The sequence below is a fragment of the Erpetoichthys calabaricus genome, chromosome 1, assembly GCF_900747795.2.
Source record: "Erpetoichthys calabaricus chromosome 1, fErpCal1.3, whole genome shotgun sequence".
Classification (NCBI taxonomy): domain Eukaryota; kingdom Metazoa; phylum Chordata; class Cladistia; order Polypteriformes; family Polypteridae; genus Erpetoichthys; species Erpetoichthys calabaricus.
Genome location: NC_041394.2, coordinates 338,253,006 through 338,397,184, shown reverse-complemented (window position 1 = coordinate 338,397,184; position 144,179 = coordinate 338,253,006). Strand labels below are relative to the sequence as shown.

Genomic DNA, 144,179 nt, shown 5'->3' with positions numbered 1-144,179 from the left:
TGTAAAAACTGGTAATGTGAGGCTGCCCTCGAATATGAGTTTTATCTCTTGGAAGAACCTGTTGTGGCTCTGAAAAGAGCCTTTAATGTTTTCTTTCAGAAGACCAACGACTTAGGCGCGTTCCCCACGAATTCGGCGAGCTAGTTTAATGTCTTTGGGCATGATGGTTACTCGCGTGGATGGCACACAGGTTGGTGTCTTCGAAAAGACCAACTAAGTACGCCTCACTGGCTTCCTGCAGAGCCATGACAGCAGAGCTCTGGAAACGGAGATCGGTCTTGAAATCCTGAGCGATCTCTCTCACCAGTCTCTGGAAAGGCAACTTGCGGATAAGCAGTTCAGTGGACTTTTGGTAGCGACGAATCTCTCGCAGAGCTACCTGGCCGGTACCGGTGAGGTTTCTTCACCCCACCGGTGGTGGGAGCGCTCTTACGGGCAGCTTTAGTGGCGAGCTGCTTTCGGGGAGCTTTGCCGCCGGTGGATTTACGAGCCGTTTGTTTTGTTCTTGCCATTTCACCAGCTTACAATAAACCGCGCTATGCACAATCAAACAAAATATCAAGAAACACGCACGAGGCGCATTATATTGAAATCTTACTCTTTTTCTGATTGGGCAAAAGGAAAGAAACACAATGACGCTTTTAGCCTCGACTTAGAAATCTCCTTTCGATTGCTCCCCCTAAATGCTCGGCGCGCAATTTGAATGCTGGCTTTGTTTCAGTGCCCTTGCCGTCTAACGGCTTATAACGTCAGCTGTTCACTGAAAGGCACGACCGTGTTCAACACCATTTACTCTCATATATAGCGTTTTCTTAATATGTATTTAAGAAATACCTATGGTAAAGAAATACTGAAATATCTGAGAAATGCACAAGATGCACAGCCTGATTTTTCTTGTAATGTCAAGGAAAGAACAACATCATGAAATGCAAAACGATTGAGATTTCTTAAATTACAATGAACTGTTTTCATTGTGTTTTTACTTTCCTTCCTGCATGCATAATAATGAGTACTAGAAACTATTTCGAACATAAATTTAGATGAAGGAAAGGACATCCATTAATTTTCCTAATATTTATCAAACATAAGGCAGAAACCATGCCTTGGTCAGGAAGCCAGTCCTTCAGAGGGAAAACATCACACGCGAGAGTCGCTTTAGCAATAGGGAAATCTGGTCTCAGCGTAATAAAATAAGACGTTTGTATTGTGAATTAAATTGCACATTGAAATATGTATTGAAGTCTTTTTAAAAGGTGTGCGGACTGTACATTAATATATAGGAAGGGACTTTCGGGCACTTTTGTCATGTTTTCATCAGAAAGAAAGGGGGCAAAAACAACCATTAGGCCTATGCGCAATTCAAACCCACCCAAACGGCAGAAAAGATGCGAGTTACCATGCACGTGGGCATTAAGGAGCAGAGGAAGAAGTAAGGTAAAAGTCAAGACAGTTTGAGTGTATCATTCATTTAGCAGTCTGCATCAACTAGCGGACTAGCTATTTTGTTTGTGGTCTCATGGAATTTGAGCTGAGAGAATCTGGAAAGCGAATTCCAAGTACGATTTCATAACAACCCACGCAGTCAGTTCCTGTCCTGTTTTCGATTAGGTCGTCGATGTACTCCTATCAAGCAAAGGGAGCCTCACTTTAGTTCACAGTCATTCGAGAGCAATCATGTCAGGACGTGGCAAAGGAGGAAAGGGGCTGGGTAAAGGTGGGGCAAAGCGTCACCGCAAAGTACTTCGAGATAATATCCAAGGTATAACAAAGCCTGCTATCCGCCGTTTAGCTCGTCGAGGTGGTGTGAAGCGAATTTCTGGGTTGATTTATGAAGAAACTCGTGGTGTGCTCAAGGTGTTTCTAGAGAATGTTATTCGGGATGCTGTGACTTACACTGAGCACGCTAAGAGGAAGACCGTGACTGCTATGGACGTTGTATACGCTTTGAAGAGACAAGGCCGTACGCTGTATGGCTTTGGTGGTTAAGCAACAATCTAGACCTTGTAAAGTAAACCATCTAAAGGCTCTTTTCAGAGCCGCCCACGTTTTCTAGTTGGAGAGCTTCCCTTGTGCAAAGTACTATTTTGTGCGTAAAATGCCTGCTAAACCGATCTGTATCGCTAGTTGGTGCTACAGTCTTTACCATGTCAACTAGCGGTGTTACCCATCTGAGAGGAGTTAAAATCAATAAGTGCTATATAAAAACGAAATTATCTTTAAGTTTGGGATTTGGCTAGGTCTGTTAATGATTGTAGGTATGGGCAATACTATTTTTGAAATCGATGCTGATAAAGGGATATATTTTTTGTAAATAAAGTATCTTTTAGGAGCAAATTTAATTTGTCTTCAAATCATGGTAGTGTTGTAGATTGGCTATTAAATGATATAGCAGCAACGGTCTGTCTCTTGACATTATCTCCTACATACTCTTGAGACTTTGCGGCTGCATGTATGGATGTGCCATTCTGGAGGAGCTCCACTACCTGTGCAACCTGAATTTGGCTACAGGTACTGCTTACCATTGGTGACAAGCACTGGAAAGCTCAAAACTAGATAAGAATTAGTCAAGAAGAATAGGTGAAAGTAATTGTGGTCATCACCTGTAAAATTCCTTTTTGGGTGTTGTCTTGCTGTTGCCTCTCCAGTGCACCTGTTGTAACTTTCATTTGCACCAAAGCAGGTGAAGTTGATTAACAGTAGCTTATGCTTCCTAACTGGATTGATTGATATCCCTGAAGCTTAATTGACTTGGTGTTAGACTGTGATGATTTAAATGTTCCATTTTTTGTTTGAGCAGTATATACAGAATTAGTACACACATACTGATTTAATAATACATAAAGCAAAGTTAAAACTGTTTAACCTAAATGGAAACCAACATAATGTGAATTGATTAACTGACAATGGAGGAAATTAAAATTGTTAGAAAGTTAGACAGAGTCACAATCCTGAAGATCTTGGCTGACTGGCCTCCTGCCCACTTCCTGGTCATCCCTTGGTGGAGTGCTACGCCATTAAATCTGATGAGACCTTTCAACATAATGATTCTAATACTTGTTTTTTTAAGATGACTTTTCCATAGTCATGAGAGCAGCTTGGTGGCACCAAGTGCCACAACAACATAATAGAGGAGGCTTAGTGGTAGTTTATAAATATTGTGTTGCTTATATTTTTGTATAAATGAATACCAAGCAGAAATGCAGTTTGCACAGCTGTTTAGCAGCTGTAGTGAGGGTATGCTAGACTGAAGTTGTAAATCTTCAGCCTGAGTTTAAAAAATAATAATTAAAGGGCATCTCGTTTATTAACCAGCAGACTGGGTACTTGTGTACTAAACAGATGGCACGGATTGCAGTTCCTACCCATTCTAGTGTTGGGCTCTGTGGGGGAGGTGCCCCAGTTGCTTAATTTTTGGAGTTCAAATTATTAGACTGACCTACCCCAACCACAAATACTAACCTTAAACTTAGTGAGGGTGGAACATGGTTGCCTATAGGTCCCTAATATTAATGTCTCCTTTGGTTGCATAACGTTAAAAACGAAAATCTGATTTGCGTCACGATAATCAAAAAGGGTACTAGCCGTCCGTTTAGTATACAAGTACTGCAGATTGTTCCACAGCTTTAGGGCCCTGTAACTAAAAGTTCAACCTCAAACTGTTATTTTAGTATTCCTTTGAATCTTAAGTCGGCTGGCATCTTGATATCTTACTGTGTGCTCTAGTTTTTAAGTAATTATAAATTCAAATAAGTAAGGGGGGGGGGGGGGGGTCTTGTCCATTTAATGCTTATGTCAACTAGCTGTGCTACCCATCTGAAATGAGCTAAAATCTAAGTTATCAATGTAGACCTCAGCATTGACATTTGCAGTGCACCATCTATTGAAATGTATTTTTTAATGTTTGAAGTAATAAAATACGCTGCATTTGTCATTTCAACATATGGAGCATCACAAACATTTACAGCAGGGTTCACTAACACTGGTCCTGGAGGGCCCCATTGGCTGCAGGTTTTCATTCTAACCCTTTTCTTAATTAGTGACCTGTTTTTGCTCCTAATTAACTTTTTTTTAGTTCATTTTATTTGACTTGCTCTTGAAGACTCATATCCTTTAATTGTTTCATTTTCCATAATTAGCAGCCAAACAATAATGAGATACAAAATTAACCAAAACATGACCAACATTGTTGATCATACAATATTTGAAAATAAAGAAAGATGAAGGTCTCATGAATGTTGATCTGCTCATGTCCCCAAAACATTTTAACAGTGCTTTTAGAAAAGATAAAATCAATAATTTTGGAAACATATGCTATTGCACAATGAGAGCAGCAGCAAGCCATGGAATTAAAGAACGGGTTTAATTAACAACAAGAATCAGACCCTAATTAAGCAGTTGGTTAGAGTTTGAGGCCCTGACTTAGTTGGTCTTTTGTTGGTTCACTCACTTCACATTTCATTTCTGTTTGTGTGCTATTTAAGGAAAGAAATGAAGCAATTCAGAAGAATGATAAAGAAATTTAGGGGAACAAATCTTAAAAAACAAGACAATCAAAATGAATTCAAAAGATGTTAATTAGCATCAAAAATAGTGCACTAATGACGAAAAGGGCTAGAATGAAACCCTGCAGCCACTGCGGCCACCAGTGTTGGAGACCCCTGATTTAGATTAACACAACCCATTATTATCAATGTTTGTGATATACCATTTCTTACAATGACATATGCAATGTATTTTATTACTATATATGTTTATGTGCCATCTTTTGGAATGACAGAGACATATCAACCAGTCAGACACAGACACCTATTATTTTATTAAGGTGAAAAGGAGGATTTTGAAATCAGTACCAAGCTTAACTGCGAGCCAATGCAAGGACTAGAGAAGTGGAATAATGTGTTTGTATTTTCTGGTTTATGTAAATAGTACTAGGGTGTTTTACCGTATTATGTAATAATGTTTGCAGCAGCATTTTGAATTAACTGAAAGCTGAATAAAAATTATTACAACAGCCATTGAATAACAAAGTACATTAAATCAAAAATAGCACAGTACAGTAGTCAATCCTACTAGAAATAAATACATGAGTTAGATTCATTGTATCCTGCATAGTTAGAAAACATTTTAATTGTTCAAACATTAACACTGAAAAAAACAACTTTTGGACAGTTTTTAATGTGTTTTTAAATAGCATGCTGCTATTGCCAAAGATAACAACTCAATTGTCTCCTGATTCAGTAACTCTAATGGTAAATCCAAATGAGTATAAAATTGACAGAATATTATTGTGGCCAACATCATTCTCCCCAAATAAATATCTTTTTTTTTTTTCTGTATTTAGAGACAAGTAGTTCTCATTCATCCACTACTTTTAACTCAGAGACACAATTAATTACAGACAGCATTCAAGAAACATAATTTGATCTAAAACAGTGGTTCTCAACCTGTGGGGCGCGAAGATGTGAAAAAAGAAAACAAGAATTGAAAATATGAAAAATACATCTATTGAAACCAAAACAAATTAACTTAACATTCTGATACTAGAAAAATAAATATAGAGTTAGATAAATGTCGATAAAAGTTAAGTAGGTTTAAATAAAATGTACATCTATGATATATCATTAATTAAAAAAGAACAAATTGGAATTAGTAGGCTCCTTTCAAATAAACCTTAGGGGGGCGCGATTAAAACTGTTATGAAAACTCGGGTCTCAAATACTTAAAGGTTGAGAAATGCTGGTCTAAAAGAAAGGTATAATTAGATGTCTTCTGGATACGAGTAAAAATGTTAATTGTCCCAGTACTGAGCCTTGCAGGTCACCATATTTAACTTCTGAGTACAATAATGGAGGTTTGTCAGCATATTTCTATATATACTTGAATCAGTTTGATAAATAAGAACTAAACCAGGAAAGGACAGTGTCTTTAAGTCCAATGTAATTACCCAGCCTTTGTAGTCAAACAGAATAATCAATGGTATCAAATGCTATCCTTAAATCTAACAACATAGTTATTGTGGAATTTCTTCATTACAGGATATTATAACACCCATTTACAACATGGGTTAGAGCAATTTTCTGTATTATGATGAGTGTATAGGACAGACAGGCATTTCTTAAATAAATTGTGATGAGTAAAGCTTTACTGAAGCTTCTAGTTGGATGTCAGTTTTTACTCCAACCGCAACTTTTCTTTACTGATGGATAAAATTAGTTTTTCACTCTAGATAATTTTTCAATTATTGTTCTCTTGTGCTGTTAAACACTCTGTTCGTGTGTGAGACAAAGCTGTGTTTGGCTTCTGCTATTTCAGCAGCGCTCTATCAATCAGGTTATTTTGACAACCTGATTGAAGTTTGCCAAATGGCATTTAAAGGACTTTAAGAGCATGAAGAATAGAGATTCTTTAGTCTGCTGAGACCAAAACTGAACTCTATGGGCAAAATTCTGAGCACTATGTCTGGTTGAGACCAGGCAAATCTCATCACCTGCCCGATACAGTTCCTATGATGAAGCATGGTGGTGGCAGCTTCATGCAATGGAGGTGTTTCTTAGTGTCACAGACAATGAGACTGGTCCAAATTCCCTCCAATCTAAAGGAGCTTGTAAGAATCTGCCAGGAAAAATGGGTAAAACTGCCAGTGTCCATGTGTGCAAAGCTCCTTGGGACTTGCTCAGGAAGACTTAATTCAGTATTTCCTGGAAGCCCAGTTGGCAGCAATTACAGGTTTAAGAGCGGAATAATTATATGAATGAAAGATTTCATTCTTGAATTTAAAATACATTTGCAAACCATCCTGAAGACATATTTTCCGTTTGTCATTATGGGTTATTGAGTGTAGGTTTATTTGTTAAAATGCACATCTTGTTCTTTTAATATAGCAAAATAAAGAGTGTAGAAAGCAGAGGGATTTGGATAATTTTACTGCTTATATATTACTATTCCAGGACAAAAAAGATTCCCTTCAGCCTTACCTAAAACATAGCATAATTTGGATTGTGTTGTAAGGTGTGCACTTTAAGTTTCTGACTTTCCTGGTAACTTTCCACAGTCTATAGGATGATTCATTACTTGTTAACTGCCACTCTTATCTATGTTTCAGACACTCTACAGTATGTCTTGTCAGAGTGGCTAAAGTGGAAAAGTGAGTTCACTTGCTGCTTTCTAATAGATCTGCTGAATATACACACACATATACACTGTATATACACTAAACCTTTCACAGAGTGACTTTGAACATTTGTTTAAAATAATTCTATGGTAAATCCATCCAATGTGCTCTTAACAGGCCATCTAAGAAAGACATCAATCATCTGTAATTAGTTCAGAATGGAGCATCAGGAATCTAAACCTGAAAAGGAAAATCTGAACACATATCAGAAAATTTAGCATCGTTATATTGGTTACCCATATCCTTTAGAATTGATTTTAAAATACTATTAATCATATATAAAGTTTTGAATTATCTGTCTCCTTCCTATTGTAGGGCAGACTAGCATTATCCATTTTGCCAAGCTAGATCATAAGCCCTGGCCTAGAAAGCCACTGTCAGAGTCTGTTAACATCAGCATCTTTTTTCACTGGGCATCATTTTGGAATGCAGCCTCTGCAGTGTATCTGATAAAATAAACAATCACCAAGTAACATTTCTGAGACATCTCCTTTAGCACCGGTTACAAATACAGCGTCCAGGGGTGGGGGTTAATTTGTTTCTAACCTTTTTTTTTTTAACTTGAGTTATGTGTATGGAATGTTATTTGATTTTAATAAAATTAATTAAAAAATTAAATAAAATACATAGTGTCACTCAAGCAAAGAGCTATAACTCGAAGACTAAAAACCTTGAGGTACAGAGCTTTCCACCAATGTCAACCTTAAAGGATAATAATTATAATAATAATTCATTACATTTATATAGCGCTTTTCTCAATACTCAAAGCGCTATCCACAAAGGGAAAAACCAGGAAGCGAACCCACAGTCTTCCACAGTCTCCTTACTGCAAAGCAGCAGCACTACCACTGTGCCACCTGTGAGGACAAGTTTATGTGTACCCAAGAAACCAATGTTAAATGTACACATCTGCCTTTAAAACATGTTATAACTCTTAAACAAAGCTGCTTCCTTTCTAACTTAAAATTTTCTAGTGACATGTTGCATTCAAAAATTTTACTTCATCCAATTAAAGTTGTGAGTTGTGGTGACATCATGTTGGCTCAAATAAAAATAAAAAGCCATGTCAGTTAAATGTTTGGTACTCACCAAATCAGCTTGTTGTTCTATTAACACAGTTTGTATTGTATTAGCTACTGTTGTTTTGTTTAGTTAAATATAAAGCCAGTAGCAAAAAGTGAACACAGCTGTAAATTGTACACTCTACAAATTATAACTAACAGAACTTTTAATAAATAAAGCATTACAAAAATGAAATTCTTTAAATGTTTTATTAACACATCACATTAAAGTATTATCATCATTTATAACTTTGTAGATGCAATATACAGTGCATTTAAGTTGCACAGAATGAATTCTCTATACAAGAGTAGTAGAATAGTGACAGTACAACTGAAGAACACTTTAGCTTATAAATTACGTCAAAAACAGCTGCACAGAATTTGCCATACATAACAGTGTATATAGCAGCAATAAAAATATTGGCAGTCATCTTGTCTAACTCAAGGTCATTACCAAATAAGCAAAAATGGGAATTCAACGCCTCAGAATCAAGATTTAGAGACTTTATTTAGGGAACTAGGGAATCAATCCTATTCAACTTAAAATTTGAAATCAGTGATCAAAGATTTACTTTTTTCAAAAATAGGTGCCAAAAACTAACAAAATTGCCTGGAAGTGTAACACAGAACTTCATATTACATTTGCAATACAGTAGTTTGTTTTTTAGAGATTGCACTCTAGCATTGCAGTGATTTCTAAGGTGCAGTAACACTTTCTAGACCACCTCAAATGTGTATATAAGGTCCTTGCTGTAGTCCATGTTAAGAGCATAAAGTAGGCCAAACATTTACTACTTTGAATAGCAATCTTGAAGCATTCTTGACCACTGTAATGTTCCTTGCGTGAGTCTGTAATGGCTTAGTATTCAACAAAAAATCTGAAATAAAATTAGACACATAAAAATGACTCCTTATCATGAATATCTCATAAACTGTAACAAAATATCAAGTTCTGTGTATATCGTGCAAGTAACACCACTATAAAAAGGCCAAACTGATACACCATAAAATGAGGAAAGCAAATTACCAGGATGGTTTTGAAATTGAAGCCCGCTCTCCTAGATAGAAGGGAAGACCATGAAGAAAAGTATTTCTCCTGTCTGCTGTTATGCCTGAGGTCTGTGAAAGAAAAGCAAAACAAAAAACATACACAAGATAAGGTCAATGTATGGAGGATAAAGTGATTGCTTAACTTATTAAACACAGATCATACCAAAATGAAACCAAAAAGAAAAGTCTATATTACTCTGTAGTTGATACATTTACAAAATTTCTTTAGCTGTATTATCTATCTGTATGTCCAGTTTCTCTAGTAGGCCATCCATTTCTTGTTTGCCTGATTATCATACTTTAGTTCTCTACATCTTAAGCAAGCCCCATAGTATACTGTAACTGTCCATTATGTTAGGAGAGTTAACTTCAGATGAACACAGGTTATGCATAGAACTTCTGCATAAATGTATGTGTAAGCAAGACACTGAGAGAGGACTGAGTTAATGAACTGTAGAAACAGTGGAAGTGAGTTTAAGACATTAAAGTGGCATGTAAATAAAAAAAAAATTGTTTACCTGTTCTTCAACAGAAAGCCCTGGCCATCTTTCTTCAATTGTGGATAACGTTGGCTGATCCTGTACAATTTCCTTTCTTCTCAAGGAAGGCCATCTTGGAGTTTAAGACACTCAGGTTAATGTCTCTCTTTTTCACGTCTCCCTCCATTGATGCTCTTTCTTTCTCGAGGGTTTTTTCATCTAAGCCAAAAGGACGGTCTAGGAGGAAGTTTAGTTTAGATCTCTCGGGTCTCTGTAGGGGATCTTGAGACAGATATTTCCTTGAAGGACTATTTACTGTCATTTTGGTGCATCCAGCATAGTGGAGTATCTAATGATAATTTGCCATTTTAAACTTTAAACTAATTTTCCATCCTTCCCATCCAGTATCAGATGATGGAGCTTTAAGATAGGGATGTTTTTCTACCAAAGCAGAAGCTACCTTCTCCACTTCAGAGTCCTTGGGTATGCTTTATATGAATATATTGTTTCTTCCAACTTATCTAAAACATGCATTTTAATGTATCTTGAGATATTCAGGGTTGTGCCATGTCTTTTAAAAAATGCATTGCCTTTCTGAAGTTTTAGCTCTACATCGTAGGAGAATGAAGGTATTGTAAACTTGCTTGGCCTCTGATCCAAGCTAGATGGAGATGAAGACGATTGCTCTGAACTTGACAAAGCTGTTGAGGAAGACAATTGGGTTGATGATATGATTACTGTTTCCAGAGTAAAACTGGAAAAGTCAGCATTCCCTGATACTGTGTTTAAAACAATTCCTGAATTAATTTTCAAATTAGTTTTGTCTGGTGGCAGCTCTATGATGTAATCCAAATTAAAAAGTTGATTGTTGAAGTCAGGGTCTTCACTGAATGACAAAGCCCTTCTCTATTTGCTGTTTCTCACAGAGAATGATGTAAAGTTCATCCATAGTGAATAGGGTAGGAACAGACGGTCTTCTGATGTTGTCAAGAGGGAGAGTGACACAAAACAACAAAGTGACCTGTGGGTGTGCAGAAAAAAAGGGTTTAATATACCAAAATGATCAAATGTTAGCAATGTAAAAGTCTCTTAGCTGACACATGAGCTTTTCACCAACTATTTATTCTGGAAGAGGATACAAATCATTGAGATCCTCTGGATTCACAATGGCTACATCACTGTATAAACTTTCAATAATCTCATATACCTGGATGTGTTCAAAGTACCATGAGAAAAGTTTTTCCACTATGAATGAGACATCTGTACCCACAATCACAATATTATGAATTCAACCAAACTCAGGAAATCCACTACAGCCACCAACAGACAAAATCATTCCTCTGATGTATAAGGTCCTGTACAATGTTACATTTGTAGCTAGAGAAAAGTTGCTTTGGTTTGCATATTTGTTCTCAACTGCTGTCCTCAGCCATGTATCAAGAGAAGATGTTTTAACCACTTTCACTTTTTCAACATATGGGGGTACTTTAAAGAAAATCTGTGAGTGCAAAGCAGATGCTATGACGAGGTGATGTTTATATGCTAAAGTTTTGAGTGGATTTTCCAAATTGTGTATCACACGCAGACTTTATGAAGAAGCTGTGCTTTGCCTCAAAACAGTGAATCATGTGTGGATAATGCTCAAGGTAGTGATATTTTGGTTGCAACTTCTTATTGCAAAAGACTTCAGTGAATAACAAACGATGATCTGGTATCTTGCTCTACAGGTAACAAAGAGATTTGTCTGATAATTGTGAGCTACTAAGTCCAAAATGTCTTTTAAGTCCATTAATAGTTCCCATGCCTTTTTACCCTCATGCACCAAATCACCTACTGTTAAAGGTATCAATCTTAATAATGTCCAATTTTCATTACCATTTCCTCCAGTTGTTTTCTTTGATGAAAATATCTTAGGAAGGTTTTAAGGATGATTAACTCTATTTGAAAAGATATAGAAATGTCTGGATGATACTTGTTTAGTCTTTCAGACTCTATGTCCCCGATCACCCCCAGGATGCAGGAAAAGCTCTTTTGGAGGTTTGAGCTGAAATTCTACTGAACCAGAGTCTCTCTCAGATGTTCCTAGTCGACCCTTGCTACTCACTTGGGCTTTCCAGGCCTTTTCAGGTGCCTCCCCCACCATTTGACCCAACTCACCACCAGGTGGTGATCAGTTGATAGCTCTGCCCCTCTCTTCACCTGAGCGTTCAGAACATACGGCCACAAATCTGATGATATGATTTTAAAATTGATCACAGATCTTTTGCCAAAGATTCTCTGGTACCATGTGCACTTATGAGCCACCTTATTTTTGAACATGGTGTTCACTATAGACAAACCATGCCTTGCACAGAAGTCCAATAACAAAATATCAGTCTGGTTTAGATCAGGGATGCTGTTTCTCCCAATCATGACTCTCCAGGTTTCTCCATTGTTAACCACAAGAGGCATTCAAGTCGTCCAGCAGAACTACGGAGTCCCCAGCTGGCACTCTTTCCAGGATCACCCCCAGAAGGCCTGGTATACCAAATGATCATTTGGTGTATAAGCACATTTGGCAGACAGGATCCTCCCCTCCGTGACCCTCAGCCGCACAGAGGCAGCTCTCTTGTTCTCCAGGACAAACTCCAAACTGGTATCAACCAGGCAGGGGCTCAATAAGAAGCCCACTTCTGCCCGAACACTTTCCCCCAGGGAACTCTAGAGTAAAGGAGAGTCCAGTCTCTTCAGAGGGTTTTTGTTCCAGAACCAAGCAAGTGGGTAGACGTGAGCCCCGTTATTTCTAATTGGTCGCCCTCTGTCTCACCCATCATCTGTGGCTCCTTCCTGTCAAGAGAGGGGTAACATTCCATGTCCCAAGAGTCAGTTTGTGTGTCTGGGTTACAGCCCATCAAGGCCTCTGTCTTAGATCTCCATCCAGGTCAGATCGCACCCGGCCCTAATCCTCCTTCAGGTGGTGAGCCCACAGAAGGGCATTCCCACATTACATTTTCAGAGTGTGCCCAATTGGGCCCCATGGCATGTCTTGCTGCCAGGCAGTCTTCCCAGGCCTGGCTCCATGAGGAGACCCCCGGTAACCCCATACCAGACAGGCAACTTTCTAAATTTGTGACTTTACTTCACTAGGGGCTTTGAATTGCTCTTTGTCTGACTCGTAACCTTGGACCTATTTGCCCTGGGAAGCCCTACCAGGATCTTCTGCTCCAGGGAACATGATGAGGTGCATGGCAATTCCTGGAAAGTACATTTTGGACATCTATTTATCTAATGGAAAGGCTTAAAACAGAAGATCGGTGGAAATTATGAAATGTGTTTCATTGCTAAAGTTGCAAAAATTAATCCACTATTCAATGGTTATGTTATATTAAAATAGTGAAGCACCTTCTAGTTGCAAATGTCTTATTGGATAAGTTCGTTTTCTGAAGCGGTTTTAAGCACCGGCTATTTGAAGAGTTATTTCAAGTTATTTCTTTACAAAATGTCTTTCAAGGGTAGTGAACAGACAGTAAAACTCAACATCTAAGTGTGTTAAACGGATCTTTTTCTGAGGATTTATGGAAAAAAGACATCAACACTTTTCGGCATTGATTATGTGCCTCTATTAAGAATCCTTCATAGTCCCAGAGCGAAACAAGGTGTTGTGACCTTGTATACCTAAAGAGATTCGCGCCCTTCTTTGTAACGAGTGACAGCCTGTCCTGTAACGCAATAATTTCTTTTCACTGGGCGCTGGCGGCACCTTTTTCTGGAAGCGAGAGCAAATGTCCTATTAACACCATGTGTCCATCGATCAGTCTTGAGTTTGCAGCGTTTTCTTTTTCACTTCAGAAAAATAATTTTTTAAAGGAAAAAGCATATGCGTCATGTCTCTTTAGTCCATACAGCGGGCTCTGGAGTGTGCAGGCTACTGAAAGAAAAAGAGGGAACTGGATATATTATTTTTTGAAATGGCAGAAACCGCTCTCTCTGCCCCTCCGGCAAAAGCGTCGAAGAAGAGAGCGATCTCGAAGCCGAAACAGTCCCACTGTGTCCGATTTAATCGGGGAAAGGTGCAACGGTTTCAAAGGAGCCCAATGGGCTCTCTTTGGTCAGATTCAATGAGAATCTAGCCGCGGTGTGAAGAACAACGCCAGCGTGAACTTATCCGTAAAGGGTCTTGTGAGAAAAGGCTCTCTTATACAGACAAAAGGGAGCGGCGCCTCTAGATCCATTAAGATCAATAAGAACCAGGCAGAGGCAACCACCACCAAGATTAAAGCGGCCCCGTGGGGAAAAAAAAAGTCAGATCACGAAGTGTGTGACATTGTACAACGTGAGCATTTTCAGATTGGTCTTAAGTGTTGTCACCCGTTTAAACCAACCTTTGAGTAGTGAGAAAAGCGCTATATAAATACAGTGGAACCTCTAGATACGAGTTTAATTCGTTCCAGCACTGAGCTTGTATAGCGAATTTCTCGTATCTAGAACAAACTTCCCCATTGAAAATAATGGAAATCCAGTTAATCCGTTCCGCACCCCAAATATATTAACATAAAAATCAATTTTCCTAACAAATAACACTGATAAATTATATATACTGTAGTCTACCTTTAATAAATAACACTGGTAAATAATAACTGATTATTAAAAGAATCCAAACAGGTGTCCAAAATGCAATAGAGCATTCAATAAATCTTTAAATAAATAATCCTTAAAACAGTTGTGAAGTGGAGGTTTAAAATACACAAGAATAACAATCCTTTAACACGAGATTAAAACGTCAAAAGGATGCCGTCTTTAAAAAACAGATGACAATCCCCGGTGCTTCTTCTCTGTTAGCGTCTCACCTGCGGGCTCTGCAACAGGCGAGACACTCTTAATGCAGCTGACCTTCTCTACACCGTCCTGCTTCAGCTGTTTGGCTCGCCTGTTCAGCTACACGCGAGCCTGCAGTCGCTCGCTCGCTCTCCCGCACCGACCGACTTCCTGCTTGCTTGCTTGCTTGCTTTTTCTCCCCCCTCTCTCTCTCTCTCTCTCTTTTACTTTTTCTCCCCCTTAATCGGCTCGCGCTTCTCTATATATGCGGGGAGGACATGGCAGCTGCAGCCCATCAGCCACAGGAACAATCATGGATGTGGGCAGTTTCCCACCTGTGCACTTAAGTGAGAAACGCAGACACCGCAGATCGCGGCTCGCAACTGCTACCACGCCCCCTCGCTAAGCCGCGAGCTATACCCACAGCCTGGCTCGTTACGCGAGCCAATGCTTGCATTTAGATCTGAATTTTTCGCTCATACTTTCCTCGTCTTTTGAATTTCTCGTATACAGAGGTGATCGTATCTCGAGGTTCCACTGTATAAAGAATTAAATTAACCTCGGCATTCAGATCAATTACTTACAGCGCAAACTACCGGCCTATCAGCCATTCGGGTACGGTGTGCAATGTTCTGTAGGGCAGTATTAGAACCTCCTTCCAGAGGGTGAATAGGGCTTTACGCAGACAACTGGTCAATTTTACTGGGGACACAAACGGCCGCAGTCTCACACACATTAACACGTTGGTATTCTGTGGCCAGTTCAAGGTCGCTCCACAAATATAGATTGTATCTCTTCAAAGAGAGCTTGTGGTGGCTCTGAAAAGAGCCTTTTTAGCCAAGATAGTTTTCAAGTCCATGTCCTTAGGCGCGTTCCCCACGAATTCGGCGAGCCAGCTGAATGTCCTTGGGCATTATGGTCACTCTCTTGGCGTGGATGGCACACAGGTTGGTGTCTTCGAACAGACCGACCAAGTACGCCTCACTGGCTTCCTGCAGAGCCATGACGGCAGAGCTCTGGAAGCGGAGATCAGTCTTGAAATCCTGGGCGATCTCTCGTACCAGTCTCTGGAAAGGCAACTTACGGATAAGTAGCTCGGTAGATTTCTGGTAGCGACGAATCTCTCGCAAAGCTACCGTGCCAGGTCTGTAACGATGAGGCTTCTTCACCCCACCAGTGGCGGGGGCGCTCTTACGTGCTGCTTTAGTAGCAAGTTGTTTTCGGGGTGCTTTGCCGCCGGTGGACTTACGAGCAGTTTGCTTCGTTCTTGCCATTTCAGCTACTACAGAATAAAGTATGAAAGAGCTAACGCAAAACCAGCTCAAACATAAACAGCAGAGCTGGACTGGAATCTTTCTTCTCTCATGGAGGACCGAGGCAATGCCTCTCACACTCCTTCATCTCTGTGTTTTTTAAATCTGTGAGATTCTTAACTTGTCTCATAACAATCAGTTTTGGCTGTTTTGGTTAGGGGTTGTGCGAGTTCCTGTTGCTAAATTTTAGGATGGTTTAGGTGTTTAGTTGTCCAGTATTGCCTTTGGTCTTTTGTGTTTCTTGTAATGACATTTATCATATTGGAGAATCCCTTGAAGAGTTTTGTTTGGGTGAGTTTCTAGTTGAGTAAATAGTTTGATAGAACTCTTCTGAATGGACTGTTGAATTGACAGGGATTTGGTGTCTTGATGAATCAAGTCGTTGGTTACATACCATGGTGCATTGAGTGCCATTCTTAGAGCTTTGTTTTGGAGGCACTGAATCTGACGGATGAGTACATTGGAAGCATATCCCCATACTGGTGCTGCGTACAGTAACTGAGCTCTGATGATGCTTCTGTATAGAAGTATTTTGTTTGTAGTGTTCAGGTTACTTTTTCTATTCATCAGTGGGTACAGTTGGCCGAGTGATCTTCTTGCTTTGGATATACTTTCAGTGATGTGGTTTCTCCATGTTAGGCGGTTGTCCAGTATAACTCCCAGGTATTTTGCTGTGTTTTGCCATGAAATGGGACGACCAAACATTGTTATGGTACCAGGCGGTGGTTTGTGCCTTCTGCTAAAAAGGATTGCAGTGCTTTTTTCCAGGTTGATGCTGATTCTCCATGTTTGAAACCACTGCTCCAGGGTTGTGACTGCTTCTTGTAGTCTTTTTGTGACAACCCAGGTTTGGGTGGATTTGTAGAGTACTGCGGTATCATCTGCATATTGAGCCAGTGTTGTGCTACTTGTCTTTGGCATATCACTTACAAAGATGTTGAAGAGGATTGGTGAAAGTAGTGAACCTTGAGGGACACCGGCAGTTATTTTCTTGAGTGATGACCTGATGCCATTTAACTTTATCTGGAATTTTCTTCCTTTAAGAAAAGAGGCTGTGAGGTGAATTAGGTAATTTGGAATACCCGCCTTAATCATTTTGTAGAGAAGGCCTTTGTGCCACACTTTATCAAATGCTTTGGATACATCAAGGAAGATTGCCCCGGTGGCTCTATTAGTGTTGAAGCCTTCAGTGATGTATTCCACTACTCTCAGGAGTTGATGTGTGGTGCTGTGACCAGTTCTGAAGCCATGTTGTTCTTCATTGATTATTTGTAGATGTTCTGTATATTTTTGAAGTCTTTTCAGTATTACTTTCTCAATGGTTTTTGCAAGAGTACTGAGTAAGCTGATTGGTCTGTAGTTTTGTGGAAAAGATCTGTTTGTTCCTGGCTTAGGCAGAACTATGACATCAGCAGTTTTCCAGCATTCAGGGAAATGTCCTAGTCTCATTACTGCGTTGGCAATGTTGGTTATTGCAACGATTGCTTTGTGAGGTAGTGCCCTGAGAGCAGCATTTGGGATGCCATCTGACCCTGGTGCCTTCTTTGTGTTAAGATGATCAGTGACGTTTCTGATTTCTGCTGGAGTAGCAAAATCAATGACTTCTGGTGTGTTTATTAATAAAAACTGGTTAGTTTCTTTATTTACTGTTTCAATGTGTTGGATATCTGCATTTTCAAAGTTTGGTGAGCACTGGAGTTCCAAGCTGTTGGCAATAACTTCTGCTTTGTCTTGGATGGTATATACAAGTCCATTTGGACCGTGGAGGTAGGGTATAGGAGATTGTTTGTTGCGGAGTGCACGGGCGATTTTCCATTTGGTACCTGCTTGATGTTCCATTTCAGATAAGGTTTGCGACCATTTTTGATTCCTGATATCATTTAGTGCTTTTCTGATTTCATTTGAGAGTGTATTCATTTTTTGGCGGTCTTCTGGGTTACATCGTTTTTGCCATTTTCTTCGAACTCTGTTCTTTTCTTTGATTTTCTCTAGTAGCCAGTTGGGAATGGAGGACAGATTATTTTTGTTTGTATTATGAGCTTTGTATGAAGAATTTACCATTGCTTGCTTGATACATAGAGTAAGGGCTTTTGCTGCATGGTCTACCTGTTGGGGTGTTTTGATTGTTGGTAGAGGGCCCAGGGATGATTCAAGTTTTCTTGTGAAAGTAGGCCAGGATATTCTTTCTTTAATTATATCATTGTGGTTTTTGGTGATATTGTTTGATCCATGTAACTCCAGAAGTACAGGGTTGTGGTCAGAGCTCAGTTCTGCAATGGAGCTGATGAGTGGAGAGTGCGTTATATTTTGGAGAATCGCAATATCTATTACATCAGGTCTGTAACCATTTGGGTGGAATAGCGTTGGTTCTTCTGGTCCTATCACTATTAGGTGGTTTCTGTCTGCAAAATTGATGAGAGACCTCCCTCGTTTATTAGTAGTTTTGCTGTTCCAGGCTGGATGTTTTGCATTTAGGTCTCCTGCTAAGATTGTTGGAGAATTTGATTGGAAAAGTAAATCCAGTTCTTGGATAGGTAGATCGTTCTTGGGACTATTGTATGCTGCAATTATTCTCAAAGGGCCATCTTTAGTATTTAGCATCACCGAGTTGGCTTCCAATGTGTTTAATTGTGGTGTGGGTGATTCAGAATGATCTATTCCTTTTTTGACAAGAATGGCTGTGCCTCCTCCTTTTCCTTTAGTTCTGTCGCATCTGTATACAAAGTGACTTCTTGTTCTGAATTCTGAACTTGGACGTAAATGGGTTTCACTTATTAGCATTACATCAATTAAATGCCGATCCAAATATTCTTGAAGTTCTTCTTTTTTGTTTTGTACTCCATTGGCGTTCCAGATGGTTAATCTTAAATTATTTGGTGTGTGTAGTGGTTTAGGGGCCATCCGAGAAAATTTCTACAACGGAAGGGATTGAGGACAGGATTATAGTTAGAATATCTGTTCCCGTTCTTGCTGCACATAATTTATCAATGAGGGACTTTGCTAAATTTAGTAATCTTCTGGCTTTGGGGCTGGAAAAAAGGTTTGTTAGGCTTAAGAGAGCAGAAACGTCATCTTTCTCAGAGGGACCAGCAGGGGGAGCCCCAGGCCTGTTTATCTGGGAAGCGAAGTTTCTTTCTAATAGCGTAGTGGATACTATTCGCTCGGCCTTCTGCCCGTCTGTTTTGTTTACTTTATTGTGACGCGATCCGTTTGAAATAGAAGATGATGGATTTGCGGGCTCTACGAGGCGGGTGTCCTTTCTAACAGCGTCAGCGTAGCTGATTCCTGCATAGATTGTTCTGGATGGTAGTGATGATGGTTGTTGCTGTTTCTTTAGAGGATTGTACACACATCCCCTGTAGTTTGCTGGATGATCCTGACGGCAGTTTGCGCAGGTTGCCTTTTCTTCTCTTGGCTTGTTGCAGTCTCGTGTCCAGTGGCTGTCGGCACAGCGCACACATCTGGGTCTATTATAACACATGTTAGCAGCATGACCAAATCTTTGGCAGCGGTGGCATTGACCTATTTTGGGTTTATTAATTAAATTTTCCACTTTAACACGTAAGAAAATTAAATCCGTAATTTGAAATATGCGTTTACCTTCTTCGTTTCTTGTTAAGTGTACGAGCATCAGCGGGCAGGGGAGACGCTGAGGGCCTGCCTTCATTCTGCACACTTTAATAACAGGGAAGCCTCTTTCTTTAAGAGTCGTTTCTATGTCATCTTCACTTACGGATGTGGGTATACCACGTATGACTACTTTCAGTGGTTTTTCCGATTCTAACATCCAGGAGTGGAATTCAATGTTACCGTCTTTTAGGAAGTGAGAGAGCGCTCTGTAGTCATCAGCGGATTGTGGTTGAAGACGAATGCCGTCTTTAGTAGTGACTGCTTTAGAGACTGTGATGTTTCGTCTTTTTAGTTCATTGTTGAATTGCAACCAGTTTTCCGAGGAACGGAGAATAATCGGTGGGATTTTGTTCAGGGGGCGCGCAGTGCGGTCTTGTTCTGATCTTTGCGAATTGTTGGCAGGTGAGAGTGAGTTTGAATCTTCATACGGAGCTTCCATTTCCGGTGTTAAATCGGTCAGCGCGCTGAAACGATTTCTAAGCGGAATATCTTGTTGGGTGGAATTTAGTAGTGTCGGTTTTAGCTTCTTCCTATCGAGAGAGAGTTTGGAAGGAGAGATCTTGTGTTTTCCTTTCAAGGATGTTACAGGCAAGAAGGGACTTTCGGTTTCACTGCTGTTACCGTCTAAGTAAGAATTGTCATCCATTTCTGATTCGCCTTCGGAGCTGAGATCAGACAGGGTTTCGGGTCGTCCGGAGTACACCTTCGGAAGGTGAGTCCTAGAGGTCATTATTTGGTACGTGTTGAGACGCTGGGACGTATTGTCTTCTCCGGGTGAAGAGTCAACGGCGTATGTGTCGTGTATCTTGGCGACGCATTCACCGATTTCTTCCTTGAAGTCTCCCATTTACCTGGGAGCTGTGGGTTTTTTTTTTTTTTTTTTTTTTTTTTTGAATTTTCTCTTTCGCTATCAGCAAAATGTAGTAGTCTAAATCAGTCTGTCAAAATCAACCGTCTAAAGAAAAATCAATACAATCGTCTAAAATGATCCAAGTAGTTTGCGTTGCGCTTTTTCAAAATAAACAGCAGAGCGTCGCGAGGTGAGTTATATCTATGCCCTGTTTGTTTCTGATTGGGCGAATTGCAAAGAAGACAGTGACGCTTTTAGGCTCGGCCTACATGCCGCCTTTCCATTGCTCATCTCAATATCCGGCGCGGAATTTGAATGCCACATTTGTTTCCGTGCACTCAACCTTAACAACCGCAGTCGCCTGTTTTTAAAAGAAAGCCAGCCTCTTTATTCCGGCATACTCCCCTTTAATATTTAATTTCCATCAATTTGGATACATATATTTTAGGAGGAACACAGGCACTAAATAGGTAGAGGAAGCGGAAAAGGGAACTGATCTACGAATCTCTATATAGATGTTAAATTATGAAATTTCTTAAAATGAAAAAAAAAAACACTGAGGAAGGCATTGTGGAAATGCTTATAGCCTGTGACCATTACTGGTGTCCAATCTTTTCTTTTCCAATACCATGATAATGTATTGCTTCCATCTTACTGATCCATGTTTATTTTCACAGAAAAATAATTTATCTTCTACTGCCCTCTTGTGGACAGTCAAAATTAGATTTCTTGAAAATCTCATTTTTTCCTTTGCACTTTAACACAGTGTACTGATACAGTCGATCTATGTTCCTACCCTCACCTATGGTCATGAGCTATGGGTAGTGACCGAAAGAACGAGATCGCGAATACAAGCGGCTGAAATGAGTTTTCTCCGCAGGGTGTCTGGGCTCTCCCTTAAAGATAGGGTGAGAAGCTCAGTCATCCGGGAGGGGCTCAGAGTAGAGCCGCTGCTCCTCCACATCGAGAGGAGTCAGATGAGGTGGCTCTGGCATCTGATCAGGATGCCTCCTGGACGCCTTCCTGGTGAGGTGTTCCAGGCACGTCCAACCGGGAGGAGGCCCCGGGGAAGACCCAGGACACGCTGGAGGGACTATGTCTCTCGACTGGCCTGGGAACGCCTTGGGATTCTCCCGGAAGAGCTAGAAGAAGTGGCCGGGCAGAGGGAAGTCTGGGCATCTCTGCTCAAGCTGCTGCCCCCGCGACCCGACCTCGGATAAGCGGAAGAGGATGGATGGATGGATGGACTGATGGGTGGGCTAACAGACCTTGATCCATTCGGACTCTTTTATTGTTTTTGCCCCCATTGCGCGCAAAGTAGAGCTAATATTTCGGTCTTATTTCTCTTTTTGTTGAAGAGATCCTACAGAGGAAACTACACCCTCCTTTGGATTGATTGATTTGTTCATCAAATGATGTGAACATATTCACAAATGTAAGGCTATTAATAATAATAATACATTTTATTTATATAGCGCCTTTCCCATGCTCAAGGCACTTTACTTAAGGCAATTTACTTAAGTAAATTAATCGATTTACTTTTCCAATTTCGGTATTTGAGAATAAAATGAAGAAATTAGATTACGTGAAAACTAAGTACTCATAATACTAATACATGTGAGTACATATATGTATTACAGTTTGTCTCAGTTGTTTTAAAACCAATCATCTAACTGACGCTAAGCTGTAAAAACGTGAATTTCTTCATAACATGTAGTTACTTGTGCACACCAGATAGCATTTCTAATTTTTTTAAACAAATCGCAAATGCTTTAGTACGTATGAATAAATGACAAGTACAGTTGTCCAGAATTTGAACAACTGTCTATTTTATTTCTCTTTGCAATTAAAACAGATTATATTGCTTCTTAGTAAAATAATGTTACACTTCAAAACATGTCAGAATTGTTTTATTATGTAAGTCACCACATGTACAAAACTCCATCCAATTGACAAAACCTGCCATTTCTATGTCTCATGAAATGCAGTAAACTAGAGTTATTGTAATGTCTCCTAAAAGTGGTCCTCAGGTGTAGCCTGAACTTAAAGTAGCACACAGGTGGAATTAATGAGTATAAGTATTGTTAAACATCTATAAACAATGAGTGCAACTAAATTCATACAGTTTGTGAACATGGGGAAACCTGCTCAGGCAAATATTCAGCTTGGACATCCCGCCTTTTTGTGGAGGAGGAAGAAGAGTAAGAATATGTGGCAATATCATGAGAGAAAGGCAGCAAAAAAAAAAATAATGAATGGGCAGAGTAGTGTAAAAGCAGCGCTGTCCCAAATGAAATAAAGGCTACACTTGTGGACCATGACTCATTAAACATGGCTTTGGAAGGACAGAGGCTGGTTGCCTGGTAAGTAAAGTAAGCCAGTGTACAGTGTCTTTCATCATCCAAACATTCCACAGAGAAAATAGTATTCAGTCTGACACTTAATAACTAGAACAATAACTGTTTGGTGCAGTAGACAGCAAGTGTGAGTGGAAAATGTACAAGATTGTTAGGAATTAGAAGATAAGAAACACATTTCCAGGGTCCACTGACCTGCTGACAAAACTTGTAAACATTTTGACCGCTTCGGTTCTACACACTGTGAACATAAATTATCTTTTTGACGATGGTGACTTATTCATTAATACAATAATTGAATTTGAAAGCAATAAATGAGAGTTTTGGGTAAAATAAATTGCTTTTGCAGGGGGCTTTGGTGATATGCCATACCATATACTCTCTTTTGATAAATGTACCTGGAGCTATAAGAATGATAACAGTGTTTCAAGAAATGAGCCTAAGTACAGTAATTCAGAAAAACTATAATCTGGTTTAGTGAATATAATATATACTGTATTGTATCCACCTTAATAAAGGGATAAGTGTACCCTGTATGTGTGTCAACTTGTATGTCCATCTGGTTGCTATGAATTTGTCATTTCAACAGAAGGCGCATGACAAGAATTTTTTGTGATAAGATGCATTGCATTTGTCATTCCAATAGATAGCACATTACAAGCATTGCAAAATACATTCTCATAGATGGTATATTGCATATATTACTGCTGATTTTTAGGTTGAATACTTTGACTTCAATCCACCTTAGACAGGTAGCACAAGTAGTGTATATTTAAAACAATACTAAAAATATACATGCAAAAAACTAAATAAATTCCTTCACAATGACAGCACAGTAGGACAGTGGTAGTGCTGCTGCCTTACAATAGGGACACCAGGGATGTAATCCCTGCATGGAGTTTACAATTTTCCCCATGTCAGAATTGGTTTCCTCTGGGTCATCCATTTCCCATTGCCAGACATGTAAGTTAGAGGGATTGGTGTCGCTGAATTGTATATGAAGTGTTCACCATGTGACGGGCTGCCACATTATCTAGGTGTTGTTTCTGCCTTGTGCCCAATGAAGGCTGGGCTAGGCTCCAGTTGCCCCTGCTACCTTGTTCCAGATACAGTAAGCAGGTTCTGAGAATGGGTGAATGGATACATGAATAACTACAATCCATTTTTATTTTTTATTTGTTTTGACCTGGAGTTTCAGGTTTCCTCTGTCATTATGAGAAAAACAGTGTGGTGTAGTTGCTAAATCTCTTGCAGAAAGGATGCCAATTCAATCCTAACCTTACATGCACTGTGTGACCCTAAGATATTTGCTTATAACTTGCTTGTCCTCCATGTATGAAGCAAATACATGTATACATTGAATCAAAAAATAGAAATTATACTTTAGGCATGTTTTTAAAAAAATCCCAAATAAAACATGGGATTATCAGGTGAATAAACACTTAAATTTGCTCTGTGGTTAAGGAAACAAGCACCACATTGTCTTGTGAAGGGTGAGGTGAAGGATGTCTGGCAGGCGGACAATGCCACTCTTTCAAGCCATTGGATAAAGAATTGGGTTCCTGCCTGGCACTGAAGTGAGTATGGTGTATTTTTAAAGAAGATGGTTTGGAGGCCACATTAGTCACCCAACACAAAAATGATTGAACAAGGGTCAAGTGGCAGTGAGTTTTAGCCCTGGATTTAGTGTAATATAGGTTTCTCTCCCCAACCCCAAATATGATTCCTTGTCCTGATCTAGAAGTTACCCTAGCAGGGGTTTGAAAGTTTAACCTGTACAGGGACTGAAAGGAGGGCTGAGACAGAGCCATAGTGGCAGGAGGAAGACAGGCCAAGATTAAAAAAAACAAGCAGTAAGAGTAAGAGAAATACTGAAGGTACATGAGAAAAGAGAGAGAGAATGGGAGCTTTAAAGAAAAATTCAGAAATGGGTAAGATGAAAAGCTATTTGACTGCTCAGACAAAATTCAGATAGGTATAAACTGGCATTGTGTAATTATCTGTCATATCAGTATTCTGGTGATTTTACACAGCATTTTTAGGCATATTTACACAAATAGGGTAAATGAAGTGTATGATGTTATGCACATTTGCAGACCTTATCTCCTGCGTGATTCATGAGCATGCTTGTGGCCCATTCACCTACATCGTTATTATGTTGTGAGGGCTAAAAAGAGAGACCCACCATAACAGACGCATTATGTGACGTTGTAACTGATTTCAAGAATATATTCTATTGTAAAAATGGTCAAAAATGCTACTTTTCTAACAAATAATGATCAATTAAAGGGAAGATGTATATCTTATAATTATGGAAGAAAGGGAAGTGTGGAAAAAGAAAAATTATACAGTGTCTATATTTTAAAGAAGTACTCCATTTTCAGCATTATAAACAAGATTTGATTGTATTGCAGAGGACCTTGCACGTGGAAATACTGTTTTATAAGCAGATTAGAAAGAAGAATGGATGGAAGAGTAAATGCAAATTATTTTATATGGACAGTAATTAGTACACTTTCTGATCTTGTTACACAAGTATTTTTTTTTTTTGGCCTGCACTTTTTTGTCCAAACTTCTGTTAAGTGCGAGTTACCATTCAGGTGTGCAATGAACAATGAAAGATAGTTCGAAAACAACCCGCGTAAAATGTACGTAGAGCCTTTCAGGACACTCGTTGACGTTAAGGCTGCACGTGGTGTATTGGCCGCTTTGTTCATTGGACTCGCACTCGGAAGCCGAAGAGCGAACTGAAGACGCGATTTTCTAAAGCCCGCGCAGACGTTTCCTGTGCTGTGCTCTAGCAGGTCGTCGTTGTATTTATATTAGGCAAGTGCATTGTCATCTAGTTTATTAGTCTTGTAAAAATAGTATTGGATAGCCATGTCTGGACGTGGTAAAGGAGGAAAAGGGCTTGGTAAGGGTGGCGCAAAGCGTCATCGTAAAGTGCTAAGAGATAATATTCAGGGTATTACAAAGCCTGCAATTCGTCGACTTGCTCGTCGAGGTGGTGTGAAGCGAATTTCTGGTTTGATCTACGAAGAGACTCGTGGCGTGCTCAAAGTTTTCTTGGAAAATGTCATTAGGGATGCTGTCACTTACACCGAACATGCTAAGAGAAAGACCGTGACCGCTATGGATGTTGTGTACGCTTTGAAGAGACAGGGTCGTACGCTGTATGGTTTCGGAGGTTAAGTGACATTTGTTGAGCTGCGCCCTACATTAAAAAAGGACCGGTTTTTGGACCAAAGGCTCTTTTCAGAGCCACCCATCTTTTCTGCTTAGAGAGTCTTCCTTGATTCCACATGTAACTTTTTTCTTTAGTCCGAACTTTTTTTATTAGTAATCGGTGTTAATTGGGGGAAGCTGCAATGGCACAAAACGAAGGTTCAGAGGGGTATGTGAATTGCGTAGTGCCAAACTGCTCCGCTCTCTTGAACTAAAACGCACAGAAAAGTTGATCGAGGTGTTTACCGCGTAGGAATGGTATTGCTGGTTTGAACTTAAAACGACGATGTGGGCTCAAATTCGGCTACTGCAAACCGGCTGGAACACTCATACATATTTAGGTGACGCTTTTTTTCAGGTTTGACTTTCAGTAGCATCTAAGTGTACAATTTGTAATCATAAACCATTGACCACAAGTTACATTAAATCCAATTCACAACGGTGTATCAGTTGAATAAAGGCTCTTTTCCAGTAAGGTAGGAGGCTCTGAAAAGAACCGTTGGGTTCTGGCAGGACGGCTACCGTTTTAGAGCTGGTGTACTTCGTGGCTGCCTTGGTGCCCTCAGACATCGGGTGAGCTTGCTAAGCACGCGGTATCAGCAGCCGCACAGCAGTCTGGATCTCCCTTGAAGAAATAGTCGAGCGCTTGTTGTAGTGCGCTAGGCGAGAAGCCACATCTGCGATGCGCTCAAAGATATTGTTCACAAAGGTGTTCATGATGCCCATTAGTGATGGGAACTCCGGCTCTTTAAAGAGTCGGCTCTTACGGCTCCCGAATGGCTCTTTGTTTAGTATCACTTGGATGCTTATTTTAGCCTAATTAAGCAATTATGAATGGTTTGTGTATAAGCAATTTCTTCATTGTTTTCAGACATTACGTATTTTTATGCATTTTTTCATTACAAAAAATAGTTACTATTATTTAACATTAATAAAAGCTTTAAATGAACAACTTAACACAAAACCACAGCAAACAAATTAAAGGCCAAACTCAACAACAACAACACAACACTATGACTCTTTGAATAAAAGTGTTTAGGCCAGGTTGGCATTCAGAAATGCCAGATGCCTCAGCTTAGATGGGCTGATGCGATTTCTCCTCTCCGTGATTATTTGTCCTGTTTTTGAGAAGACTCTTTCTGAGGGGACCGATGTAGCGACAATGTAAAGTCTTCCTACCATTACCTTAACCAGGTGTGGGTAGACTGCAGCCTTGGCCTCCCACCAGCTCAGTGGGTCTTCAGCTCTTTGGATGAGGGGCTCCTCAAGATAGGACCTCAACTCCAGCATAGCATCAGCTGTGGGATTTCTCCTTGCAGTGTCTCCTGTTGCTCTTTCGTCAAAGAGCCTCCACACAGCAGAAGCTTGTGGTTCCTGTGAACGCGCCCCTGCTCCAATTTCTTCCTCTTGGCCCTCTGATGGAGGAGCAGACAGGCTGCTGGGGTTGCATCTTGCTGCTGCTGTACTTATTCTTTGAAGTGCCTCATCCACAGCTCTGTTGTCATTAAATGCTGCCTTTTTTCCAGAGCAGTGGTTTCTGAAAGCACAGTGTTGTACTCCATCCTCAGATATATAGTTATGGAATAATTGTTTGGCACAAAGTTTTTCTGCTAGGGAGAACATACATGGGGTTTAAGGCCTGTACAAAAGTTGTAAATCCTCTGTCCTCCACAATGGAAAATGGTTAAAAGTCGCTAGCTATCATTTTAGCCAGCTCCTCATCGACACTTGTTTGTTTGGCGTCATTTGTTTTGGAATAAATGTGCTTATTTTGGTTTGAACTGAAGACCGTGTTATACCTGCAGTTTTAGGTAAGACAGTGGATGCTGCAGCAGAAGTACTTGGCTCTTTTCCAGGGTCAGTGGATGGCAGGAGAGAGGGCACGCTCTCCTCCAGTTGCACGGATGAGTGGGTGGTTCTTATATGTCTGTGCAGGTTTGTTGTTGACCCTGCTCTAACGGATATTTTCATATTACAAATTCTGCACTTAGCTTTGCAGTCTCCAATATCACTGAAATGCAGCCAGATGCTGCTTCATTTTCGGCTTTCACTCATTTCTTCACTCTTCTTTTTTTCTTCACGATGCGCTTACATTTAAATCTGGCTCCTCGTCTGTAGCAGCGACAGTGTCGCTCTGTGTACCTGGCCTGTACCAACACTCGCTGTCTTCGGAGCGTCTGACCCCCTTCCTTCTTTCACATAATGGTACGATCCTAGTCCATTGTGTTGTTCGTGAACGAGCCGGCATTATGAGCCAATGTTCTGTGCGCCCATATAAGTAAAGTCCCGCCCCTGCCGAATGGATTTTCAGCAGAGCTGAGCAGGAGTGGCAGAAGCTTCGGCTCTGCTCGACAGGCATCGGTTCTTCTCGTTCGCTTCAAAGCATCGGCTCTTAGAGCCGGCTCGTTCGCGAACGACACATCACTAATGCCCATCGCTTTAGAAGAAATACCAATATCGGAGTGTACTTGCTTCAGCACCTTGTATACGTATATGGAGTAACTTTCCTTCCTGGACTTTCTGCGTTTTTTCCACCCTTTGCCTGACTCTTTGAAACGGCTTTCTTAGGGGCAGGTGCAGCTTTAGGTTCTGGCGTTGCTAAAGATTTCACCAAATAAAATCAAACAATGAGACTTCGCTGTTTTCAGCTTTATAGCCTCTCATGCAAAACAGAACCGCTTCAGCATTAGACACAGGCACCAACGACGAGTGAATAGCTGCCACCACTTCCCACGTTGCGTTAATGAGAGCGGAAAAAGCGGGCGCGTTTATTCATTGGTCCTATTTTTTTCAAAAGCAGGCTTGGGGTTATTTTTGTTTCTCCGTTTTTCACACCATTCGTTTTGTCCTACTGGCCGTAGAACGATGATCACATGTGGCGTAAACATGTTATTAGTTAGGATATCCGCTCATTAAAAGAGACTAAACAGATAATATCCACATAATGGCAAGAGATTAAATTCGCAAGGATGACAGGGATAAAAGGGCAATATCTCTGTCATCCGTATAATAGGAATCTAGTCATTTATAAGTTTTATTTTCAAGAATGTAAAAAAACAAACTCTTTTACTAACATGCGCACTACTTTGTCAATGTTACAGTGCTTTTAAAAAGAGGCTATAGCTTACTGTATGTAACCCGATTAATTTCGCGTTCTACCATGAGAGATCACGAAGATAGTTGTCGATTGAGAATAAAAAAGTAAATGCATGTTCATTTTGCTATTCGGGACCTTCATCTTCAAATAATCTTTTAGTCTGTATAATGCTTTAAACAAAGACTTTTTAAAGAGCAAACACGTTTGCCAAATAAGTGTTCAAACGTGCAACTACTCAGCACAAAGAAATCCACGAAGACGCCTGAAAGAATAATAAGATGTGTATATTTAAAATAGGCACCTAACTCTTTTTCTCACTTTCCTTCTAAAATATAAATGTGTTACGTGTGCAAATAAAGCCATCCACAGGCACGTTATTCCATTGTCCTCAACGGTATTTCGTACTTCATACATTGAGCGGTCGAAGGCCATACCGTGGACTCGTTGCAGGATGAGTGACGTAATCACACAAATGCCAATCATCAGTCAGTTAGTTCAGAGAAGCGGCTCTGAAGAAAGGCTTTATAAAAGCGCAACTCTCATGTACGGGAGCATTCTCTACAGACCAATCAGTTTACTTAGTACTCTTGCAAAAACCATTGAGAAAGTAATACTGAAAATACTTCAAAAATATACAGAACAGCTATAAATAATCGATGAAGAACAACATGGCTTCAGAACTGGACACAGCACCACTCATCAACTCCTGAGAGTAGTGGAATACATCACTGAAGGCTTCAACACTTGGCTTATGGCGAGCGCCCTCTTCTATGCAGTGGTGTGCTGGGGAGGCAGCATTAAGAGGAAAGACGCCTCACGTCTGGACAAACTGGTGAGGAAGGCAAGCTCTATTGTTGGCATGGAGCTGGACAGTTTGACATCTGTGGCAGAGCGAAGGGCGCTCAGCAGGCTCCTATCAATTATGGAGAATCCACTGCATCCACTTAATAGTATCATCTCCAGACAGAAGAGCAGCTTCAGCGACAGACTGCTGTCACTGTCCTGCTCCACTGACAGATTGAGGAGATCGTTTCTCCCCCAAACTATGCGACTCTTTAATTCCATCCGGGGGGGTAAACGTTAACATTTAACATTATACATAGTTATTGTCTATTTTTCACCTGCATTATTATCATTCTTTAATATTATTTATTGTATCAGTATGCTGCTGCTGAAGAATGTGAATTCACATTGGGATTAATAAAGTATCTCTATCTATCTATCTATCTATCTATCTATCTATCTATCTATCTATCTATCTATCTATCTATCTAACACTAATAGATCCACCGGGGCAATCTTCCTTGATGTATCCAAAGCATTTGATAAAGTGTGGCACAAAGGCCTTCTCTACAAAATGATTAAAGCAGGTATTCCAAATTATCTAGTTCACCTCACAGCCTCTTTTCTTAAAAGAAGAAAATTCCAGATAAAGTTAAATGGCATCAGGTCATCACTCAAGAAAATAACTGCTGGTGTCCCTCAAGGCTCACTACTTTCACCAATCCTCTTCAACATCTTTGTAAGTGATATGCCAAAGACAAGTAGCACAACACTGGCTCAATATGCAGTTGATACTGCAGTACTCTACAAATCCACCCAAACTTGGGTTGTCACAAAAAGACCACAAGAGGCAGTCACAATCCTGGAGCAATGGTTTCAAACATGGAGAATCAGCATCAACCCAGAAAAAAGCACTGCAATCCTTTTTAGCAGAAGGCACAAACCACCGCCTGGTACCATAACAATGTTTGGTTGTCCCATTTCATGGCAAAACACAGTAAAATACCTGTGAGTTATATTAGACAACCACCTAACATGGAGAAACCACATCACTGAATGTATATCCAAAGCAAGAAGATCACTCGGCCAACTGTACCCACTGATGAATAGAAAAAGTAACCTGAACACTACAAACAAAATACTTCTATACAGAAGCATCATCAGTATGGGGATACGCTTCCAATGTACTCATCCGTCAGATTCAGTGCCTTCAAAACAAAGCTCTAAGAATGGCACTCAATGCACCATGGTATGTAACCAACGACTTGATTCATCAAGACACCAAATCCCTGTCAATTCAACAGTCCATTCAGAAGAGTTCTATCAAACTATTTACCCAAATAGAAACTCACCCAAACAAAACTCTTCAAGGGATTCTCCAATATGATAAATGTCAATACAAGAAACACAAAAGGCCAAAGGCAATACTGGACGATTAAACACCTAAACCATCCTAAAATTCAGCAACAGGAACTTGCACAACCCCTAACCAAAACAGCCAAAACTGATTGTTATGAGACAAATTAACAAGAATCTCACAGATTAAAAACACAGATGAAGGAGTGTGAGAGGCATTGTCTCGGTCCTCCATGAGAGAAGAAAGATTCCACGGGAGCATTCTACTACAGAAAACTGTTGTGTTTGTTTTAAGATGTCTGGTAGAGGAAAGACTGGTGGGATTGCACGCGCTAAAGCCAAAACTCACTCTTCTCGAGCTGGTTTGCAGTTTCCCATCGGTCATGTTCACAGGCTGTTGAGGAAAGGCAACTATGCTGAGCGAGTGGGTGCTAGTGCTCCTGTTTATTTAGCTGCTGTGCTTGAGTACCTGACGGCTCAAATTCTCGAGTTGGCCAGTAATGTCGCCCACGACAATAAGAAAACCAGAATTATTCCTCACCATCCACAGTTGGCAGTGCGTAACGACGAAGAGCTAAATAAGTTGTTGGGTGGAGTGACCATTGCTCAGGGTGGTATGTTGCCTAACATTCAGGCTGTGCTTCTTCCCAAAAAATGGAAACACCCATTAAGAGCAAATAAGTTCCTGGGGAGACCCATTTCTAAACATCAACGGCTCTTTTCAGAGCCATCCATTTATTCAGACTGGAGCAGTTTCCATCACGATGTTACAGCTTGATGAGTAGCGCTCTTTAGCAAACTATCTACTTTTCTACATTTTGCTTTTTTTGTCTCGATCGCATGTTGACCGGTACCTTATGATTGCAGTGGAGTATTCTTCATTTGCTCTGGAAGCTTCTGTAAACGATTCAGTGCAAGGCAGATGGTTAACTCAAAGCTTTTGAGTTTTTGAGTTTTCAATGAAACAGAACCTTATATAAGATGCCCATTTCAATTGCTCTCCATTGCTAACCCCGGTCCTTATTTGCTGTCCCTACTGTTCGTATATTTACCTTGGTTATGAGGTTCGTAACTTTTATTTTAAACCTTAATTCACAAGGAGTCTGTGAATAAAGATTGTTTATAATCATATTTTTGTTTTTGTCTGTGCGCATTGCCTTTACCATTCGTTTTTTTCAATCTGGATTATGGAGTCGGGCTATACCTGCTAATGTTCTGTTAGGTTATTTTGGTATTTAAAATATTTATGTTCTTTAAATGTCATGTTTTGTGGGAATGCTCCCAGGCTGATGGGATGTGTAGTCCTTTGTCTAACTGGAAATATTTTGGAGATGAGTTTTGTTAGCAGTGATGTTTCATTATTCTTTGCTTGTTTTGAATTTTTACTCTGGATTACAATTTGTGACTTGTTTGCTTTTGAATTGCCTTATTGGCATCTGTTTTTGCATCTTTCTTCCCCTTTTGAGTATTTTCTTTAATTTGTAAATCTCTTTTATGAGGATTCTTTTGAATTTAATTATATTTTGAGACTTTAAAGCTACTTTGTTTCACAGGACATATTGGCTTAGCCATTTAAAAGCTCAAAAATGTACATAGTTAAAACAGGTGGACCTGCAGTTTAGGTGTAGTCACTGTGGTGTGTCGGTTAGAACACAGGAACTAATTCAACCACTGCAAGAACTTTGCTTTAATGTTAATAATCATAATTCTTTGCATTTATATAGTGCTTTTCTCACTGCTCAAAGCACTGAGAAATTGCAGGTTAAGGGCCTTGCTCAAGGGCCCAACAGAGCAGAATCCCTATTGGCATTTACGGGATTCGAACTGGCAACCTTCCGATTGCCAGTGCAGAGCCCTAGCCTCAGAGCTACCACTCTGCTTGTTGAAATGCAGAAATACACATGAGGTAAAACAACTGTATAGGTAGGTTTATATGCGGTGGGAATAGAAGAGAATCACCCCCTTTGAAAATATTCACATTTTTGTTGATTTACAGCCTAAACACACACAAAAATATTTTTTTGGCTTTATTTACTCAATGCAACCTATAACATCCAAATAAGTAACAGTTTGGGGGAAAAAAGTAATAAAGTCTGAATTGATAAAGGATCATACCCCCAATGTGTCTGTGTCTGTACATCTAAAATCTGCAAAATTTGCCCACTTGTCATTACACAAAAAAAAAGCATCATTACAGAACTGTTCAGCTGTCAGCTGCTCCTCTTAGGGGTCACCACAGCGGATCATCTGTTTCCATATTTTCCTGTCCTCTGTATCTTGCTCTGTCACACCCACCACCTGCCTGTCCTCTCTCACCACATCCAACATCTTTATCCCAATATACCCAGCATCTCTCATTTCAATGGGAAGTCTGAAATTAGAGAGTACACCTTATGAGAAAGATTTAGGAGTCATAGTGGACTCTAAGCTATCGACTTCTCGACAGTGTTCAGAAACCATTAAGAAGTCTAACAGAATGTCAGGTTATATAGCGCCTTGATGTGTGGAGTACAAGTCACAGGAGGTTCTGCTCAAGCTTTATAACACACTGGTAAGACCTCATCTGGACTACTGGGTGCAGTTTTGGTCTTCAGGCTACAAAAAGGACATAACAGAGCTAGAAAATGTCCAGAGAAGAGCGACTAGGCTGATCCCAGGGCTACAGGGGATACATTATGAGGAAAGATTAAAAGAGTTGAGCCTTTACTGTTTAAGCAAAAGAAGATTAAGAGGTGAAATGACTGAATTATTTAAAATTATGAAGGGAATTAGTCCAGTGGATTGAGACTGTTATTTTAAAATGAGTTCATCAAGAACACAGGAACACAGTTGGAAACTTGTTAAGGGTAAATTTCGCACAATCTCATATCTTTTCTTTCCCTCCAAATTATCCAATCTGAGCCAATTCTGTAAAGTACTCACTTCTAATCCTGTTCTAACCTCATCACACCCAGTGCAAATCTTAACATCTTTAACTCTGCCACCTTCAGCCCCCTCTCCTGTTTTTTGGTCAGTGCCACCATCTCCCACCCATATAATATAGCTGATCTCACTACCATACTGTAGACCTTCCCTTTCACTCATGCTGGTACCCGTCTGTCACAGATTACTCCTGACACACTTCTTCACCCATTGCACCCTTCCTGAACTCTCTTTTTTACCTCTTTTCCAAACTCTGTACTGTTGATCCCAAGTATTTAAACTTATCCACCTTCACCAACTCTACTCCCTGTATCCTCACCATTCCTCTGACCTCCCTCTCATTCACACACATGTATTCTGCCTTGTTCCTACTGACCTCTTCTCTCTACAGCATATCTCCACCTCTCCAGGGTCTCCTCAACCTGCTCCCTACTATTGCTACAGATCACAATGTCATCAGCATACATCATAGTCCACGGGGACTCCTGTCTAATCTCATCTGTCAACCTGTCCATCACCATTGCAAATAAGAAAGGGCTCAGGGCCGATCCCTGATGTAACAGTGGAGAAGTCTGCAGTAGGAGTGATGGATGCATTCAAGGGGGAGGTGGGATTACATTTCCTTTGTACATATCCTTTAACAACACCCTTATATACTTCTCTGCTACTCCCAATTTCCCCATTTGATACCACGTACAACCTTCTTTCCATCTTCAACTTTCTGGCAGAGGGCAACAGGTTTTCTTCAAGTATTTTATGGTATTTTGCCCCATCCATTTTCCTTCTACCCTGACAAGTGGTCCAGTTCCTGCTACAGATAAACACCCCTACAAGTGGATGCTACAACCTCCATAATTAACCAGAGGTATGGTGGTCATTTGGATGGTGTGCTGTATTGGCTTTCCACCAGTTGTACCATTTGGTTTCATCTGACCCAAACAACTTTTTCCTCTCTATCTCAGAATCTTCAAGATGTGTTTTGGCGAAACTCAAATGATACTTGATGTGGCCTATTTTGAAAGTGGCTTTTTTCTTGCAGCACTCCAGTACAAGCCACATTTGTGGGGTGCTTGTGATATTGTTGTCATGTGCACACAATGACCAGTCTTTGGTATAAAGTCCTTTAATTCCTTTAAAGATGCCATTGGCAACATTGCTCTTGGTAGTCCCTTTGACCAGTTTCCTCTTCGTTCTGCCATCCAGTTTGGAGGGATGGCCTGATCCAAGGTGGGCCCTAGTAGTATCAACCACTTTTCACTTACTAATTATTGACTTTACTTTGCTCCTACACATTGATAAAGCTTTTATTTATCTTTTTTATCCATCTTTTAACTTGTGCCTAGCCACAGCTTTATTCCTGAGATCTTCTGAAAGTGCCTTGCCACTCACAATGAATTGTTTGCTTCCAGTTGAACTAACAAGCACTGGGATGCTCAAGGAATTACTGTTTTTATGCTAAACCAATCACAATGCTTACAATTAATCATGGGTGGAAGCAAATGAGCATGGTGTGCAAGGAAGAAGGTACATCAAGTTAATAAAGCTGAAAAACATTTCCTTGTCTGTTTTTATTTTAGGCTGTAAAACAACAAAATGTGAATATTTTAAAAGGGGGTGATTCTTTTCAATACACGCTGTAGGTGTGATTCTGACAAGGCAAACACAAAAATAGAAAATTGAATACAGTATATGTAAATGTTATTCTGCAATACTGGTGCTTGGTGTGACATCTGGAAAGAGGAAGGAGGAAAAGGAAACCTGGTGGTGGAATGAGGAAATACAGGAGAGTATACAGAGGAAGAGGATGGCAAAGAAGAAGTGGGATAGTCAGAGAGATGAAGAAATACAAGGAGATAAGGCGCAAGGTGAAGAGAGGTGGCGAAGGCTAAAGAAAAGGTGTATGATGAGTTGTATGAGAGGTTGGACACTAAGAAGGGAGAAAAGGACCTGTACTGATTGGCTAGACAGAGGGACCAAGCTGGGAAAAATGTGCAGCAGGTTAGGGTGATAAAGGATAAAGATGGTAACGTACTCAGAAGCGAGGACAGTGTGTTGAGCAGATGGAAAGAGTACTTTGAGAGGCTGATGAATGAAGAGAACGAGAGAGAGAAGAGGTTGGATGATGTGGAGATAGTGAATCAGGAAGTGCAACGGATTACAAAGGAGGAAGTAAGGACAGCTATGAAGAGGATGAAAAATGGAAAGGCCGTTGGTCCAGATGACATACCTGTGGAAGCATGGAGGTGTTTAGGAGAGATGGCAGTGGAGTTTTTAACCAGATTGTTTAATGGAATCTTGGAAAGTGAAAGGATGCCTGAGGAGTGGAGAAGAAGTGTACAGTTGCTGAAATTTAAGAATAAGGGGGATGTGCAGGACTGCAGTAAGTACAGGGGAATAAAATTGATGAGCCGCAGTATTAAGTTATGGGAAAGAGTAGTGGAAGCTAGGTTAAGAAGTGAGGTGATGATTAGTGAGCAGCCGTATGGTTTCATGCCAAGAAAGAGCACCACAGATGCAATGTTTGCTCTGAGGATGTTGATGGAGAAGTATAGAGAAGGCCAGAAGGAGTTGCATTGTGTCTTTGTGGACCTGGAGAAAGCATATGACAGGGTGCCTCGAGAGAAGTTGTAGTATTGCATGAGGAAGTCGGGAGTGGCAGAGAAGTATGTAAGAGTGGTATGGGATATGTACAAGGGAAGTGTGACACTGGTGAGGTCTGCGGTAGGAGTGACGGATGCATTCAAGGTGGAGGTGGGATTGCATCAAGGATCGACTCTGAGCCCTTTCTTATTTGCAATGGTGATGGACAGGTTGACAGACAAGATTAGACAGGAGTCTCCATGGACTATGATGTTTGCTGATGACATTGTGATCTGAAGTGATAGTAGGGAGCAGGTTGAGGAGACCCTGGAGAGGTGGAGATATGCTCTAGAGAGGAGAGGAATGAAGGTCAATAGGAACAAGACAGAATATATGTGTGTAAATGAGAAGGAGGTCAGTGGTATGGTGAGGATGCAAGAAGTAGAGTTGGCGAAGGTGGATGAGTTTAAATATTTGGGATCAACAGTACAGAGTAATGGGGATTGTGGAAGAGAGGTGAAAAAGAGAGTGCAGGCAGGGTGGAATGGGTGGAGAAGAGTGTCAGGAGTGATTTGTGACAGACGAATATCAGGAAGAGTTAAAGGGAAGGTCTACAGGACGGTTGTTAGACCAGCTATGTTATATGGGTTGGAGACGGTGGCACTGACCAGATAGCAGGAGACAGAGCTGGAGGTGGCAGAGTTAAAGATGCTAAGATTTGCACTGGGTGTGATGAGGATAGATAAGATTAGAAATGAGTACATTAGAGTGTCAGCTCAAGTTGGGAGACAAAGTCAGAGAGGCGAGATTGTGTTGGTTTGGACATGTGCAGAGGAGAGATGCTGAGTATATTGGGAGAAGAATGTTAAGGATAGAGAACTGCCAGGTAAGAGAAAAAGAGGAAGGCCTAAGAGAAGGTTTATGGATGTGGTGAGAGAGGACATGCAGGTGATGGGTGTGAAAGAAATGGAAAGAGATGATCCGCTGTGGCAACCCCTAACGGGAGCAGCCGAAAGAAGAACATTCTGCAATACTGTTGCTATCTCATATGCAATACAGAAAACTTCCAATAGATGGCACTGTAGCTATACATTATAAACGGTAAAGTACTTTAAACTGCAGCTCCATACTACAATGTAACGGATCTACATTCATATTAATACATAACATCCCTTAAACATTTAATGCAATATCATACTAATCATTACAGAACCTTTATATATTAAACAATTTTACTGAACGTTAGTTCATGTGTTTACTGCTATAAGAAACACTAAGCAATGTAAGCCATTAATATGACTGTTAGTTCAGAACAGTTTTCTCTCTAACGTTCAACCCTTTACTTGTGAACTTCTTCACAAGAACTTGCATTTGGTCAACGTGTGAACTTGTTCATAAGAACTTATATTTGGTCAACAAAGGCACAAACCTTCTTAAGCATCTCCAGTAGTTCCGTCTTTCCAGCTGAACACCTCTCACACTGACATACGCACTGCACACTCAACCGGCGTTCACGTGTCTGGGCTTCAGCGCCTTAAGGACACGTGAGCCTCTTTTACAGCCTGGGTTAGGCTAAAGCCTGCTGTCAGAGAAGTCAGTCAGGCCGCCTGGAAGTGAGCCTTATACAGGTGTGTGTGTTTCTTGACTTTGTTTTGTAGGTCTCACACCTTATTTGAAATTTCTGTTTGTGTGTGAATTAAAACAAACAAGTAAACCTAGAAACCTGCACTTGAAGCAAAAAGCAGCATAGAAAGAGTCTCCATGGAGTAGAGTGAAGGACATCCTGGGATTTGGAAGAAATGTGAAAGTTTTATGACAATAAGACTGAACATCTCTAGAGTGTGAAAGAAAATAAAGAAATATAATAGGATTGAATGGAGTCAGACAGTGGTATTGAGTGTAAGTGCTCATATGTCAGGGTCTGTATTTCTAAAAAATGCTTAGCACCCTCCATCCCCCACCACTCTCACCACTTAATTTTACCACCTTAGGCAACCGCTTTATTTGCTTAAATAGTAAAGCCACCTCTGTGTTAACTTATGACATAACTTGACAAGTAATTTTGGGAGATACTATGAAAGGAATCGCATAAGATACCCCGCTCTCTGGCCTGAAATCATTTGTATTTAAAATTCCTAACAAAATTGCAATGACTAATTTGAGAAAAAATAGCTTACAATCTTGAAGCCCTGAGGTGAAATGAGCAGCTAAAATAAAGCGTGAAGTAGAGTTTCATAACATCTGCACTTTAAATTCTTGATATATTAGAGATAGGTGGAAGGAACCTTTATGAAGCATTCAACACATTTGAATCAATGATGCCTTAAATTGCTTTGAGGCTTCCAAACATTTGACAATCATCCTTTTACTGATATTTCATGATAATTTGTAGTAACATTGCATACTCAGTCAATACAATCCAGTCGTACAATGTGAAAGACTGATCCTGAAAATTGGCGAGAATTCATGATTTTTGTTGCGGTTTTGATGTGATGTCCTTTACCCATATGTAAAACAGCTTGTACCACTGAAAAATACTGGGGCTTCTCGTTTTTTGTGGTATGAGGAAACTTGCTCAATTTAGGCTGTGTAAGTGGTTCCAGTGACGACAAATCAGACAGACTACTAGTACTTTAATCATCAAAAGGAGTGAAGCATTTGCTGCTGATGATGATTCTGATCTCTGTTCCTTATGCTTTGTATGATGATGGAATGATGAAGCAGTAGTTTATTCGAGTTCTGTTTTTGGTTTTTCATGTAGGTAATGAAAGAGCTATCCAAGGCCATAATGCATCTAGGAGAAGATCTATTCAGCTAGTTAACATTATCTAAACCAAGAGAAGAAAGTGTGTTGCTAAGAAAAAGCTGTACGAATAGCCTTACCAATCAAATCAGATTGTTCCTGATTAAAAATGTGCAACAAATTTATTTTAATTTAATTTTTTTTTCCCATAACCATAGTCCTAACCATAAACTGTGTATATGGGTGAACCAGTGCCACCCTGGCCCATAAAGGCCCTGGTGCTTTCTTGAAACCTATCGCTCCCAAAGGTCATGATAAAAAGCAATTTCCCCTCAGGGATTATATCATATTAAAATCAAATCAAAATATTTAAGCACTGTGTTCTCCACATTGATATTATAACCCATAAAACAATCCTAACACTTCTACTCATATGAAGGATGATTCGGAATTGGTAATTAACATAATATTCTCATCTTTGGGGTATTTTATGGAGAAAGTCTATCTATCTATCTATCTATCTATCTATCTATCTATCTATCTATCTATCTATCTATCTATCTATCTATCTATCTATCTATCTATCTATCTATCTATCTATCTATCTATCTATCTATCTATCTATCTATCTATCGATGGAGGTGAAGGTTTGTGATACAGTTTGCATATTTGTAGCTGGAAATCCACAAAGGGAGCAAATGAGTTGCATATCTTAAAAAAGCTTTTTATTCCTATGCTTTCAATTCCTACCAAGAATCATCATCAGAGGATAATGATTAGACTTACAGGAACACAAGGCAATATATAGCAAATAAGGAGTGGAGGATAGGTGGATGTGATGAGGTGGGGTTTGGAGGGTGTTGAACTTAAAGTCTTATTTGTATGTTCTTCTTTTCAAGCCTGCATATGCTGGGTTCATGTCCAAATGCCTCTTAATGGCATTTTCATTAGATAGCCATGTTTCAGCCAGTTCTCTGGCACTTTTAATATTTGCCTTGAATTTTACTTGTACTGAGTCCCATTTAAATGTGCGTCCAGTCGGACTTGTATGTGTGTAAATCAGAGACCGTGGATCCTTTCTTCTGACTGCACTGCAATGTTCCTCTATGCATGTGGTGAGTGTTTATGATGTTTGCCCCATGTATACCGCTGGACATGCATTACATGGTTGCTGTAAACTGTGTTCCGTGTCTCTGCTGCTTATTTCTTGATTTTAGCATTAAAAAGGATTGTACAGTACACAGTGTGTTTGTAGGCCTGTGCACTATTTTGATGCCTGCTCTGGGCAGTATACATGCTGTACCTTCTGATACCCCGTGATGATAAGGAAGTGTGTGCCTGGTGGGATGGGGGGGTCACATTGAAGTCGATTGTTTGCTGGGGTCTCTGGCGTCTCCTATGTTAGCATTGTCTGATGAATGTCTTTGGATAGCTGTTTGATGTGAACAGCTGGTAAAGCAGCAAATTTCATTCTTTTTAGTCTCCTTGGTATTACAATGGGTGTGAACTCTTCTGAACAGAGTCTTCACACAGCTCAGTTTATGCGATGATGGGTGAATGCTAACAAAGTGTAACATTTTGTCTGCATAACATTCCTTTTGATAAACACCTATTATCAGGGTGGCATCATTACCTCTTTCAATGAATATGTCCAGGAAATTGATGCATTGGTTTATTTCTATTTCTATAGTAAACTGGATTGCAAGGAATATTGTGTTGATGTGGTTAGAAAATCTTTCAGCTGGTCATTTTTTAATATGACGAATGTGTCATCAAGTAGCATATCCAAAGTTTCATTGTGTACTGAGTCAGAGCCACATTTTCAAGTTGCTGCATTATCAGTTCTGCTAAGATTATCAGTTATTAGTTCTGCTAAGAGTCCTAGTAATGGTGATATCTATATCATATTAGGACTTGAATCACTACTACTTTCAAAGCCAAGGCCAGGCACTATGATGGTTTCTCCATATAGGCTTTGAATCTTTTTTGTTATCGATTTATTTATTTACTTATTTAATTGTTGTGCTCCTACACCCTCTGGTTCAGCTACCTATGACTACAGCACTCTTTTGAATAAAAAAATTGGATTTTTGTTTACCATTTTCTCAGTATTTTTGAGGACTTTCCACATGGCTAAACTAGATTCTTTGTCACTGATGAGAAGGCCATAAGATACAATGAGAGTGAGAACCTGAGGAATTGTTGAAAGAAACAAAATGGAGGTTCATTAATATAGTCACATCTCTAGAACCATGTGACAGAGTCTGTAAACCATTTTAAGTTACAGAGGCAGATCCTGCTTCTTGGGAAATGTTGCTCTTTCACTTGGAAATGACTCATATAACTTATCTGCTCACTCTGAATCAAACAGCAAGAGATTTAGCTGCCCAGGTAGCATTAATGCCAGCATTGGCGACTTTACAATCATTTGAAATGACTGTCATTTAACAATCTCTAAGCATGACATAAGGAAAGATCTAAAATAAGTGAATAGGAGGAAAGCTGTAGGACCTGATGGCATACCTGGATATGTTCTCAAGTTCTGTGCTGATAAGCTTACTCCAGCGTTCACCTATTTTTTTCAATCTGCCACTGGCTCAGTCTGTTTCTCCTACATGCTTCTGTAATGGGCTAGAATTCAGTACTCTAAAAAAAAAATGACATTTTGGTGTGTTGCTTAGTGTCATGGGCTATAAACCAGTGTTTTAAAGAAAAGGCAGAATTTCTGGAAAATTCTGCTACAGGTTATTGCTGATGGCTATCTACAGGACACAAATATTTACCTGTCTTGCTAAAGAGTCACCTGCTTTGAATAGTCAGACTGCTTTGATTTAGTATCTTATCTACACACAATGTGGGGATACAGAAATGTCTGCATCCTTGGAAAATTAACGAGTTCTGGGGACATTGGTTTCTAATCAAGTACTCAAAGTAAATGTGTTTACACTATTTGCTATACAGAGTAAATTGGCTTGCACCATTGTTTTCACTGATTACCATGTTCATCTATGCAGAAATTGAAGTATATATATATTTCTGGGAAAAGGAGAATAAAAGAAGAAGAGAACAGAGAAGTATGGTCTGAGACTTGGGACTGCTGTCTGTTTCTTTTATGCTTTACACCATATTGCTGTGGCTACACCCTGTAGCAACAGTGACTTGTACCTGGCCCAGGTTCCCCTAGGCCTGAGGTCGGTAACACTTCCATAAATCTGTGTTTGTTCCTTTGTCCAAGAAAATCAATCCAGCTTGCTTAAGCTACTATCGCCCTGTAGCATTAACCTGACTTGTGATTAAATGTTTTGGGAGACTTATCAAGGACTTTGTTTGCTCAGCTCTTTTGTTCAGTCTTTCCTATTATAGTTCTTCCCAAGCTAGCACCCCAGCTCAAGGATCTGAGACTGAACCCCTCTATTAGAAACTGGGTCTTGAACTTCCTAAGTGCTAGACCACAGAGGGTGAGAGTCGGCTGTGTCTCCTCCAAAACTCACATACTTATCATCAGTTCTCCACAAGAACATTAGAACAATCTAAACAAGAACAGGCCATTCATCCCAACTCATTTTAAAATAACAATCTCAATCCACTGGACTGATTCCCTTCATAATTTTAAACACTTCAATCATGTCTTCTCTTAATCATCTTTTGTTTGAACTGAAAAGGCTCAGCTCTTTTAATCTTTCCTCATAACTCATCCTCTGTAGCCCTGCAATCAGCCTACTCACTCTCCTCTGGACATTTTCTAGTGCTGCTATGTCCTTTTTGAAGCCTGGAGACCAAAACTGCACACAGGACTCCAGATGAGGCCTCACCAGTGTGTTATAAAGCTTGAGCAGAACCTCCTGTAACTTGTACTCCACACATCAGGGCGCTATATAACCTAACATTCTGTTAGCATTCTTAATGGATTTTGAAGACTATCTGCCAGTGGATAGTGTCGAGTTCACCTTAACTCCTAAATCCTTCTCACAAGGTGTGCTTTTAATTTTTAGACCTCCAATTGTGTATTAAAACCTAACATTTTTACTTGCTGCACGTAATACTTTACATTTAATAACATTACATTTCATCTGCCAAAAAACTGTCCAAGCCTGTGTGCTGTCCAAATTCTTAATAAAATTTCAACGTTTGGATAAACTGTTTATAGTCCTTTTTCTCGTAGCCACTTTGATGATTACTTCTTTGGTTAGTTTAGATTATTCACCCAGATTGGGTATTCGATACAAAAAAAAGCGAATAAAATTGACATAAAATGCAAAAGATTTACATCGATTCTCATCTGTCATTATAGAATTTCATTGAAATCTTTTGCATTTTTTGTCAAACTTACATTACACCACATTAAATGATGCTGCATAAACAATCCCATAAGTTGTGTATGTTTCATGTTTTGTAATAAAAATCTCAGCCCCCCCCCCCCTTATAATTTGGTGAACACCCCTGTCAACTTTTTTTGCTTATGGCTTTCAGGCTTACGGCACTGAGTTAACTAAACAGTATATAAAAGTAGTAACAATATATTTTACTTACCTACTATCTTTAGATATGTAGAAGTCGAGCGATATGAGCGTAATGAATCACTCAGAATCACTATTGTAACGCCAAATCTGGAATTTTCCTTTAACACATGGTTTATGCTGAGTGTGTGAGATAGAAATAGCAAATGCTTTTTGCCTGTGACTGAGCAAGACAGTGCAAATTGTAGAGATGGGCAACGTAAATGTACCTCTCAATTTATTTAATGTATATGGATGTAAATTTTAAAAACAGCATTTTATATGGCCTTTTCAAAATAATACCGAAAAATATGTAAATATTTGGTTGTTATTTCTTCTGTATATACGCCCCCCTGACTGCTGCGCCCTAGGCAATGGCCTAGGCTGGCCTTATGGGAAATCCCTGGGAACAAAACAGAAAATGGCAGACACATTTTGCCCAAAGTCATAAACTTTTACAGTGGTTGCTTCCAGGCAAACACGTTTGTACCCTTATGGCCAGGACTGAGAGACTGAGAAGTTTAAACTCTGGTTAATTGTTCATTTTTATAGTTGTCATTTTATTCTGCATCTACGGACTTTAAATTATGCTTTAAGTTATGCTAATAATGGCACGTTATCCTGCATTAGCAGATAATATTTATTTTATATTTACTGCTTTTGTTACTGTGACTTTGGATTCTAAGTTCTATACTACAAGTTACGCTCATACTTATTATGGATAGCCCATATTTGCCTTTTTAAATATATTTCTTTCTTCTTGTTATATTTTGTCTTAAGTTTAGAACTGGAGGTTGGACAATGACATTTCACTGTCATTATATTGTACAATTGTGCATGTGAAAAATAAATCTAAATCTTTTAAAAATAGAGACTTGACAGTTTTAGACCAGCGGCTTCGCGCATGAATGCGTACCAAAGCGAGCAAACGCGTGTGCACGCCAAAACACCACGTGACTGGTGACGTCGTTAAGGGCGACAGTTACTGAAATCAGCATGTGAGCCGTCTCACTTTGTACTAGTGGGCTGTAAACGAGACGGTAGACTGTAGCTGTTGAATGAGCCGACGTTAAAACTATCAAATCAGAAAGAAACAGAAGGTAAGCGATTCAAAATTGGGGTGTCACGTAATGGCGGTGGGATTTACCCTTCATTTCAGTCAGTGTTGTACCATGCGACTTGAATCACAATCGAGTGGAGTTGATTGTCCATCTGAATTTACCCGTGGTTCGTATAATTTCGCTTGACGTTCCTTTTCTATTATAAAGCGCTCAGACATCTCACCCATTGACGTCCATCACTTGTGTTCCTCCAATCATTCTGCTCGTGCTATCGCCGAATTCTTTGTGCTCGGGAAGGCGTCAATTTCTCACAAAAAAGGCGTTTTGATTTCTGTATGTTTTATTTAAAAGAGTTAATTACCTGCAGTGACAAATAATTAAGTCAAAGATGCACTCACGAAAAGAATACAGTGTCACAGTTAGTGTGTTTAAATCCATCAAATCGAACGAAAACACACATAACCACATTGGGCTACAACATCAGAGAACAGTATGAGAAAAAAGCCCACTGCGTTTCCTCATCACTAACAAAGCAGCAGCAAAAACAAGAAAACATACAGCCATCGGTTTTTCGATAACATTAATTAACTTTGGACAATTTTTAAAAAGTGTTTAACAACTCCTCAGAGAGACCGTTTGTTTTATTTTTTTCCCCTCAAATTTAATAATAAAGCATCATTATCCCATTGACTTATAAGAGGTGTGTTTGGTTTCTTCCAATAAAGCATCATGTGTATATGTATGTGCTTGTTTACGATTTATATATATATATATATATATATATATATATAATATAAATGCTCTGCATATTCCAAGAATATAAAGGGGAAAAAATGGATGAGACCATTGCATTTTTATACACAGGATTAAAAAGGGGGAAAAAAGCGTAGAACGTGGAATGCCAAAGTAGTTACATTACACTTAAATTAAATGAACTTGAAAGCTTTAGCAAAGCAATATATTTACACAATCATTTTTGGGGGGATTGCAAATGTATTGTGTTGTTCAGTAATTATAATAAATGCATACAAACTGCATACATGATGATATACTTCTATAAAATGTGGCTAATTTTATAATTATGTATCTGAGCTAAAGAAGGCCATATCAAAATATAACAATTTGTGTAAACTGTGAAGAGGAATCTCCCCACAAATAGTTTTCTTCATGTCTAAGAAAAAGAGATGACAAATATACAATGGAAGCAGTAAGTGCCGCATAGTTTCTGTAGCCCCTTTACATAACATTATCGCTTACTTCACAAACCTGATGTAGCATTTTATTAACCGAATAGTATCTATACAATGGTTCAAACTTAAACTGTTTATATTAATACCAAAAAAAAAAATTGTAACAAAAAGGTCCTGAATGAGTGACTGTTTTTACTTTGGTGAGCTGATCATTGAAATGTTACATGGGGATCAGTTTTGTGAATTTATACTCTTCCCTTAAAACTTTAAATCATTTAAGTACCTTAAAACTTTTATAACTCTATTTCTTTTCCAGTATGTTAACTCCATTTATAGATCATACATTAAATAATAAAAGCATTCGACAATGGTATGATTTCCTTTAATTAAAGGGGACAAAATCACTAGGATGGAGTTACATACAATTTTATATATAATTGAAGAGTGTTTGCCAAATGTTGAACAAAAGACAGAACAGGCAATTGTGTATTGATTCTTAACGATGAAATGGTGTTTACATTTTATTAGTAATTGCTTAAGATTTCTAAGAATGTTAAAAATATGATAAGTTTAAATTATACTGCAAAGTTAAGACCTAGTTTCCTTAAATGATGTATTACATATTGTACTAGTTAAGGCAACGAGTTCACATTTTGTAATACTGAGATTTTTTTTTTAATGGTAAGTTTCACATTTTTTTCGTTATTTTAAGAGATTTATGTTTCATCTGCTTTATCTGACTATAATCCTTTTCAGCCTTGATCCTAGTATTCACTATTCTGAATATCATTCTTTCTCCCACTTTTGTTTCCAATTTTTCATTCACCTCCTCCAAAACTTTTGCCTTGGCTGCCACTGCCTTCTTTTTCTCCTTATTTGTCTGCCTTTACATTTTTCTATCTTCTTCCCTCCCTCCCTGATTGATATAATTTCTTCTTTGCCTCCTTCTTAGCCTTTACTACATCCCACACCTCATTGTCCCACCGTCGTATCCCTTTTTCCTCAGGTGACCTCCTTCCTGTCATCTTACCCAACACCCCTTCACCTACTCTTAATACAATGTTACTGTTCTTCTTTCGTCACTTCTCCACACTGTCAAAGGACTGAACTTCCATTTAAAATTTTCTCCCTAAACCCATTCTTAAGCCCTTCCTCTTTTAATCTCGCATCATTTTGTCCATAGTGCTGCTTGTTCTGATTGTATTTTTCTGCTGCTTCTGATCTCCCAGTCCATAGCAACCACTTGATGCTACACTGTCACATTTTCCCCATTTATGGCCTTACAATTATTTACAGTGGTGTGAAAAACTATTTGCCCCCTTCCTGATTTCTTATTCTTTTGCATGTTTGTCACACAAAATGTTTCTGATCATCAAACACATTTAACCATTAGTCAAATATAACATAAGTAAACACAAAATGCAGTTTGTAAATGGTGGTTTTTATTACTTAGGGAGAAAAAAAAATCCAAACCTACATGGCCCTGTGTGAAAAAGTAATTGCCCCCTGAACCTAATAACTGGTTGGGCCACCCTTAGCAGCAATAACTGCAATCAAGCGTTTGCGATAACTTGCAATGAGTCTATTACAGCGCTCTGGAGGAATTTTGGCCCACTCATCTTTGCAAAATTGTTGTAATTCAGCTTTATTTGAGGGTTTTCTAGCATGAACCGCCTTTTTAAGGTCATGCCATAGCATCTCAATTGGATTCAGGTCAGGACTTTGACTAGGCCACTCCAAAGTCTTCATTTTGTTTTTCTTCAGCCATTCAGAGGTGGATTTACTGGTGTGTTTTGGGTCATTGTCCTGTTGCAGCACCCAAGATCGCTTCAGCTTGAGTTGATGAACAGATGGCCGGACATTCTCCTTCAGGATTTTTTGGTAGACAGTAGAATTCATGGTTCCATCTATCACAGCAAGCCTTCCAGGTCCTGAAGCAGCAAAACAACCCCAGACCATCACACTACCACCACCATATTTTACTGTTGGTATGATGTTCTTTTTCTGAAATGCTGTGTTCCTTTTACGCCAGATGTAACGGGACATTTGCCTTCCAAAAAGTTCAACTTTTGACTCATCAGTCCACAAGGTATTTTCCCAAAAGTCTTGGCAATCATTGAGATGTTTCTTAGCAAAATTGAGACGAGCCCTAATGTTCTTTTTGCTTAACAGTGGTTTGCGTCTTGGAAATCTGCCATGCAGGCCGTTTTTGCCCAGTCTCTTTCTTATGGTGGAGTCGTGAACACTGACCTTAATTGAGGCAAGTGAGGCCTGCAGTTCTTTAGACGTTGTCCTGGGGTCTTTTGTGACCTCTCGAATGAGTCGTCTCTGCACTCTTGGGGTAATTTTGGTCGGCCGGCCACTCCTGGGAAGGTTGACCACTGTTCCATGTTTTTGCCATTTGTGGATAATGGCTCTCACTGTGGTTCGCTGGAGTCCCAAAGCTTTAGACATGGCTTTATAACCTTTACCAGACTGATAGATCTCAATTACTTCTGTTCTCATTTGTTCCTGAATTTCTTTGGATCTTGGCATGATGTCTAGCTTTTGAGGTGCTTTTGGTCTACTTCTCTGTGTCAGGCAGCTCCTATTTAAGTGATTTCTTGATTGAAACAGGTGTGGCAGTAATCAGGCCTGGGGGTGGCTACGGAAATTGAACTCAGGTGTGATACACCACAGTTAGGTTATTTTTTAACAAGGGGGCAATTACTTTTTCACACAGGGCCATGTAGGTTTGGATTTTTTTTCTCCCTAAATAATAAAAACCATCATTTAAAAACTGCATTTTGTGTTTACTTGTGTTATATTTGACTAATGGTTAAATGTGTTTGATGATCAGAAATATTTTGTGTGACAAACATGCAAAAGAATAAGAAATCAGGAAGGGGGCAAATAGTTTTTCACACCACTGTATCTGTTTCAAATGAGATCTTCTACACATTAGAGAGTCTGTTTGGTGTACCCTTCCTCCACTATTGTAATTCACAAGCTGATTTACTTTCTTTTCCAAAAATATGTTAACTATTACCAATCAGATGCCATGGCAAAATCTGCTGTCCTCTCCTCTTCCCCATTTTCCTCTTCTGAGCATGTGAGAAACAGTAGAGAAATGATAGAGAGGGTACAAGGACGGTGCATTTAGATCACCAGCAACAATAACATTTTCTCCCACTCCGAGTTCTTCATCAATTTGTGTCCAGAAAATGTCCTTTCTTTCCCTCACAGCACACTTGAGGAGCATATGCACCTCATTAATTACAATTTCACCAAGGCCTAGCTTGACACTCCTCACCCTACCACTTCTTCTATTCACACCGACAAGTCTATCTTTTAGTTCTTTGGATACAATTTATACCTACGCCATTTCTCCCTGCTCATTTGATCCACTGTACAAAAACTTAAAGCCTCCTCTCCATTCTCTTGATTTCCCCCCCCCCCCCCCCCCCCATCTAGTTTCCTGCACACACAGCTTGCACACTTTCCTCCTTTACATCAAATCTACCAACTCTTTTCTTTATTAGTCAGTGTCCCAACATTCAATGTCACTACGCTTACCTTTACCTGACCTTTTTCTTTCCTCTGCCATGTTTTCTTGTGCTTTTTCTGGACTAATATATTTAGCCAGCCCAGCAGCCCTTGCTTATTTCCCACAGGGTTCAGACGAGGCCCCTGTGCGTCATCTATGGGTATGCCCTAGCATTTTATAAAGCTAATTGGATTGATTCCATCATTAAGATTTTGGCTAAGTTTTACAGCTGGATGCCCTTCCTGACGCTAGCCATCTCTACTTATCTGGGCTTGGGACCAGCACCGAGTTGGTCTGGTTTCACCACCGATGGCTCAATTGCAATTTCACATAGTTTAATTGAATTAATATATTTTTTTCTTTTAGCATTTTGATAAAAATATAGCCTCTTAATTGTCTTGTGTTTAATGCTGCTCAATTTTTCTACCTTCTTTAATATATTATATCAAAAAGCCATGATGGTATCACTACAGCCTATAAACCCAAACTTTAATAACAAGTTGGGGTGCTATAAAGTAGCCTGATGTTGACAGTGATGACATGCCTTGTATGTTGTGTGCCTTCAATCGATACAGTAAATATATTAGTCTAATTACAAATAGAGCAGTCAGAGTCTGTGTTTTTGCGTATAGATTTCACAGCCCTGATTTTTTTTTTTTTCTTTTATACTTCTTTGTTTCATCTGCCTCTAACTCCTTTTGCTTTTCCCTTATTGAGTTCATCTTTATTTTATTTTTAAGTTTGTTTTTATATTATTCTTTACATTTATTCTTGTATTTCCATACATTGTTAGGTCTGAGTTGCTTGTGAAAATGTGATTGAGCTGCTTTCCAGTGCTGTGCTCTTCACTCGCTGCTTGCTCTGGCTATAGTGTGCCATCTCGCATGTTCTCCTTTCTCCACATCAAGTTGATGCTGGATTTATACTTTGTCAGCCTACATTGCTATTGCCCTTTCTTCTCTCAACTACCTGTTCTCATGAGATGGCATCCCCTCTGTGTGAACATGTGAAACAGAAAGGGATAGGATGACACCCCGACGGGTTCTTTGTCCGTGGCAAGTGTTCATATTTCATGTTTAGCACATCAAAATTGGAAGCTTTATCTTAAAGCTAAAAGAACTAATTTAACATTGGAGATTTTACGTGTGTCTGTTACACATGTTGGACAATTCTCAATGACGTGTGGCCTATTTGTAAATTTCTGTATGCTTTTTGCAAATTAAGGAGAAATGTGTTTTCTGAATCGCCAAGTTCCTGAAATTCCAATTGATATTCTTTTCTTATTATCCCAAGGGATTGTTTAAAGGTGAATTCCTTAAAATCTTTTGATAATACTTAAACATTGAATGCAGATCTTCAATAAAAGTGGCTAATATGGCTTCAGTAATAGAAGTTTGCGGAAGGTGAGGGAAATTAAGCATACTTTTCACAAAATGTCTTTATATATATATAGTACTGTGTAAAAGTTTTAGGCAGGTGTGAAAAAATGCTGTAAACAAAGAGTACTTTCAAAAATGGAAGTGTTAATCATTTATTTTCATCAATCAACAAAATGCAGTGAATGAACAAAAGAGAAATCTAAATCAAATCAATATTTGGTGTGACCACCCTTTGCCTTCAAAACAGCATCAATTCTTCTAGGTACACTTGCACACAGTTTTTGAAGGAACTCGGCTGGTAGGTTGTTCCAAACATCTTGGAGAACTAACCACAGATCTTCTGTGGATGTAGGCTTCCTTACATCCTTCTGTCTGTTCATGTAATCCCAGACACACTCGATGATGTTGAGATCAGAGCTCTGTGGGGGCCATACCATCACTTCCAGGACTTCTTGTTCTTCTTTACGCTGAAGATAGTTCTTAATGACTTTGGCTGTATGTTTGGGGTCATTGTCCTGCTGCAGAGTAAATTTGGGGCCAATCATACGCCTCCCTGATGGTATTGCATGATGGATAAGTATCTGCCTGTATTTCTCAGCATTGAGAACACCATTAATCCTAACCAAATCTCCAACTCCATTTGCAGAAATGCAGCCCCAAACGTTCAAGGAACCTCCACCATGCTTCACTGTTGCCTGCAGACGCTCATTATTGTACCGCTCTCCATCCAGCCCTTCGATGAACCAACTGCCTTTTGCTACAGCCAAATATTTCAAATTTTGACTCATCAGTCCAGAGCACCTTCTGCCATTTTTCTGCACCGCAGTTCCTATGTTTTCGTGCATACTTGAGTCGCTTGGCCTTGTTTCCATGTCGAAGGTATGGCTTTTTGGCTGCAACTCTTCCATGAAGACCACTTCTGGCCAGACTTCTCCGGACAGTAGATGGGTGTACCTGGGTCCCACTGGTTTCTGACAGTTCTGAGCTGATGGCACGGCTGGACATCTTCCGATTTTGAAGGGTAATAAGCTTGATGTGTCTTTCATCTGCTGCACTTAGTTTCCTTGGCCTACCCCTGTGTCTACAATCCTCAGTGTTGCCCATTTCTTTTTGTTTCTTCAAAAGAGCTTGAACAGCACATCTTAAAACCCCAGTCTGCTTTGAAATCTTTGTCTGGGAGAGACCTTGCTGATGCAGTATAACTACCTTGTGTCTTGTTGCTGTGCTCAATCTTGCCACGACACGAAACTGTCTTCCACAACCTCACCTTGGTAGCAGAGTTTGGCTGTTCCTCACCCAGTTTTAAGCCTCCTACACAGCTGTTTCTGTTTCAGTTAATGACTGTGTTTCAACCTACGTGTGACATTGATGATCATTAGCACCTGTTTGGTAGAATTGGTTGATCATACACTTGACTAGAATCCTACAAAATCCCTGACTTTGTGCAAGTGTACCTATAAGAATTGATGCTGGTTTGAAGGCAAAAGGTAGGAACACCAAATATTGATTTGATTTAGATTTTTCTTTTGTTCGCTCACTTTGCATTTTGTAAATTGATAACAATAAACAATCATTATTTATATTTCTGAAAGCATTCTTTGTTTACAGCATTTTTTTCACACCTGCCTAAAACTTTTGCACAGTACTGTATTTAATATATATATACAGTAATCCCTCGCTATATCACGCTTCGCCTTTCGCGGCTTCACTCCATTGCGGATTTTATATGTAAGCATATTTAAATATATATCGCGGATTTTTCGCTGCTTTGCGGGTTTCTGAGGACAATGGGTCTTTTAATTTCTGGTACATGCTTCCTCAGTTGGTTTGCCCAGTTGATTTCATACAAGGGACGCTATTGGCAGATGGCTGAGAAGCTACCCAGCTTACTTTTCTCTGTCTCTTGCGCTGACTTTCTCTGATCCTGACGTAGGGGGATTAAGCAGGGGGGCTGTTCGCACACCTAGACGATACGGACGCTCGTCTAAAAATGCTGAAAGATTATCTTCACGTTGCTATCTTTTGTGCAGCTGCTTCCTGAAACGACATGCTGAACGGTGCTTCGTATACTTAAAAGCACGAAGGGCACGTATTGATTTTTTTTATCTGTCTCTCTCTCTCTCTCTCTCTCTCTCTCTGCTCCTGACGGAGGGGGTGTGAGCTGCCGCCTTCAACAGCTTTGTGCCGCGGTGCTTCGCATACTTAAAAGCCAAACAGCCCTATTGATTTGTTTGCTCCTTTGAAGAGGAAGATATGTTTGCATTCTTTTAATTGTGAGACTGAACTGCCATCTCTGTCTTGTCATGGAGCACAGTTTAAACTTTTGAAAAAGAGACAAATGTTTGTTTGCAGTGTTTGAATAACGTTCCTGTCTCTCTACAACCTCCTGTGTTTCTGCGCAAATCTGTGACCCAAGCATGACAATATAAAAATAACCATATAAACATATGGTTTCTACTTCGCGGATTTTCTTATTTCGCGGGTGGCTCTGGAACGCAACCCCCGCGATGGAGGAGGGATTACTATATATATATATATATACACATAATATAATAGTAGTGACCCATGTGGATCACCACTCTTAATGTCTGCCAATTCTGATAAGGTTCCTTACACTATGACCATCTGCTTCCTGTGTCTGAGCCAATTCTGCACCCATCTAGAAACATCACCTTGAACTCCCACTTCTTTGAGATTGATGCTCAACCTCTCATGTGGCACCTTATCAAAATGAATGTCAAGGTAAATAATTGCATAAGCTCCACTTTAATCATATCCTTTTGTTGCTTCCTTATAGAATTCCAGCATGTTAGTAAAACATAACTTCCCTCTTCTGAACCCATGCTGACTGTTCAGTAAAACTCCTGTCCTTGCCGTGTGCTGCTCAATCTTATCCTTAATAATACCTTCCATTAACTTTCCTGTGATGCAAGTTAAACTGACTTTACCCTATAGTTGCTTGGATCTCCCCGTCACCCTTTTTATATAACCTGTTTCTGTTACTTATTAACTATTTATTGTTACAACTTGGTTATTTACTTACAAATGCCAATATCGGTTACTTCTGCTTTTTGCCCTGCCTCTTAGATGCTAATTCAAATACAATTAACAAGAACAAGTACATGTACAATTAACGTTTCCAGCTACTTTTGTTCTTGTGCGGTTGGAAAAAAAAGCTTTAAAAATTCCAGCACAGTCCCTTAGCGCAAAAAAAAACCAAAAAAAACACAAATTTATAAGAGCAAAGTGTATTTTTATTAATTAACTCTCACACCACAGAAAACACAATCTCTCAGCAACTCTCAACTGCCTCTCTCGTTTGCAAAGTTGACGTCGGCACGTCCTCTCAGCACCTCCAACTTTACTTGGAATTTTTGTTTTGGTGTACGTTTTCCTAGTATTGACTTTCACTATATCTTAGGCTCTTGTTCCATTTTATGATCGTTTTATTAAAATAAACCCGATTTGTCCTGTTAAAACATTCACTACAGTTTTGTTCCATGATCAGGGAGTAGCAGTATTTTGCCTTGAAACCTCAATTTTCCTTACTTTGAAACTTTTGTTTTGTTTATCTGAAATAACTACCTTATCTCAAATTTAGAATTATGGTTAGTGATGACCTATCAGTTTCTGTTTTATCATGTTGAGCTCATATCCAGGCAGTTCTATTAAATTTTAATGTATTTAATTTTCTTTTTTTAAGGCAAAAGAGAAATTTAATGGGCAAAGCTTATAGGCAATTCTTGACTATATCTAGCTTGTGTTTTTCAGCCTCCTACATGAGCTCCATATCCTACCTTGGCCAGAGATGTTAAGTTCAGTGTCCCCAAAACCAGTTTTGACTGCTGAGACCTAATATGCCTGGTCCACCCCACTCTTGCTTGCCATTGCTCCTGACCATTAACTTTGTGAGTTGTAAGCCCATATGACAGCTTCATGCAGCCTCATTAGGTTATGGGTCACATGCCCTCCAACCTCAGGTCAAGCTTGAGGACTAGGTTCTTGTATGCTTGTCTTGGACCAGGTTCTCTTTGATTTAATTAGAATATGAATGGGAATCTTTCCTGGATTATTCTTTGTTTGCCATATCCAGGCTAAACCCTCCACCTCCCTTTAGACCACCTTGTCATGATTTGCCCTATTTGAAACGTTCATGTGTAGATACAAAGTTGCCAAGATGAGTGAGGTCCAGATCACAATGCTGTGGGTGGCAGCAAAGATGAGCTTGATGGCCAATTGTCCATATCAATAGTACAAAGAAAAACTGTTGTTTTTGTAGATGCTGGTATAATATTCTTGTATATACTTTTTCAGTGTTTTTTTTAATAAGTTACGAAAAAATTAGTGTTTAATTGTGCACATAAGTGCAGCTCTTATCTGTTGAAAAGCTTGTAAACAGTCTTGACAATGACATTAGATCAAGACATACAGTGCTTCCAGAAAGTATTCACAACGCATCACTTTTCCACAGTTTATGTTACAGCCTTATTCCAAAATGGATTAAATTCATTTTTTTCCTCAGAATTCTATACACAACACCCCATAATGACAATGTGAAAAAAGTTTGAGGTTTTTGCAAATTTACTAAAAATAAAAAAACTGAGAAATCACATGTACATAAGTATTCACAGCCTTTGCTCAATACTTTGTCGATGCACCATTGGCAGCAATTACAGCCTCAAGTCTTTTTGAATATGATGCCACAAGCTTCGCCCATTCCTCTTTGCAGCACCTCTCAAGCTCCATCAGGTTGGATGGGAAGCGTCGGTGCACAGCCATTTTAAGATCTCTCCAGAGATGTTCAATCGGATTCAAGTCTGGGCTCTGTGAATGTCCTTGAGTGGCCCAGCCAGAGTTGTCCTGAAGCCACTCTTTTGATAACTTGGCTGTGTGCTTAGGGTCGTTGTCCTGCTGAAAGATGAACCGTCGCCCCAGTCTGAGGTCAAGAGTGCTCTGGAGCAGGTTTTCATCCAGGATGTCTCTGTACATTGCTGCAGTCATCTTTCCCTTTATCCTGACTAGTCTCCCAGTCCCTGCTGCTGAAAAACATCCGCACAGCATGATGCTGCCACCACCATGCTTCACTGTAGGGATGGTATTAGCCTGGTGATGAGCGGTGCCTGGTTTCCTCCAAACGTGACGCCTGGCATTCACACCAAAGAGTTCAATCTTTGTCTCATCAGACCAGAGAATTATCTTTCTCATGGTCTGAGAGTCCTTCAGGTGCCTTTTGGCAAACTCCAGGTGGGCTGCCATGTGCCTTTTACTAAGGAGTGGCTTCCGTCTGGCCACTCTACCATACAGGCCTGATTGGTGGATTGCTGCAGAAATGGTTGTCCTTCTGGAAGGTTCTCCTCTCTCCACAGAGGACCTCTGGAGCTCTGACACAGTGACCATCAGGTTCTTGGTCACCTCCCTGACTAAGGCCCTTCTCCCCCGATCGCTCAGTTTAGATGGCCGGCCACCTCTAGGAAGAGTCCTGGTGGTTTCGAATTTCTTACACTTACGGATGATGGAGGCCACTGTGCTCATTGGGACCTTCAAAGCAGCAGCACTTTTTCTGTAACCTTCCCCAGATTTGTGCCTCGAGACAATCCTGTCTCGGAGGTCTACAGACAATTCCTTTGACTTCATGCTTGGTTTGTGCTCTGACGTGAACTGTCAACTGTGGGACCTTATATAGACAGGTGTGTGCCTTTCCAAATCATGTCCAACCAACTGAATTTACCACAGGTGGACTCTAATTAAGCTGCAGAAACATTTCAAGGATGATCAGGGGAAACAGGATGCACCTGAGCTCAATTTTGAGCTTCATGGCAAAGGCTGTGAATACTTATGTACATGTGCTTTCTCAATTTTTTTTATTTTTAATAAATTTTCAAAAATCTCAAGTAAACTTTTTTCACGTTGTCATTATGGGGTGTTTGTGTGTAGAATTCTGAGGAAAAAAATGAATTTAATCCATTTTAGAATAAGGCTGTAACATAACAAAATGTGGAAAAAGTGATGCGCTGTGAATACTTTCTGGATGCACTGTATTGCTCTTTTCGTGTTCTTTTCCTGTTTCAAATTTCCAGTTTTAAACATATGCATTGTCAAGCCCACTGAATCCAATGGATTTGTCAATTGGGCTGAATTTCAAAGCACGCTAGGTAATGTTGTTAAAGGGATAGGCTCACTTTTTAATACACACACAAGTCAGCACAAAATTAAATCGCTTTTAACACAAAAAAGAAAAACACATTTCCAGCTTCCTTTTGATTTCACATATTTGCTTGTTTTGTAATAGCATTTTTTTATAATTAAAATCTGATCACTCCAACACACACACAGACCTTAGTGTTTTATTACAGTAGGTTTTACTTTTTTGATTTGGGGATGAAAATATTCAGAATCATATAGTACTTCATTATTATGAAGACATTATGCTTTAGAAAAGCTACAGTCAGCCTGTTAAATGATGCAGGATGCAAATTGTTTGTGTCACACAGCTCAGTAAAATGCAGTCAGGTGTAAGTTTACTAACGTGCATATAACCCTTACTTGTATCTAATTATCTCAGGCTCCATTTCAGGAACACAACATAATGGCAGGAATCCCTCATGTCGCAGCTATACAAGTAACCATCTGGCTTAATGGAATACAAACTTGTAAGTTATCAAGAATGTCTTCTAGGTCTTTGACATTTAAAACTCCTTGTTTTGCCTCCCGATTAAAATGTATGAGGAAAAATTCCAGCTGCTTTTCATGTCTACTTTGTGTTTTTTTATATTTGCTGATTTGATTTTCTTGCACTAATAAGTTCTGTTACACTCTATATTGTCATCTTTATCTTGAAGAGTGATTTTTGATTATGCTTGATGTTATTGGTGCTATCTTCAGTAATGTCTGCTCAATTTTCACATTGTAATTTGCCCTAGTATGTAGCAAGAGTAGGGAGCAGGTGGAGGAGACCCTGGAGAGTTGGAGGTTTGCTCTAGAGAGGAGAGGAATGAAGGTCAGTAGGAACAAGACAGAATGCATGTGTGTAAATGAGAGGGAGGTCAGTGGAATGGTGACGATGCAAGGAGTAGAGTTGGCGACGGTGGATGAGTTTAAATACTTGGGATCAACAGTACAGAGTAATGGGGACTGTGGAAGAGAGGTGAAAAAGAGAGTGCAGGCAGGGTGGAATGGGTGGAGAAGAGTGTCAGGAGTGATTTGTGACAGATGGATATCAGCAAGAGTGAAAGGGAAGGTCTACAGGACAGTAGTGAGAGCAGCTATGTTATATGGGTTGGAGATGGTGGCACTGACCAGAAAGCAGGAGACAGAGCTGGAGGTGGCAGAGTTAAAGATGCTAAGATTTGCATTGGGTGTGATGAGGATGGATAGGATTAGAAATACAATACAATTTATTTTTGTATAGCCCAAAATCACACAAGAAGTGCCGCAATGGGCTTTAACAGGCCCTGCCTCTTGACAGCCCCCCAGCCTTGACTCTCTAAAAAGACAAGGGAAAAACTCCCAAAAAAAAAACCTTGTAGGGAAAAATGGAAGAAACCTTGGGAAAGGCAGTTGAAAGAGAGATCCCTTTCCAGGTAGGTTGGGCGTGCAGTGGGTGTCAAAAGAAGGGGGTCAATACAATACAATACACAGAACAGAACAAATCCTCAATACAGTATAAAAATAAAAATTTTAGAAGTACGGAGTAGAATTTAACAGTAGATGATATCACATAAGAAGATTTGGATATATTTAGAGTCCTGGAGACCTCATCCATCAAGCTGCCTCTCCCCATTTGGCCATTCCATGGCTGAAACAGCGCTGGGCCAGCCAGTCCGATGAAAGGATCCCTCCTTCCCACAATTCCTGCGATCCTCCATCAGGGATGACTTTACCTTAGGCAGGCAAAACAACTTGACAGATGGGCCATGGCACCAAGTGCCACATTTAAGTACCGAGAAGAGAAACAGAATAGGTGAGGGTTACTATCCAATTCTAACTATCATGTTACTTATGTATTAGTGCTAATGACTAACAACAGAGATGCAGTCTGTACAGTTAATCAGCAGCTCTAGTCGGGATATGCTAAACTGAAGTAGTGAGTCTTCAGCTGGGATTTAAAAGCTGAGACCGAAGGGGGCATCTCTTATAGTAGTAGGCAGACCATTCCACAGTTTAGGGGCCCTGTAACTAAAAGCTTGACCTCCCATTGTTATTTTATTAATCCTTGGAATCATAAGCAGACCAGCAGCTTGAGATCTTAATGTGCGCTGTGGTTTGTAAGTCATAATAAGTTCCAACAAGTAAGCCGGACCTTGGCCAGTTAATGCTTTATGTGTTAAATGGAGGATTTTGAAATCTGCCATAAACTTAACTGGGAGACAGTGTAAGGATTTAAGGACATTAGAGGGTCAGCTCATGTTGGACAGTTGGGAGACAAAGTCAGAGAGGTGAGATTGCTTTGGTTTGGACATGTGTAGAGGAGAGATACTTGGTATATTGGGAAAAGAATGTTAATGATAGAGCTGCCAGGGAAGAGGAAAAGGTTTATGGATGTGGTGAGAGAGGACATGCAGTTGATGGGTGTAACAGAACAAGATGCAGTAGACAGGAAGATATGGAATAAGATGATCTGCTGTGGCAACCCCTAATGGGAGCAGCCAAAAGAAGATGAAGAAGATGTCCCATGTTAATACTCTGTTTGCACTTTGTTGTCTTAGAAATCTAATAAGAACATCTTAAGGAGGGAGTAGGCAGCCTGTTGGCTTAGATCTCCACAACTGTGACAGTCTAACTTTCTTTGACTTTCTCTGTTATAAAATCCCCACCATCCACCTCAAGACCCACAAAGCGATTTTATTTTTTCCAATGATGCTGCTGACTATAGTTTTTCTTCTCTTCAGTTGTTGTATTTCAACAATTATTTAATCGACAGATATTGTTGGGATCCATTTATGTTAATACATTTTAGACTACTTTGGTTTACTGCCTGATTAAATAAATTTGTCTTTATCTGTAGTCATTGTGTAATTAGTCATTTGTTAAGCTAGTATGAGCATTTTAGTTGAGAACTTGTCCCAACGCTATGTCCCCTGTATTCAATTAAGAGTGCTAAGAAAAACTAAACTGAGTTGAATTGAACTAATACATCAAGAACTTCTGGGTTCCTGGCATTAATCACTTTTTAATTATCTACACAATACCTGTAAGCCAACTGTGTGAGGTGGTCTTTCTCAAACCTGTTGGACCTTCACTCCACTCTTCTAGATTTGTTTAATATCTGGTATTTTGATATGAACAGTGTAGAGTTACTGTTAACATACTATGTGGTTTCTGCAGGCTGTCTTACTTGCCAGGGACCTCAGCTGGTATGATGCTTTGAAAAGAAATTGAATTTTTGTTAGAGCTGAATGGTGCAGTTTGATATAATTTAATTCTGTTCTTTCAACAGCAAAGAAAGGTGCTGGTGCTTTACTGTAAGGCCAAGATGGAACTGAAACAAGAGACAAGTCAGATTGATATTATGGAGAAAATGGCTGTAAATATTAAAGAGGAAGATGACTGTGAATGGAAGTCTATCCAGTCTGAACAAGATAGTCTGGGCATTAAGGATGAAGCTTATGAATTGAGGTCATTAGGCATTAAAGAACATGCTAAGATTTCTGTCAACATTGAGACACAGGAATGGAAAATCATTAAATATGGTGATGTCAAGGTTAAGTCTGAATCATTACATTCTGAAACAAAGAGAATTGAGGAACTTTCATCTTTTAAAACTCCTGAAGATCAACCATTACCTTCAAATCAGTCTGAAAAAAGTAAGTGCAAAATAAAAATATGTTTAAGTTTTAGGATCAGGCAGTCTCATACTTTTTATGTGGAACTTGAAAATGCAGTGAGGTGAAATATTATTTGGTAAAATGTGAAGAATTCTTTTAGTAAGTTACTAACTTAGAAAGTTAATATCTGTTTTGGGAAATATAAGAGCTCAGTTGTGTATACCACATATACTGGAAGCCATTCAAATAGCTCATTATTAGACTGCCCTGTATGTTTATGATATTGAAGTTCCAGGGATCCCTAGGGTAGCGGATCATCAGAACTGCAACTTTGCCTGTTCAACGATAGCATTTTGGTATTTTTCAAGGCAAATTTATTTCTTCTGAAGTATTTATCACACGAAATTGTGTTCTAAAGTTAAGCATTTTCCATAAACTTAAAAAAAAAATGCATAGTCAGTCTATGCATTTTATATTGAAGCCTTCATGGGACATGAGGCATCACCAAAAAATAAAAGCCTAAAATCTTACAGATGAAGCAGAAAACTTTTAAGTGTAATAAGACATGACTTCCATGTTTCTGACACGTTTGTAATAACAAAATGGTCGTGGAAATTGTCATTTTATCACATTTCGAGATAAGGATATGTTTTCTATCTGCTTGTGTAAGTTCTTGCATAAATACAATGGTCATCAAAATTAAACCAACCATGTGGCATGAACGGTTTACTGTGAGTTGATCTTTTGAGAGGAAACCACTCCTTGGGGGTGAAAGATTACTGAGGAAGAAGAGGAGCACAGAGGTAGCTGCACAGCTGGTCGTCTTTTAAAATGGCTGAATCTAATAATATTGGTGTTTCAAGAATGACATGTTTAAGCTATTGTACAATGTGTGTGTAATTGCAAGATGCGGATCAGTGCTCAACAACTGTCTTGTCTTGAAATATGGACGTATTGGTAAGTTTTTAGACTTTTGTTTTTTGAGTCTCCTGTGCTTCATAAGGCTACGGGATTGGGGTGTGTGTGATATTATCCAAAAATTATATCTCGATATTTTCTTGGACTTAGATGATATTTTGCATCCTTTAAAAACATGTTTCTAAAAGTCTTATTGATCTAGCTTCATCTTAGTTAATAGAATATAAACCATAGCTTACAAAAGAGGTTAATGAAAATAACAGTTAAGGAAAACGGGTCTTATTTACTTAAAACTGCCGTAAAATAACACAAAAACATTAAAATCACCAGTCAAAGTATTACTGAGATCAAAAGTGGGCCAAAGGATTTATACAAAAAAATGCAACAAAACTATTATAATGAGAGCATCTTAGACTAACCCTTACCCTTAACGTAAACAAGGTATGACTCCAAAGGAAATTAAATATTAATTATAATTGGACTGCAGGGCAAGAACATGACCGTCTGGATAAACATAAACTGCTCTGGTGTCAGGTGAATTGTGCAGCATACAAGCAAGAACAAAAATCTAACATATTGTACTATAGTATAAAAATCCAAAGTTCTGTCAAATACTGCACAAGAAAAAAACTATAGCATTTGTAAACAAGTTCTGTCATATATTGCACAATAATGCAAAAACTCAAACCTATAACATTTAACAAATTCCTAACTTCAAGTTATGTCCAATATTACAAAAGGATTTCAGAAAAAATAATTGTAAAATTCTCCTGAGGAAACTTCCAAGTTGTGTGACATAAACCCCAGTCTGGCTTCAGAGCAGCACGGTTACATGTCACAACATTTCCTCCACTGCTGAAAGCCCTCTCAGAAGGGCTCCTTGAGGCAAGGAGGCAGATATTTTTTGCAAGTTTCCCCAATTTGGGAAAATGTATGTCTTGTGTTTTCCATTACTCAAGTGGATTTTTGTCACAGTCCACCTCGGGTACCATCAAGTAGCTTTTTTCAATGACAGTGTGAAGAGACTCATCTTCTCTGAATTCCTTTTTTTTCTCTCTTTAATAGCTGTCAAAAGACTGTTTTGCTTTTTTGCTTCCTACCTTGTGTCATCACCTGCTCCCAATTTGCAGCCATAGTGGCAGGATGGAGTGGGGTGAGGAGTCTGGGATCTGTGTGAGTGTTTTAAATAATGAAAGGAAAAAATATGCTTTGGAATCGAGGACCTCAACGAAGATGGCTTGCAAAATAAAACACACCTTATAGACACATCCTTCTTACAAAAATAAAAATAATTCATTGAAACCAATTTTTTTGTATGACACCTACGGGGATCTGTACTAGATCAATTTCACATAAATGGAATTATATAGAGGAGCCCAAATTACTCACCAATTACAATATGAAGCCTATGTCCAAAACAAGAAAGCCTCTTCCAGTTGTTAATCTGTAGGCACTGACAACATTAGCCCCGGTGTCTGTCATGCAAACTGTGGTCTTCTCGCAGCGACCATGATGCCAGCACATCTTTCAGAATTTGCACAGTGATGTTAACCTGTGTGTTCTTCTGGGAAGTAGGATATTTGCAAGCAGTAGATTTGCAGTTCACAGGTTTTGTTGATGAAATGCAGTGGCAAGGAGAGGTATAGCTCAGATGTTCGGCTTGACTATAAATCTGTTGTTGTGGCAAAATGTGAAACCTTCTGCAGTTTATGTGTCAGAGTCTGGCGACATGAATCATACGATTTAGGCAGAGCTGTTTGACTGAAATATATTTTCGGCCAGGCAGTGTCCATCTTGGGTTTAAAGTATTCAAAAGTTGTTTGAAACCATCCCTTTTCAACTGCTTGAATTGGCACCATTATCTTTTGCGATGTAATTGGTGACGCCGTTTGTTATATCATGCCATTTGTTGCCTTTCTTGTCGCATCGCACTTTTTTTTGCAGAATGATTCCATTAAAGTTTCCTGATTGTGTTTTTGTGCTTGTACCTTGGGAGATTTAGACCTGTCATGGACAGGTGACTCCTGAAGCTTTTCATATTCTTCATGTTCTGTGCAGTTGTTAGTTTGCAGATGGTGAAACAAGTTAGTTGTTGTGCTGTCTTTATTGGCAACCAATTTCCCTACAAAGTTTATAGATTGCCATCTTTTGAGCAACATCTGTCTTTTCAAAGCCAACCCACCTCCATGTGAGTGAGGATGATCCACACCTTGCAATTAAATCTAACAATGTACATTGCAAAGCTATTTTATCCCCTGGTGCTGTTTGCTCACTCATTTTTTGGCAGCTATGCTTGCTTAACTTGTGGTGTGCCGACTGTGCACACCTAGGCGCTCGTTTTGCACATGCACAGTAGTTTATCCTGTTACATTACATGAGACAGTGAATGCATGGACTCTCAAAGTGTGTTTTGATTGATTTTGAAAAGTGAGTGACATACTCTAATTTCAGCTTGCACATCTTTAAAATGACAATTAAGATGTTATCATAGGCAATACATACCACACACTCCTAGGCTCCACTATAAAATGGCAAGACTGGCTATGTATTTTTTTTAATTCATAGATAGTGATTCATTTTATGCATTTGCCTCACAAATTGTGTTTTTATATATATATATATATATATATATATATATATATATATATAAAATAAATATACCAGTAACGGCGCACTGCACGATAACGTGCAGTAAATACACTTGACGTAAGCATTCCTAGTTTTCATCCTCTTTCTCTGTACGTTTAGCATTCATTTGCTCAGAGGTTGATGCGCTTGCTGCTTCCTGAGCAGCTCTTCTTTTCTCCACTCTAGCAGCCCGCTGCTTCTCTTCTTTCGATGGCATCTTTTCGTGTTAAAACTGATTGTTAGTTTTTGTGTTACAATTACTTAGTACATTTTCTTTAATCATTCACTTAATCTGGCACTTAAGTCTTCAATCTGCCTCAAGAATGATTAGCGAAGGTGGTAGGGAATGAGAACGGCACCCGTACGCATGCGCCGCCCTGCTGCGCCGCACGGCCGCCCTGCTGCGCACTGCTAAGAGTTGATTCTACAATAAAATAAAAAATAAAAAGAATAATAAAATCATCGCCCCGAAAGCAGATAGGAGATGTCACGTAGTATATGTGTACCAAATTTCAAGTCAATAGGTGAAACGGTTTCCGAGCTACAGGTGATTTAAAATCCTGGACAGACAAATGAACAGCCACGGTAGCGTGTTATAGAAGATAATATACATACCATGTTTGTGAAGAATTACTCAAAGTCCAGAGTTTTATTTTTCTTTATTTATTTATTCCCCCCACGAAGAATTGACGAGTAGAGCTTTTGTTTTTTTCTCCATTGTCCATACCTCTGTTATCAGTATAAAGGGCATAGCCTCAATGGTCAACTTAAACAGATCATGACAATTTTTTTTTTACTCTCTGTTTAAAGGTAAACCTAGAGCTGTTTGACTAAACGTTTTTGCATTTTTGTGCATTTGCATATGATTGCTTTTATGGTTTTAATAGTTGTAAATATTTATAAGCCTTGTGAGTCTGTTCTTAGTGAAGAGTGATATGTTAAGAAAAGAAAAAGGTCATCATAAAGACTGAAAGAATGAGAGGCAGTGCAAAAGAAAGGAAAAAATGTTTACACTATGTCATTCATTGCAATGTACAACAAATGTTAAATATGAGGATAAAAAGAAAAACTATTTAAAAACAAATGTAGTAGCCCTCACTGCTACTCTGTGCATTGCAGTATGAGTTGCTGTTTTACTACATTTTATAACACACACTTTGCTAAGATGTGACATGAACAGCATATCTAATTTTTACCTAAACATAGTAAAAGACGCAGTTGACATAGTAAACAGCGGGCAGTCTTGCCATTTGCCTGCAATACTATAAATATGTCAGGAGTTAAAATGGGTGCAGTATTGATTGAATGGTGAGATGATGTTTTTTTCTGAATTTGGAGATGTGAATAAGTAAAAAATTAGAAACCTGTTAGAAATAAACATTAGGGGAAAAAATAGTACAGTATGGGAATATGGACTTGGGAATTCCTCCTGACATGAAGCCTTTATAAGTCTTATATGAGTTTTATTGCTGTTAGCAAGAAGGTAGAGAATAGATAGAATCAAAAGGGTTAATAGGTGCTTTAGTTTTATCATTCCAAAAGGTTGTCGCATTCAATTGAAAGGTAATACTTTAGCTGTACAACATAATCATGAAGTCACGTCTTGTGATATGAAATACAACAAGGTCATGGAGGCACGCTGGAATGATTAAGTAAAAATTCCTCGACTTGAGTGATATCGGGCTGAGCCAATAGAGATTAAGAGAAGATGTGAACAGGGGTCCAATTGTATACATTAAGTAAATTAATTTTCAGGTACAGATGGAGTATATTTGTAACACACCTAATATTTGTCATGAGCTGTTTATGTCAATCAAATTAAAATTGCTTTGTTTTCCTTTCTGTTTAAGTGTTCATGCATGTTAACCGTTTTAAACCTGACATGCCAGTTTTCAGGCCAGCCACATAGCGGTATATACCTGAAAGGTTGGTGTAATGGCCTGTCATCATAACCCTGCTGGCCTACACATATCTGTTACACTACACTACTGTTACGCTACTCTGCTTTCTAAATCTTGCATTCCGCCACCATAGAGTCCTATTCTTGAAAGACCACTATACCTCTCTGCTGTCATAACCTAGCTAGCTAAAATACTTGCCTTTGTTATATTAAACTTGCCACATAATATACCACTGACTAATTATGTTGTTATGCTACTTAAGCAAGCTGCCCTGCTGTTTTTTTTTAGCTGCAGATCAGCTTTGTTTTTTACTCAAATGATTCAAGAAGAAAAGGGAAAGGATTTCAGTTGTATTTTAGCATGAGATCAACTGAAAACAATACATGCTTAGTGTGCGCAGAGAAATGCAAGAGGGCAAAGAGAGCTTTTGCCCTTGTGCACCAAGGGAGGTTTCTTTCCTCCTTGAGTTTGCCTTAGGATATCTGCATTATGGTGTGACTGGTGTGCCACACCAGTCAAACACCCTGCCTGTCATTGTCCCTGAAGCGGGTTGCACTCCACCTGAGTTCAGGTGTTTGATGCCAGAAACAAGAGGAGAGATGCATGGCAATTAATTAGAAGACTGCAAAAACAATGTGAAGTGTTCTTGTTCATTGCTTCTGGTACTAAAAATTCTTTTGAAGCATATCACTTAAAGTTGCAGTTTTTGCATTAGGTCATTTTAATAGATGTCAAAATATGACAAAAACTGCAAGACTGAAAGTGGTATGGATTGCTCTATAGCAGGCATGTCAAGCTCACTACCATTGGTGGGCCCATTTGACTGCCATATGTGCGTCACCGGGCCGCACTGTAACAAATACTATTATACAAAGTTACTGTAGCTTTCTTTCCAATCTGAAAACTTTAAAAAATGTAACACTTAAAGTTTAAAGAAAAACAATTTATTTCTATACAATCTCCGTACGACAGCGTACAATTAGAGTCTTAGGCTCTTAGCTAGGTCCTTATATTATTATATTATATTCATTGCTTATATTCTATTTCTTTTGTCCCTACACTTGGCATCTCTTGTTAGTAACCAGTTCATCAATATCAGGCTTGAAATCTTGTGCAGCTGCAACTTTTTATTAGGGATGAAAGGTGCTCGACGGTAAGTCTTGAGCGATGTCGGGTTTTGGTAGCTTTCATTAACGAAAACAATTGCTCATAAAGGTAAGTGCTTCCGAACATAGACAGTACTCTCGATGCAAACTTACGGATCTGCACATACGAGGGTGGCAGGTAAGCATACAAGCCTGGCACACCAACTTCGTTGTTTTTTTGCCTTCAGAATAGAATCTGACTTCAGTTCAATCAGTTCCATTTGGATAGTTGTAGGCGCATTCTCGTGTGAACTGAAATTACGAAAACGCTCGCTGAATTCATTGCTCAGTAATTCAAGTTGGAAGACAAATCCTCCAAAAATCAAATTTTACTTTACTAAGTTTACTTCAAAGTTTATATTGTAAAATAAGCAGATATGCAAAAAGCCCCCTGACCTACAATAATTTTACAAACTGAAAATCACAAAAATTTGTTAATAAACATCTCACCAACTTCTCATGTCCACTTCAAATCTTCAGCTGTAGTCTGCACTAACTGTTCGTTACAATACTAGCACAAAATTACATAAAACCAGAGCAAAAAAACGTGAAAATATGCGAGCTATTACTACTCGTAATGGTCAGTTCTGCCCAGTGGCCAGTCTCAGCAGCCCAGTCAGTAGTGTAGCCTTAGCAGGGGCGGCTCTAGGCTCGTGGTGGTCCTGGGCAGAGAAAGAATCGGTGGCCCCTTCGCCCGCCAATGTCAATACGGTATCTTATGCACGGCGGATGGCCACGTCCGTTGCGGACACTGTATTGCCGCCTCGTGCTCATGATGCGCTTCTCATATGCACTTGTCCGTAACTTGAAAACCAAGTGGCGGTCCATGATATTCTCATTACGGTAGAACGTTATAATACTACATATAGCTTACTGCTCCGATTCAAGCGACATTAGTAAATACAGCGTACTAATTAACAAGAAACACAATTTTTTTCGGCCACATTGCCGTCAGCTGTGTTGTTATTTTCTCTTTCTGTTTTATATTCAATATATATTGGCATGGCGGCCCTGTGCAGGTGCACAGTTTGCACATGCCTAAGGCTGCCCCTGCTGCCAGGCTGCTGCAGTCTAGCACTTCAGTTGCGTCGTCGCGGCTCATTAACTTTGGACAAGGCTTGTGGCTATACTAGCAGATGACGTTTCCGGTACCATAATGCCATGGGAAAACGTACTTTTGTCAGAAGGCAGAAGTAAGTAAAGTCAATAAGTAATGCCAAAGATACAGAATGATTCAATCACAAATGATAGTGCTAACTAGGATCTGTCATGCGGGCAGCACAGATTTCCCCCAACGTCCTTAAAATAAAAAAAAAATCTCCTTCAGGACAAAAGTCAAAATGTCAACTTTTAATCTGAAAATTTCCATTTTAAATGCTTCTTTCCTGATTGTTCCCCAACCCTGTCATTAATCGTTACCTGCTTTTTAAACAGGCGTTCTCTTGTGTTGACAGGCATCACACAGAATACATTCATGATACTACAGCTCTCTGAAAATTTTAGAATACTAAGATGTATACTTTATCATTTTTATGATGAAATGCATTAAAAAGTGTATTAAAGATGTGGGGGCACGGTGACACAGCAGTAGTGATGAGCAGGCACCCCAGCCAGGGATTGTTCCTGCCTCATGCACAATGACTTGCTGGGACGGGTGCACACATACACTAGTAGTGTTAATTTTAGCATCCCCAAATCCACCAACCTGCAATGTTTTGGAAGGAAATCGAAGCACATGGTGGAAACCCACTAGGAAAACATAGCAAACTCCAGGCAGAGGACACACAGAATGTGACCCCCTTGTTGCGAGGCAGCAGCGCTTCCATCACGCCACACTGTCCCCACATGTTTAATCATTAACAGTGTACATTATTTAAATGAAGTAAACAATTTACCTTTTAAAATATGTACATTACATTTTATTAATTTCATCATAAAAGTGATATCAAGTATACATCCAAGTATTCTAACAGCACACAACTCCAAGAGGGTAGCTCTTGGAAATCTAAATCGACTTAGAAGCCAGTCATTGTTATGGGGGACAGTATGATCTATAAATACCTGCTCTCTTCTTATTCTTCCATTGCAATGTCTTCTAACAACGCTAAAGCAGCTCTGGTAGTTGGAATAATTTGGCCATTCCATGCACCATTATATTGTTACAGAGTGATTACAATCAAGTGAATTAAATTTGTAAGCAATATGCAGTTAATTTTGGTGTATCTGATAAAGCCCACATCATGGATGTGAATCTGAAAGGGAAACAACACAGAAACAGTAGCACTTCTTTAACAGTGGGTGTCTCCCGTTTGCAAAACCAAGCAGAAGCATGCATACACATGGTGTGAGGTTGTTTAGTTTAACTAAGTTTAGTTTTAATACATCTCAAAGTGAGTGGGGAAACGTGTGTACATACACATTTTTGTGCGTACACACCGTTTCTACATGAGACCCCAGGTGTTTTAGTTAATTAAGCCATTATTTATTAGTAGATTCACTCATTGGCCTGAACCTTGTGTAATTGCAGCCTTGAAGATTTTGATTCCATATCTGCTGCTCTTGTTGTTAATTGTTCTTGTTCAGTTATAGTTAAAGGAGAAAACTGCACAAAAGGTGAGTAATTATGAAAATTACAAAGTCGATTAATCAGGTAAAGTTAACAGAAAAATACATTTATATTATTCTAAATTTCACAATACTCTGCTTTTTTTGAATCCAGAATAAGAGAAGAAAAAAGACCAGATAAATAATGAGAATAGTTAACAGTGGTTTGAAATAAAAATCAAGAGACCGTCCATTCTAGGGATTCCGACATCAGATTGACTTATCAGACATTACATTTTTATGTACTGTTCTTCATTATGTAAAGCACTTTGAGCTACTTTTTTGTATGAAAATGTGCTATACAAATAAATGTTATTATTATTACAGAAGCCACTGTGCCCTCATCAATACTCTCCAGTCTGTCACTTTTAGCACTGCATTGATTTTCCTCAGATTTAGAGTAAGTTAAAGAAAAAAATATTGCTTTACAACACACTCAGAATTTCAATATAACACTATAAAGTTCCAAGTTGGTTTGTCTGGCAGCCATGCCCTTGTCTTGATGTAACATATGTAGATTTATTTAAAATGTAGTCTGTAATGTTTCCTTATAATATTGTAAAATGGATACAGCATATATTGGATCCAAAAAATGAACATGCCACTGACCCAACCATCTCTGTTAATTAATTGCAATATAGTCTGTAGCCAAATCTGGCAGGCCTCTGATTAGTCTGTGGCCCTTAGGTTTTGCTGCAGTTACCTGAGAGGGTTAAAAAGATTCACAAGCTCTGCTCTTTACTGTGGCTTTTGCTTTGGCTCCTCTTCTCATAGAATAGGCCACACTGTCCTTCTCTTGACTGTTGTTCTAGTTTGAATGATAAATGTTCAGGTTGTTTACCTGGCAGTGTATCTCAGCTCTTATTAATAATAATGCTCCAAACAAGCATTTTTTTCTCTCTCACTCTAGTTTGTACTTTTTATTTAGTCTTCAGGATTGCACACTACTGTAAAGCAGTTTACAGTTTAATGCTCAGAATTTTTCCAAGGCCAACTCCTTGACTAATATCTCTCTGGATTTACAAAGGAATGTAAAACCAATTTGTCCCACCTCAGCTAAAGGAATAGTGTCAGATTTACTAAACCATTTTTGTTATGAAGACTTCAATTAAGTTTTGTACTTGTACTTTGTTCTGTGGCCTAGATGATGCTCTGATTTGTCAGTCAAGCAATTTTGCTGCCATATATTGAGGTAAAATGATCATCTAAACTAAAGATCTTTTATCTTTCTTGAAAATTCCAGGCATTTCCCCCAACTATTAACAAATACTATGATTTTTATTTACACACCAGATTTCTACCCAGCAGTGAAGGGAACACAATTTAATTATGTACATTTTCGATTAAAGAAATTTTCTGAAGTATTTTTTGTGACATTTTTTGCCAAATATTTTCATTTGGCCTTTTTTTTTTTTTTAACCCAGTGATGCCAGTATGATGTCACCGAATTATAGCAGCCTTGCACAGAACTTTCATGCATGTACACTATAAGATCACTGCCTCATCAACTTCGTACATGATGTTGGAACTTTATCGGTATTACAGCACAAACTTTTTTTTAATAACAAATTGCAATATTTTCTTTTGAGGGACATGCTAGATGACCATATTGAGAATATTATGAGTACTATCACTGGATATATAACACTGATTACTGTTCGCTCATTTGCTTGCTGCCGCTCAGCACTGCATGGCTAATATGCTGGCCAATTATTAGCCACTTGCTGCGACTATAAGTCAAAACAAGCCTTAAAGGAGCCCTTTCCCTCCCCAAGTTAGAAAACACTTAAGACCCTGTGGAATAATAATAAAAAAATATCTATTGCTATTTTTTACAAGACATTTCTACTGTATCTTCTAGGTGTAAGAAAAAAGTGAGAAATGCCTACACAGATAGTTTAGGAACAAAAAAGACACTCCAGTTATGTCCATAGCTGCAATTTCAAACAATAGAAAGTGCCAGTTCTACGCCACCAGTTCATGGCATGGCCAATGTGTTCCTCAAGATTAGAACTGTGTAAGCACCGTGAAATATAACTAAATATAATTAATTTGTGGCCTTTTTTTAAAAAAAATTGTTATTTTTCCATGCACATCTTTTGTTGTTTGGAGCATAGTGACACAGTGGTTATACCGCTGCTTCATATCTCTGATCACATTTTTGACCACAATAATTAGTTCAGCATAGTTTGAAGATGTTTCACTATCCCTCAAGGACACTAAAGTCCAATGCACCATTATAGGTCACTCAAAACTAGTTCAGACTGCAATGTAAGTAACGGAGTTGAGTGAAGTTCTGTAACAGTTCTGTGATTTCACCAAACTCATGATGAAGCAAAGTCCATGGAGTTCACTCATCACTAGCTATGAAGATCAGCTATAATACCACAGATTACTACAAAGCAATGCCAACGCCGACATGTAGCAATAAGGGGAACAAACACTTTATCATCAGGCGGGAAGTCCAGTTTAGCTTCAATGTCAGATACATTTGCTCTGGAAGGCATTAACTTTAACTGATGGATTATCATAATTTGGAATTCTAACATTCCACAGTATGGAATCACTTTATTGTTCTCAGCCCTGAAAGACATGCTAAGTATTAGTTCCTCAGCACCCATTTATTGTACATACAAAATTTAAGTTTTGATTTTATAGTAGAAACTTTCAATTTAATATTTTTCGGCAGTGTTGATTTAATGAATAAACTATGAGATAAGCATTAAATGTGTTGTGTTTGCACCTGCTCACCTAATTCTGGTGATGCCCAGTGTTCCTCAGAGTGATGTTACATAGAGATTTGTGCTTTTGCCTGATTTAGATGTGCCAGGCAAACAACAATCCATGAATAACCCTCATGACAATTAAGAGGAAGCTCTCGATGGACAGGAAAACTGGGTATCCTGCCAAAACAAGGCCTGGGAAGGATGATCACTGACAAGCACCTGGTGGCCCACATAGACCATTCAGGCCTATTCTGACAAAGACATGTAGTGCAACCATGTGGGCCTTCCACACACTAGGTGAAGCATGAGAGTTTGATGCGATGACAATTGGGAATGGACAAGAGTAAGAAAAATCCATGTATACTAGACTTTGGCAATGTAAACTTTGTCATTGCATATAAATGTTACTTCTCAGGTGGAGCAGGACCTAGAGGTCATGCAGGAAGTTAAAGTATGCCAGAGTTATATAGTTAGAATTACATTTCTTGATCTAGGGTGATGTGACTTCTGCAGTTGCCCCACCACAGAGGCCTTGGGAGTATATATGGGAATGCAAGACTTTGGCAGGGTGCCTACTGTTTAAATTTGTTCTAGTCGATGAGAAGTTCACTGAAATGAGACTTAAAGTTGCACAGAGGAGAACTTTCATTATTGTTTGCATGTTTGTGTCAAACATCTATTCGTATGCCATTTACTGACTGTGCAGACCTACTTTCTTTCATCCACTTTGAGAAAGATACATACGTTGAAGAATATGATTGTGAAAAAAGATTTGCCTGAGATGAGGCCAAGTTTTGAGTTGTTACTGAATTTCTGTGGCAGTCTTGGATTGCCAATAACAAACTCTGTGATTGGCCCAAGATCATTTAGATCCAGAGAAGCTTGTAATCAGAGTTCAATGACAGCTGTAATTGTGCCATCTGCTCTGATGTCACATGTTCTGGACATTTGCTTAAAGAGAGATGCCGAGTTGTCAACTGATCCCCACTTAGTGCTGAGCTGGCTCAGGCAGATGACCCCAACTGGTAGTGAAAGCATTTGTTCAGAAAAAAAATAATTCCAAACGAGCTTCTCCAGCATGTGTCTGGGTTGTAGAGTCCTAACAGATCACATACAAGAACTTTACTGGATGCTATTATAAATAGCTCGTAAATTGGATCTATCACACACAGTCCTTATAGTTTGCTGTTTCAAATTCTTGGCTTCAGTGATTGTCCTCATATGGTAAGTAATTGTGAAAGATAAGGGAAAATTAACAAGTTGCGTGTCTTTCTATTTTTATGTTTACTTATGTTTTTAAAAGCTTGTTCCTAATTACAGCCAAAATGTATTTTGTAACTTAATGTGAGAAATGGCACAGTGGATTGAAAAATAAGCTTTTAAATTTTCATTTTAAATTTATACAGGAAACAAGCCTCACTGCTGTTTGGAATGTGGCAAACAAATTTCTCCTTTAAGGAATCCCCGGAGTCACACAAGAATTCAAACAGGAAAGAAGCAGCAGTGCTGTTTGTCATGTGGCAAACAATTTTTAAACAGAAGTACTCTTCAGAAAAATGCTAAAATTCATACTGGTGATAGGCCATATTGCTGTTTGGAATGTGGCAAACAGTTCTACGACAAGAGTAATCTTCGGAAACACACTAAAATACACACTGGAGAGAAGCCATATTGCTGCTCTGAATGTGGAAAACACTTTTCATTGAAGAGCACCCTTCAGAGACACACAAGAACTCACACCGGAGAGAAGCCATATTGCTGCTCTGAATGTGGAAAACTCTTTTCATTGAAGAGCACCCTTCAGAGACACACTAAAATTCATACTGGAGGGGAGATGTATTGCTGCTCTGAATGTGGAAAACAATTCTCTCAAGTCACCAGTCTTCAGACCCACACAAGAATTCATACTGGAGAGAAGCTGTATTATTGTTCTGAATGTGGTAAACAGTTTTTAAAAAGGAGCCATCTTCAGAACCACAAAAGAATTCACACTGGAGAGAAGCCATACTGCTGCTCCGAATGCGGGAAATGTTTTTCTCAAAGTAGTCATCTTCAGGTTCACAAAAAAATTCATACAGGAGAGAAGCCATATTGCTGTTTCGAATGTGGCAAACAGTTTTTGCATATGAGCAGTCTTAAAAGACACACTCCAGTTCACACGGGAGAGAAGCCGTATTGCTGTTCTGAATGTGGCAAGCATTTTTCATTCAAAAGGATTCTTTTGGTACATGCAAGAATTCACACTGGAGAGAAGCCATTTTGCTGTTCTGAATGTGGCAAGCGTTTTTCTCAAAGTAGCAGTCTTTGGAGTCACAAAAAAATTCATACGGGAGAGAAGCCATATTGCTGTTCTGATTGTGGCAAACAGTTTACAGACAGGAGTGGTTTTCAGAGCCACAAAAGAGTTCATACAGGAGAGAAGCCATATTACTGTTCTGAATGTGGTAAGCAGTTTTCTCAGTGGAGCAGTCTTCAGAGCCACAAAAGAATTCATACTGGAGAGAAGCCGTATTGCTGTTCTGAGTGTGGCAAACTGTTTTCACACAAGTGTAATCTTCAGAGCCACAAAAAAATTCACAGTGATCCCAGCACATTGAAACAGAAAAGACCACACAAGCATACCATGAGCAAGAAAATGAAAGGACTAGACACAATCTAGTTGTCAATTGAAGACAAAGAGATCATGTAGTGCTACTTCTACGCAACTGATCTTGAGTTCTAAACTGAAAGACATGCCAGGGGGACTCGCACAAAACCTCAGTGAAGAAATATAACCTAATTTTCCATATTAGATAACTAACACAAACCAATAAGAAAAGAAATAAGACAAAAGAAATAATCCAAAGCATCAGCAAAATAAGGAATAATACTGAAGAAAGATGAACAGCATATTTCCCAACACAAACCTACCAACAGCCAAAAATAAGTTTAAATTTAAAAAAAAGATTTTCTGAATTTGTTTTCAAAGGCTAAAATACAGACTATTAAAACCTCAAAGTATCACCCAGAAGTGTAATGTCTTCAAAAGCAACCAGATCTCAGTGAAATTCAAACAATATGTAGAGAAGTTAGAGGATTTACAGTGATGAATGGTGGTACAGCAGATTAAAAGTGACAATGAAAGTTTAAGTTCAACAGAAACTGATACATCAAAAGAAGTAGTCCATAAAGAAGAGCAACCAGAATTTGAAAAATTAATTAGAAAAACAACAAGAGTTAATTAAATCCAAAAGCGAACAAACCAACTAAAGAGAACAACACAACAAAAGTAAATATGACTCCATCATTAGAGGGCAAAGAAATGCAGGACATGAAAGAAGAGTTCCTGGACTTACGCAAAAGACAATGATGCAGAAATGTATACAAGAGAAAAGTGATCAGGAATAACATGAAGCAATACCAGACTCAAGGTGAATAAAGCCATAACTGAGAGAAAAGCAAAATCATCAACGTAACAACAGTAGACAGGATTCAGTATTGTCTAGCAAATCCACACACCTCTAAAATATGAGGACAGAAAAAAATCAAAGTTAGGCAACATCATGGATGGAAGTGGAATGGAGGATGGTGATGTTGCGTAGAGTGGTATTAATCAAAGTATAATTGTCAGAAAGTCCTTTGTCAGGTTGATTTGCGACCTCAAATGGCAGAATATTTCCGGGTGAAGGTTCAGGCTTCGCACGTCTTTCGTTCCTTTGTTTACTTGCTGCACGTTGTGAGAATAGTTTGTCCTTTTCTCCTATCACTTGAGCCATTAATGCTGTGCGTCCTTGTGGAAAAGTAAGTTTATCATAGATAATTTGATATAAAGAGGTTCAAATGTTTGTTAAACTTACTTTGTGTAATTGTACGTAACGTAACTTAGTGTATGTATTTACTTTGTTTACAGACCACAGCAACAGGAATTAAAGTACTTTCAGAGTTCAGATTGTGTTTGAAATTAATCCTTACCTCGCTATTGGAAAGGGGAGTTTACAAACAAAGTTGTACCACTGTGGAGTTAACAGCGGCACCTCCCGTGAACAGACATCTGATCGTGTCTGTAGTTGTTCGGACTTTATCACACCCGCATTTCATACACCAGCCTGTCGTACTGAGACCAGCTCTCATTTTTAATAATCGTACAGTATAAAGCAGCAAGATCACAAGTTTCTAGTAGAAGTACATCAGACACATCCAAGAATTGCATATTGACACACGAGGTCTTGATCTTTGCAATGACAAACTGCAATTCAGGCAGAATCACAAAGTTTAAGAGGATATTGTTAGGTTTCTGAACTCTTGTGGAACCCCCTCAATGGGATGATACGCTGAAGTGCATCCCGAAGTGCGATTGCCACGTCTGTGGAAGATAGTGGTTGCACTATAATCACCTGTTATCGATGGGTGATGCATGGAACATTATAAATGCAGGGAGCAGTACTACTTGGCCACGACCCTGCCTGACTGCTGTGTCTATGTATAGGATAGTGGCAGACCCCGCTACAATAAATGACTGTGCTGTTCTTGTTTCAAGCAGAATGAAGCTGGTTTTGCTAAAGTACTGAGACTCAGCCTCATGTTTTGGGGTGCAAGACACTTTTCACAATATAAAGCAGAAACCCTAAGAAAGGATGCAGGACAGACTATTCAAAGACAATCCAAAAATGATACACATGATGTTAAGTGGGGGCACCCTGGAAGTAACTTTGTCACTAGGAGAAAAAAAAATCCCTGAAATTTTATGGAGAAAAATATAAAGATGCCAAAAAACATAATAAATGAACAACAAAGCAAAACCCAGACGAACTGAAAACCTCAAACTGAAAGAAATAGCACAGCATGAGATACAGCCAAAGAAACACAGAAATGCTGCTAACAGGAAAACATCTGGTTGCTCATGCTGTAGTCAACTTCTGCCTTAAACATTTAACATCCTTGTACCAGGATATGACAGAGTGTAAAAATATGTTGGGGTTTAGAAATACCTAGATATATTACAAATAACATTATTTTGAACAGAAGTGAAATAAAAGAAGATCATACAGAAGAAAAGACCACCTATTAAGTAATCCTCAAGTGCTGCAAGAAAGGCAGAAACCTGAACTATTGATATTAAAATAAATAAATAAAAGTGATGGCGTGCTGCACAGCTGAATCCTCAAATGCTTGGAAGTATATAAAATCCACCCTTTTCTGATAAATTTCACCACTACTGCAGTGCACTTTCAGATAGCTCTATAGTGTCACCATGAGAGAGGCCACATCAAAATCTCAAATGTAAACATCATAATAGGAACATTTCTGGGAGCCTCTTTATTATCACTCTTGTGTATAGTGTTAAACCCAATAAGTACTTCTCTTAAGTAACCTTGGTCATGGCTTCAACATCAATGCTCAAAATCGACCAAACTCTCAAATATTCACTCTCCTGCTATTTGTGGATGACCTGCACTTGTTGAAAGAGTTTGTGAATGACGTATACAGTAATCCCTCACTTATCGCGGGAGATAGGTTCCAAGGCCGACCGCGATAACTGAATTTCCGCGAAGTAGAGACACCATATTTATTTAATTATTTAACGTGTATTTGGACGTTTTTAAACCCTCCCTGTATTGTTTACAACCCACCATTTACTCTATTAATAACAGGGACAACTGGTAAGCAATATGAAATCGGTAGATAAGTTTACGCTTACTGTATAGCGAAGTACACGTAGCGGCTTGTAGGCGGTCATGACGTCGTCGACCTTGTTGCAAAGATTCCTAAAGCAGATTCCATCCAGACTACTGCCTTATCACGTCCACTTGCAACTCGTTTTGCGCCCTGCCTAAAGGACACTGCGGCCGTAGATCTTATATGCTTTTCCTCCTTTTTAAATAAAAAGAATCGTGGACTCATTTATGCTGTAATGGTGTCCTCCAGCGGTGTAGCTATTCCCTTCTTTCAACATATCCAAAACTTTTACCTTTTCTGCAATCATTTGCATCTTCTGTGCAGTAGCACGTTAATGCTGAATGAGTGAGATGAGACTTCCTGGTTAATGCAACACTCCGTCGTTGAGCCAATCAGCAGCACACTGGAACTTAACTGCGTGCTCTGATTGGGTAGCTTCTCAGCCATCCGCCAATAGCATCTCTTGAATGAAATCAGCTGGGCAAACCAACTGAGGAAGCAAGTAAAAAGACCCATTGTCCGCAGAAACCCGCGAAGCAGCGAAAAATCTGCGTTATATATTTAGATATGCTTACATATAAAATCCGCGAAGTCGTGAATCCGCGAAAAGTGAACCGCGAAGTAGCAAGGGATTACTGTATTTGACATTTGGCCTTTGTGCAAAAGCAACTTTCATTAATAAAAAAATGTACATCCACTGCACATATTGATCTTTATCAAAATTGTATTAGAGAATTGGACCCAGAAGAAGCGTATAAATACTTGGTCATTAATGAAGGAACTGTTCTAAACAATAAGGCAGACTATTGGCAGAAAATGCCTCTGTACAACATAGGAACCTCCTGAGGATTTGCTAGCATTGCACAAAAAAATTAATGCCATAATGCAAATAGCAACCCCTGTTTTGATGTAGTGTTTTGTGGCCAATCTTTGATTCCAAAGTTAATGCTACAAACTGGACTCTAAAACAAAACTTCTGCATGCACATTAGCTAATATATAAGAATCAGAGTATTCCAGGACCTTGCATCCTGAGATCTGAGGGAGGTATGGGTCTGACTGAAATCTATTACATATGTGGACAGTGATCATGGGACTTCAGGCTTATATGATATGCTGTAAAGACCAACACATACAAGACGCATTCAACCATATAACACACAAAAACAAAACAACCTCAATTTATACAATTAGAGCAGTTATTCAGCAAATGTAAAGGCTTGTCACAAACTTCCCCACCTTAAACGCAGAGTCAGTACAACTCATTGGCTTTAGAAGTGGGAATTTAAAACACTGGACTAACAGAAAAGAAAACTGGCAAGACCATCAAGACCTGTTGTACTTTTTTTTGTTTTAGCTAGGGACTGTTCTCAGCTCATGTAAAGTATAATCTGGTATTTTTATTTATTGTATATTACATATTTTCTACTTGGAAAAGTTTGGTCTTATTGTGGGTTATGTTTTTAATATTGTATTGTTTATGAATTATTTGTTTAGTATTAGGTTTATTTTTGTGTTTCTGTATTCATGTTTACTTATGTTCCCTGCCCCCTTTTAAAAATAAGAGTATCAAGAGGTGGGACCACCATCATGTTCAGCTGGTGGACAGCCCTTTGATAAATTGTCTGAGACAGAGATCCATGTCTTCCTGAACGGAATTATGAGTAGTCAAGATTAGGTCATTAGTAAGCATTGTCTATTTTTGTGATTTAAGCACTTGATTGTGTGTGTGTGTGTGTGTGTGTGTGCGCCATGTTTAATGCACAATATTGTTTGCTTATTTTATTGTCCTTTTTATTGTTTAATAAATATTTGAAAGAAAAAGGAACAGAGTATCATTTTTGTCATTAAGACTAGGGATTTACAGTTGTCCTCTCCTTTTGAAAAGAATTTTTGAACTTTTTTTTTTGTTGTTGTTTTGTTTTAAACCTTAACACTAGAATTACCAAAGCCTACGAAAAAACTTGTAAATCTGGCCTACCTTAAATCCCTTTGCACCTCTCCGTTGTGTCTTTTGTCTTGTAAATGTGCCGATCAGACAAGCTGCAAGCAGCCTACTATGCCATCCACCCACCGCCGCAGAACGGGCACAGAGTTCTCCCAGTTCCAGCCTTGATTATCTTGGAGTGAAGTGCTGGGGTTTTAGAATGGAAATAATAGATTGTTTCATGTGTGTTCCGTTTCTACAATAATCTGGGCAAAATGACACCTTTTATTGGCTAACTAAAAAGATTACAATATGCAAGCTTTCGAGGCAACTCAGGCCCCTTCTTCAGGCAAGATGTAATACAGAGACTAAAGTTCCCTATGTTTATATACACACTCTAGGACAAGAAACAACACTGGTAAATCTTTAAATGAGATTAATTTGTTTACATTTAAAATAATGAGCAAAACTCTTGATGTTTTTCTACCTGCAAGTAAAAGCTGATTTCCCTAGCCCATCGGAGGCAACAAAGCTTGCATTTTTTTTAAAAGAAATTATAGCCTAGCCCCAAGGTGGAATGGAAAACGTAAAAGGAGACTAAATTGGGTTCACACCTCTATTGCCTGAATGTTCCACATCCAAAATGGCAAAAAAAAAATCGAATCTCCATTTGCTGCAACAGAATGAGGTAGTAATGAAGACTTTCCTTAAATGGTGTTCTCAATTTTTGGCAGCCATCAAATTTAACTGAACTAGAGAGATTTTGTATGGAAGAATGGTCAAAAATACCTCCATCCAGAATCCAGACACTCGTCAAAGACTATAGGAGGCGTCTACAGGCTTATATTTATACAAGGAGGCTCAACTAAATATTGATGTCATATCTCTGTTGGGGTGCCCAGATTTATGCACCTGTCTAATTTTATTATAATGCATATTGCATATTTTCTGTTAATCCAATAAACTTAATGTCACTGCTCAAATACTACTGTTTCCATAAGGCATGTCAGATATTAAAAGGAAGTTGCTACTTTGAAAGCTCAGCCAATGATAAACAAAAATCCAAAGAATTAAAAGGGGTTCCCAAACATTTTCATATGACTGTATGTCAATGCATCTAAAAACCATTGTTATTGATATGGCTGTTGTGTATTTATCGGAGGAGCAGAACTTTCTTTCATTGCTTCACAATGTTAATGTTAAATAATTTGACTAGTTGTTCTAAAATAACAAGAATGGTGGAACCAAAAGGGAATTTTTTCTCTTTTCTATTAAACTATGACTCCATTTGCCAGTGCATTTTCTATGAAGATGATAAGATTTTGTAAATCTTGCATTAACTGCAGTATTTATATACAGAATAAGAAATTCCTATGTAATGATATGATGTTTTGCAAAATTGTGTTACTCTTATCTAGATATTTTGATACCCTTCTATCTTTACAAAACATTGGGTGTAAATTTGGCTCTGCTATCCTCTTTGTATTGAGTGATGTAAGTTGTGAATTTTATAGCAATGTTATGCAGATTATCCTAGTCTTAATTAGCTTAAACTCTTAAGCAATCTTTAGTCTTGTCATAGTGAACTGAGGTGTTTATGTGCAGACTCCATCAGACCTGATGTAATACAGGACGTCCACTGGAATCCTTACAGTGGTGATATCAGCTGCTACTTAAAAGAATTTCCCCAACAATAAATAAATAATAAACAACTGAGAGTTTTTCAATAACACATTATATATTACTTATGATAGACAACAAGCATGCAATCTCATAGTTGTGGAAATTAATTAAATAAATCAAGTCCATGTTATTAGTTCCTTCTTCTTTTTCTGGCTGCTCCCATTAGGGGTTGCCACAGCGGATCATCTTCTTCCATATCTTCTTGTCCTCTTCATCTTGCTCTGTTACACCCATCACCTGCATGTCCTCTCTCACCACATCCATAAACCTTCTCTTAGGCTTCTTTTCCTCTTGCCTGGCAGCTCTATCAGCATCCTTCTCCCAATATACCCAGCATCTCTCCTCTGCATATGTCCAAACCAACACAATCTCGCCTCTCTGACTTTGTCTCCCAACCGTCCTACTTGAGCTAACACTCTAATGTCCTCATTTCTAATCCTGTCCATCCTTGTCACACCCAATGCAAATCTAAGCATCTTTAACTCTGCTACCTCCAGCTCTGTCTCCTGCTTTCTGGTCAGTGCCACTGTCTCCAACCCATATAACATATCTGGTCTCACTACCGTCCTGTAGACCTTCCCTTTCACTCTTGCTGATACCCGTCTGTCACAAATCACTCCTGACACTCTTCTACATCCATTCCACCCTGCCTGCTTACACTTTCTTTTTCACCTCTCTTCCACAATCCCCATTACTCTGTACTGTTGATCCCAAGTATTTAAACTCATCCAACTTTGCCAACTCTTCTCTCTGCATCCTCACCATTCCACTCACCTCCTTCTCATTTACACACATGTATTCTGTCTTGTTCCTACTGACCTTCATTCCTCTCCTCTCTAGAGCGTATCTCCACCTCTCCAGGGTCTCCTCAACCTGCTCCCTACTATCGCTACAGAGCACAATGTCATCAGCAAACATCATAGTCCATGGAGACTCCTGTCTAATCTCGTCTGTCAGCCTGTTCATCACCATTGCAAATAAGAAAGGGCTCAGAGTCGATCCGTGATGTAATCCCACCTCCACCTTGAATGCATCCGTCACTCCTACCGCAGACCTCACCACGGTCACACGTCCCTCATACATATCCTGTACCACTCTAACATACTTCTCTGCCATTCCCGACTTCCTCATACAATACCACAACTCCTCTCTTCTGGCCTTCTCTATACTTCTCCATCAACATCCTCAGAGCAAACATTGCATCTGTGGTGCTCTCTCTTGGCATGAAACCATCCTGCTGCTCACTAATCATGACCTCACTTCTTAATCCGGGCAGGGTGCCAACCCACCACAGGACACACACAAACACTCTCTTCATTCATCAGTCTCTCAAAGTACTCTTTCCATCTGCTCAACACACTCTCCTCGCTTGTGAGTACGTTTCCACCTTTATCCTTTATCACCCTAACCTTCTGCACATCTTTCCCAGCTCGGTCCCTCTGTCTAGCCAATCGGTACAGGTCCTTTTCTCCCTCCTTAGTGTCCAACCTCTCATACAACTCATCATATGCCTTCTCTTTAGCCTTCACCACCTCTCTCTTCATCTTGCACCTTATCTCCTTGTACTCTTCTCTACTTTCTGCATTTCTCTGACTATTCCACTTCTTCTTTGCCATACTCTTCCTTTGTATACTCTCCTGTATTTCCTCATTCCACCACCAGGTTTCCTTTTCCTCTTTCCAGATGTCATGCCAAGCACCCTTTTGCTGTCACCCTTACTACATCTGCTGTAGTTTCCCAGCTGTCTGGTAATTCTTCACTGCCACCCAGTGCCTGTCTCACCTCCTCCCTGAACTCAACCTTGCAGTCTTACTTTTTCAACTTCCACTATTTGATCCTCGGCTCTGCCCTTACTCTCTTCCTCTTCTTGATCTCCAACATCATCCTACAGACCACCATCCTATGCTGCTTAACTACACTTTCCCCTGCCACCACTTTGCAGTCTTCAATCTCCTTCAGATCAACTCTTCTGCATAGGATGTAATCTACCTGTGTGCATCTTCCTCCACTCTTGTACGTAACCCTATGTTCCTCCCTTTTCTTAAAAAAACATATGCACCACAGCCATGTCCATCCTTTTGGCAAAATCCACTATCCTCTGACCTTCTTCATTCTTCTCCTTGACACCATACCTTCCTACCCATCACCTCCTCGTCTCCTCTGTTCCCTTCACCAACATGCCCATTGAAATCCGCTCCAATCACCACTTTCTGTCCCTTGGGTACACTGCTCATCACTTTATCCAACTCACTCCAAAAATCTTCTTTCTCGCCCATCGCACACCCAACTTGCGGTGCGTATGCACTAACAACATTCATCATCACACCTCCAATTTTCAGCTTCATAATCATTACTCTGTCTGACTCTCATTTTATCTCTAAAACACTCTTGACAGACTGTTCCTTCAGAATAACTCCTACCCCATTTCTCCTCCCATCCACACCATGATAGAACAATTTGAATCCACCTCCGATCCACCTGGCAGTTTACTCCCCTTCCCTTTAGTCTCCTGCGCGCACAATATATCAACCTTCCTTCTCTCCATCAAATCTGCTAACTCTCTCCCCTTACCAGTCATACTGCCAACATTCAAAGTTCCTACCCTCAGTTCCACTCTCCTTACCTCCCTCCTCTCCTCCTGCCTCCGGACACATCTCCCTCTTTTTCTCCAGCCAACAGTAGCCCAATTTCCGCCAGCACCGTATTGGCCAAAAGTACTGGTGTTGTTCGTTATTAACCCGGGGCTCGAACGATCCGGTATGGAAAACTGTATCGTTGTCCACATATTAATTTGACAAAATTTTACACAGGATGCCCTTCCTGACGTAACCCTCCCCATTTATCTGGGCTTGGGACCGGCGCAAAGATACACATTGGTTTGTGCATCCCCTGTGGCTGGGTTTCCATGTTATTAGTTCCAAAGATACAGAAATTCCACTGTACAGCTCCCCAAACCCAGACACAAGAGACACAGAGCCCAGTCTTGCCAAACAGCACGCCTTTATTTAAGAGGGAAAACACTTTTCTCTTGCTCCCCACTATACAGCACAACACAAAGCACCAAATGTACAAATAAGCATAATCCTTTCTTCTTCCTTGCCTCTTCCTCTCTGTCTCTGTCTCCATTTCTCCTCACACAAGCTTTGTCCTCCTCCACCCGACTCTGGCTCCTCAACTTGAGTGAGATGACTCCTTTAATAATGCCCCCAGAAGTGCTCCAGGTGTTCCTTCTCCCAGCAGCACTTCCAGGTGTGGTGGAAGTGGTGCCACAAGGGCTTTACCGTACCTGCAGAACCCCTTGGAGGTGCCCATGAAACCCAACAGGGCTGCTCCAAACTACAACTCCCTGCATGCCTTGTGGGGATCTGTGGTGCTGTAGCAACCCAGGTAGACTGCCCTCTAGCGTCTTAGGAGAGATAATGTCTCAACTATGCTTTCTCCCTCAGTCCTTCCACCCAGTCGGAGTCCTGGCTGGGTAATGATCCTGACCATCCATCACATTAGTCACAAGCCTGACTAACATGTTTTGGACACTGTAATTCTTTTTTACGACTGCAGACGGCTTTGCAATCCTGTTGGGGATACTCCTGTATGTACTCACAAAAAATACACTAAACAACTATTATTACAAAATTTATTTATTAATATGATAAAAGTAGCATTCATGAGAGTAAGCAAGTATTAATGATGGACATGACCAGCCAAGGTGGGGACAAACATGCTGAAAGACAGATGAGATCACAAATTCACCAAATGTTTTTCAGTGGGAAATTTTGAAGTTTCAAAAATAAGTATGGCACGCTGTATTCAAAATATCTTATTGAAAAACTGAACTGCCCTGTCAAGAAGAAAAATTGTGCCAAATTTAATCAAAATCAATGCTTTTTTCTGGCCAGACAAATGAACAGAAAGACAGACATGGTGATTGCAGCAAGTGCTTTTCACATTATACATGAACACACCTAAAAAAGATAGAATTGGCACGTTACCCACAGAATTTTTTAAACTTATGGATATGAGCAACAAACAACATATCTGTTAATTTCATTTCATAAGTGTATGTACTGGAAATGTTTAAATAAACATTCCACTTAATAAATACATTTAAAATGTGTTTTGGAAGTATTAAGAATTGTTACAAATGAATAGATATTTGTATTGCAAAACAGTACATAGTGCTTACAAGGTAATGGATAAAAATTTTTGTTCACAAGGAACCCCAGTCCTTAGAATGAATCGAAGAGGAACCATAAAGCCCCCTGGTCCACAATAACAAAAACAATAGTTCTTAACTATACAGTAATCCCTCCTTGATCGCGGGGGTTGCGTTCCAGAACTCCCCGCGAAAGGTGAAAATCCACGAAGTAGAAACCATATGTTTATATGGTTATTTTTATATTGTTACACTTGGGTCACAGATTTGCACAGAAACACAGGAGGTTGTAGAGAGACAGGAACGTTATTCAAACACTGCAAACAAACATTTGTCTCTTTTTCAAAAGTTTAAACTGTGCTTCATGACAAGAAAGAGATGATAGTTCCGTCTTACAATTAAAAGAATGCAAACATATCTTCCTCTTCAAAGGAGTGCGCGTCAGGAGCAGAGAAGGTCAGAGAGAGAGAGAGAGAGAAAAGCAAACAATCAAAAATCAATAGGGCTGTTTGGCTTTTAAGTATGCGAAGCACCGCTGGACAAACCAGCTGCAAGGAAGAGAGCAATGTGAAGGTAGTCTTTCAGCATTTTTTTAGAGAAGCGTCCGTATCCTCTAGGCCAGTGTGCAAACAGCCCCTCTGCTCACACTCCCTCCGTCAGGAGCAGAGAATGTCAGAGAGAGAGAGAGAGAGAAAAACAAACAATCAAAAATCAATACGTGCTGTTTGATCTTTTAAGTATGCGAAGCACCGTGCAGGAAGCATATCGCTTGACAAAGCAGCCACATGTAGGCCCAACAAGGATGGCAGCAGTGTGAAGGTAAACTTTCAGCGTTTTTTGAGGAGCGGCCGTATCCTCTAGGGGTGCGAACAGCCCCCGTGCTCACAATATATTTGAGGAGTTTTATTTAATACGTAATACGCGCTCTGGTTGGGTAGCTTCTCAGCCATCTGCTAATAGCGTCCCTTGTATGAAATCAACTGGGCAAACCAACTGAGGAAGTATGTACCAGAAATTAAAAGACCCATTGTCCGCAGAAATCTGCAAACCAGCAAAAAATCTACGATATATATTTAAATATGCTTACATTTAAAATCCACGATAGAGTGAAGCCGTGAAAGTCGAAGCGCGATATAGTGAGGGATTACTGTACAGGAGTTTACTAACAAAACAGTGATTATAATGAACAAACATTCAAGCCCACAATTCAATTGTTTGGAATGGGAAAGGGTTAGTTAGTTTCATGATACATTATGTAAGGATACAGGTGTGTTGTTTACATTTCCTTTTATTTGTTGAAGTCCTGTAAAATTAAGGGGATCTTCGGTTACCCATGGTTAAGGAAACATTCTGAAGACATAGACTGAGCTATTAGAGAGCTAACCTTTTAGTAAGACCATTTTCTGTGGCAGTATTAATTTTGCACTCAGTCAATGTGCAGACTTTGAGGATATTTTCAGTAAACAACAGTCATTAATTTAAAATCTGCATTGTCCATATGATTATGCCATTAGTTTGGAGTGGGACTGCTTAAGGGAAGGTTTTATCCATTATCTCATCACGAGACAAAGGCTGTGGAAGAGTATGTTCAGGAATATAGCTAATGGGTTAACTAGATCATAGTCTAGTCTGAATGGTGCAGGATGTTATTTTAATCTCTAAGAAAGCCCCCATGGATTACAGGGATCTTAACAAAATTACAATTAAGATCTAGTTCTATTAAAATTCATTTCATTAAAAGTTCATTGTAAAAATTCTCCCTTGGGGCAAATAGATAGATAGATAGATAGATAGATAGATAGATAGATAGATAGATAGATAGATAGATAGATAGATAGATAGATAGATAGATAGATATCCATCCATCCATGATCAAATGATTGATTCCACAGTTTTTAGTTAACTTTGATCTTACATGTGAAAGCAAATCTAATTTGAATTTGTGTCAAATAAAATATCACTTTTAACACTACATTGGGCTATTAAGAATATTTGGTAATGTCCAAGAGTTTGGCAAATTCATCAACAGTCCTACAGTCTTTCGTCAATTACATTTCTCAGGATTTACTGGGTTATACAGTTCTGGCATACATTGGTGATAATTTAATCTGCTGTCTGGGCATTGAATTGCATGTTCTTATTGTAAGAGAGATGTTACCCAAAATCTTGGCAAACAGATCATTTGCCAAATTACAGAAGTATATTTTTCATTGATTTTGTGGTATGGTACTAGATAAGCTAATCTTGAAATGCATCTTGATAAAACTACTACCATTCTTAATGGGAAACCTCCAGAAATTATTAAACAGGTTTGGCTTTGCCAACTATTGTCAATTGTTTATTAGAAATTTCATCTCCTTAATCAGTTCTATTCTTTGACTGAAACATCTACTAAGACATCTGTGTGAATTGAGGAAGCTCAACAGGCTTTTGATACAGATAAAGGATACATTCACCTCTACTCCTACCCTTAGACACCCAAATATCACCTTAGTCTTTCAAGTGGAAGTAGATGCATCTAGTATTGGTTTGTAGCAGTTTTGTCTAAACAATTTCTGGATGCTAAAAGATTTCACTCATGTACTTACTATTGTACAATGTGGTAGGCTTTAGAATAAAATTATGATTTAGGAAATGTTAGTCTTAAAATTGTCATTAGAGGAATGGAGCCATAGGTTGGGAGAAGGTGTTCACACTTTCAAGATTTTCACAGATAATAAAAATCTCATTTGTCTGAAAACTAAATAGCAATCAAGTACATTGGTCATTATTCTATCATTTTCTCAATTTCCCAATTACATATCTGCCAGGGGAACATAATGTATATAGCCTGGTGCATTATCTAGACTGTTCAAATCTGAAACTGCTTCTGCTGAGCAGTGTCAAATTAATTTGTGTCTCTAAAGGTCGCCACTATCAATAACTCATTTGCCACATTCAGAATAGCAGTACTACTTCTCTCCGGGTTAATTACTCCAAAATGTCTTGGATTATTTACTATGAAAACTGGAGTGAACTTCACTTTTTAGTCATAAGGTTTCTGTTGTACTGCTGCTACTGTTATTCCCTTAATTGCGCAACCATTGCTTTGTACAGCACAAGATTTGTTCCCAATAATGTCTCCTTTTTCAGGTCATGTGGGATTACAATAATCAGCAGGATGTGAAGATGGACCTAGAAGCTTTTTTTTTGTTTGTGCTGTAGATCAGGACTTCTCTTTAGTATGATTTCTAATATGCTGATTAAGATTGCCTCTGGTGGTGAATCGTTTTCCACATTCAGAACAGCAATATGGCTTCTCTCCAGTATGAATCCTTGAGTGTGTTTGAAGACTACTACTGTTAATAAATCTTTGGCCACATTCAGCACAGCAATATGGCTTCTCTCCAGTATGAATTCTTAAATGGATCTTAAGATGGTCAACTTGTAAGAACAGATTTCCACATTCAGTACAACAATACGGCCTATGCCCAGTGTGAGTTCTCGTGTGTCTCTGAAGATTGCCACTGGTGGAGAATTCCTTTCCACATTCAAAGCAGCAATATGGCTTCTGCCCAGTATGAATTTTTGTGTGTCTCTTGAGAGTGCCCATTTGTGAGAATTGCTTGCCGCATTCAGAACAGCAATATGGCTTCTCCCCAATATGAATTCTTGTGTGGATCTGAAGATCGCTATTCTTGGTGAACCGTTTCCCACATTCAGAACAACAGTATGGCTTTTCTCCAGTATGAATTCTTGAGTGAATCTGAAGATTAGCATTCTTGGAAAATCGTTTGCCACATTCAGAACAACAATATGGCTTCTCTCCAGTGTGAACTATTGTGTGAATATGAAGATCACTACTGGTGGTGAATCGTTTCCCACATTCAGTGCAGAAATATGGCTTCTCTCCAGTGTGAATTCTTGTGTGTCTCTGAAGATTACATATCTGTGAGAACTCTTTCCCACATTCAGTACAGCAGTATGGTTTCTCCCCAGTGTGAGTTCTTATGTGAATCTGAAGACTACTATGGGCAGAGAATTGCTTGCCACACTCAGAACAGCAATATGGCTTCTTTTTTGTACAACTGTCCTTCTTACCATTGTCTTTAGATTTTTGTTTTAACTTTTTCCTCTGCTCTTGTAAAACAGATAATTCAGACAAATTTGCATTGGGTATCTGTTGTTGAGTGCTCATTTCATCTGTCCTTGTTAGCTTTACACTAGGCAGAGAACTCTGCTGCAATGAGTTTGGTGTCAAGATCTCTGATCCTGATTTTAATATCTTTGAATTTTCATGTTGCTCTGTTAGTTGTGGTCTGCACTGCAAAGATATTTGGGGAAAAGAAGGTACACTCTCTTGTGATTCTGCAGAAATAGAAAAATGCAAACATAGAAAGTTTAGTGATATGCTAAGAGAATACACTATTTAGCATAGAATAGCTTATTCTTGTTAAAATAAATTCAACTCACAACAATGTGCCAAAACTGGTACTTTAATTTTATATTCTGTATTACAAATTGTCATCACATAAGAATTAAATTAACTTTACTTCCACTCAGTGGCTCATGGCTCAGTGCACTATACACTATCTAGAAATGCAGATAACATGGAAGAAATACATTCTATAAAAACACAAAGCATAAAATGTTCAAACATTAGTGAAATACAATATGTTATATATGCAAACAAAATATAAAATATCATATAAGATTCTGGTAAACACATATACTATATACCAGGCATTTCAAACACGCGGCCCGCAGAAATCTGTGCAGCCCGCATGACAGATCCTAGTTAGCACTAAACTTGTACAAAATGATTAGTATCATTTGTAATTGAATCATTCTGCATCTTCGGCGTTACTTATTGACTTTTCTTACTTCCGCCTTCTGACAAAAGCACGTTTTCCCATGGCATTACGGTACCGGAAACGTCATCTGCTAGTATAGTTGCAACTGCGGTGTCAGCTCATTGATACCCTAGGCATGACACTGCGCCATCCACCCCACCCCCACCCCCTCCCAGAGCCTTGACCAAAGTTAATGAGCCGCGACGTCACAACTGAAGTGCTAGGCTACAGCAGCCTGGCAGGCTACACTACTGGCTGGGCTGCTGAGACTGGCCACTGGGCAGAACTGACCATCACGAGTAGTAATAGCTCGCATATTTTCACTTTTTTTTTTTTTGCTCTAGTTTTATGTAATTTTGTGCTAGTATTATAACGAACAGTTAGTGCAGACTACAGCTAAAGATCTGAAGTGGACGCAAGAAGTTGGTGAGTTGTTTATTAACAAATTTTTGTGATATTGAGTTGGTAAAATTAGTGTAGGTCAGGGGGCTTTTTGCATATCAGCTTATTTTACAATATAAACTTTGAAGTAAACTTAGTAAAGTAAAATTTGATTTTTGGAGGATTTGTTTTCCAACTTGAATTACTGAAGCTGAGCAATGAATTCAGTGAGCGTTTTCGTGATATCAGTTCACACGAACAAGACTTTGCACTGTTTACATCACCCTACTCTTACAACGTTGAGAATGCACCTGAGAATATCCAAATGGAATTGATTGAACTGCAGTCAGATTCTATTCTGAAGGTAAACTACAACGAAGTTGGTGTGCCAGGCTTGTATGCTTACCTGCCACCCTCGTATGTGCAGATCCGTAAGTTGGCATTGACAGTACTGTCTGTGTTCGGAAGCACTTACCTTTGTAAGCAATTGTTTTCGTTAATGAAAGCTACCAAAACCCCACATCGCTCAAGACTTACTGTTGAATACCTTTCATCTATACTAATAAAAGGCAAAGCCCTCACTGACTCACTCATCACTAATTCTCCAAGTTCCCGTGTAGGAAGAAGGCTGAAATTTGGCAGGCTCATTCCTTACAGCTTACTTACAAAAGTTAAGCAGGTTTCATTTCGAAATTCTACGCATAATGGTCATAATGGTCAACAATATCCGCCATGTTAAACTTTATTTATGGCCCCATCTTCACGAAATTTGGTAGGCAGCTTCCCTGCGCTAACCGAAACCAATGTACGTACTTATTTCGGTGGTATGACGCCACTGTCAGCCACCATATTGAACTTTCCAAAGGTCTTTGTTACTTATGGGCCGATCTTCAAGAAATTTGGTACGCAGGTTCCCAATGCTAACTGAATCCTACTTACATACATATATACGTCCATAGCCTGCAGCTCGGTTGCCGTGTGAGGCGCCGTTGGGTCCCCCATCCCCACGCCTCCCACATAGTTGGCTGCCTACCTATATAAGGCCGTCCATCGCTCCGGTCTCTTCTTCGCCACGGTATTCACGTCTCCCTGCTGATAACTGCAGCCTTTTTATTTAATCCACAGCTTCTCCACTGTTTTATTGTTCGTTTATTACGATTATAGTTATTATGTAGGTATTTTAGACTTGGGTACCTGAACAATGTAAACTATTTCCTTTATCGTTCCAACCGTACCCCCATTAACATGCCTATCGAAGTGATCACCATCGATCAAAGAACTGTCACTTACCGAGTGGTTTCCATGCCCGGAGATGGCGCCTGCCTTTTCCATTCTCTGTGTTACATATTGCACGACCATATCAGGCTCACTCTTGATATCTGGAGGAACATTGTGTCTTATGTATTGAATGACTGGGACAGGTTCAAGGTGTGGACTGATGACGGTACAGGAGATAATTATACTACACAGGAGCACTAGAAGAGTGAAATGCTTAAGCCATTCACCTATGGTTCTGCATGTGAGTTGATGGCTGCTGCTGAATTGTTAGGTTGTCGCTTTCAAGTGTACCAAAGTGACCCAATATTTTACACCTTTGGACCACTGCCAATGCCTCTTAAACATCTTAGATTCACAGGTGACGATTTGAGTAGTGGACACTTTGATGTTTATGAATGTTTCAACTCTCAAAAGCTGGATGCGAAGTTATCGATGAAACCCATTTCAACTCAAACGCCTCCAATTTCCAGTAAGGCTCTGCTTTGCAATGACAATTAATAAGTCTCAGGGACAGACCCTACAAAAGGTTGGCATTGATTTGAGGCAAGATTGCTTTTCACATGGCCAACTATACGTTGCATGCTCAAGAGTAAGCTCAGCACATAGCTTGGTCATATTACAACCGGAGGGCCGAACTGACAATGTGGTATACAAAGAGATCCTTAACAAATAATTATTGGTATATTTTCCCTCAGTTTAAAAAGGTTTACTTTTCTTCTTAATAAAAATTTTAAAGCAGTACTTTGCCACTGCGAAGCGCGGGTATTTTGCTAGTCCCTCATAAAAGTTGCAGCTCCACAAGATTTCAAGCCTGATATTGATGAACTGGTTACTAACAAGAGATGCCAAGTGATGGGACAAAACAAATAGATCTCAGACTGTAAGGCTCCTATATAAGGACCTAGCTAAGAGGCTAAGACTCTAATTGTATGCTGTTGTATGGAGATTGTATGGAAATAAATTGCTTTTGTTTAAACTTTAAGTGTTACATTTTTTAAAGTTTTCAGTATTGGAAAGAAAGCTACAATAACTTTGTATAATAGTATAATAGAATTTGTTACAGTGCGGCCTGCTGACGCACATATGGCAGTCGAAGCAGCCCACCAAAGGTACTGAGTTTGACATGCCTGCTATATACTGTATATTGGGCATTCACTAAGTTATCAATAATAACTATGACAGAGATGATTACTTTTACTCTTATTAGGCCACAACACAGTGTTGTTTACAGCTTCTTTTAAAGATATGGTCTAGGTCAGCGGTTCCCAAACTAAGTCCTGGGGACCCCCTGAGGCTATAGGTTTTTGTTCCAGCCAACTTCTGTGTTTAATTGGACTCCTAGCCTAATTAAGTGAAGTGTTATTTCCCAGTTTCTGTGTTTTGGGCTAAATGAAGAAATTACAAAAATAAGCGTGTTAATATATTTTAATAAAAATTAAGACATTATATGTGGATAGTGTTTTTTGAAAATGTATGTTCATCCTCATTTCCATTCTGTCTTTCAATTATTGACCAACTAGTGGGTCTGATGCTGAGGCAGTTGCAGTCTTTCATCGCTGAGTGTTGTTTGCCCAGGTGTCTGCTTTGCTTGTTTTTAATTGTCACTATTAGGATACAATGAAGGGAGAAAACAACATATAATAAGGGGAAAATATAGGAAAATGACAAAAAAAAGAGTTAAGCTTTTAATGAGAAAGCAAAAAATAGTGCTTTTCTGAATGCAGAATAAGAGAAGAGAAAAAAGAAGAGCTAACTAAATGAGATCAATTGTTACCACTTGCTGTGAATCTGGTTGGAACAAAACCCTGCTGATGCCACAGGGTGTTCCTGGGATCGAGTCTGAGAACCTCTGGTCTAGGCCAGTATGATGGTAGTTTTAACATGGATGTGGATATTAACTTCTGTGTACAAAAGTATTTGAATTACAAGTTTATAGTATTTGTACTTCACAGTACATGTGTCTTGTTTCATAACAAATTCACCATGGACATAAAAAGATGTAAAATCATGCTGTCACTGAATTTTTATATTAGAGAATGATACACCTTCAGAGATTCATTCTCACCAGTCAGATTATACTAGCAGCAGTGCCTATCATATGCCACATAATCAAATCAGCTGCAGTATTACATTGTGGCAGTATGCACGTCAAAGATGAGTCAAGCTCTGTCTGGCCTTTGACTTCAACAAGAGAAGAAAATTAATCTACAAAAGATTGAACCATAATGGAGAATTAATAATGATAGAACATGAGATAACAGAAAATAAATTAGTTCTGGCTCAGTTAAATAGATTCTTCATGAACTATTACATATAAGCAAGGTCTGTACACAGTGGGTGCCCAGAATGCTGACTCCTGAAATGAAGAATCACCAAATGTAATATTGCAGGGAAACTCTTAAGTAGGGGTGGGCGGTATGACCAAAATTCTATATCACGGTATTTTTCTAAATTATCCCGGTTTCACGGTATTCGACGGTATTTTTTTCCCCATGCATGAGTGGATGTTAACCACATTTTCCACTGCAATTACTGGCTAAGAATAACCTATTCCACTGTCAAGAGTATTGTACAGTGTACAAAAAAAACATTTTAATGTGCACACAAGTATTAATACAGTTTTGCATTGCCCCATAAAGTGATAGTTTTCAAGGGGGTGGCACTAATGGAGAAGGTATCACATTGCATGACAGATGCAGTCAAAATATAGAACCTTTTTATTGAACAAATTTTGCAAAAACAAACTATAATTTTGACAACATATTTTCAACCATACAAAGAGGCATTTAGACTTAGTAAAATATCCAGAAGTGCTTGTCAAAAATTGTATTGCACCGAATATGTCTTAGAAAAGGAATAAATAGTAAATATTTTTTGTAAACCAACTACACTTTCTGTTAATGTTAACAATCTCTGTCCACTGACACGTTAAAGTGACTTTTTAAACAACTTTATCATCATTAAACTGCATAATATTTAAACTAATAAATAATAACAATAAAATAAATAATAGTATTATTTCTGATAGTTGCACTATTACTTCAAGACTTCAAGTCCAGGTGCATTACACAGTATTCACCAAATTAAAATAAAATAAAACAAGTGCAACTTGGTGATGACATCTTTACCAACTGAACCATCATTTAGGCAAACTGCATTAATATGGACCTTGCTTCAAGCTAAGCTATACTGGGAAGGAAAAAACAAACTATATGTCGAGAACAAAGTCAACATTTTCACTTTATTCTCGCCGTTTATGTCGAGATTAAAGTCGACATTTCCACTTTATTCTCGCCGTTTATGTTGAGATTAAAGTCGACATTTCCACTTTATTCTCATAGTTTACTTCATAATTAAAGTAGAATGTCGTAAACTAAACTTCTTCCTAAAATCAATGTTTAATCAATTACTTAATTTACCCCGTCATAAATTAATGCAGCACATTAAATGCTTTGTGTTACGTTCCCCGACCCAGTGGTTAATCACTATGCTTCTTAAGCGATCACCATACAGAATCCATTCACTTCATGATATTCCTGCTTTCTGAAAATTTAGAATGCTAAGATAAATACTTGATATCATTTTCATGATGAAATGCATTAAAGCAGGTATTACATATGCACGGTAGTGAGGCGGTAGTGCTGCTCCCTCGCAGTAAGGGGTCCCCAGGTGTATGTTCAGTGTAGAGAACTTTATGGCAGGTGTGACGAGGCTCCAAAAAACTGGATGTATGAATAGCTATCGCACAGGTTTAACTTAAATATTGTGTAAATGTTGGGTTTGTGATCTGCTGGATTCAATGCATGTTCTTCTGAGCGGGCTTTCTTTATTGCCTGCATGCTGTCTCTATCTGACATAGGCTACCAAAACCCCAGTTCCTATCCTTCCTTTTTCTGTCACCACATCACCAATCACCACACGATAAACATCTTTGTGAAATTAAAACTAGTTATAAACTTAGCCCACGGAGTGTTCAGAACTTTAAAAATATCTTTGTTATACATGTTTAATTATACCATCCATTCAGAGTTGTGCCCCTCTCTGAACGAATCACTTAACGCAAAGCATTTAATGTGCTATATAACTTATGACGGGGTTTGAGAAAATCTAGTAAATTAAATATTCATTTTATGATGAAGTTTAGTTTACGATGTTCTACTTTAATGACAAATTACGAGAATAAAGTCAAAAGAATATAATCTCGTCATAAGCATCAAGATTAAAGTGGAAATGTCGAGAATAAAGTCAAAATGTCGTCACACTATTACACAGTACCCAGGTACATTACACTGTATTGAAAACAAATAAAACAAGTACAACTTGGCTTGCAGTATTATCCAGTAGTATAGAAACAGTATTTACACATCTGACCTTTTAAAACTAAAGCATCTCCAGGCGACAGATGTGACTGCTTTTTTTCGGCTCTCTGTCCATTTTCACCGCGCGGCATACCTATGCTACCGCCCACTATTTGGTGGTGTAGCAGTGAAAAAGAGCCCTAGTGCAACAAATCTGTGTTTAGCGGTGTAGCAGTGAAAAAGGTCCCCACTTGAACAATTTCCCACTGTGCCACGTTCCGAACGTCGTTTAGGCAATTTAAACCGGTGTTGCGGTATAAGAAAAATCCATATCATAAAAAAAATAAAAAAAGTTTTCGGTATGAACCGGTATACCGCCCAGCACTACTCTTAAGGTTATGAATTCAGACTGGGAGAAATTTAAGGAGTGTTTCATACCTAACGATTATACTTGAATATATTATTACGACACCGAGATCAAACCACAATTGAAATAAATGAAGCATGGTTATTGTTCAACACTAAACAAATTTATGGTGTATGTCGGCAACATCTTGAGCACAATATTGTTGATAATAAGGGTGAAATCTGCACCAACTATGTGTTTCAAAACGACCACACAGGCAGTCAGTATTACACTTATTGCTTTGGAGTTTACATCAGTTAGTCATGGAAAAGCAGCGAGGAAAGCAGATGACCATTAAAACATTGATGGTACATTTTTGATGAGAACAGGCTATTTAGACCAATTATCTCACCAATCCTAGGACACCTAATTTTTCCAAAATAGCACTGATTTAAGTTTTGAACATGCCTAAAGTCCTATTGTCTACCATTTTTTGGGTAACCTATTCGTGGTGTAAGTGGTTCTTTTCATGAAGGAACTCTTTCTAACATTTGTGTGATATCCAACCTTAACAAGTTTCTATCCATGTCCCCATGTTCTTATTAAATGTATTTTAAGTAACTACCAGGATCCATTGCTTTAATTTCCTTCATAATTTAAAACACTTCAATCATGTCACTTCTTACTTTTCTGATTGTTTAAACTGAAATGGTTCAGCTCTGCCAATCTTTTTTAATAGTTCATACTTCTTAGTCATTAGGACATCAAGATAAATAGTTCATTATTGTTAAATAAAATTAAAAGCTTGTAAAACATCTCTTCAATTAAATCGCTAAGTGAAGCCAGGAAGTTCTCACATTAGACAGGTGTAGCAATGACATGCAGTTGTTGTGAGAGGCCAACGTGTGCATTCTAAAGAGGGACAGGGGATTGAACTGAATATATTGTAGCCAAAAAGGGACAATAAAGTTACTGAAGGTGAAACAGGCACACAGGAATACGAAAAAAAAAGCCTGAGAATCATTTGAAAGTCATGTAACGTTCACAGCTAGATCCATACCCACTTAGTAATTACATACCTATTTCAAGTATATCCTTTCTTTCTAAAACTCATTATTCATGGCTGAATTTGGGAACCTTTTATCAATAAATTATGATCATGTAGTGTTGATGAAGGATTTTAATGTACATATTGATGTGGAACCAGACACTTTTAGCAAATATTTTAATTATTTGTTAAATTCAATAGGATTTTGTCAGACTGTCATAATCATAACCACATTTTAGATTTAATTATAACTTACAGAGTTGAAATTCAAAATGTAAATATTACTCCATTAAATTAAGTTATTTTTGATCACTACTTAATTATTTTTGATTTGGTTCTGCCCTTACCAATACATTCACAGATTAAAACAAAGACAATGTGACATCTAGATTGTAGCTCTGCTTCAAAATGTTTAGCTATTTTGAGTAAGTCAAGTGTAATTGTGGAAAACAATTTAGATCAGCTAACATTAAATTATAATATGACTTTGAGAGACACTTTGGATGCAGTGGCTCCTCTTAAAAGAAAAAATATCACAGCACAAAGAAACTGGGCAGAGGTTATTAAAAATAAAAAATAGCTCTCTTTAAAGCCCGCTCAGACTACTCTTCTAAAATAATAATAATAATTTTTGTGTACTGCTTAGAGCAGTGGCTAACTCTATAATTGGAAATTCACAACTACAGTGCAAAATACCAACAGACATTAGTAGTACAGATTTTATGTACTATATAATGAAAAAATTGAAAATATAAGATCCCAGATCTCAGTAACACAGTGCAAACCTAATACTAGCTTGGAAAACCTTGTCTTGCCTTGCATTTTTAATCCTTTAACTGAACAGGGCAACCTAATTTTAATTTCTAAACTGAAACCTACTAGTCGATTCCTAGAACCAGTGCGAACAAAACTAGTATAAAACACAATGGATACTCTTGCAGAACCTATTCTCAGCATTACCAGTAGCTCATTATTGAATGGCGCAGTACATGATGCACTAAAAGTATCAGTAATCAAACCATTACTGAAAAAGTCAGACCTAGAACCACATATAATCAATAATTATAGAAACATTTCAAATTTACCCTTTCACTCTAAAATATTAGAGAAAGTAGTCACCAATCAGCTTCAGTCTAATTTAACAGGTCCAGGCCCCTCATGGACCCCGTGATCATCAGAGGTGACTGTGTGCAGAGGGTGCAGACCTATAAATACCTGGGAGTGCAGTTGGATGATAAACTGGACTGGACTGCCAATACTGATGCTCTGTGCAAGAGAGGACAGAGCTGAGTATACTTCCTTAGAAGGCTGGTGTCCTTCAACATCTCCAATAAGAAGCTGCAAATGTTCTATCAGATGGTTGTGGCGAGCGCCCTCTTCTACGCGGTGGTGTGCTGGGGAGGCAGCATAAAGAAGAGGGACGCCTCACGCCTGGACAAACTGGTGAGGAAGGCAGGCTCTATTGTAGGCACGGAGCTGGGCAGTTTGACATCCGGGGCAGAGTGATGGGCGCTAAGCAGGCTCCTGTCAGTCATGGAGAATCCACTGAACAGTATCATCTCCAGACAGAGGAGCAGCTTCAGTGACACACTGCTGTCACTGTCTTGCTAAACTGACAGACTAAGGAGATCATTCCTCCCCCACACTATGCGACTCTTTAATTCCACTCGGGGGGGTAAACGTTAACATTATACAAAGTTATTGTCTGTCTGTTATACCTGCATTTTTATCACTCTTTAATTTAATATTGTTTATCAATATGCTGCTGCTGGAGTATGTGAATTTCCCCTTGGGATTAATAAACAGTTATAATACAGAAATGGCACTAACATGTTTTATAAACGGCATGCTGATATCATCTGATTTAGGAAATTCCACTGTAATTATGTTGTTAGATTTAAGCATAGTATTTGATACCATTCACATCAGGTTCCTGGATGGCAACCCCCAAGGCAGACATGTGGTCCATTCCCACCATCCGGAAATGACCCTCTATCTGCAGCAGCCAGGTGTTACGTGGGCGTCTCCTTGGCCTGATCCAGCCACTCGGGTCCTTAACAATCAGGATCCTGCAAGCCGGATCACCCTCAGTGAATTGCACCACATGGCCATTGTGTTGTAACTGACGCTCACTCACAATGTAGGTAATGTGCCTCATTCGGGTCTCCATGAGCAACCACTCATTCAACACAAAGTCAAACCAGCGGTACCCAAGAATTGTCCAAAAAGGCACAGTACCAAAGGAGCCCAGTCTTCGTCTCAGGTCACTGGATAGTGTCCATGTCTCATAACCATACAGGAAGACAGGAAGCACCAGGACTCTAAAGACTTGGACCTTCGTCCTGTTGCACAGATATCAGGCGCACCACACACCCCTTTCCAGCGACTCATGACCCCCCCATGGTATCTCAATCCATCTACTGACTTCATAAGAAGAGTCGCCAGAGACATTAATGTCACTGCAAAGGTATGTAAAACTCTCGAAAAGGTCGACACTCTCTCCGCAGACACACTGCTTATGGCTGTGCCTAAGAGGTCATTATAGGCCTGGATCTTGATTTTTATCCAGGGCACTCGCAAGTCCAGACACTCAGACTCCTCGCTCTATCTCACGAGAGCCCCAATCAGAGCCTCCATTGTCTTCGCACAGCAGCTAGACCCCACGACCCTGCCCAATACCCAGTCCATGAAAACATTGAACAGAGTAGGAGCAAAAACACACCCCTAACAAACCTCAGAATCAACAGGGAAAAATGCATAAGTTCTGCCTCCTCTCTGCACAGCAGTCACAGTACCATTGTACAGGACAGCCATAATATTTATCAACCTTTAGGGGATCCCGCAAAGTCTGAGGATGTCCCACAGGGCAGCTCAATCAACTGAGTGAAATGCTTTATGAAAACTGACAAAGACATCAAAGAAATTCTGACGATACTTGCGTCTGTGCTCCATGAGAACCCTCAGTGCTAGGATGCGGTCGATGGTAGACTTCTTAGGCGTAAAACCAGACTGCTCCAGTTGCTGGTAGGTGAGCAAGTGATCACGGATCCTATTGAGGACGACCCTAGCAAGGACCTTACAAAGTACCAAGAGCACTGTTTTCCCACTGTAATTGCTGTAATGCAAGCGATCACCCTTCCCTTTCCAGATAGGGATGAAAAGTCCCATTTTCCAGTCAGTTGGGATGACACCAGACTCCCAAATGGAAGCAAAGATTTCTTGCAATGCCAGGAGGACAGCTTTACAACCAGCCTGGAGAAGTTCACCCCAGATACCACAGATCCCTGCAGCCTTCCCTACCCTCAGCTGGTTCACCATCTGTGCAATGTCAGTGAGACTGGGTGGTTCACGGATAATTGGAGGATCATTCTCAAGAACCAAGGACCAAGAGATATCCAACATCCTAGCTGGAGGATCGGCATTAAACAGCTGCTCAAAGTAGCCTGCCCAGCGGATCACAACTGCAGTGTCATCCATAAGGACCATTCCATGAGCCTCCCTGACTGTGACTCTCTGAGGAACAGATTCAGATGTGCGTAATGCTTCAATTTCTCTGTAAGCAGGACGTGGGTCACTAGACCATAGATGGTGCTTCACTTGCTCACAGATTCCTCTATCAAACACCTCTTTATCTGCACTCAGAGCCCTCTCAGATGTCCCTCTCAGTTTCCAGTACAGACTGGAGCTTTTGTGAATGTGTTTATTTGATATCTGGACTTCAGTCTTCACACATTATATGCTTAACATCAACATTTTGTTATTATTACTAGAACATGAAAAAAGTTTCTGTTTTAGTTATGTGTTAGACATTTTTTGCCTCGCATTTCCTGTGATACCACATTTACAAAGATCATTGTAGACAAGGAATACACATGAAATGTATGTATTCCAAAAAGCAATATATTATTTACCGTATATAATTCCAGATACCTAACTCCCACATACACAGGCATCAGCTGTGAGAATTTTGCCTCTGACTGCTGCCTCTGTTGGGGATGGTATAGCAGGCTGCTTTCTGTTTGTGCTGATTGACACATTTGCAACACAAAGACGCTAATGAGGAGGTGCGAGGGAATTTAAGCTGGCCTGGCCTTTTGAATATAGGTTTCTGGGATTCTAGTGTTAATAAAACAACAGTGGGAGGTCGAGCTTTTAGCTAGAGTGCCCTCAAGCTATGGAATGGTCTGTCTGCTACTATAAGAGGTACCATTTCAGTCTCAGCTTTAAAATCCTGGCTAAAGACTCATGACTTCAATTTAGCATACCCTGAGCAGAGATGCTAATTAACTGTGCAAACTGCACCTCTGTGGTTAGTCATTAGTACTAAAATAGAAGTAATATAATAATCATAAACTGTTACTAATGCTTGCTTGCTCTGTTTCTCTTCTCTATACTCACATGTGGCACTTGGTGCCAATGCTCTACTACAAAGTTGTTTGCCTGCCTATGGAAAAGTCAACTCTAATAAAGGAGCACTGGAATCATTGGGCTGAAGGGTCCTTTCATCAGATTGGCTGGCCCATCACTGATTCAGCTGTGGAATGGACTGGGTTTGATTTCTTGTTGGCTGAGGTCTCCAGGACTCTGAACAAATCTTTATCTGAATCTATTCTTGCATTTTGCTTTGTAATTTGTACTATTATATTGTATTCTTGAGGGCTTGCTAATTCAGAATAGACAGCAGTTGATAACAACGCATTACACCATATTTTGCATATCCAAACATTGTAGCAACATGTCCACAGATAGAGGATGGACAGTACAGTGGGTACGATTAATTTAACACTAGAATTACCAGAGCCAACGAAAAAACTCGTAAATCCAGCCCACCTTAAATCCCTTCACACCTCTCCATCAGCCTCTTTTGTCTTGTAAATGTGTCGATAAGCCCAAGCAGCAAGCAGCCTGCTATACCATCCCCCCACCACCTCAAAACGGGCAAGAAGTTCTCCCAGTTCCTGCCTTGATTGATTATCTGGAATTGAGCTACCCAGAACTGTAAGGGGAAATAATTTGATGTGTGTTTTGTGTCTACAACAATCTATGTAAACACATTGTTAAAACAGAAACATTTTTCATGTTTTAGTAATAAATAATGAAATGTAGACATGACCTGTATAATGTGTGAAGGCTGATGGCCAAATATCAAATAAACACTTTCAAAAAAGGTGCAAGTACAATACGACAGCTTCCGTGATGCAACGGTTCGAACTGCTGACTTATAATCCAGAGGTCGTGAGTTCGAAACCATCTCCCCCGCATATTTACCGTTTTGAGTAGTGAGCTACTTTTATTGTTAAAATTATACAATAAAAACATATTTTTGATTTGCTTCAGATCTGGTGTGAATTTATACTGCCGCTGTTAGTTAGAGTCATATCAGAAGTGGGGTGGGGGGCAAGGGAGAGCGTGAACGTGACTGAGAGAATAAAACTGAAAAAAAGCTAACTTGTACAAATACCATACATTTACAGCTGATCTAACGCTGTTCGTTTTCAAATAATATTGCATCAGTGCAACAATGTTTTCTGATTGGTACTATTCAGGTCATAAAAATTATTTCTTCAAAATGTCACATATATTTGTCTCTTTCTTTTTTGCCCGGTGCTGCGTTGACATCGTGCACCAGAAGTCGTGAGCTTATTCAGTGCAAGCAGGAACACGCAGGTGGGCGGTTGCTGTGTGCTATAACACGCTTGACTCGGCGGCGATCAACCCACATGTACTGTACAAGGCATGCATGTGGTCCACTGAGAAAAGAAGAGTGTTCATGGCTCACCTTGCAGAGGAGCTTCGTAGTCACTTCTTACAAGAAAAGGCAATGGATAAAGCAAAACAGGACGCAACATTGACAAGCTTATGTTCCAAGACCACTGTTTTCCCAGTCCCTACAGTGTAATAGTAACCACAGCATAGAGAGAAGTGTGTACATTGCAACAGGAACACATGTCGTAAATGTAGAAAGGACGGTCTTTGGTTGTGTGGGCACTGTTAACATTTGAATCTGATGACTGCATATAGCACGGAACTGATCTCTCTGTACTATTCTTTTCTCTGCATGTCCTGGAGTACAAAAGAAACAGTACCGTGCACCAAAATGTGGCGACTGCATGGTCAAGATCGAGAGAAAAAAAAAACGCGGTCACTGATTACAAACGCAAGAAGGCATGTGAATGAATACGAATAATATGAATAATGTTGCATCAGTGCCACAATGTTTTCCGAAATGTACTAAACAGATCATAAAATGAGTTATTCCAAATATCATATATACCTACGTCTCTAATTTTTGTCAGTGGGGCTTTGACATCATGGACCATAAGGTGCATACTAATTCAGGTGAGCAGGAACACTCAATAAAACTGAATAAAAAAAAATCAAGTGACGGTGAGACACGAAGAAGGCAGATTCACCAGCGTTTGTGTGTCAGCTTTTATCCCTCCAGATCACAGAATTTCCAGTTCCATTGTCTCAAAACACCACTCACATCTACAGTTATTCCCAGTTTCAGATAAAAAGTAACCGCGTCAGATCTTGGGTTTGGGAATGTGTGTTGGGGGGGGGGGGGTTGTTGTATTGTGATCGTGACTGAGAGAATAAAAGTGAAAAAAAAAAAACATTAACTTTTACAAGTGCTATAAATTTACACTGGTTGTTGTTACAGACACAAATCAAATGTATGTTTTTATTGTATAATATTAACAATAAGTGTAGCTCACTACTGAAAACGGTAAATTTGCAGGGGAGATGGTTTCAAACTCACGACCTCTGGATTATAAAGTGGCAGTTCTAACCACTGCACAACGGAAGCTGTCGTATTGTACTTGCACCTTTTGTGAAAGTGCTTATTTGATCTTTGGCCATCAGCCTTCACACATTATACAGTTCATGTCTACATTTTGCCATTTATTACTAAAACATGAAAAACATTTCACAAAAACATAGCACAAAAGTGCTAACAAACAGTAACATACTATAGCTTTCACTAAAGTTTGTGGTGTACATCGCCATTTAGGATTGACATCATGATCTGAAATTGGATAAACTCAGACTTGACAGACCAGCCACGAATTTCTGAGTAGGAAATTCAACTTAAGGGGATGTTCCAGTTGAAAATTCCGATTAGGAACTTAAAAATTCTGAATTCTCATTTCAAATAGAATGCAGAATTTCACCCTTTGTTGGCAACCTAAAAAGCCTGTTTTCTGTCAAGGATAGAACTTTCTGGTCAGAGATGCCATGTAGCATACTTTTTCTTCGCTACTTTGTGCTGCTTTCATTCCATCTACTCTCTTTTGATCTGCTATGACTAACTGTACCCTGCTGTCCTGGATTGTATGAGGGTTGGCAGTGAATGTAAAAAGAGCACATGTACTTAACTGCTCGTGGCGCAAGAGGGTCGATGTAGTTTTTATACAAAAGACCGTGCTTTTACAAAATGGCAGGATTTGGCCTCCCCTTAAACTCACACTGCCATGAAAGACAATAAACCAGTTTATCAAGCATACCAAATAAAACTCCTCCTGCTGTATGGATTTTGAAAATAGTGTTTGTTAAAACACTTTATAAAACCAGTGAAAACTCTTAAATGTAAAATAAGTTCTAACACAAAATGTGCAAATCTGTTCATGCAGAGGGAACAGAAAAAAAGTGATTTTGTGTCAATGTACCTGTGTCCCGAAGTTAATGTCTTCATTTAAAGATTTATTTGAACTCTATGTAACATGTGAGCCTACTCCTTTAAGAAAACATTAATAAATACAAAGAAGATTTCATGCCGTTTAAAAACTGTTTATAATACACTTGCATAATTTACAAAAATAATTAAAAAAAAACTGTCCCTACTTTTCACCATGAAATTTTAAACTTCAACACATTTCCAACTTTCACTTAAAATATATGAAACCTCCCTTTCAGACCCAAACCCTCAACCCTAAAACTTACAGATATTCTTATTTTACACTTACTTTGTTCAGACCAATGTGTAGGTGATGGCTGATCATTCTGAGTTCTAATTTCCACAATCCTCTTTGTGTCAGATGGTAATGATTCACACCTCACCTTAAGGTCGACAGTTTCCCCACTTTTATATTTGTGTGTCTCAATGCTGACAGACATCTCTTCAATCTCTTCTTTAATGCCCAAAGTCACCAGTTCATAATCCTCATTCATAATGTTGGGACTATCCTGTTTGGACCGGACTGCCTCCCATTCACAGTCCTCCTCCTCCTTGATAGTTACATTCATTATCTCCATGATATTTCTGTCACATGTCTCCTCTTTCACTTCCATCTTGATATTGAATTAAAAAGCAGCTTCTCCTTTCTGACTGTTGAAAGAACAGAATTTAATTCCATCAAAACAGAACTACACAGAACTAACAATATTTCAGTTTGTTTTTATAGCGCTATCCCAGTTAAGGTTTACATTAAGTGAGAGGGGTTAAGAAATCAAACTATAGCATGTTGACAGCAACTCAGCACTTTTCATGTACATTATTAAATGTAAACAAATGTAGAATATGAAGTAAAGCACCAACAGGCTTGAGAAAGACTAGCTCCCACAGCTGTGGCCCACTAGCATCCATTACTTGGCTTAAACATTCTATGTTCAAAAGTAAAAGTGCTATATAGCAGGTCACCGGATTTGCCTCATGTACAAGTTTAAGATATGCTTATTGATTTTCCATGACAAGTTTGTAGAAACAAAGAAGTAGTATTAATGGTGTAACAATTAAGACATCATTAATTTAGACAATGACACTAACAGCATAACCCATCATAAAGTACTTTATGGAGTAAAGATTACAGACCAACAAGAATGGAAAAATGGCACAACTGTCAAAAATCAAACAACACAAAAAGTAGAAACAGTACCCAGTGTAGTCCTGAAACCTAATAATATCTGGATTGTACTGTTAATTTCTGAAAACTTTCCTTTTTAAATCAAAAAACTAAAATGTACAACTGCTTGCTGAGTAAGCAGGTGTAGTAAAATATCCAGTACACCAGCAACATTACGTACGTTTTGTTCATCAGTGTAATGTTCTCCAACCCCCCCGTAATCCACTTCCTTTCTAATATAAAGACCCATACCAGCAGTTTTGACACCACAGTTTTAATAGACATGGAGAGTCATGTATAACAGAGGCATCAATAGGTTGGGAGCCTTCACTGATACAGTGTGTTGCCACACCCACCACATGACGAACCACCTCAGGACAATAGAAGGTTTGTAAATAAATCTGTCTGGAAAGCAGCCAAATGATACGAGTCCTATTTCAAAATATTTGAAAATCAAGATCATTTTTTATGAACCTCTCTGATTATATTTTTTTGCTGTTTCCTCACAGTGTTCCACCATATTAGTGAAACACAACCTCCCCTTTCTGAACCCATGCACACTAATTACTAACGCAATTGCTCTGGCCATGTAATGCTTGATCTTTTCCTTAATAATTCCTTCAATTACTTTACATATAGTGCATTTTAAGCTTAGTGGCCTATTGTTACTTGGATCTGCCCAGTCACACTTTGTAAATAACAGGAAAATATTTGCTATACGTGTTATCCAGTCTCACTAATTTGTTTGATTTTAGTCTTCCTAATACAAGGGAAAATCAAAAAGGCAATTTGAAAACAAGCGGCCAACAACACATTTGTGATTGCTTATAGGAAGTTTGGTTATGCACAACGCAACGCTCTGCTATAAGCCTGATTAAAGCCAAGAGCAAACGAACATGTACACTCCACTGCAGGATTGCACCTTTGTTGATCAATGTGTCCATAGTGTGATATCTTTTGGAAGAAGAAGTGAAACTTACTGAAATTCACTGAACGATGTTGGTTCAGTGCGAAAGTGAAAACAGCATGACCCAACGAAAAGGTTTATGAAAGGGTAGTGTAACAAGGCGCTATATAAGCACCCAAACCGACACAGATTAGACATGGGAGGCACGTATAAAATCACAAGACTTTTATTTCTCTTCACCTGTGGGGCACGTCTTCCCCATAATCCCCACAGGCACAACACAGTCCCAAACACACAAACGTAAATCACCACACTCCTCCACAAGCTTTGTCCTACTCCTCCCAACTCTGGCCTTTGAGTGGTGGTTGCTGGCTCCTTTTATGCCCCACCTGGAAGTGCTCCAGGTGCTTGATCACATGTTTCGGGCTGCATTCCCGGGTGAGGCTGAAGATTTGTCCAATTGGACTCAAGAGCTCATGCAGCGGCCCCTGGTGGCCACCCCAGATCCCAACCAGGCTGTGGAGAACTCCATCTCCCATGGAGCCCTGCAGGAGGCTGAGGCACCGCTCCAACCCAGGGGGGCAGCCATCCAGCATCCAGGGGGAAGTATTGCACCATCCAGGGCTGCTCCCCCTAAATATATAGTGAAGGGGCATCCCGGCCGGGCATGGGACCCTGCCATTTGTCACAGTAGAAATGTATAAATCGAGATGAACAAATGTAACCAACTAAGCTTGATCTGGCTGACAATCAACATTGCATACACAATCCCACTTTGACATGGTAAATGCCTTCATCAAAGAAGACTAACGAATTATGATGTCCGCTGTTGCTGCACATTTGGATACCAGCTATGGATCTGCACATCCCATAGTGCATGATGGCTTGGAGTAGCATGAAGTTTACGCAAGATGGGTACCCAAAAAACTTACTAATCTGTAAAAGCCAATACTCTTCGATTCATTGTAATTCCATTTCAAGTGAGTTTATATTAGTTTATAACCAGATTGAAATAATTGGAGTGATAATAGTTTTCCAGATTTGTCTATTATTGTTTTCAACACATGTAATGACACAATGTGAGTGATTATAAGCCTAGAGCTATTTCAGATGTTATTTTCTACTTGTCTGGAGTAGAGAAACAGCAATTCACACTTGGGTAGGTAGCAATGTTCAATAATGTCAATAACGGTGGTGGGTGATGATTTATTGAGGAAAAAAGAACATGGAAATGTGGACTAAAAACATTAGTTCAAAACAATCCAGTAAATGTAACTGCATAACCTATTTATTTATTTGTTTTAGCAAAGATGAAAGATTACAGTTTCTGTTATTAGATGTCTGCAAAATTATTAAGACACCCATAAAATTGTATGAAACCTATAAACAAGTTTTGATGAGCTGGCTTTTACTTAACTGATGCAATTATGCTCCACAAGGCTTTTTCCTCTGGGACAATGAACAAATCACCAATGAGACATGATTGCTAACAACATTTTAGTGGTTCACTAGATAATAAGAAAAAACATGTGATTGTTATTCTGACCATTACTTTGTCAATGTCTATTGAATAAGAGAATCTAAAAATGTATATTGCTCTATCTATATACTTTTTTCTCTTTAATTAAAGGAAATCACATGACTGGACACTTTTTCATTAAACAGTTAATTATCTATAAATTCAGTTAACAGTTATAGGAAAATAAGCGTAACAATTTTTAGAAGGTGCTTATGAATTCATAAAACTGATCCTCCAGTGACAACAAAGGAAATACTGTCATTTAAATTGGACCTTTTACTTTCTTGTATACGAAGTATAGGGGAAGTATTGTAATCGTCCAGAGATTCAATGTCGAGATTTTGATGAATCTCACCATTTTAGACCTCTCTGACTTTCTCGTATACGAAGTATAAGGAAAGTATTGGAGTCCTCTAAAAATTCCATTTCGAGATTTTGATAAATCTCGACATTTTAGACCTCCCTGAGTTGGAAAATAACATTTTAGGAATTATGTCATTCTGTGTGTCTGTGTGTGTGTGTGTAAGTGTGTGTAAACACGATAACCTGAGTACGCTTTCACTTAGGTCAGGGGTCCTCAATCACGGTCCTGGAGGGCCACAGTGGCTGCAGGTTTTTGCTCCACCCCAGTTGCTTATTAAGAAGCACTTATTGCTCAAGTAACACTTCAGCTTCACTTTAGTTGTCTCGCTCATTAAGATTTTGAACCCTTATTACTTATTTTAGTCTTAAACAGCTGTATTCTTAGTTTTTAATTGTTCCTAATTAGCAATAACATGCAAATGAGAAAAAAGACCAGCATTTCTCCATTTAGCTTGTTACCATTTACACCTGTGTGTACTTATCATGCACTATTGGGTTTAATTAAATACTTGGAAGGAAAGTGAAGAGAAAAAAGTGAAGGACTGAGAATTACTCGTCCATTTTAGCCTTCAAATCATTTGGATGATATCCTTAGAAAGTGGAAGAAAATCCAGGATATGAGAATTACCTGACATAGCAGAGTTAAAGCACTGACAAGCCATGAAATTAAATTATTGGCAAGAATTGCTTTCTAATTAAGCAACCAGGTTAGAACAAAAACTTGCAGCTACTGCGGCCCTCCAGGACTGTGATTGAGGACCCCTGACTTGGGTCAACCAAAATTTGCATACAAGTATTAGGTACACAATGTAGATTTCTATCAACTTTTCCATTTCCGTTAACCAGAAATGGTACTTTACCTTTTATTCATGCAGCGGCAAAATCCAATTTATTCAACTTTACTTTTAGAATAATTGTTCAATATATTATTAATTTATTATTATTAATAAATAATTTATTTATTATTATGAATTATGTCAAGAGTGTTTTGGAGGTGAAAAGAGTGTCAGACAGAGTAATGATTATGAAGCTGGAAATCTGAGGTGTGATGATGAATGTTGTTAGTGCATATGCACCGCAAAATGGGTGCGTGATGGAGGAGAAAGAAGATTTTTGGAGTGAGCTGGATGAAGTGATGAACAGCATACCCAAGGGACAGAAAGTGGATTTCAATGGACAGGATGGTGAAGGGAACAGAGAAGATGAGGAGGTGATGGGTAGGTATGGTGTCAAGGAGAGGAATGAAAAAGGTCAGATGATAGTGGATTTTGACAAAAGGATGGACTTGGCTGTGGTGAATACGTATTTTAAGAAGAGGGAGGAACATAGAGATACGTACAAAAGTGGAGGAAGATGCACACAGGTAGATTACATCCTATGCAGAAGAGTCAATCTGAAGGAGATTGAAGACTGCAAAGTGGTGGCAGGGGAAAGTGTAGTTAAGCAGCATAGGATGGTGGTCTGTAGGATGACGTTGGAGATCAAGAAGAGGAAGAGAGTGAGGGCAGAGTCAAGGATCAAATAGTGGAATTTGACAAAGGAAGACTGCAAGGTTGAGTTTAGAGAGAAGGTAAGACAGGCACTGGGTGGTAGTGAAGAGTTAACAGACAGCTGGGAAACTACAGCAGAAGTAGTAAGGGTGACAGCAAGAATGGTGCTTGGCGTGACATCTGGACAGAAGAAGGAGGAAAAGGAAACCTGATGGTGGAATGGGGAAATACAGGATAGTATACAGAGGAAGAAGATGGCAAAGAAGAAATGGGATAGTCAGAGAGATGCAGAAAGTAGACAAGAATACAAGGAGATAAGAGAGGTGGCGAAGACTAAAGAAAAGGTGTATGATGAGTTGTATGAGAGGCTGCAAACTAAGGAGGGAGAAAAGGACCGATGGGCTAGACAGAGGGACCGAGCTGGCAAAGATGTGCAGCAGGTTAGGGTAATAAAGGATAAAGATGGAAACATACTCAAAATCGAGGAAAGTGTGTTGGGCAGATAGAAAGAGTACTCTGAGAGGCTGATGAATGAAGAAAACGAGAGAGAGAAGAGGTTGGATGATGTGGAGATAGTGAATCAGGAAGAGCAACGGATTAGCAAGGAGGAAGTAAGGACAGCTATGAAGAGGATGAAAAATGGAAAGGCTGTTGGTCCAGATGACATACCTATGGAAGCATGGAGGTGTTTAGGAGAGATGGCAGTGGAATTTTTAACCAGATTGTTTAATGGAATCTTGGAAAGTGAGAGGATGCCTGAGGAGTGGAGAAGAAGTGTACTGGTGCCAAAATTTAAGAATAAGGGGGATGTGCAGGACTATATTAACTACAGGGGGATAAAACTGATGAGCCACAGCATGAAGATATGGGAAAGAGTAGTGGAAGCTTTGTTAAGAAGTGAGGTGATGATTAGTGAGCCGCAGTACGGTTTCATGCCAAGAAAGAGCACTACAGATGCGTTTGTTGCTCTGAGGATGTTGATGGAGAAGTATAGAGAAGGCCAGAAGGAGTTGCATTGCGTCTTTGTGGACCTGGAGAAAGCATATGACAGGGTGCCTCAAGAGGAGCTGTGGGATTGTATGAAGAAGTCAGGAGTGGCAGAGAAGTACACAAGATTTGTATAGGATATGTACGAGGGAAGTGTGACAGTGGTGAGGTCTGCGGTAGGAGTGACGGATGCATTCAAGGTGGAGGTGGGATTATATCAGGGATCAGCTCTAAGCCATTTCTTATTTGCAATGGTGATGGACAGGTTGACAGACAAGATTAGCCAGGAGTCCCCGTGGACTATGATGTTTGCTGATGACATTGTGATCTGTAGCGATAGTAGGGAGCAGGTTGAGGAGACCCTGGAGAGGTGGAGATATGCTCTAGAGAAGAGAGGAATGAAGGTCAATAGGAACAAGACAGATTACGTGTATGTAAATGAGAGGGAGGTCAGTGGAATGGTGAGGATGCAAGGAGTAGAGTTGGCGAAGGTGGATGAGCTTAAATACTGGGATCAACAGTACAGAGTAATGGGGATTGTGAGAGGTGAAAAAGAGAGTGCAGGCAGAGTGGAATGGGTGGAGAAAAGTGTCAGGAGTGATTTGTGACAGACAGGTATCAGCAAGAGTGAAAGGGAAGGTCTACAGGACGGTAGTGAGACCAGCTATGTTATATAGGTGGGAGACGGTAGCACTGACCAGAAAGCAGGAGACAGAGCTGGAGGTGGCAGAGTTAAAGATGCTAAGATTTCCACTGAGTGTGACGAGGATGGATAGGATTAGAAATTAGTACATTAGAGGGTCAGCTCAAGTTGGATGGCTGGGAGACAAAGTCAGAGAGGCAAGATTGTGTTGGTTTTGTCATGTGCAGAGGAGAGATGCGGAGTATATTGTGAGATGGATGTTAAGGATAGAGCTGCCAAGGAAGAGGAAAAGATGAAGGCCTAAGAGAAGGTTTATGGATGTGGTGAGAGTGGACATGAAGGTGGTGGGTGTGACAGAGCAAGATACAGAATACGGGAAGAGGTGGCTCTGTGTTAACCCCTAAAGGGAGCAACCGAAAGAAGAAAAAGATATTAATTTGATTTGATTTATTGTTCATGGTTCTTGTATGTACATAATATAAAATACAATCATTGTCTTGCGGTTTACTCCTCAAACATCCATCCATCCATCAATCCATTTTCTAACCCGCTGAATCCGAACACAGGGTCACGGGGGTCTGCTGAAGCCAATCCCAGCCAACACAGGGCACAAGGCAGGAAACAATCCTGTGCAGGGTGCCAACCCACCGCAAGACACACATAAGCACACCCACACACCAAGCACACACTAGGGCCAATTTAGAATTGCCATTCCACCTAACCTGCATGTCTATGGACTGTGGGAGGAAACCCACGCAGACACGGGGAGAACATGCAAACTCCACGCACGGAGGACCCGGGAAGCGAACCTGGGTCTCCTAACTGCGAGGCAGCAGTGCTACCACTGCGCCACCGTGCCGCCCCACTCCTCAAACATCCATCCCCATATCTGAATATACAAGAAAGTCAAGGGGAAACCACTCCAGATTTTGTTATTGATAAAAAAAAAAAAAACAATGGGAGAATTGTCATCTAAAGCAATGCACCAATAAATGGTTAATAAAACACTTTTGTGAGTTTTTTGATGGAAATTATGTTTAAACACTCTGTAAAGTGGATACAGTATTTTTTTTTCCCTGGGTGTATTTGCCATACATTTTTGTAGACCTCTTTTCTTAGGCTTGATGAAAAAAATTACTGTGAAGTTTCCTCTTAAAACTTCCTACATCCTACAGTATATTAAATTCTGATAATACTGTAAATCATTTAGCTCTGATGAACACTGTATAATTAGAAATTGTACTACTACTGTACATGTGAATCTTAAATGTATAAGACAAAGCTCTCCAAAAGAATAACCTAATTAATACTGGCTTATATGGCCTAATTTATTAATTAACTCAACTGTACTAAAAACTTTGCAATGCCACAAAAAAGTAAAACTATTAATTTGTTATGACTTTTCAAACTCAATTAATTTAACCTTAATTTAAATAGTATGTGTTATTTTTTTTATTTTTCGTCCTGCCTATAAAAAACACAAGAACTCATCAAGATTGGTTATATACAGTATTTCTAAAATGAACAAAGCATTTAATTTTAAAATATAAAAAATACTCTGCACTACATGGCTCGCACAAATTCTCATGTTGTTTAATGGAAAGAGTCTAAATACACCTGTTATACTCAATAGATGAGCATTTTTTTTTACCGATTTGTGTAATTGTATCACAATAGTTGTACTTTCAATGAACTCTGTGTCAGTTTAGCTGTTTAACTCTTTAAAAAAGTGAAGTTGCCTATTTCTAGAGCTGAAAGTATTTGGCAAATACCAGAAAACAGCGATTGAATACTACGTGGTTGAGAATGAATATTAATCGGAGGAGGTGTGTCTAAGGGCTTTAAAATATATGTGGAACTCGAGCACGTGAAGAGCAGCACAGATGTAAATAAATGACAATTCATGCGCGACGCAGAACATTTAACTCGAGCACAGTCCAGTGATTTACTTCGCTTGAGTTTTAGTGAAGTCGCATTAGCCTGCCTGAAACGAATGACAAGTCCTATTCCATAAAATAAAGGACCCGAACTCGGATCACTTACCTTCTGTTTCTGTGCAATATAATAATGCGATGGCAAGAGCGTAGAAAGAATCAATTAGGCCTACGTTTAGGAACGCGAAATGCTCTCCAAGTCGCTAATATCAGTTATCGTCGCTCTTGATGACGTAAAATAACGCGCCTGTTGAACTCAGTTTACGTGCATGCGCGGTCGCTCGCTCTAGTTTACAATAACCCTTGTAAAGCCAGTCTTTTCGAGAAGGGTATTTCTGCAGACCGGAGACATTATGGGCAGATCTGAAGGCGGGATAACTGTAAATGGAAGTGGATAGTATTGGCTAATTCAGAATTTCAACGAATGAGATTGTTGTTAAAGTGTGACAATCAAAAACTCACTCAACGTTTGAAGTTGTCTATCAAGTGTAACTTCCACCAATCTTTTCACAGTTAGTGATCCCTACCGCTTTGAGGTTCCGCCTCATAGAGTTTCTTTTGAAATAGTAGCAGCGAAGAAACTCTATTAGACCAAAGAAGAAGCGACGAAACGAATTGTTTGTTATTTCTGACAATGGAAGTAAGTTTGCTTCTAAATTAAAACGTATGAAATTTGCAATTGCTAAGTTTTCTTCGTGTTTTTCAAATAACTTTTTGTTTCTTTGTTGTGATTGTACGTTTGTATAAATATTAATATATGTTGTATTCACGTTTGTATTAATAATCATTTTCGCTGTAGTAATTGATGCATATTCAGTGCTTGAAGTGGTCCGGCACTCAGCGGTGCTGGCAAATCTTCAAACGCCGCAAAGCAAGTTTCACGAGCAACATCCACCCATACCCACCCCCTCTCCGGTGCTCAGTGGAATGCTAGTAGATCACCGCCAGTAGTTTGGTTCCCTATTAACTCTGTGCTTGGATACTCATATAGGATTATGTCCAGCTCAAATATCTGTCATCTCTATCTTGTTACCAGTCGTGATGCTGATGCCCATCAGTGCCTGCTGTACAGTTGGACTACTGACCTCCTCCAGTCTCAGAGACACTAAAGACAGGCTGATGTGTTCAGCACACCACTAGGACCTGATGGAGTCAAATGGAGGCTCAATGAGATATGAACAAACATCTGTCATGTTTTAATCTCTAAATGTAACTTTAGCATAAGTAATATGTATTATAATAAACACATATTTGACGATCTTAAAGAGGTATTTAAAATCCCAAAAGTAATAAAGGTCCAATTAAGTCAAATAATTGAATACCCTGATTAACAGGTGCACAGTCACAAAAACTGCAAAATTATTAGTCTTTTGAAGGCATAATATTTGCTCTTCACAGATCGTTTAACATAGTAAACTTCATTGTAAAAATAATAATTGAAAGGTGACTGTAGTATATTGTAGTCTGGACCTTTGTAGATTCCATAGTGATATGGAATTATGGGTATTGGGGAGCTTAAAGGAAGTGACATAAAATATAAGACTGTGCAACGTGTAATCTAAAAAAAGGGACCTGTTAAAGTTTATTACCTTGAACCTGTCTCCGTCTTCTTCCTTTTTATTGGTACAATATTATTGTCCATAGATATAACAGTGACTATTAGCACTATGACAACTGTGTTTCTTACATTTAACATTGATAACATAGAGACAGCCAATGGATTCTTTAAAGTCACAATTTTATTGCCAGCTTTCTTAACGTTTTATATTCCCTGATACCTGAACGTGAGAGTGTCAAGTATGTGATTTGTAATAATCTGTAATCATAATACAGCTAAAAAACAAACTTAAATAAGTGATTCACAGGCAAGAAACTCACTGGAGCTGCTGGTATATTGAGAACAGACATGAAGACCGAAGAATATTTGACTGACATCAGCAAACAAAGAACAGATTGTGATCTGCAGGCAAGAAGGGGCTATGTTCATTTAAATTTTCTTCAGACGTTGTTCAGTAACGATAAATATCTCATATGCAAACTTGTATTATTATTTTTTCAGAACTGCTACTTCATAAATGACTGTGGTAAAAATACACTGCAGTCTTAATAATGCACTCGACAAAGTACTATAGTGTAACATATTGACACTAGTAGACTATCGTCGGAGAGGTATTTTATGAATATACACTCCGTCTCTTACAGTCACTTTATCTTGGCCGTCCACCTTTAGAAATTACACCCACCTTTCTTTTTACGTATCCAAAAGGCAATTGGCTAAAGTGGCCGATGAATGACAAATAACACCGTTTAGCGATTTGTTGAATAAAACGGTGATTGACCGCGACGTTTAAATTTGCGATTGGCTGATCAGTGACTGACGTGCGCAAATTTAATATATGATTGGCTGAAATCGAAAATGCTATTAACGGCCATTTTAATATCTACTTGGTCTTTTCCGCTGCTACTCCTCTTTAAAAGATGAATACGTAGATGAGAACAGGATATTCCCCTTGGAATTTAATCGATTTAAAACTGGTCATTATTTTTAATTTACGGGACAAATGACATAAAACGGGAAGTCTGTTCAGTCTATTTAATGAATGATTAGAAAAATTCACTAGTAAAGATACGTGGGTGCTATTAAAGTGTAATCCGTGCGAAAATTATATTTAAAAAAGGCTCATTACTGCTGCAAAGTGTGTAGTGATTAAAGTTCGACATATGAGATAGATACTCGATCTTTCGTAATTACTCAGAGCACCTTAGTGTTCAGTTTTATTGTCATTCCGTCTGGTTTCTTCGCGACGTTATACAGGTGTATAAGCAATTAATGCCTTAACCAAATAAGTGGTTTGTTTATAACAACAGAGGCAGTACTGTCACTAAACGTATCTAGCGTTCCCGACATTTTAAATGCTCTTCTTAACGTTGCATTCAACTTTTTTAGCAAACCGTCCCGTATTCTTGTAACAGACTGACGTGTTACGTCATTCAGAGCGACGGAACTGGAGCCGTGCTGCCTCTGCATTGGGCAGTGCACAAGAGGAAAGGATATTGTCGAATGTTTACAAGTGAGCCGAGGCAGACGTGTGAACGACTTAACACATAATCTCATCACCGACGGACAGCATATAAGTGTTCAAAGTTTGGGAACGCCTCTTTATGGATTTGTGAGTTTTCATTCACTGTTATTACCTGTGACTTGAATCAGTGACGAGCAGTGCTTTGGTGTCCACCAGCCCGCTACCATTGTGACCTTTGCTTTTCATTTGTACCCGTGTCTCCAGTTCAGTTTTCGTTTTGAGTGCAATTTATACTATAAAGCGCCCAGGCACACCACCTCCCCTTCATTACGTTCTGCATCTTCCCTCGGGCTTGGCCTTCTGGAATCGCCGAACTTGTGGAGGTGGAGATTCTGCATACAACGCGCTTTGATTTGTACCTTTCTTTCTCCTTTATCAATACGCGGTTTCCAGTTCAAAGGCAATCGAGGAGTTGGTGACTGGTAGGCTGCTGAAACAGCAATGAAGAGTCGGGCTTTACACATTTGATTACTAAAAGAGAAAAACGAACTTAAGCAAATGAGTGTGGAGAAGAGTCGGGGAGGATACGAGCTGAGAACGTGTACAAACACATAGTGAGAGAAAATTCTGACGCCATAACCCTATTGCTCCTTTATCTTGTCTATAGAAGTGTAAACCGAGTATTAACTGAGAAAGTTTGGACATCATCGTCGTCGGTAAGAGTGCTTTTATAAAGTATCGCTGCCAGTAATTCAGTTTAGACAGCACATACCTTTCTTCAGGCTGTGTCAAAGGTGGCACGATCCTATGCTTCAGGACACTAAGTCGAGGCCAAAAATTATTGTTAATGAGATTTATGAATGTTAATAAATTTGTGGTTAGTGTTGCTGCTCGCAGTTGACTGAATCTGAACCTTAGCCGATTCATGGGGCTGTATGGAGTTTTTATGTGTGCCATGTGGGAAGGAGATTCAAGACTGAGGTGAACGGAGAAGGTTTATCAGGTATATTGACCCCAGACAGAGGTAGGAAAAGAGAAAGAAGAATAAGAAAAAGGGGAAAACAAAGGACACTTTTTTTTTCGTTCTTCTTACTCTTCCTCATTTCCCACCTCTATGTGGGAAAACTGCACTCTAAGGCCGGGTTTATATTTCACGCGACGCATGCTGCAGCGGACGCTCCTGCTACGCAAGCGTTGTAGTGTTTATACTTTTGCGCGTACTTTACGTAAATCTGGAGGAATCCGCCGGGTGGCAGTACGAGATATTATCACGGTGAGAACATGTTCGGCTTCTCTGTGCTGTGAATTGCCTAACAACCAATAAATTCCAATGACACCTTACCGCAATATCTCTGAAAAGGATGTTTATTGATTAAATCCAGGGATGTGTCCATTCCAGCAAGCATTGGGCACGAGTGAGAAACAATCCCTGGAAGATGCCTCGACTCATCACAAGATGAATACAAGCACACACATACACTAGCGTCATTTTAGCGGCACCAACTCCTCAAATCGGCATATCTTTGTAAGGAAACTGGAGCACACTGAGGAAACCCAGCAGGAAAACGTAAACTCCAGGCAGGTAATATCAGCGACGTGACTCCCTGCAAGACAGCAGCGCTAACGATGAGCCACTGTGTCACCCCATGTGTGTAATTATTAACAGTATTCATTATTTAAACAGAATTACCGATTTATCTGTAAAATGTAATATACATACTTTAATGCTGTTCATCATGAAAGTGATATCAACTATAAATCTAAGGATTCTAAATGTGCAGAGAGTTGGAATATCATACATTTAATGTGCTCAGTTTGGCGATCTATTGCTGGCGATTCGCTGCTGTCAGGAGCAGAGGAAGCCCTAGAAAAAAAGACAGCATAGAAGACGGTATGTGAGACTTTTTAAACGTATCGTGTCATTACGATCGGGAATATGCGACGCTTGAATATAAAAGCACCATGAATACATTTGTATGTCGGCATTTTGCATAACCACATCGAACCATTGATCAAATATCGAAGCGCGCCCACCGATCTCGTAGGATCCGCAAAGCGGCTTTCTGTCACAAGTAGATCGTAAACAGACTCTGACGTCACATTCCAACTTTTAGCACACAGCGCCCCCCGCATCATGGCCGCCACGCGTTCTGAGGGTGAAGTGTAAACGGGCCCTAAGGGTTATCCCGACATCTAATTCGCGTATCTTCTCTTGGGCTACCACTGATCCTGTTTACACTTATCTACTCTTTTAAATAGCTCTCCCTGCAGGCTAACGTTTAAAGATGAGCAAGTTTAGTGGACTGGCAGATCTAATTTGGCTTGGTGTAATTGTGACCAAAAGATAAAGTACGCAGAACCTGATAAGAATATATATAATATAAATATGCCAATGTTTTAAGATGATATGTCTAATCTGATTAGCATAGTAGGAGTATGTAAGATTACACGCTATCCAGGGCCGGATTTTCCTATAGGCTAACTAGGCTTCAGCCTGGGGCCTACATTCAAATTGTTAGCAAAATTTTATTACCTCTCATGTAATTTACAAACTTAAAAATGGAAGGTGAAAGGGCCTCATAAGTGGAATAGCCTAGGGCCTCTTTTCATATAAATCCGGCCCTGACGCTATCCTATTGGTAACCACAGGTTTCTTCTCTGATGTGAATAATAACTCTCATTAGTGTGAAAAGCATGTTTGAATACACTTTTGACGCAGGTTTTAGAGTATCCTCTGTGTCAAAATTGAGCTTTCATATCCCTAGAGCGATAAATAAAATTGTCCTGTTCTGAGCAGATACGAGTATGAAAAATCTGAGATACGGGTAAATTATTGATCAGGGATCTGGGGTGAAAATTAGAAGTATGTAGTAATGTGTTACGATAAGTTGGTTTCCAGTGTAAAGAAAATTGAAATGAGTTATTTCGAACATATATATTTATGTCTATAAAGGAAATAGAAGTGACTCTATGATTAAATGTGAAAGATAGATTAGGATTACAATTATTAATATATTTGAAGAAACATTGTAATTCTTCAAAAGTGTCCTTCCAAACGAGAGAAATATCGTCAATGTAACAAAGCCACATCACTAAGTGATCAAAAAAAATTCTCCATAGAAAAAAGTAATTGTTTTTCAAAGGCAGACACATAAAAATTGGCAATACTAAGGCTAAAGGCTATTCCCATTGCAACTCCTTTGTGTTGATGATAAAAATTATTATTAAATACAAAAAAGTTCCAACCTAAAGCAATATGTGAAAGTTGCGTAATAAAATCAATCGGAATGCATTGGTACGCCGAAAATTGTGATAAAGTATTTTGAATTATGTTTAGAGCATCATCCTGAGGCATATTAGTATAAAGAGAAGTAATGTTCATCATGGCCATAATAAAGCCATCCTCATACCTAGTATCCTGTAGCAGATGTGTAAAGTGCATAGAATCTTTAACATAGGAATGTGACAATGGTAAAAACAGTGAAATATAAAAGTCAATAAATTGAGTTAATGGTTGTACAATAGAATTACAGCAGAAACTATAGGACGACCTGGCGGATTCTCCAGATTTTTATGCATTTTTGGTAACAGATAAAAAAAAAAATGGAATACAAGAATATACTGTATATTGCATAGAAATTTTGCATTCTTTTCTGTAATAGTGTTTGATATCACAGCTTGATTAATCACAGAATCAATCAGAGAGGCAATATGGGGAGTAGGATCTCTTTTAAGTAAGTGTCATTTAATTGTCTAAGTCCCCCCGTACATAGAGGGATGTATCCATAAACACTATCACACCCCCCTCATCAGCTGGCAGTATCATAGTACAGTGGAACCTCGGTTCACGACCATAATTCGTTCCAAAACTCTGGTCGTAAACCGATTTGGTTGTGAACCGAAGTAATTTCCCCCATAGAATTGTATGTAAATACAATTTATCCATTCCAGACCGTACGAACTGTATGTAAATATATTTTTTTAAAGATTTTTAAGCACAAATATAGTTAATTACACCATAGAATGCACATCGTAATGGTAAACTAAATGTAAAAACATTGAATAACACTGAGAAAACCTTGAACAACAGAGAAAACTAACATTGCAAGAGTTCACGCTATAGCCTTACAACCCGATCACTGTATAAATACTTTTTTTAATGAGTTTTAAGCACAGGGGGATAAAAAGGAACATTTGAAAAATCCGTAATACAAAAACTAACCATAAACCACCAAGAGAACTAACCTTGCATGAGTCGAGTTCTGGCATGAAGTGAGGAGGAACTGGGTGGAGAGGAGGTTACAGTGCTTAGAAGCCATGGTTAAGTGCAAAAGCACACGAAATACTGTAGAGCACAAAGAGTTCACAGGTAAAGCACGCATGTCTGACCGAGAACAATGAACAGGGAGAGGCTGAACATGTGCTTAAATATAGTAATTGGCGCGTACATACCGGAAGGAAAATGAAATAGAGCACAAAGAGTTCACAGCGAAAGCACGCACACACGTGCAAGCACGCACGTCTGACCGAGAACAATGCAACATGTGCGGAAATCATCGGCGCGCGCAAACTGAAAGGGAAACTGGCTTGTTCATATACGGAGTGTATGGTCGTGAACCGAGGCAAAAGTTTGGCAAACTTTTTGGTCGTAAGCCGATTTGTACGTTTACCGAGACGTTCGTGAACTGAGGTTCCAGTGTATTAGGATCATTTTTTTTTATTCAGTTAGTGAATTCCTTTCCTCTCTGGAAATGTTCGTAAATGGTTTGTGTTTAGTACTTTCTATATTTTGCACATTTCTGATAACTAAGCAATAAAATGTGTCAATTTCTGAGCTTACAGGACCTGGAAGCATAAATGTAGATTTAGAAGAAAGTCCCATCTGTTGCGTAGTACTGTGATCTTTAAAGAAAGCACAGAGACAGATTTTGTTATATATCTTAAACTTTTCAACTCAAGTATTAAAAGGTTGATATTTGAAAGTGTGTACAAATGAAAGGCCACAAGACAAAATAGAAACTTGATGGATAGTAAGAATTTTTGAAGAGATATTAGTTATCAGAATCTGACTTGTTTCTTCCATGTGTGACTTTCGGGGTGGTAAGTGGTGGGCATACGATAAGGTCTGCCTGACTTTAAGGTTTGTTCGTCTAAAAAAGAGATTGTGGGCATGTGGGCTACATTAGAATTTGTAGAAGAAAGCAAAGAAGGTGATAAAGGAGTAGAGAAATCAGGTGAAGAATGTAATTTTTTTTCAGATTTAGAATATCGGAGATGTGCACCACCAGAGCATTTGTTACTACCATACAACACTGTGATTGGCTCATTGGGTAATATGGTGATCTGTGCTATGATTATCCTTAGTTTTAGTCATTTATACAAGAAACGCACAGTACTGTATAATCATGTGTATCTCTATCAAACTTCTTTTGTTTATACGACTTAAGATCAGATTCAAAAGCGGCAACACATTTTTTACAATCTTCCAAAACTGAATTGTACTTAGTACTGTCTAAGGTATTGGAAAATTCTTGCTGTAAAACATCAACTTAACTCCATAACTTGGACATTTTATTATTTGAAGTAGAGCACCACTTAGATACAAATTCGGTATTATCCTTAAATAGAGTGGGCCCTTTTTGGATACATAACCCCCTTGATATACGTTGATTAATACAATAATCTTTTAAAAAAGAACATGCAACCTTAACGGGCGTAATTGTTTAAAATGCTCATTAAGCTTAGAAGAATATACATTCATGTCTGATGACCTGAAAACAGAGTTATAAGGGTCAGTCTCCAAAATTTCTTTAACTTGATTCAGTGATATAATTGGTGTGATTGTGGACACAAAAGTGAGTGCACCTCATGATGGACCAATGTCAGTTCCTGTACAGGTACTCTGGTTTTCTTCCAGAATCCTAATGACTTCTATTTTTATGTGTGTACTTGACCATGGTGGTGTTGTGGATCATATCTGCCTGCCATTATGGATTCATAATTGAACACCACTGGCGAGCCTCGCCTCCTGCTTTCAGGTAAGGTTCTGTTTAATTTAAATAGAATATGTTTGAAAACCAATAATGTGATGTTCTTTGTAATGCCCCTCTCCTTAGGATTATCCAGCACAAATTGGTCTGTCAGTAGTACAAACCTCTAAATTGTCCTTGGTTGACTGTTCTATAGGTGACTAAGAGAGTTTTACTGATATTTGGAGGATATTTATTTGCAGGGACCTTAGATGTGTTGGGTACACATTATCATTTTTCCCCTTGGAGGCTTTGCGTAGCTGAAAGTGCACTGCCAATTTCTTTTTGGAACACCTTATATTGGGATAACAAGAGACAGCTGCACTTTCTTTTCACTAAGTTGTCATAGAAATTCAGTTAGTGTATTTTAGATTAAGCTATCATTAAGCAAATCTGGTGGCATTGTTTATAGCACTTCTACTTTTAAACACTGTAAGATGAGCTATTTACTTCTGCAGAAGGGAAGTCCACAAATCAACAGATCAAAGTGCTTGGAAATGTACAGTATAATGGGAAAAAGGTCTTTAATAAAATTTGTTACTGCAATACAACACTGTGATTGGCTCAGTGGGTAATGTGGTGATCGGTGCTATGTTTATCCTTAGTTTTAGTCTGTTACAAGGCAAAGGTAAGCATTATTAATTTGCACATGTCAGCCTACATTAGCAAACTCATTATTTCATCTGCTCATTTTCTCCTGTTGCAGGCTGTGTGTTCCAAACAAGTCACTGACTTGCATCAGTTTCTTAATGCAACCTAAGGCTGTACTCGATTAAATGTCTATCTCTGTCTATCCATCCATCCATCCATCCATCCAATGGCACAATTCTGGGACTCCACCAACACTGTACCATATGTGTAATTCAAATAATGAGTACTTCTACAACCCCAGCTGTGTCAGATGGTCTTCTTTCAGCCAGTTGAACCTTCACTCCACTCCAAAGTTTGTTTTACATGTGATAACTTAATATTTTTCCTACTTTTTAAAATGGACTTCAAATTTTTTTTTTTTTTTTTGAACTTAATGTTAGTTTTATTGGGATTAAATCCTGTTCTTTCCACAGAGAGAGAAAAAGCTGCCATTTAAGGTAATGTCTACATGGATGTGAAAGAGGAAACGTGTGAAGCTAATTTGAATGTAATTGAGAAAAGGACCATAAATGTTAAGGAGGAGGACCGTGAATGGGAGTTCATCCACCTTAAACAGGAGAGTCTGGCTATTAAGGAGGAAGACTGTGAATTGGGGTCAGTAGTCCCTAAAGAAGAAGCTGAAGAGAAATCTGTCAGTATTGAGACTCACAAATATAAAAGTGTGGAGGGTGTAAAGGAAGATGACCTTCATTTTTGGTGTCAAGGAGGAGTTGTGACAGAGGTAGTCTCTTCTCAAAGCAGACACTATTCATTATCGGAGCCTTTTATCAATGAGAAGTCTGAATCATTACAACCTGACACAAAGAGGTCTGAGGGCATTTCATCAGTTATAACTCTGGAAGATCAGCCACCAGTTTCAAGTCAGTCTAGAAAAAGTAAGTATAAAATAAAAATAAGTGTAATGTTTAGGGTTGGGGATATAGAGGGAGGTCTAGTGCTTTTTAAGAGAAGTTTATAAATATGCTATAATTATGTTTTGTGTGTTTGTTTAATATTGTTTGAGAGTTTATCTATGTTAATGTTGAAAGGTTTAGCAATTTTCTGTTCTTGCATTATAGTTAGATGTTTATGCAAATTCTTGAAGCCTGTCGTTGGTAAAGAGCTCTGTACATAAGTACATTTGCAAGAAAAAGTTTGTGAACCTATATCCACATGCCACTCTGGCTGCCCTTTGTCATTTAAGTGTACTGGTAAAGGCTCAGATGCTTCTGAAGTTGCCACTTTTCTTACAGTTTTCAGTGGTTGGAAACAGGGCTGAAACTCTATCCATACCAGTTGGTAACCTACAAGGTTCAATTATCAAAAGGCACAACAAACTGGAAGTGCAGTTGTAATGTAAGTTATAGATCCAAGTATACTAGACCTTGGCGATTAAAACTGGCAACTGAAACATTGCCTCGCTCGTGTGTGGTAGGAGCTAGTGGGAGTCATCTGTGCATGTAGAAGTGGCTCCAAAAACAAAATTCTCGATCAACTTTTACAGAAAAGTTTCTGGGTTCTCACAATACCTCACCTGGGTGCCTACAGTTTGTGTTCCGTCTAGTAGATTAGGAACTCACAGCAATGTGAATTTGAGTTGCATAGAGGAGAATTTGCACCATTGCTTGTGTAAGTGTACCAAACAACTACCCAATGTGTTTGGCCTTTTTAGAAACTTTAGATTCAGTGCCTAAAATGGCACTTCTACAGAGGTCTCCAAGTACCTGCTGAGAAACTTTAATGGTGGAGATGCTTGATATGTGTTTGAGAGGAATAACCTGTATAATCCGAGAGATGAATTGTTATAGGATTTCTGAGCTGGTTATGGATGGTCTATAACAAACACCGTGTTAGATGACAAGGTCACAATCATATTTACTAAAAGAATACCTTTGGCCAATGGTCAGTGATTGACTTTGGCTGTGACATCTAATGTTCTCAATATTTGGAGAAAGGCAGGTGCTGAGCTGTCAGCTGTTCACCACTTGGTGCTGAGCGGACTCAGGTAGTTGACCCAAAAGGGTCATGAAAGCCTCTGTTTAGAATGGCATACATCAGGGATGTAGAGTTTGAATAAAACACATTCAAGACCTTGATATAAAGGGCAATGCAAGGAGCTCTCATGATTGTAGCCTCAAAATACCTTGGAGGATATGCGCTGTAAGGGAATTTTTCAACTTGAAGAAAGAGGCCTTCAATGTAATGTTAACAGGATGATCTCCTGATTTGACTGAAATGGACCAAAAAGGTGGAAACCACTTGTCTTTGATTAATGAAATCATAAACGTAAAGAAGTGTAACACTATATTCAAGCACTATATTCACCCATATCTCTAACACTACTTTGTATATTACCCATCACCCACCAATCTAAATCAGCCAATTTTCATTTTAACAGACTCCTTTTACGTAAAATATTACGGAAGATGAGAAAGTGCATATCCTTTCTTGCAGCAAACTTCCTGTAATCAGAGAGCACTGAATGCCTAGAAATGACAAGAAATGCTGCTTTAATTCGGACCTTTTTATTTTGTCCTATAAGTAAAACGAACACTACTTGCCTGATTTTAGACAATGAGCGAACTGGGAAACTGAAGTTAACTACTTTGCATATTCAGAGCTTCTTATTCAGCTAGTCTGTGTGTAGTACAGCAGCTTAAAGAAGACATAACTTAGCAAATAATAGGTTCATTAGTTTAAAAGAAAAAATTGTCTATTTTACATGTAAACTTGTTAAGCATGTTAGCCTGATATTTTTGATAAACATGTTGTGAACAGTTGATAAATTTTATTTTTTTAAAGGTTTATCCTGTGCATATTATTTGGTTTTGTGTGTGTCATACTGTATAAGTTTTGGTAAAAAACCAGTAAGGCAATATTAAAATGGTAAGCCATTTTTATAATTACACCTCAAGAGTTAAGAATGTCTAGATGATACATTGTTAAAAAAAAACTGTATAAATATAGTAAATTAATATTTTAAAGAGCAAAAAAAAGCTGTAATGCAATTAATGGTTAAAGTTTATTAAAACCTATAAGTGCATGTATATTTACTAGATCTGTGAAAGTTAATGCATTCATTTTTGCAATTAATGTAGCCTGTTTTAATGTGTTAAATATTGTTGCATCCAAGCCAAATGCCTCAGGCATTGCTTTGGTTAGGGCAGCATTTTCATGTAATTTATTTTACATTACGAAACAATAATACAAAAAAATATAACGTACACATCTAGTAGCGTATTTATATACTACCTTTAACAATAGGGACTCTGCTCTGTTGGGCCCTTGAGCATGGCCCTTAACCTGCAATTGCTGAGCACTTTGAGTAGTGAGAAAAAGTGCTATATAAATGCAAAGAATTATTATCATTATTAATTTTTTAATATAAAATTTTAATTCAAAGGTTTAACAATTCATATTGTGCAGTTCTCAATGATACACCACAGTTCATTTTTTTGATTTGCACATATTGACATAGGTACGGGGGACTGGGAGGAAAGGGGCTAAGGAGGGGGTTGTACAGCAGTCCCGGTGCAATGCTAGAGAAAACTTGCGAAGGTAAAAATTACTTTTTCTTTTTTATTCTTGTTGCTGTAAGAAGATTGAATCAATGTCATATACCATAAGTGCTAAATAAGTTATCTTTGAGTGGCACTAAAACCAAAATAAATCTGTAGTACCTCTGTAATTAACTCGATAGTCTTCCAGGTAGCTTACAGTGCTGACTGCCCTAATAGAATAACAAAATTCTATGAAATAGCAGTGTAATGATTATCCCTACCCATTATTCCAGTTTGCAGTATCTTCACTAATTTATGCAAAGAATGCAACATAACCATCCAAGTAAGGCACAGTGTCAGTTTTCAATTGAGATAGCAGCTATGGAGATCTTTTTCAACGTGCCAACAGCAAAGGTGTAGGTAGAGCAGTGTTAGCACAATTTTGAAACCCAAGGCACACCACAATTCTACCAACGAGAAAAGCATTAAATCTCTTAGACATGAAACTGTCTGAAGGGGCAGCAAAAAAGCTTGGTGATTGACGTTCACAGACACAGCACTTATGTAGAGTACAATTTTCAATCACTGATGGTGAGGAACAATTTTGGATAGTATTTGCAGAGTTTTAACACAAGTTTTGATGTATGCTCATGTGAGAGATGCTTATTTTTTCAATTAATTCAGTCTTTAGCAGTGCATTCTCAACAGTCGTTTCGATTGTTTAATTTTTACTTTGACATGTCTGTGTCTTGTACGCTATGCCATTTTGAGAATTAATCCATTGACTTATTTTCTTATTGCCTTCTTTTCAACTTGCCTTTTAGGAAGGCATTCAAATTCAGGTTAGATTTGCTCAAGTAATATTAATTAAATACATTTATGTGATTAATTATTTTTTTAAATTGATACCCAGCCCTAATATTTACATACTGTATACTGTATAATATATATATAATTTTTTTTTTTTTGTTGTTGGACAAATGGTGAAAAGTATTTTTTAAATTAAGTTTTGTTTCAGATAAGTGCAGTACATTACAGAAGAAATTAAACAATATGACAGCTTGTAATTATGAGAAACATTTTCTTTATTGCCATATGTATTATAGATAAATATTTTTCCTACAGATTTTATTAGTTGAAAAGTGTGTATTTTAAGGAAATTTTATTTCTTTTAATATTTTTATGGTCACTAAACAATTAGCCTACAGACCTTTATTTTCTTAATAAAAATTAACATAGTAACACCTGTGGTCTATATTTTAATTTTAAAAATACCAAATTTAAGGCTTTAATTTAGAACATAAGGCTTCTGTGTGTATGGTTATGCAAGAGACTAGTGTAAACGTTTTTTTTTCAAAGAGACTAGGGGGCTCAGCCCCCTGCTCGCTTCACTCACCCACCCCCAGGTTTGGTTTACCAGATATACAATTTAAAGAGATTGTTATTTTCGTGGGAATTGTTACATATGCATTACTTTCACTTTTTCTTTAAAACCTTTGTAAAAACAATACTTGTCCTTTATGCCTTTAGCCCCAATGCGTGGTTACATCTCTTTCTCGCAGGTTGTATAACTCTACTCGCGTTGTGAAGGGGGTTAGGCTGAACGCACGCTAAGGAGGTGCCGTCGGATCATCTGCTGTCTTTCTGCTGCTGGCGAGCTGCCTGTTCTGCTTGTCTCACTGTCCAATCATTTCAAAGCCTGTACAGCAGCTGTTTACCACTTTGTGTCTCTGCCATTCGCGTTGTAAACGGGTTGGGATGGCGTTAGGGTGGCTGAATGCACGCTAAGGAGAAGCAGTTGGATCATCTGCTGGTGAGCTGCTTGTTTTGCTTGTCGTTATTTTAAGAGCTGGGAGCACATGAAGCGTGTCTGCCAAAAGCAATCCAACAACTGCTAGGTTAGATGTCCATGGACTTGTTTTAAATGATGTCTCACTGCCTTGTTTCGCATGACATTGTTAAAACAATACAGTGGAACCTCGGGTCACGAACGTAAAAAAAAGTGTTTACAGCGATCGGTTCGTAAGGCTATTAGCGTGAACTCCTGCAGCTCCTGCAATGTTAGTTTTCTCAGTGTTATTCAATGTTTTTACATTTAGTTTACTATTACATTGTGCATTTTATGGTATAATTAACAATTTTTGTGCTTAAAAATCTTTAAAAATATATATTTACATTCAGCTCATATGGTCCGGAATGGATTAATTGTATTTACATACAATCCTATGGGGGGAAAATTGCTTCGGGTCACGACCAAATCGGGTTGTGACCACAGTTTTAGAATGATTTATGGACGTGACCCAAGGTTCCACTGTACTTGTCCTTTATTTCTGGCCCTGGGCGTGGTTAAATCTCTTTCTCACAGGACATATAACACTGCTCGGGTTGTGAAGGGTGGACGGCTGAACGCATGCTAAAGAGATGCCGTCGGATAATCTGCTGTCTTTCTGCTGCTGCTGCTGTTGCTGTCACGCTGCCCATCGATCATTTTTAAGCCTGTACACCAGCTGTCCTTTTGCCACTTCATGTCTCTGCCGCTCGCATTGTTGGGGGGTTAGGGTGGCTGAAGGCACGCAAGGAGAAGTAGTCGGATCATCTTCTGGCTTTCTGCTGCTGCCGAGCTGCATGTTTTGCTTGTCGTTGTTTTAAGAGCCGGGAGCAAGTTAAAGTGTCTCTCGCTGGACTTCAAATTGTCTTCCGAGAAGATCACGTGTCGTCTCACTCCCAAAGATTTTTTTTATAATAGACGAAGAAAAACAAAAATCAGAATTGGTTTCAGAATCAGCCGATTAAATAAAATGGTACCAGTGATTGGTATCGGCCCTAAACAAAACCTGATCTGAGCATCCCTAATGCACTTCTCCAATGCAGTTAGATTAGAACAGTTGAAAACCATCATAACAGAAGTATCAATATCATCAATACATAGACCAAAATCAGAACTGCACCTCAACAATATTAAAACTCATGTGCCAGATTTTTTTTTATCTATATCAAAAATGCATCCTTTCATGCAATGATCATGCCCACATGAATGGACCTAACACCCCAAATTGCAGAAAGTGTTTTTACTAAGCAGACAGGATACTCAAATTAAATCTGTGTAAAGAGAAATACATCAAAATATCATGTATATCAGTACCATGTTCTCATCTTTCCTCAGTGATAAAATTTTACCTGCAATTGAAAACTCAGGTCTTTCTGTTGTTCAATAAAAGGCCAATATCCTCTCTCCTGCTACGGATGAATCATAACTCTGTTAATCCATTTCACTGATCAAGTCTTTTGTAGTGGAAATCATTTTAGTTCTGTGGCAGAATGATCAGAGCATCTTTAGTGTTATCATAGCATTATTTACAAAAGGGAAAACTGGGAATCAGAATGTTTAAAAACAAAAAAAAATGTGACCAATAATCTTGTAAGTTGGGTCTATGACATGTCATCTATTTAACTATTTAAACTTCATGGCTATGGTGGTTGTGTTCATGTGGTGAGTAGTTGTAATAAAGGAGGCAAAATTAACAAACTTAGTGTATTTTCACATTAACCTTGTTGTACAATTGCTTATGCTTAATAAAGGTCATTTGTAATTTCAATCAGAAATTATTTAAATTACTGCCCTAATGTCAATAATAGGAAAGTGGATTGAAAATAAGTTTTAATTTTTCCTGTTAAACTTTATACAGGAGAGAAGCTTTATTGCTGTTGTGAATGTGGCAAACAGTTCTGCAGTAGGAGCACCCTTCAGAGACACACTAGAATTCACACTGGAGAGAAGCCATATTGCTGTAATGAATGTGGTAAACGGTTCAGTCAAAGGAGTAATCTTCGGAGTCACTTTAGAGTTCATGCTGGAGGAAAGTCATATTGCTGTAATAAATGTAGCAAACAATTCTGTGACAGGGGTAGTCTGAAGATCCACAAAAAAATTCACATTGGAGAAAAGTCTTATTGTTGTAATGAATGTGGTAAACACTTCTGTAGCTGGAGCAGCCTTCAGAGCCACAAAAGAATTCACACCGGAGAAAAGCCGTATTGCTGTTTGGAGTGTGGCAAACAATTCCGTGACAGAAGTACATTTCAAAGCCACAAAAGAATTCACACAGGAGAAAAGCCATTTTGCTGTAATGAATGTGGAAAACGATTCTATCACAGTGGTAATCTTCGGAGTCACATTAGATTTCACACCAGTGAGAAGCCTTATTCCTGTAATGAATGTGGCAAACAATTCCGTAGCAGGAGTAATCTTTGGAGCCACAAAAGAATTCACACTGCAGCAAAGCCATACTACTGTTTGGAATGTGGCAAACAATTCCGTGACAGAAGTACTCTTCACATCCACAAAAGAATTCACACAGGAGAGAAACCATTTTGTTGTTCAGAATGTGGCAAACAATTCCGTGACAGGAGTGCTCTTCAAAGCCATAAAAGAACTCACACTGGAGATAAGCCATATTGCTGTTTGGAATGTGGCAAACAGTTTTGTCGCAGGAGTACTCTTAAGAGTCATATTAGAATTCACACTGGAGAGAAGTCATATTGTTGTAATGAATGTGGCAAACAGTTTTCACGAAGTAGCACTCTTCAGAACCACAAAAGAATTCACACTGGAGAGAAGCCATATTGCTGTTCTGAATGTGGCAAACAATATTCACAGATGCGCAGTCTTAAGAAACACTCTACAGTTCACACAGGAGAGAAGGAGGAAGCCTCAAAGGAGTAAGTTGGCAGGTGAAGAAGGAAACAACAGAGGAAGTATGCAATGCATCCCTCTACTGAAGTCACAATGAATACCTTTATGTTGGGTGTTTTATTGTACAACATATATAATAAAACTCATCAAGGCAATCAATCCTGCAAGTATGAATAGTATCTGTAATTCATACTGGTCACTCATCTCTCATGGATAGAAAGGTGCCCAGCCTTTGCCTCAACACTCTGGTAGGTGATGGTGCAACATTTTTAGATGAAGAGAAGACTTCCAATGTGGTGGTAGTCCAGATGGACAGTCTTGCTGGCCTCACCACAGTGGAAGTTGAACAACCACAAAACAACAACCTAAGCAAGAAATTAAAAGGGCTGTTGGATAGTTGAAGATTAAGAGGAAATCATGTACTACTACTTTTATGTAACAAATCCAAAAGGTCCAACTAAAAGATATGCCAGGAGGGTTTGCAAAACTTGTAATCACACCATCCAAATTAAGATAACTAATGTCAACCTGAGATTTGTAGTTGGAATGAAAAGTGAATAATTCGGGAGTAAATAGAACACCCACAAAGAGCAGTAAAAGATTAAATAATGCAGAAGAAAGGCAAGATCCAATTATGAGAACTAATGAGAGTAGAATGGGCAAAGACCAGGGATCCAGAGAAGAGTACCATCATATGGTGTGGTTTTTATGCCAACATTAAAGCATCAAAAACCAGACTAAGTTAAAGGCAGAAAACACATATTTGAAAAACTCAGAAAAAAAAAACTCCTAAATATGAACGTACACACTTGGAAAATGATCATCAGGTAGAAAGTGAATGTTCTCATAAGCAACCAATTGTCAAATAATTACACACATGTCTTAAAGGAGCTGAAAATGGAAGGGATGTGAATTATTGTGGAAAGTTCCTCTGTTGATTGCTTTGGTTCTTGTACATTATGTCATTACAATTAACTGTAGTGTGTGCATAAATGTCAGTTATATCTGCTTTATTATGTCCAACATGTACAGCTTTACCTGAATGTGTGTACAGTGCCCAGCATAACTGAGTACACACCCAAAAGATTTTTCAGAAAATCATTTATCTCCCTATAGAATTGATACTTTCTGTGGGATACTATACCATAAAACAGTCAAGAAAATCTGGTTAATTATTTGCAAATTAGATTTGTCAGTACAAAAACAAAATTTAAGTATGTTTAAGAAAATTATTTAAGGCCAGGGCGCAAAAATTTAGTACACCATATTGAAAGTCTTAGGCATAACATTTAATCAAATGCTAATTAGCAGGAATTCAACATTAAATGAGTGTAATCAATCATTACACAGGTGACCACAGGATATTTGGTAATTCTTTTTCTTCTTCTTCTTCGGGTTGATGTGCTTGATCAACTTTCTCTATATAGCTCAGTCCTGCATCCCCTCACTAGTAAAGCCCTTTTCCTTCAAATGTTCTTTTACTTTATCTACCCACATCCTTTTTGGCCTCCCTCACTTTCTCTTCCCCTGTACTGCCAATCTCATCACTCTTTTGCCCACATATTCATTCACTTCTCATCTCCTGTCCATGCCACTTTAACCTCCTTTCCTATACTTAGATATCTCTCCCACTTTTGTAGTTTCTCGGTTTGTCACATTTATTATGTTATTTTTTTTTTGTAACTCCACACTTCCATAACAACATTCTCATTTCTGCCACATTTAACTTCTTCTCCTGCGATTCCTTTGTTCCCCATGTCTCATCTCTATACATCATTGCTGATCTTTCAACTGTCTTAAAAACCTTACCCTTAACCTTCACCTTAATTCTTTAATCACAATACTCCTGATAGCTCTTCCAATTATTCCACCTGAATTGAACTCTATGGCATATCTCTGCATGTAAGTTTCCATCTTGGGCTATCACATATCCTAGATATTTAAATTTATGCACTCCCTTAAATAGCACTCCCTGAATACTAACTTCTGAATCGCCTATCATCATTAAACCTCAAATATTATGTCTTCTTCCAATTTGTCTTCATTTCTCAATCTTTCTGAGCACTTCTCCATTCTTCCAACTTCTTCTTTTCAAGTGCTACAAAACACAATGTCATTAGCAAAAAGCCTTCACCAGGGGGATTAGTCTTTTATCCCATGCATCCATAACCAGATCAAAGATGTAAGGACTTAAAGAAGATCCCTGGTGCAGACCTCCTCTAACTGGGATCTTGTCTGTTACCCCAACACACTGCTTTTAACCTGAGTCCTCACTCCCTCATACATATTCTGGACAATCCTCATATACTTCTCCTTTCTCTCTCATGCACTCCAAGACCTGTTGACGTGGCATGCCTTCTCCAAATCAGTACACACCATATGCAATCCTTTCTGTTTTTCTTGATGCTGCTCTATAAGCTATGCCAATGCAAAGACTGCATCAGTTGTTCCTCTCCCTAGCATAAATCCAAACTGATCCTCCACTATGTGTCTCTTCCCAAATTTTTATTGTGGGTGACATCAGCTTTATACCTCTATACTTTGAACAATTTGGAATATCGACCTTCTTGTAAATGGATACACCACTGTTCCTCCACTCCTCTGGTATTCTCTCCTGTTGAAAGATCTTCTGCATTAGATCTCACAACATATCTAATTCCTCTTCTCCTAAACTCTTCCACATGTCTGGTGGTATGTCATACGTTCCTTTTGCCTTTCTATTTTTTCATTATTTTTAGTGCCTCCTTTATTTCCTTTCTCTTAATTCTTGTTACCAGACCTTCATTTGGGAGTCCATCCCCAAATACTACTCTTTCTTCATTCGACAGCTTTTGAAATTTCCTCTTCTATTCTTGATCCTATCATGCTCACTCAAGACCACAACTGGCTCATCTTTCATCTGCTTTATCTGACTAAAATCCTTTCCAGCCTTGTTCATAGCCTTCACTATTCTAAAAATCATTCTGTCTCCCTCTTTTGTCTCCAACTTTTCATGCACCTCCTCTAAAGCTTGTGCCTTGGCTCTGGCCTCTGCCGTTCTTTCCTTCCTTGTTTGTCTGTCTATACCTTTTTCTATCTTTCTCCCTCCCTAATTGGAACCATGTCTTATTAGCCTTTTTTTTTACATCTTGCACTTTTCTGTTTCACCACCATGTGTCTTTGTCCCCTGGTAGGCTCCTTCCTGTCATCCTATCCAAAACCTCTTTACCTGCTCTTAATACAACTTTGCTATTCTTCTCCCAACATTCCTCCTAACTATTACCAGATCAGATCCCATGATAAAATCTACTATTCTTTCCACTTCCCCATGTCTGTCCCCTACTCTTCACCCACCATGTTACCCTTACTACCATATCTCTAGTCTTTCTGACATGCCCGTTTAGATCGCCATCAACAATCATGTTTTCTCCCTGTTGTATCTTGCTAAGCTCTTCATCCATTTGTGCCCCAAAAATATCCTTCTCCTCATCCTCATAGCCCACCTGAGGACTATATGCACAAATAATATTAACTACAGTTTCACCAAAACTCAGCTTGACACTAGACATCCCATCATTCCTCATATTCACACTGACAAGAGCTTTTTTCTTGTTCTTTGGATACTACTCAGCCTGCACCATTCCTCACTTGTTTCACTGTACAACTTAAAGCCTCCTCCCAATTCTCTTGCCTTATTTCTCTTCCATCTAGTTTCATGTACACACTACACTCCCACTTTCCTCTGTTCCATCCAATCTGCCTACTTTCTTCTTTTCACAGTCATTGTCCCAACATTCAGTGCCCCCAATCTTACCTTTAATTTACCCTTTCTTTCCCCTCCTGTCTCCTCGGTAGCACTTGCTCACTTCCTACAGGTGTCAGGTGAGACCCCTGTGTGTCACCTACAGGTACACTAACCCTCGCTGTTTATTTGAGCTTGGGATTGGCACTAAATTGGGCTGGTTTGCCCACATCCTGCACCCCAAAGCCCCCGGTTGAGATTACCAGATATCTGACCATTAAGGGTGGTATTTAACAAGTAAAATACCCTCAATAACAATAATGGCACCGCATTGAAGAGAAACATCATAAGACTTGAAGAAAGTAATTTCAGTAAATAAAAAGGTCAAGGCTACAAGAGAATTAGTAAAGTGTTGCTAATCAGTAGGAATACAGTATGAAAAGTGAGTTAGAAATTCAAAAAGGAAGGACTTGTTGCAAGCTCTCTGAGATGTCTAGGACATCCACAGAAGCTAACACTTCAACATGAGTGTTTTGTGATAAGAAGATTTGAGGAAAATTGCCATACATGTTCATCACAGTTAACTAAAGCAGTAGAAATCCAAATTGGGGTGACACAATATGACATGCACTTTATTGGAGTGGCATGCAAAGGTGTTGTGCACAAAAGCCAGCCGCTGCTAAAGCTTATGCACATAAAATCCAGTTTAGCATTTGCCAGGGCCCACGTTGACAACAATGAAAACTACTGGAACTCTATACTTTGGAGTGATGAGAGAAAGGTAAATCATTTTGGAACTGATAGCATTCAAACTGTATGGAATTGCAAGGGTGAGGAGTACAATGAAAAATGCAAGGTGCCCACAGTAACGCATGGTGGTTCAGCATGCTTCTCTGGGCCTGTATAAGTACTGCAAGGAATTGAACTTAATTGATATCATTGTGTGTTCAAAGATGTACTGTTAAATACTGAAGGAGAAGATGCTACCATCTCTCTGTGTGCTGGGTCACCGGGCATTCTTTCAACATGATAATGATCTAAAACATATATCCTAGGCCATTGACACATTTCTGGGGAAGAAAAGGGTGAACGTGATTCAGTGGCCAAGCGTGACACCTGACCTCTACCCAACAGAACAATTGTAAGGAGTTCTGAAAAGAAAAGTTGATTATCATTTTCAATCCAGCATCCAGGCTCTGAAAGAGTTAATTCTCCAAGAATGAAAAAAGATAGCCATGACCGTATGTTGCCAACTTGTTCATTCAATGTCTAGAAGAGTTGGTGCTGCTCTTAAAATCATGGAGGTTATAGAAAATATTTGATTTGGTGGAATTTGTTGTAGGGTGTATTTATTTTGGCAACAACTCATTGAAATCAGATGTTTTATTTTCTTATTCTAATGATGTTGGCGACTCAGCTTTTATGTTGTTAATAAAGTATGTGTTTAATAAAACTCAGTTTTGTCATATTTCTGCTAATTGTTCTGGTATTCACTGAGAAATAAATAAGTCTTAATTTTTGAAATGGGTGTACTCATTTATGCTGTGTACTTTACCGATTCGCTTCTTTTGAACTACCCATTTAAGTGAATTGATTCATTTGAATAGTTTGAGAAATGGTGCCAATAAAATATGCATTTGTGCAAGGGAGAAGGGGTGAGAGTGAGACGGACAGAATGCATCTTCAGGTGGCTTGCCTTGATTCAGACTTCAGGTGGGAGCATGGATGGCATGCTTTGAAGGAAGAGCTTTTTTTCTCTTAACCCCAGGTGATCTGTTTTTTATATCATGTTTCTCACATGAGGTACTGGACCTTGTGATGATACTCACAAATAACTTGCAAGCTACTCTAATGAACAGCTTGGCCTAAAACTGTATTTAGTATATGCAAAACACCTTACCATATCTAGTCAAGAGTATTTTTCTGTACTGAATCTAATATGTTAGGAATAGTTGCACCCCACCAGGTCAGATCAGGTTGGGGGAATGCACTGGTGCAGCACGTTGCTGCAGCCACCACACAATAAAACAGCTTGAGATCCTAGTTGCCAATCCCATGGGAGACAGGTGGTCCAGTCTAACCCCCTGGAAATGAGCGGGGGAGCATCCCCTTGGCCTGGTCCAGCTGCTCGTGTCCTCAACAATGCGGATCTCGGGGAATCACACCACATGGCCATAGTGCCGTAACTGACATTCCCTCACAATGCAGGTAATGTAACTCATCTGGGACTCTGTGAGCAACAACTCATTCAACACAAAATCAACCCAGAGGTTCCTGGAGATTCTCCAAAGAGTAACAGTACCGAAGGAATCCAGCCTTCGTCACAGGTCACTGTATAGTGTCTATGTCTTGCAACCATACAGCAAAACGGGTAACACTTGGACCTTCGTCCTTTTGCAAAGATGTAGGGAGTTTCACATACCCCTTTCCAGCGATCTCATGACCTCATACTCTCCTAATCCATCTACTAACTTCATAGGAAGAGTCACCAGAGACCTGAAGTTGCTGCCGAGGTAAGTAAACCTCTCGACGAGGTCAACATTCTCTCTGCAGACAGCCACACTGCTGATGATTGTGACCATGAGGTCCTTAAAGGTCTGGATCTTGTTTTTTATCCAAGACACTCACAAGCCCAGGGCCTCCATTGACTCTGCGAAGATCACAGCATTGTCAGCAAAGTCAAGATACAGTAAGTAAATCTTTATTCACCCACAGATGCCCCACAGCAGCTGGACTCCACAACCCTGTCCAAGACCTAGTCGTTGCAAGAATTTAACAGAGTAGGAGCAAAAACACACCCCTGACGAACTCCAGGATCAACTGGGAAAAACACAGAGGATCTGTCTCCACTCTGCACAACACTCACAGTACCAGTGTACAGGTTGTCTGTGATTTCCAACAACTTCCAGGAATCCCACGAAGTCTCAGGATGTCCCACAGGGCATAAACTAACTGATAATTTTCAACTAGGAGTATAATGTGAATTATACAGTGAGACAAAGGAAAATATAAATATGGACATAAGACAAAATACATAGAATTATAAATCAAAATTTAAGCCTCATGATCATTGCTCCACATATAGATTGTAGAGGAGTACAAGTTTTAACTTTGAATAAAAACATCTGCAGTTCAATTACAGTTTAATTGGGGTCATCTGAGATAATTAAATCAACATTTTAATTAAAATGTCAGCAATCATAAAATGGAAATTTTGTCTTTCCATCACATACCAAGACTGTGTGAGTACTTTGGTCATTCTCCCAGTTTTCTTAGCTTTTCTTCCAGTACTCAAGTTTTACTCAAGTTTAAATTAGGTTTATTGGCAATTCCAAACTGGACATGTGTGAGTGTGGGTGGACACTCTCCTGTGATGATCAGGGACCTTATGTATAAATGGTGCGTATGCACAAAAATGTTGCATTTGCCCGTTTCCATGCTAACATCGAGATGTATAAAAACTAAACTTGGTGTAATACCACATGCATTTTCATCGCAGCCTCAGACCATACATACACCTGTTTCTGCTCAGTTTTGTAAACGTGCGGCATCCAGCATCAAAGCAGTACTACTGTACAGAGCATGTATTTAGAGATCACAGTTATTTCTTGTCCCATGATGATGAATGGTTTCTAAGTCAAGTTAAATTTCCAAGCGCTATCCTCTTGGAGCTGTGTGCTGAACTGGCGCCGGCTTTACACAGGTGTACTTTGAGGAATTGTGCTCTACCTGCTCTGCAAGTTCTGTCCACCCTCAGGTTTTTAGCCACAGGAGCTTTTCAGTGTTAACTGGCTGATTGATCGGGTATTTCTCAGTCATCATTGAATCATGCCATGCCAGTTGTATGGGATGGTATTATCCACTTGTCATCTAGATATATAAAATTTCCTTACATTGTGGTTGAACAGGCAAACATCAAAGCGCAATTCGCAGCAATGTCCAGTGTTCCAAATGTAATTGGAGCAGTCGACTGCATGCACATTGCTATAAAGGTGCCTTCAGAGACTGAATTTGCTTATTAAAATAGAAAGCATTTCCACTCTATTAATGTGAAAATTATATGTGATGCAAAAATGCATCTCATTAATGTTGTAGTGAGATATAAATGTCTTGCCAACAAATGCAGCAGCTCACTGCTCAAATGGTGTGAGCCCCAGAATTCCACTGCCTCCTCCAATGGACCTTTTCACATTGACTTTGATATCTGAATACTTCTTTTCTATTTCAAGCACTGTTCAATTTTATGAACTTGAACTTTTGAGTGCCTCTGCCATGCTGTGCCACTCTATCAGTTTACTTTTGTTGCTTATACCACTGCTTAAGCATCCAAATAGTATGGTTTTCCTTGCATCCACTTCACTGAGCAGGGCCTCCATTTCGCATTTGCTGAAATTCTTCTTTTTACATGTGCTTTGACCATTGCCTTTTAACGAAACACTGAATGGAATGAGCTATTTATATTGATTTGCATATTCAAATAGGCGTAATTCTCAGAGGAGTCAGGGAGGGCCTTTAGGAACGTGCATGTGCGTTAAAGTTCATATTGATTGGGTTTTATAAAGGGAAAGTGCGTAGAACTTTGCTTATGCACAGTTTTATGCATCTGAATTTTTTTGTGCATTCGCACATTTCTAGTTTTGTCTCTATGCCATATTTTAGTGTGAATTCTATACAAGGCATTATACATGATGCCCCTGGTGTCTGGTCCATTGCTATTTCTTGACTAGGCCTTTGTGGGTCTGAGAAAGATGTGCCACATACTACTTCTTTTTCTTAAAACAAGCATACAGTAAGTTCCATAGCTGGGGCAACCTTTCTGGTAATTAACACCGCTTAAAATTCTACAGCTTTGGTTATTGGTAGGAAGTGATAAAATATATATAATTAGGACTGTGAAATTTAAATATGAATAAATGCAATTCATTTTCAAAAATATAACCTGTTATTTTCCTTAATTGCATTGCTCAACATTCATCATTATCATGTGTTTCAAATTGGGGGTCTGGCCTTAGCAAGGTTGACATTATCAAAAAAAATCCAATTTCAAAGATTGCCTAGTTTTTAAATAAACATACAGGCAATTGAAAATGTTCTTCAGTTTTTCAAGTAGTTCTTAGTTATGCATGAGAGCAGCATTCCTCAACCTGTGTAGTTCACAAACATATGTCAAATGGTGTCAAGAAACCAAAAAAATAATAATAGAAACCGTGAGATCATTTAGCCAGTCTCCACTCTCACCTTTACTTCAATTCCATCACTCGGTCTCACGGTGCTTCTACTGCAAGACTTCACTCCTCTCTTTCACAACCCCATTCCCCTCCTCGATGTTCAATACCAAATCAAAGTCTTCCAGTGCTCACATTGGGTTCTAGGTCACAGCTCACTCTTGCTTTCATGCCTCTTTGAGCCGAATCCTTCCAGGATAGGGACTGCTCAAGAACCATGTGCCAAAGCTGATGGATTCTTGCAACAGAGGGCATCACAGGTGAGTGTTTTATTTCTCTCCCTTTCCACATGCATAAGCAGTCTGCGCAGCATGTCTGTTTGTCTGTCTCTCTTTCTGAGGTCTGGGTGCTGAAACGTTACTAGATTTTTAGCTTCAGTGAATTTGTTTTTAGTATGCTAATTCGATTAACCTATTTTTTCTTGTAGCCTTTCGGTACAAATGTTAATGAATGATATTAAAAAGCCACAACAGCATCTGTACAGCCTTTAAACCCAAACTTTAACAGGACAGAGTGCTAAATGTAGCCTGATAATTCACAACGGCAGTGGTAAAATTATTTAGACTAATATATTTACTATTTTGATTGAAAGTACAATTACAAATAGAGGAATCAGAGTCAAAGGTGTTGTGTACTGACTCCACAGCCATGGTAAAAAGAAAACTTTGTAAAGAGCTGCGTACAAAGGCCTGGTCAAAGTCATCACCTTATTAACATAAAATAAGTAAAAGGACAAACCAGCACAAAGTCTTGATATCAGAAATCCTTGTCATTGAGGTCTAGTACATATGTTAAACAGGGTCCCCTTACCATCTGTTCTTACTGTTTTATAATTCACATTCATTTTTTGGACACATTTATTAAATTAGAAGAATGGGACAAAGTGATGTGCCCTAGCTCTGGATAAAGCTGGTTGACATTTATCCAAATGGCTCATCCATCCATCATCCAACCCGCAATATCCTAACTACAGGGTCACGGGGGTCTGCTGGAGCCAATCCCAGCCAATATGGCGCAAGGCAGGAAACAAACCCTGGGCAGGGCGCCAGCCCACCGCAGGGCACACACATTAGGGACAATTTATAATTGCCAATGCACCTAACCTGCATGTCTTTGGACTGTGGGAGGAAGCCCCATGCAGACACAGGAAGAACATGCAAACTCCACGCAGGGAGGGCCCGGGGAGCGAACCCAGGTCTCCTAACTGCAAAGCAGCAGCACTACCCACTGCACCAAATGGCTCATGGCTTCAGTAAATATTGTCTTACAGCTGTGAGGATTTACATGATCATGTTCTGAGATTTTTAACAGTTACATTTTTCCTCACCAAACACCGGTCAGTCTTCTCTCAGTCATACCTTTTACACTGAAAGACTACATATAATCTGCAGACTATTAAACTGCTACCTCAGTACTATTTTCATTTTCTACCAGAAAGTAGCAACACTTATTTCTGTCAGACCTAGAAGACTTGTTTATTCCAGAACATGATGGGCTTGATACCCTTGTCAGAAATTCTTACATTTCCTTGGCCCATTTTCAGTGATCCTGTGATAAACTGGCACTTCATTAAAGAACTGGCTCTTGCCTTGTGCCCAATATTTCAGTGATAGGCTAAAGTTTTCTCTGACACTGAATTGGATTTTGCTGTGTTATTCTTGGTGATTCTCAGTGATTTATAAATGTGAGTGTGTTGAGATCTGCCATGACAAGGAGCTTGGAGCCTAACTGACTGGAGGCAATGAGAATTGCTAGCTTGCCTCTCTACTGTGTTGCTCATATTTCAGAATTTTAAATCTCTCTAGGATTTTCCATCCATCTATCCATTATCCAAGCCGCTATATCCTAACTACAGGGTCACGGGGGTCTGCTGGAGCCAGTCCCAGCCAACACAGTGTGCAAGACAGGAAACAAACCCTGGGTAGTGTGCCTCTCTATGATTTTGAAAAATAAATATTTGTCTTGCCTACCCAGGGCCAGTCAATAAAATGTAGGAATTCAGTGAATTTTAAGTTGGTTAATTAGTCATCAGTCTTGTAATTGCCAATACCTGTAATTACTCAAATAATTCGGTAAAGCTCCTGGTTTATTTATGTTACCTTTCTCTGTTATAGGAGAGCGTGTTTGGCCCTTAATCTTCTATCAAAGAAATTGAGACACACTTTTTATAAGGAATATAATAGTGCAATTTATTAATAAACAAGGATTACAGAAGTATGATAAATGCATAAATGCAAATGAGGGGAGTGTGTTCAGCACATGTAAAGAGTACTTTCAGAGGCTGACAAATGAAGAGAATGAGAGAGAGAAGGTTGGATGATGT

At 39.0% G+C, this 144,179-nt stretch overlaps 4 protein-coding genes across 4 annotated transcripts; 2 read left to right on the top strand and 2 right to left on the bottom strand.

Moving 5' to 3' along the window:
* Positions 1 to 15,362: 15,362 nt before the first annotated feature.
* LOC114667440 (histone H3) lies at positions 15,363 to 15,890 on the bottom strand. Its single transcript, XM_051927822.1, has one exon. It carries the CDS (start codon positions 15,827 to 15,829, stop codon positions 15,419 to 15,421), a length of 411 nt encoding a protein of 136 aa, XP_051783782.1. The 5' UTR covers positions 15,830 to 15,890; the 3' UTR covers positions 15,363 to 15,418.
* Positions 15,891 to 25,547: 9,657 nt separating this feature from the next.
* On the top strand, positions 25,548 to 25,933 carry LOC114667277 (histone H4). Its single transcript, XM_028822559.2, has one exon. The coding sequence runs from the start codon at positions 25,586 to 25,588 to the stop codon at positions 25,895 to 25,897; it is 312 nt and encodes a 103-aa protein (XP_028678392.1). The 5' UTR covers positions 25,548 to 25,585; the 3' UTR covers positions 25,898 to 25,933.
* Positions 25,934 to 44,839: 18,906 nt separating this feature from the next.
* On the top strand, positions 44,840 to 138,155 carry LOC114668170 (oocyte zinc finger protein XlCOF6-like). Its single transcript, XM_051927970.1, has 4 exons — positions 44,840 to 45,007; positions 60,500 to 60,866; positions 74,156 to 75,296; positions 131,953 to 138,155. The coding sequence occupies exons 2-4, from the start codon at positions 60,536 to 60,538 to the stop codon at positions 132,938 to 132,940; spliced, it is 2,460 nt and encodes an 819-aa protein (XP_051783930.1). The 5' UTR covers positions 44,840 to 45,007; positions 60,500 to 60,535; the 3' UTR covers positions 132,941 to 138,155.
* LOC114667391 (zinc finger protein 501-like) lies at positions 85,650 to 115,329 on the bottom strand. Its single transcript, XM_028822674.2, has 3 exons — positions 115,145 to 115,329; positions 106,317 to 106,678; positions 85,650 to 90,513 (listed from the first exon to the last, which is right to left on the bottom strand). Exons 2-3 carry the CDS (start codon positions 106,639 to 106,641, stop codon positions 89,372 to 89,374), a joined length of 1,467 nt encoding a protein of 488 aa, XP_028678507.2. The 5' UTR covers positions 106,642 to 106,678; positions 115,145 to 115,329; the 3' UTR covers positions 85,650 to 89,371.
* Positions 138,156 to 144,179: the final 6,024 nt, after the last annotated feature.

Coding starts and splice junctions, on each gene's coding strand:
- LOC114667440 (XM_051927822.1), bottom strand. CDS start 15,829: ATGGCAAGAACGAAGCAAACTGCTCGTAAGTCCACCGGCGGCAAAGCA.
- LOC114667277 (XM_028822559.2), top strand. CDS start 25,586: ATGTCTGGACGTGGTAAAGGAGGAAAAGGGCTTGGTAAGGGTGGCGCA.
- LOC114668170 (XM_051927970.1), top strand. CDS start 60,536: ATGGAACTGAAACAAGAGACAAGTCAGATTGATATTATGGAGAAAATG. Junction 60,867..74,155: donor TTCAAATCAGTCTGAAAAAA/GTAAGTGCAAAA, acceptor AAATTTATACAG/GAAACAAGCCTCACTGCTGT. Junction 75,297..131,952: donor GGCAAACTGTTTTCACACAA/GTGTAATCTTCA, acceptor GTTCTGCAGTAG/GAGCACCCTTCAGAGACACA.
- LOC114667391 (XM_028822674.2), bottom strand. CDS start 106,641: ATGGAAGTGAAAGAGGAGACATGTGACAGAAATATCATGGAGATAATG. Junction 90,514..106,316: donor TACACATTGGTCTGAACAAA/GTAAGTGTAAAA, acceptor CTATTTCTGCAG/AATCACAAGAGAGTGTACCT.